We start from the raw sequence: 144179 nt of genomic DNA on the forward strand, positions 1-144179 counted from the left end.
CTCGCGTCTGTCGTGACCACCGCCCAGGACGGTGGTAGGAAGGATCTTCCCTGTGATAATGAGGTGGAAAGGAGCCACCACTGCAGAGAGTCCTTGGCCGTCTGGGAAAGGGAGACTTTCCTGTCCAGGGATGTCGACTTCCCGTCCCATTGGCGGAGAATGTCCCATTGAAGTGGACGCAGATGAAACTGCGCAAACGGAACCGCCTCTATTGCCGCCACCATCTTCCCGAGGAAGTGCATGAGGCGTCTTAAGGAGTGCGACTGACCTTGAAGGAGAGCCTGCACCCCTGTCTGTAGTGACCGCTGCTTGCTCAGCGGAAGCTTCACTATCGCTGAGAGAGTATGAAACTCCATGCCAAGATACGTTAGTGATTGGGTCGGTGACAGATTTGACTTTGGGAAGTTGATGATCCACCCGAACGCCTGGAGAGTCTCCAGTGCAAAATTCAGGCTGAGTTGGCATGCCTCCTGAGAGGGTGCCTTGACCAGTAGATCGTCCAAGTAAGGGATCACAGAGTGTCCGTGAGAGTGCAAGACTGCTACCACTGCTGCCATGATCTTGGTGAACACCCGGGGGGCTGTCGCCAGACCAAATGGCAGAGCCACGAACTGAAGATGTTCGTCTCCTATCACGAAGCGCAGAAAGCGTTGGTGCTCCGTAGCAATCGGCACGTGGAGATAAGCATCTTTGATGTCTATTGATGCTAGGAAATCTCCTTGGGACATTGAGGCAATGACTGAGCGGAGGGATTCCATCCGGAACCGCCTGGCGTTCACATGCTTGTTGAGCAGTTTTAGGTCCAGAACAGGACGGAAGGAGCCGTCCTTTTTTGGAACCACAAAGAGATTGGAGTAAAATCCTCGCCCCCGTTCCAGAGGGGGGACAGGGATCACGACTCCTTCTGCTCTTAGAGAGTCCACCGCCTGCAGCAGGGCATCTGCTCGGTTGGGGTGTGGGGAGGTTCTGAAGAACCGAAGTGGAGGCCGAGAACTGAACTCGATTCTGTACCCGCGAGACAAAATGTCTGTTACCCACCGGTCTTTGACCTGTGACAGCCAAATGTCGCAAAAGCGGGAGAGCCTGCCACCGACCGAGGATGCGGAGGGAGGAGGCCGAAAGTCATGAGGTAGCCGCCTTGGAAGCGGTTCCTCCATTTGCTTTCCTGGGGCGTGAGTGAGCCCGCCAGGAATCTGAGCTCCCTTGTCCTTTCTGAGTCCCTTTGGACGAGGAGAATTGGGGCTTGCCCGAGCCTCGAAAGGACCGAAACCTCGACTGCCACTTTTTCTGTTGAGGTTTACTTGCTCTGGGCTGTGGCAAGGAAGAGTCCTTACCCTTGGACTGTTTTATGATTTCAGCCAATGGCTCACCAAACAGTCTGTCTCTAGATAATGGCAAGCTGGTTAAGCATTTTTTGGAACCAGCATCTGCTTTCCAGTCCTTTAACCATAAGGCTCTGCGCAAAACCACAGAATTGGCGGCCGCCATAGAGGTACGGCTCGTAGATTCTAGGACAGCATTGATAGCATAGGTCGCAAACGCAGACATTTGCGAAGTTAGGGACGCCACCTGTGGCACTGCTGGATGCATGATAGCATCCACCTGTGCTAAACCAGCTGAAATAGCTTGTAGTGCCCACACGGCCGCGAATGCTGGAGCAAACGACGCGCCGATAGCTTCATAGACAGATTTCAACCAAAGGTCCATCTGTCTGTCGTTGGCATCTTTAAGTGAAGCGCCATCCTCTACTGCGACTATGGATCTAGCCGCAAGCTTGGAAATTGGGGGATCCACCTTTGGGCACTGGGTCCAGCGTTTGGCCACTTCAGCGGGAAAAGGATAACGGGTATCCTTAGAACGCTTAGAGAAACGCTTGTCTGGATGAGCGTCGTGCTTCTGGATTGATTCTCTGAAGTCAGAGTGGTCCAAAAAAGCACTTAATTTACGCTTGGGATACAGGAAATGGAACTTCTCCTGCTGTGCAGCTGCCTCCTCTGCTGAAGGAGCTGGGGGAGAAAGATCCAACAGTCTATTAATCGCCGATATAAGGTCATTAACCATGGCGTCACCATCAGGGGCATCCAGATTGAGAGGGGCCTCAGGATTAGAATCCTGATCACCGTCCTCAGTCTCATCACAGAGAGATTCTTCTCGCTGAGACCCTGAGCAGTGTGATGACGTCGAGGGTCTTTCCCAGCGAGCTCGCTTAGGCTGCCTGGGACTGTCATCTGAGTCAGAGACTTCAGCTTGTGATGCTTGAGACCCCCTTGAAGTACGGATTAGTTCCAACTGAGGGGGACTAGAGAGCATAGCCACAGCAGTGTCCATGGTCTGAGGAACTGGCCTGGCCTGCAAGGTCTCCAGGATTTTTGTCATAGCCTCAGACATTTTATCAGCAAACACTGCAAAGTCTGTCCCCGTCACCGGGGCAGGGTTCACAAGCGTCTCTGCCTGGGCTACCACCACAATAGGCTCTGGCTGACGAAGTGCCACTGGGACTGAACATTGCACACAATGTGAATCATTGGAGCCTGCCGGTAGATCAGCCCCACATGCAGTACAAACAGTGTACACAGCCCGTGCCTTGGCAGCCTTGCGTTTTGCGGATGACATGTTGCTGCCTCCTCAGAGCAGTACAGGGTGTCCAGCCAAGAAGCGACCTTACAGTGCAACTATATATATATATGGTACCAAGAAAAAAGTACACTAATATATCACTGAGGCACTAGTGGGGCTAGCACTACTGTGCAGCTTACCGCCCGCTTAGGAGCGGTGTGTGGTCGCCAGAAATCCCTCTAGTCTGGGTCTCCCAGAGCCTGCTGCCTTTCCCCAGCCAGATCGCATGTGTAATGGCTGCCGGCGTCCTTGTGGAGAGGGGGGGCGGGCCCTGGGCGTACACCGACGAAGAGCGGGAAGTCTGCTTCCCCTTGTGCCTAGTGAGAGGGCTGGAGCATGTAAATAAAGCTCCAGCCCTCGGCGCTGCCATTGAGCAGCGTCTCTCCCCTACCCTGATTGACAGGGTGGGGGCGGGAACGAAGCGGCGCTAGGCCGCAGAAGCCGGGGGCTAAAGTTAGAAGCGCCGCCGCCGTAAAAGCGCGGTCGGCGCAAAGCCCCCGGCGCACCACAAGTCGCAGCTGCGCCGCCGCTCCAGGAGCGGTCGGCGCAGTAGTTCCCAACACACAACGTCACTCAGCAAAGCTGCAGTGACCTAACCCCCAGCGTACAGCGCCACTGTCCCCGGCGCACTACAACGCTCAGCAAGCCCTGAGAGTGCCCGTGCCTGCCGGGGACACAGAGTACCTGAAAGTTGCAGGGCCTTGTCCCTGAACGGCACTCCCGCTCCCAATCCAGCAGGTTCTATGGGTCTGTGGATGGAGCCCGGCCCCAGGGCTTGGGGGCCGGCAAGATCCCACTTCCACAGAGCCCTCCAGGGGATGTGGAAGGAAAACAGCATGTGGGCTCCAGCCTCTGTACCAGCAATAGGTACCTCAACCTTACAAGCACCAACCGCGGGTGAGAAGGGAGCATGCTGGGGGCCCCATATGGGCCCTCTTTTCTTCCATCCGATAGAGCCAGCAGCTACTGCTGACTACAAACAGTGGAGCTATGCGTGGATGTCTGACCTCCTTCGCACAAAGCAGAAAACTGGTGAGCCAGTGATCCCACTGGGGGTGTATAGCCAGAAGGGGAGGGGCCTTACACTTTTTAGTGTAATTGCTTTGTGTGGCCTCCGGAGGCAGTGCTATACACCCAATCGTCTGGGTCTCCCAATAGAGCGCCGAAGAAATATTAGCTAATAGATTATCCTGGGTGATCACGTCGGTGATCCATGAGGATCACACTGGATTTATCCCTAATAAATCCACTTCCATTAATTTATAACGTTTATTCCTGGGGATGCAGCTGAGCTCCGAAGGGAGAAATAAAGAGAGGGCAGTTCTGCCACTAGATGCAGCCAATTTCATTGATAGTATTGAATAGAATGGGCAGTCTTAGAGAAAATGGGTCTAGGTTCCAGGTTTATAGGTTGGGGTACACTGTTATATGCCTCTCCACGGGCCAAGATTCGAGTCAATGGCTGTACCTCAGAGTCTTAATTTGGCCAGGGTCACGAGGAAGGGCTGTCCTCTCCATTATTGTTTGCGGCGGCAATAGAGCCATTAGCAGCTATGCTTCGTGAATCTGTTGATGTAAAAGGGTTCAGGGTCGGTGGTCTGGAGCAAAAGGTTTCCCTCTACGCGGATGACCTATTACTGTTTATTAGGGAGGTGGAGACAAAAGTGGGCCCAGCAATAAATATTATTAACCTTTTCCTATCCAATAAAATGTCCTGTTCTGCACATATATAAATATATAAAATAGCACTCTCCTCGAAGTCCTGCTCACTACGTTTAGAAAAGGGACTTTCCACTCAGTGGCCCGCTAGAATGGACTTAGAACGGTAAAATGAGTATGAATTATTGATTTTTGGAGGTCTTAGTGTCACTCTGTAAAGGTGGGTAATACTCTGACAATATTATTCCTAGAGACCAAATGTGAGTCAGAAATGCATCCAGGTATATTTCCCATGCTGTTCCCATTCAGTTTCAGGACTTCTCCATCCACTGGAGCATTTTACTGTCTTCCAGACCGACTTCCAAGGTCCTCCTGATAATTATTCGAATTTGACTTTCATTGGGTTCATTATTCGGTCCGAATACACAAATATTAGAAAATATTCAGCTCAAATAATCCGAACCCGAATATTTGACTATTCACCCATCTCTAGTAGTTTTCTGTTATTTAGGTGAACGTTACCCATATAATTCAATGAATCGTAACTATATGATAGTATATTTATCTTGTTGGATTTTGTGTCCTGGTCTGTAATAGGTTAAATTATATTCAAGCAAGATTGGACAATATTGTTTTTAAATATTCCCATGATTTTGTGTGTTTAGACTATGACTAAGGGCACTGTGTTATAGTATACATAAATAAAATTTAAATAAATATATTATATATATATATATATATATATATTTAAAACATCTCCAAAATCTTAGCCCAATACGTAGTAGGCATAATAATATTACCAAATACCTCCAATTAGAAATGTTTTCTACCTCATGTGGAGGGCATTGCAGCTTGTTATCCATGGTAATGGTCACTCATATAGTAAGTTAGTTGCTCTTCGTCATAACCATGAATACCTAAGCTACTGCAATGCCCTGCACATATCAGAATATGATCTTGAGGATGGAATTAGTACTTTTAACAGATGGGCTGGGTGTTGGGCAGCAAGTGTCCTGATCATGTATAGCAGCATCTTTCAATTGCCAATGTCACACTGAACGAAAGAGAGTGGCATCAGACAACTTGTTTATGTAAATGTTAAAATATTTTATATGTATACTGTATATTTGTCATACATATATGCCTACTATTTGCTTTTTAATAACAAATAATCATTGGTAATTCTAAACATTTTCTAATCATCATCTAATGCTCTAAATTGTTCTCTTTTTTTCTTGTAAGTATATGACTATTACACACGTAGTCAAAACTGTTGGTAGCCCTCGTTTAATGAAAGAAAAACCCACAATGGTCACAGAAATAACTTGAATCTAACAAGAGTAATAATAAATAAAAAATCTATGAAAATGAACAAATGAAAGTCAGACATTGCTTTTCAACCATGCTTACACAGATTTAAAAAAATAAATAAATCTCATGAAATAGACTTGGACAGAAATGAATGTACCCCTGAAAATAATGTGACAAAAGGGACATGTTAAATCAAGGTGTGTCCACTAATTAGCATCACAGGTGTCTAAAATCTTGTAATCAGTCAGTGGACCTGTATATAGGGCTACAGATACTCACTGTGCTGTTTGGTGACATTATGGTGTGTACCACACTCAACATGAACCAAAGGAAGTGAAGGAAAGAGTTGTCTCAGCAGCTTAGAAAGAAAATTATTGACAGGCATGTTAAAGGTTATAAGACAATCTCCAAACAGTTTGATAATCCTGTGACTACAGTTGCACATATTATTCAGAAATTTAAGTTCCATGGGACTGTAGCCAACATCTCCGGATGTGGCCGCAGGAAGAAAATTGATGACAAATCAAAAAAGACAGATAATACGAATGGTAACAAAAGAGCCCAGAAAAACTTCAAAAGAGACTAAAAGGTGAATTTCAAGCTCAAGGAACAACATTGTCAGATCGGACTATCCGTCGTTGATTGAGCCAAAGTGTATTTCATGGGAGACGACCAAAGAGGACACCATTGTTGGAAAAAAATGTTTGACTTTCATTTGGTCATTTTTTTAATTTATTATTACTTTTGTGAAATTCAAGTTATTTCTGTGAGCATTGTGGGTTTTTCTTTCATTAAACGAGGGGTACCAGCAATTTTGTGTGTATAACTTACATTTTTTTTTACATGTTTTCATAAAATTAAAATAAATATAGAAAAATCACTACTGATGTGTCCTTTGATGTCTAACAAAACTTGCTTTCTGTGTAAAGCATTTACCACATTCTAAACATGAAAATGGCTTCTCCCCTGTGTGAGTTCTCTCATGTCTAGCAAGTTCAGATTTCTGAGAACAACATTTCCCACATTGTAAACATGAAAATGGCTTCTCCCCTGTGTGAATTCTCTGATGTCTAGCAAGTTCAGATTTCTGAGAAAAACATTTGCCACATTCTGAACATGAAAATGGTTTCTCCCCTGTGTGAATTCTTTCATGTTTAGCAAGCTCAGATTTCACATTAAAACATTTCCCACATTCTGAACATGAATATCGTTTTTCCTTTGTGTGAGTTCTCTGATGTACAACAAGCTGTGCTTTCTCTATAAAATATTTCCCACATTCTGAACATAAAAATGGCTTCTCTCCTGTGTGAACTCTATGATGTATAAGAAGTCTATATTTCTCATTAAAACATTTCCCACATTCTGAACATGCATATGGCTTCTCCCCTGTGTGAATTCTCTGATGTACAACAAGCTGTGCTTTCTGTATGAAACATTTCCCACATTCTGAACATGAATATGGCTTCTCCCCTGTGTGAATTCTCCGATGTTTAACAAGATGTGAGATCTGTTTAAAAGATTTCCCACATTCTGAACATAAATATGGCTTCTCCCCTGTGTGAGTTCTTTGGTGTACAACAAGAAGTGATTTCTTATTAAAACATTTCCCACATTGTGAGCAAGAAAATGGCTTCTCCTCTTTAATAGTTTGCTTATGTTCAACGGTCCTAGGATTTTTGATTTGCAAAACAGTCATTGACGAAGCAGAAGAATGGATCTGTTGAACATTATCACACAAAAGATTTCTTCTGAGAAGGTCTTCAGGTATATCTGAGATAATGTCATGTTCTTCGTATGCATCTGGTGGAATACCATGATCATCTGCAAAATCTGAAAATATCAAATGTCTCTCTGAGCTCCTGGTGCAGTCATCTGCCAAGAATAAACATTTTATTATTTTTCAATAACACTGCATTGAAATTATATCAATATTATATATTTTCATACAAGTTAGAATATAAATCAATTTTCAATTGACAAAGAGCACAAAGCAGTGACTACTAGATTTTGATGTTAGGCTATCAGGTTGTGCAGTTTCAATTTTTCACTTCTGCGGTTTCAATTTTTCACTTCTGTTGGGAGTTGTCTTCTCTATAGGTTCATGTTTCACTTTTCCTGTCACCAATCGTTACCAGTTACAGTGCTTACAAGTAGTATTCAACCCCCTGCAGATTTAGCAGGTTTGATAAGATGCAAATAAGTTAGAGCCTTCAAACAAGAGCAGGATTTATTAACAGATGCATAAATCTTACAAACCAACAAGTTATGTTGCTCAGTTAAATTTTAATAAATTTTCAACATAAAAATGTGGGTCAATTATTATTCAAGCCCTAGGTTTAATATTTTGTGGAATATCCCTTGTTTGCAATAACAGCTAATAATCGTCTTTTATAAGACCTGATCAGGCCGGCACAGGTCTCTGGAGTTATCTTGGCCCACTCCTCCATGCAGATCTTCTCCAAGTTATCTAGGTTCTTTGGGTGTCTCATGTGGACTTTAATCTTGAGCTCCTTCCACAAGTTTTCAATTGGGTTAAGGTCAGGAGACTGACTAGGCTACTACAACACCTTGATTTTTTCCCTCTTGAACCAGGCCTTGGTTTTCTTGGCTGTGTGCTTTGAGTCGTTGTCTTGTTGGAAGATGAAATGACAACCCATCTTAAGATCCTTGATGGAGGAGCGGAGGTTCTTGGCCAAAATCTCCAGGTAGGCCGTGCTATCCATCTTCCCATGGATGCGGACCAGATGGCCAGGACCCTTGGCTGAGAAAGAGCCCCACAGCATGATGCTGCCACCACCATGCTTGACTGTAGGGATGGTATTCTTGTGGTCGTATGCAGTGCCATCCAGTCTCCAAAAGTCACGTGTGTGGTTGGCACCAAAGATCTCGATCTTGGTCTCATTAGACCAGAGAACCTTGAACCAGTCTGTCTCAGAGTCCTCCAAGTGATCATGGGCAAACTGTAGACAATCCTTGACATGACACTTTGAAAGTAAAGGTACCTTACGGGCTCGTCTGGAACGGAGACCATTGCGGTGGAGTACGTTACTTATGGTATTGACTGAAACCAATGTCCCCACTGCCATGAGATCTTCCCGGAGCTCCTTCCTTGTTGTCCTTGGGTTAGCCTTGACTCTTCGGACAAGCCTGGCCTCGGCACGGGAGGAAACTTTCAAAGGCTGTCCAGGCCGTGGAAGGCTAACAGTAGTTCCATAAGCCTTCCACTTCCGGATGATGCTCCCAACAGTGGAGACAGGTAGGCCCAACTCCTTGGAAAGGGTTTTGTACCCCTTGCCAGCCTTGTGACCCTCCACGATCTTGTCTCTGATGGCCTTGGAATGCTCCTTTGTCTTTCCCATGTTGACAATGTATGAGTGCTGTTCACAAGTTTGGGGAGGGTCTTAATTAGTCAGAAAAGGCTGGAAAAAGAGATAATTAATCCAAACATGTGAAGCTCATTGTTCTTTGTGCCTGAAATACTTCTTAATACTTTAGGGGAACCAAACAGAATTCTGGTGGTTTGAGGGGTTGAATAATAAATGACCCTCTGAATAAACTTTTCACAATTTAAAAAAACAAAACAAAAAACAAATGACATTCTTTTTTGCTGCACTGCATTTCACACTTCCAGGCTGATCTACAGTCCAAATGTCACAATGCCAAGTTAATTCCGAATGTGTAAACCTGCTAAATCTGCAGGGGGTTGAATACTACTTGTAGGCACTGTATATGATCTGTGGAGACCCATAAAGTAGCCTCTAAGTCAGTGCCATTAGTTAGTGCCTGTCTCATACCTTCCCTGTCTGTTACTGTACATGCAGTCTAGCACAGAGCAGGGCAAGGGTGAGGATATATAAGAAGCCATGAATTTGGAGTAAGTGTAAGGTTTTTTACTTTTTTATGGAACTAAGCAGAAAATACAAGAAATTAGAACAAGAACTTTATATTATTTTATACATGGTGGCAGCCAATAGAAAGATTGCATCATCAATATATAAATATTGGAGCACTGGGTATCTGAAAAAGTCACGTTTGCCAGTCCCTGGTTTTTCATTGCTCACCTAACTTAAAGGCTATGAAAACCTTTGAGCACATAAAACCAAAACAATCAGTAACCATATGTGTGGCTAAGTTTCTGTAGATAATAAAGTTGCACTTATCTGTTTTTGGCATTGAACTTCCTCTTTATCCCTCATAGCAGTTTTTTCACCTCTTTCATATTCATACATTTTCCCTCAGGGAGCATTTCCCCAGCACTGGTCACAGGAAATGCTTTGATTTATCAAGAGCTAGCACAACACAAGCTCAGCTTCTCCCTCCTCTACTTTTTAAGCCCTCCTTCACATGTCCATGTTTCCAGTACGTATGATATCTCTTTTTTTTCCCAAAGATACCACTCATACCCATTATAACCTATGGGGCTGCTCACATGTCCATGTTTTTACACAGACCCTGTGACATGTCCTTTTTATGGCAGCATAGATGACAAGGACTCTCACACGTCTATGGATCCATTAAAAACACGTACATCACACTTATGCAAACACGCATTTTTTTTAGCGATCCGTGGAAAAAATTAATGACTAGTGATGGGCGGACCCGGACTGTAAAAGTCCGGATACGCACGGTTTAAAAAAAATCTGGGTGCTGGACCCGGGCCCAGAGTTTTCAGGGAACTCCGGGTAATGATCGGGGTCCGGCAACTTGGGAGCTAAAAAAAAAAAAATAATGAAAGGAAAAATAAAGCAAGAATGCTATACTTACCAAGTCTCCTGCGCGTTTGTAACTGCTCCCGTGGCCGCTCACTCTTCTGGGGCCATTTATTAGAGTCATACACATTTACTGCTTCTCCTGCCCAACGGCAGTCCTGGAGTCTGTGATTAGTTGCAGTCAGAAGTACCCGCAGCTTGTGTGATAGGGTCTATGAGCGCAAGCAGTCAGACGCTGACTGTGGGTCACTATCGTGGTATAAAAAGAAATACATTGACGGGTCCCCCTGCATTGTGAAACCCAGCACAGATAAAGCACATGGCTACAGGCTGCAGCCCCCAACCGTGCACTTATCATGGTGGTGTATTAATTTAAGAGGAACCGCATACTGATTTTTTTTATTGTTATTTAAATAAATAATTCAAATAAGTGGCGTGCAGTACCCCCAATTTTAATACTCAGCCATGATAAAGCCCGTCAGCAGCTGTGCTTGGGTATGATTGATGCTCAGCCCTGTGCACGCCACGTGCAGTGTTTGAACGCCTCGCACTGGGGGTAAAATCAGCTTAATTAGATGTAATGTGCACATCAAAAATAAAAAAAATATATAAATTTGAAAAACCCCACCCACCATTATCCAGAAGTGTTCTGCTTATGGCTGACTGCAAGTGAGTGGAGATACGAACTGGGCAATTACTGACTTCCATTGAGGTCACTGACTTTACTAAGGTCACCAAAGGTCAGGTTACCTGCGATCACAGGTGGAGGACTGTGGGAAGCTCCAGCTGTGACTGCAAATAACCTGAGTGACCTCACGGCTCATTCATGCATGACCGCGTAAAGTTTACAGCGGGCAGTCATGTTCTATTTCCAGATGTTGTGCCATTAGATGTAGCAGAGCTGGAATCATCGTGGGACATCGTGTGGATTACATCATATCTGGGTGTTTTTTGGGTTAATAAATTGGTGACAGAGGGTGGGGATTTTTTGTATTTTATTACAAATACAGATTTGTTTGGGGTATTTGTGCTTATTTCTTTTCACTTACAGATTAGTAATGGGGGAGGTCTCAAAGACGCCTCCCATTACTAATCTAGGGCTTAGACACATCAATCGGGAAGAGATGGGTAAAGTGCCAGGACTGTCACATCTAATGGATGCAACAATCCTGTGCGGTTGCAGGCTGCTATTTTTTAGGCTGGGGGCCCAATAAGCATGGATCTTCCCAGACTGAGAAAACCACCCACCAGCTCTAAGGCTTTATCATGGCTGGGTATCAAAATTTGGGGGGAACTGCACCCCAGTTTTTAAATTATTTAACTAATAATGAAAAAAACAGCATGCGGTTTCTCTTATTTTGATACACAACCAAGATAAGCACACAGCTGGGGACTGTAGCCTGTAGCTGTATGGTTTATCTGTGCAGTTCGTCCCACCGATCTCAGATATCTGCGGGTTCGACCATCACTACTGATAACACATTGATGGTAAAAATGGACACACGGATAACACACTGACACCTGTACCATTTTTCATGTACGTGGTTAAAATGGACGTGTGAAAGAGGTATAAGGTTGTTAACCATAACCACACTGACACAATGCCAGACACAGACTGATCGGATATACAACCAAAGCAAACAGAACAGAATGGTCCTACATATTATAGCATCCATCTGGATTCTGATATGGGTCCTATTTAAGAATACGAAATAAATGTATGCATTATGAACTTTTTTACCTTTTTAAAAACAATTGTGCCATTTATATACTGGAATATTATGCTAGTAAAGAAAGCTATTGAGGTTTCCAGGCTGAGAAAAGTATTTTGTACATATCAGTACAGCCTGTGGCTCACTAGTAATATTTCTGCCTTCCATATCAGGAGTCCTGGGTGTGAATCCCTGATATGGACAAGCTTCAACAGTCTATTTAGTAAGTATATGTTAGAGAGCACTCTGAATGCAGAAGTATTTCTTCTGAAGCAGAGAGAAAACCATGTGAAAAAGTGATTTTTTTTTTTGTATAAGCGTTAAATCTTTAGGTGTTAAACATTCAAATAAAAAAGAAAAAACGCAGTGTAACATACTGTACCCTAAAAAAAGAATAAAAAAAAAAATCACCACATGATTATACCAGCAAATGATTGAGTAAAATCTGTTACTACTCACCTGTGTGGTTATATGTAGGAATCTCCTCCTTACACCACTCATCACCCATCACATATGTCTCTGTAGTATTAATATGGGTCAGATCTTCACCCTGAAACAGAGATTGTAAAAGTCACAGACAGATGGAGAAGTCATGTGAAATTATTTCATAAAACAGAAACAATAGTAAATGAACAAGGCAACTAAAAATGGCAACTTCATATTTGGCATTCATCTTGCCCCAAACAGATAAAATGGTCAAGCCTCCACTGGTGAGTCAGACTAAATGTTGGTGCACACGTCGTCTAATTTAGGTGAATTCCGCCTGGAACCCACCTGAAAAACAATGAACATATGCACTGCAATGTCACAGAGATTTGTTATGTTCCGTCTTTAAGAACTTCTATTATAGCGTGTTAGACTTTGAAAACCATGAAGCAGGTAAAAGAAGAGACCGGTCCATTCTTCAGGGAGATTCTGTTTGGAAGTCTCCACTTCCAAGTATAAGAAAAATTCCAGAAAGCTTAAATGGAATAAGAAAAGTGAATTGTGGTAATTGATAGATGGTGATTTATAGTCATGAATAGCAGGTATATCGAATCGATAGAGAAACTAAGTTGCCAATAGAGCTGTCAGTGTGTGAAGAGTTATGGGAGTAGCGACGCCTTCAAAGATCATAGATGTCAGTAATGAGGTCAAGAGACAGAAGCCTATGACTTTCTACTTCATCAACTCTGCACAATATGTGTGTGCATGCCACAGAGGCGCGCCTCTAAGAGGTGTTTTGAGCTATTGGTGGGGATCTCATGACTGGGTCCTACACTGATCTGCCCAAAACTAAACGGCCTAAAACATATGTAAAATGCTACTAAAAGTTAAGTTGCTGTGAATCATCCGATGCATAAGGTAAACGTTCCTTCATTGAGTGAAATGGTGTTTAATCTTGCTTAAATATCATTGTTATGAAGAAAAATGCTGTTCTATGCACTCGCATGCATAACTTTAACAAATGATCTGTGTGTGCACACAAGTGTGGTCAGGCTGTCTATACGGGTTATTATAAGATGGCTGATGGGCATCATATAGCTGGTTGGTGATCATTTATTGATCCACTGAAAATTTACCCTTAGACCCAGGTACCTACTAGGTGACATCTACTCTGATTGTTGTTCTCATTCCTTACTTAGTCATCAGGTCATGATGCCATGATTTTTTTACATCCACAGATCGTCTTTACAGACAACCACCACACTGTCCCCTCTTACAAATTACACCTTCCTTACTTATGGACTATGATCGCACACTGTCCATGCCTCATGTTGGGCCATCTTCAAACTGTTCCACTCACGCTGCTCCCTGACTATTCTACCCTGCTACCATAGGGTACACAACTGCCATGAAGGGATAAACTTGGTTGGCTACAATATATGTAAGCCGTAGTGTTCAAACATTTATCCACAGATATCAGAGGTTCCCCAGGGTGTGCCAAAATTACATTCTCACATTATTGTAGAGGTTGGCCACTACTTTTACATTAATGGCCTATCCTGTCTGATCGCCTGGGGTCCGACCCCTGGTATCCTCGCTGATTAGTGGTTTTCGGTCCCGGCGACAGCAGCTGGAAATGCTCAGATCTGGAGCTGCCCCATCAACGGATCGTGGCGAAGGTTGGGTACTGCACATCCGCCTGCAATTCAAATCAATGAGATGGATGTGCAGTACCCGGCCGCTATCATAAGACGGAGCAGCTCCAGAACTGAGCATTTCCGGCCACAGGCTGCCGTCAACGGCACTGAGAACAGCTGATCGGTGAGGGTGCAGGGTGTTGGACCCCGGCCGATCAGACATTGATGACCTATCCTAAATATAGGGCATCAATGTAAAAGTAGTGGACAACCTCTTTAATCCACCTCCACCAGCCTGAAGGGTTGATGTTGGATGTTCTCATTTGATCACAAAATTCTCAGTATAGCCTTGACAGCATTGCACGGAAAATCAACATCGAGGATGGTGGTTTTTGAAATAGTGGTCCTGACTAATAAAGCACTTATTCCCTTGTTTGAAGTCGATTAAATCATTAATTCTTCCAATTTTAATGTGGATTTTAACTAAATTCATCACTTGATTTTATACTGCACTCCGTCTCCGGGGCCACAAGGTCTCACTCCATACATCCAAGCTTCAATCAAGAAAAAGAAGATGTCTGTAATAAGTTGTCCATTCAGTGTATAATATTGTTGGATAAAACAAGACTGAGTACAAAACTTTCATAGTCTTTTAAACATCAAATGGAAGATTTCATGACACCTTCTCTCCACCTACCTGATCATCCGGAGGAACATTGGGATTTTCTTGTTTACAGTCCTGTGGAAGAAGAGGACTGGGACATCTCTCTGGTGTTGTCCTCTCACTGGATAGAACTGGAGGAAACACAGGGACTGAATTAATTCTTTACATACAGATAATTATAGGCCGTGTGTATTTAGTCCTGTCTATTACCTGGTGATGTGAGGAGCTGGGGAACCTCCATCATGACGTCCTTGTACAGATCTTTATGTCCTTCTAAATACTCCCACTCCTCCATGGAGAAATAGACGGTGATGTCCTGACACCTCATAGGGACCTGGCACATACAATGATACCGTCATCCCCCGATCCCTTCATAGCGTTACTGTATAATGTCCCAGCATTCCCAGCAGTGTCACCTCTCCAGTCAGCAGCTCAATCATCTTGTAGGTGAGGTCTAGGATCTTCTGCTCATTGATGTCCTCATGTATCAGGGGGTGAGGTAGAGGCCCCGTGATTGGGCTCAGGGGTCTTCCCCATCCCTCAGACACAGGGGCCTGACAGCGCTCACTAGAGGTCTTCTTCACTACTGTGTATTCCTGGTTATGGAGAGACACATTAATAAATCTCACTACAGACATTTCCAGAGTCCTCACCTCTCCAGTTCTGTCCATCTGTTATTCACATAGACAAGAATGATGTAATGTGACGTCATCAGAATCTCTCACCTCTCCAGTAAGCCGGAAGAGGATCTCTAGGGTGAGGTGTAATATCCTTTCCACCATCTTGTCCCTGTCTTTATCCATCCTTGACGGGTCAATCATGAAAATTCTCTTATATAGAAGATCTGAGAGGATCCGATATTGTAGGGACCTGAATGGGGAGAAGATGACGATGTAACATCATAAAGATACCATGTAAGAAATCTCCAGAGCTGTTACCGACTTCACATGATCACTACATCCAGTCCTGGCCCCGTCCTGCCCCTGGTGTAACACACAATCCAACTATAGTCACACACAGAGATTTATCACAAAATATCTCCAATCCAGCACCAAAGATACAGCATTATACTTCTGCTGAATCCTCTTTTCTGGTACAAATAAATCTGCTTGCTGTAACTTTTGCTATGTCATCTTTACATTATGTGTAATTGTTTCGCACGGGGACCAGGGGTACTCAGATCCGGGCCACAGAGTCACTTCTGCGGGTATCACGGTGGCGTGACCCGGTCTGTGATCCCAGGCTCCACAGTAAAAGGGGGTTTTGTTAGGGGAGATTGTCCGTGACGCCACCCACGGTTGTGGTGATGGTGGAACACCACCGCTGCTCTGGAAGGGGATCCCGGGAGCGATGACAGGGAGCAGCGTAGTTGTTATGTCCCCTCCGTGGGTAGGGGGGTTGGTTGTCCCGGGGCCCAGTGATGGGGTAAGCAGGGGGCAGGGCGCAGTGCTGCAGTGCGATGCCCGAGGGCACGGGTGTACTCACAAGAAAGTCACACGGAGTCACTGGTGAACTAGAATTGCCGGTGTCCGCAGCCTTTGGTACGGGGTGTTAGTGTCCCACACACGGTGCAGCAGCCCTGGTTGTTCTTTCCCTGCAGCAAGTGTCTTTCTCTCCACTCTCTTCCACTGCTCCTCAGCCGGGAACGGGGAATCCACTCCCCTGTAGTGATCCGGGTACCCAGGCACCGAGGGGCCACCGCCCGGCTCCGGCTACCTGTTCTGGCCCCTTCCTCACTACGGCCTTTCCCGGCCCTCTCAGAGCACACTTCACTCCCAGCCGGGAGCTACAGCTTCAGACTTCCGTCCTGTCTGCCTCCACACACTCTCTGCTTTTCCCTTACACTGGGGGCTGTGCTTTGTCATGCTGCCCCGGTGTGAGATCAGATTACCAAGGAGGATTAACTCTTTATGTGACAACCTGGCTGTGCCAGGGCGTCACATAATACTCACTGATGTATGACTGTATTTCCCTTTTTGTATACGTTATCTGATGGTGGAAGGTATGATTTTATGTAGTCTGGAGTCAGGCTGGCTATCAAATGTGTCCTTTGATTCAATAATCATCCCCTGGTTTGATCACCATTTGTTAATTTTTCTTAACAAGCTGAGCTCCCACAATCCTCCTTAGCTACTCCTCTAGCTTGCCCTATATATCTGCGTGCTTCTTAAAGGGTGCACACTTGTGGGGCGCTGCATGCATGACATCTTATGCAAAGTCCCATCGTTGCTAAGTTCTGGGCAGTTATTTCAATGGCAGTTAGTCAGGGCAGAAGGCAGCAGGAAAACTACTCTTTGACACCCTCTGCTTCAACTCTGAACTTTATTTCCATCTCCATCATCCTATGTGCTTTTACTGTCCACTTTTACCGCCCCGTCCCCCCTCCATTCCTGTTCATCCACATCAGCCCCTCTCTCCTATGTACAGTTCCCACATTCTTTTCACCTTCCTTAAAAGGGAACCTGTCACCAGTTTTGGGGCCTATAAGCTGCGGCCATGACCAGTGAGCTCTTATATACAGCATTCTAGCATGCTTTATGTAAGAGCCCAGGCCGCTGTGTAGAATATAAAAAAAACATTATATTACTCACCCAGAAGGTCGCTTCAGTGCACAACAGTCAGATGTGTGGCGCAGTTCCCTGGGACCGGCACCTTCTCTTTCGGCCATCTTGGTCTTCTTTCTTCTGAAGCCAGCATGACGCGTCCTACGTCATACACACTCGCCGGCACTGAAGTCCTGCGCAGGTGCACTACAATACTTTGATCTGCCCTGAGCAGGGCAGATCAAAGTGCGCCTGCGCAGGACCTCAGTGTCGGCGAGTGTGTATGACGTAGGACGTGTCATGCACTCCGGCTTCAGAAGAAGGAAGCCCAAGATGGCCGAAAGAAGGTGTGCCGGTCCCGGAGAACAGCACCACCCATCTGACTGTTGTGCATCGGAGCGACCTTCTAGGTGAGTATTATAAAGTGTTTTTTATGTTCTACATAGCGGCCTGGGCTCTTACATACAGTATGTTAGAATGCTGTATACAAGAGCTCACTGGTCGTGGCCGCAGCTTATAGGTCCGAAAACTGGTGACAGGTTCTGTTTAATAACCTCACTCCATCATGCTCCAGGGTCTTGCAGAAAAAGCCATGCCACAACTCAAAAAACTATCTGCTCTTTCTCTTTTTACTGCTGCTTCTTCCAGGCGATAGCTCTCCTAATCCCGGTTTACGCCATGCCAACTTTACCCCCTCCCCCACCTCTCATAGAAACCCTACTAACTTCATTAACATTAGTTATGCACCCTCACTTCCTTCTTTTAATTGTGCTCTCTGGAATCCCCGGTCTGTATGTAACAAGCTTCCTTACATCCACAACTTCTTTCTTAATAACTCTCTTAATCTGCTGGCCCTCACTGACATCTGGATTCAGGATTCAGACACTGCTTTCCCTGCTGCCATTTCTCACGGTGCCTTACACTTTTCCCATTCACCAAGACTTGAAGACAGACATGGTGGTGGAGTCGGCTAACTCCTGTCCCCGCAGTGCACTTTCCAGGTCATTTCCCCAGCTCCATCACTCTCATTGTCCTCTTTCGAGGTCCATACTATCAGGCTCTTCCATCCCCTTCCCATCAGAGTAGCAGTCATATACCATCCCCCAGGCTCACCCACCCAGTTCCTTGACCACTTTTCAGCCTGGCTGCCATACTTCATGTCCTCAGAATTAACAACCCTTATCTTTGGAGATTTTAACATCCCCATGAAAAGCCTGACCTCCCGATATGCATCCCAGCTTCTATCTCTAAGCACCTCCCTTGGCCTTTCACAGCTCACATCCTCTAAAACACATGAAGACGGTAACACCCTGGACCTCGTTTTCATCCGCCTCTGCTCAATCTCTCACTTTGATAAGTCCTCTCTTCCTCTTTCTGACCACAACATCCTCTCATTCAAGCTCACAAACCCTCGCCCACCCCAGCACACTCCCACCTATCACACAATCAGAAACCTACAGGCCATTGTATCTCAGATACTTACAGACTCTCTACACTCTTCACTATCTCCCATCTCCTCACTTTCCTGTCCTGATCTAGCTGTAAACCACTACAATGATACACTCAGAAGAACCCTAGACCAAGTAGCGCCCCTCACCCTCAGAAAGAACAAACACAGAGTAAAACAGCCTTGGCTCACATCCCAAACTATTTCTCCAGCGATGCTCTAGAAGTGCTGAAAGCCTATGGAGGAAAACCCGCACACCTGAAAACTTCATCCACTACAAATTCATGTTACGAACGTATAACACTGCCCTTCACCTCGCCAAACAGACCTACTTCACCACCCTGATCTCCTCACTATACAGCAATCTAAAAAAGCTCTTCGACACCTTTCACTCCCTCCTCAGTCCCAAAGTACAGACCCCTATAACAGACATTCATGCTGATGACTTGGCCTCGTATTTCAGAGAAAATAGAAAACATCCGCCGAGAGATCAGCTTCCAGCCACCAAGCGTCGTGATTCCCATCCTGCCCCACATCCTATCCAGCTAAATTTCCACATTTGACCCAGTCACAGAGGAAGAAGTCTCCAGGCTCCTCTCTTCGTCTCGTGCTACCACTTGCACTACTGATCCCTTCCCCTCACACCTACTCCAGTCCCTCTTTCTGGTCGTCACTACTCACCTAACTAAAATCTTCAATCTTCTGCTCCTTCAAACACTATATCAGTACTCCACTATTAAAAAAAACCCCTCCTCTTGACCCATCTTGCGCAAACAACTACAGACCAGTCACCAATCTCCCCTTCATCTCCAAACTCTTGGAGCGCCTGGTCTATTCCTACCTCACCTGCTACCTCTCTCACTCTCTTCTAGATCCTTTACAGTCTGGCTTCTGCCCCCTACACTCAACACAAACTGCCCTCGTCAAAGTGACCAATAATCTACTGACAGCAAAACGTAATGGTGACCACTCTCTACTTATTCTTCTTGACCGCTCTGCAGCCTTCGACACTGTTGAGCACCATCTCCTTCTCTCTATGCTCCATTAAATCGGCCTAAAGGACACTGTTGCTGGCTCCACATCTTTTCCTCTTCCTCTCACTGTTGGGGTCCCTCAAGGTTCAGTCCTCGGCCTTCTTCTTTCCTCCCTCTACACTGCCCCAATTAGACAGACCATCAGTATATTTAACTTCCAGTACCATCTTTTTTTTTAAACTCGTTTTATTGTAGGATAAGTATGACATAGTATCAGCAATCAACTCAGCAATTTGTACATAGAAGATAAAAGGTGAACATTTGATGGTGTAAATGTATACAATAACAGGTTATATCCAAAAATAGATTACCATATAGACAAGGCATATTGTTATCTAGTGCTGGGGACCGTGTCACACCACTAGCATGTAAACTGATACATCCCATAGGATTCCCATGCCCGAGTGCATGTCATAACAGAGAGAGGATTTTAAGACAAAACGGCGTGTAAATTTGTATCCAGGGAACTGGACGCATCCCCCGTCAAGGGCGACCTCAACCACCCGCCCCAAATTTTCTAAAATTTATTTAGAGAGCCCCTGTTCTTGAACACAAATTGTTCTAGCGGGATTATGGCATTCACAAGGGCGATCCAAGAAGCTTTAGAAGGAGGGCGAGGGTTCATCCAATTTAGCATTATGCCCTTTCGGGCCAGGAACAGGTCCTCTTTAATAGCAAATTCTCGGATTGGGACCAGGAGTTAGCATTCAACACTCCAAACAAACAAATGATCGGACTCATAAAGGACCACTTTCCCTAGTATAGAGGAGAGAGCAATTGTAACATCCCTCCAATAGGAGTAGACAAAACGACATTCCCATATCATATGCCAAAAATCTGCACCATCTCTTCCACACCTCGGGCACCCGTCCCCAACCGTGTTGTTCATTTTATTTAGTCTTACAGGAGTGATATAGCTCTGGTGGATAATGTATAGTTGAATGAGTCTATTGTTAATTGCAGGAGATACCAAGGTGTGGGATTCGACTATGTCATTCCAAGCTATATCGTCTAACTCAGGAATCTTGGCTTTCCACTTCCCCAAAAGGAAAGAGGATTGTTCATGGCCTTGGCCCGAATAAGGGATGAATATAATTTGGAGACAAGACCCCCAGGGCCCTGTGATCTAATGATTCCAATTATTGGGAATGAAGATAATCTAATCCAACGACCAGAGAATTGAGCCCGGAAAGCATGTCTGACCTGGAGGTACTTGAACCCATGGGAATCCGGCAAATCATACTCCGCCTGCAGTTGCGCAAAGGGGCGGAGCTCATTATCACGGACTATTGAGCCCAGGGAGACTATTCCACGACTCCTCCACTCCCCAAAGCCCGGCAATCCACAGAAATGCGGAAGATCCAAGTTACCCCATAAAGGAGTCTCAATAGGCACATCATGGAATCCAAAGATGGCTTTAGCTTCCTTTCAAATCCTGGCCCCCAGTTTGTGAATTGGAAGAATTCGGCCCTCAGGGGCTCGCTTATAATCTGATAATAGGGGCTATAGGAGATCCACACCCGTGCGTTCCGCCAAAAATCCCTCCAGGGAGCTACCCATTGCCAGGCAATGTCCAGTGACCCAGATATTTCAACTGTCCAGCTAAATAATATAAATATAGATCGGGAAGGGCCATACCTCCCAGATCTTTAGGCGTTTGCAGTTTAGCCAGTTGGATTTTAGACCTAGAGGAGCCCCAGACAAAAGTAATCATTAAGGAGTCCATGGAGTGAAAGAAGGACCGGGGAATCTGTACAAATATATGTTGGGTAATATAAAGACACTTCAGTTGTACTATCATTTTGAGGAGATTAATCCTTCCCGCCACTGAGAGGGGAAGCTGACTCCACCTATTAAATTTTTCTCCGAAGTGTGTTAGGAGAGGAGCAACATTTCTAGCAATCATCTCCGCTGGACTTTTCGTTAGTATAATCCCCAGGTACTTAAATTGGTCGACTACCGGTATTCTACATATGTATGTGCTTACCGAATCGTCTCTACTTTGGGATAAGAATAGGAGATATGATTTTGACCAATTTATCACCAGGCCCGAGAACTCCCCGAACTGATCAATGAGCTCCACGTCTCTAGGAATGGAGGAGTCTGGATCAGAAGCGAAAAGCAGCAGGTCGTCCGCATATAGTGACAGACGCTCCTCTCCCCCTCCATGCTTCACTCCCTTGTACACTGGGTCCACCCGAATGCGCACCGCCAACGACTCCATGGCTAAAGCGAATAAGAGGGGAGACAGGGGGCACCCCTGCCTGGTTCCCCTCCCCAGAGAGAAGGTTTCAGACACACCGCCACACACCTGAATGTTAGCCGTCGGTGCTTTATATATAATCTTGACCCATCGAGTGAAATTATTGCCGAAACCAAATGCTCGCAGCACCTCCAGCAAATAGGGCCACTCAATGGAATCGAAGGCCTTGGCCGCATCCAATGAGACCAAAGCCCAGTCCTCGTCCAGCTTTGCACCAGCCTGTAAGATCACCTGCGCCCTCCTCAGATTGTCCGAAGTGCTCCTACCCGGGATGAATCCAGACTGATCTCTATGTATTATGGTGGAGATCACTTTATTGAGCCTAGTTGCCAGAATTTTCGTAAGTATTTTATAATCAGAATTTAGCAATGAGACTGGTCTGTACGAGCCACAGTCCAGGGGGTCCTTATCCGGCTTCAATAATAGAACGATAGTGGCTTCGTAGAAGGAGTCAGGCAACCGACCCATCCGGAATGAAGCCCCAACCGTTTCCAGGAGGGCTGAAGCGATCTCCCCCTGATATTTAGTATATATCTCAATCGGGAGTCCGTCAGGGCCAGACGCCCTACCTTTATTAAGGGCCCCAATCGCTTCCACCATCTCTTCCAGACTAATGACCTCATCCAAAGCCAGTCTCTGATCCGAAGTCAATTTGTGAAGCCTAAGGTCTCGCAGATTGTCCGAGATCTCTTCCCCCGAGAAAGTCAGCCTGGACTCATACAGGCGCCTGTAAAAGGTCAAGAACACCTCCAGAATGTCATTGACGGAAGTGACAATCTCGCTATTAGGAGCTCTGATCCTAAGAATCGCAGGTGAGCCACTGGTCTGGTGCACCAGGAATGCCAATAGGCTACTAGACTGATTTTCCTGCTCAAAGTATCTCTGGTTCGTGAAGAAGACATGTCTTTTGGCCTTGTCTTGTAAGAATAGAAGGTATTGCCTCCCAGCTTGTAGCCAGCGGGTCCCATTTTCCTCAGACGGGTCAGAGGTAAATCTATGTTCTAATAATTTGTTTTGAGCAGCCAGGTCCTCCTCCTCCTTGGCCGCTTGTCTCTTGATGTATGAGATAGAGGATTGGCAACAGCCCCTCAGGTACGCCTTCAATGTGTCCCAGTAAGCTAAGTGATTTTCCTCTATAGAGTTCATCTCAGTGTATGCCATAATTTGGTCAGGGATCCTATCATTAACTCCAAAGAGTGACAGCCACCAGGGGTTAATTTTCCGAGACAATCTATGTGACGTACATCCCTCCTATCTAATACTCACAAATACTGGAGAATTGGCTGATACTGATCTAGGTAAATGGCATACCAATTGTATATGAGAACAGACCCTCTCATTCCCACAGATGTAGTCATTCCGGGATAGGGAGTGTTTCCCGGGAGTGTAGCAGGTATATTCTCTCAATACTGGGTTATGGAGTCACCACGTCACACCACCCCACCTCTTGGAGGAATGCACTCAATCTGGTTTGTATCGTTTGAGGGATAGAGGCCTGTTGGGTACTAAATCTGTCTAGCGCTGGGTTATTGATCAAGTTAAAGTCACCCATACAGAATACCAGTGCCTGAGGGTATTGAAAAGCAAACTTAGCCGCCTCATACAGAAGCAAGGTGCCCATCGTGGGAGGGATATAGATAGCAAGGATCACCACCATTGACCCGTCGATATGGGCTTGAATAAATACATATTTACCCTCGGGGTCTTTTACAATCTTTCCCGGGTCTCAGCGCAGTGAATTATGAACCAATACCGATACCCCCCCTGGAGAATGAAGAGTGAGTAGAGTGAGCTGACCACTGAATCCATGGCTTCTTAAGAAATCTAACTGTCTCAGGCAGCAAATGGGTCTCCTGCAAGCATACAATCTGAGCTTTGGATGTTTTGATGTGTGAGAACACTGCCGCCCTTTTCCTGGCCGTGCCCAGTCCCCTGACGTTCCATGTCATTAAATTTAAAACCATTAATAAATATCACCTGTGAAACTGAATAAAGTATGTCAAATTCTAAACCTACAGCTTAACTTGGGTAAACGTACCCCTAGACACTAAACACTCGGCTGCCCAATGCAGATGACAAGAAAAGGTCCAGTAGTGTGACCAGGAGAGACTTTCCCTAGAAACGTCTAGGGTTAACTAATGTGGCTAGATGTTGTACTTGGTACGGGGGAGTCCTCAGTCAAGGACCTGAGCCATTCCTGCAGTCCAAATTATTGCATCTATCAATTAACCTGGGTGAATGACATGTAAAATTCAGGGGGGGGGATAGGAGAGAGAGGAGATTGAGGATGGGGGAGAAGGAGTGATGGGGGGAGGTGGGAGGGGCGGGGAGATGCGGGAGAAGGAGGAATGGAGGAGGATAGGGGGTAGGGTGGAAGGGAGTGGATGGGGGGTAGGGAGAAGTGAGGTACCGGAATGTGTGGTAAGGGACGGAATGGGGGTGTGGAGTGAGAAGGATAGAGAGGATGGTTGGGATAGAAGGTGGAAAGGGGGATGGGAGGGAATGGGTAGCAATTGGAGCTGGGGGGGGCAGGGGGATTATTAAGGGGACCTGATAAGGGATTAGAGGGAGATGGAAATAAGGGCCCAGTGGGGCAGGAAATGGAATGGGCAGTGTGAGATGATGGGATTAGGTGATAGGGGGGATTTGAGGGGGGAAGATTAGTGGGATATTGGTAGATAATGGGAGGATGGGGGGAGGAAGGGGAGGGAAGGAGAGAGGTCGGAAAGTAGCAATAACATATATAGAACTATAACATACGGTAGCCATGGACTTAATAAAGATCTATATTAAAGAACTGTATTATTCCTAACTGCGATGCAGAATGTGACGTTCCAAAAGTAGAGTTCCATGAGACGACTCAACAGCGATCGAGGCTGTGGGGTTCCAGGTCCACGGAATCGCAAACCATGCGCAGCATTGACCGCTAGCATCACAGGAGCCGGGCCCGCATCCGCGTATCCATCCCAGCAATTGAAGAAGCAGATTCCCAGCTCAATGGAAATGTAGACTGGACGCAGTAGCGATCCTTAAAAAACATCGCAGGGACCGGGTCTGCAACAGCACTTCCCTCCTGACGAATGAGGCGACTGGAATCCAGATCCAGAGAGTCGCGAGCCGAATGCATCAGTGACCCTGAACCCTTCGACTCAGAGACGGGCCCGCATCAACGCTTCCTTCCCAGCGATTGAGGGTATGAGATTCCAAAACATAGGAGTTGCAAATGAATACATCGCACAGGAACCGGACCCGCATCTTCGTTATCATCCCGGAAATCAAGATTGTGGGGTTACAGGTCAAGAGAGTCGCAAGGTAGACTCAATAGCGACCCCCAGGACATCGCAGGAACCAGGCCCGCATCAGCGCTTCCTTCCAAGCTTCAGAGAGTTGATGCAATCCTCCGCTTCCGCAGGAGAGGTGAAGAACAGGGAGCGATCCTGATGAACCACTCTAAGGCGGGCTGGAAAAATCATGGAGTAGGCTATCTGGTGCTCTCGGAGACGCCTCTTCACTTGGATGAAAGATGCCCTCGTTTTCTGGAGGGACGCAGAGAAGTCAGGGAAAATCGATATAGATGCATTATTGTGCGATATTGGGCCCTTGCGCCTCGCAGCACTCAGGATAGTGTCTCTATCTCTGCTGCTCAGCAGCCGAGCCAGGAGAGGTCTAGGTTGCGCACCCGGGAGAGGAGGTTTAGCTGGGACCCGATGGGCTCTCTCTATAGCGTAGGCCGCTGATAGCGTTGCATCAGGTAATGTTTCTGTAAGCCAAGCTTCCATGAACTTACATGGGTCACTCCCCTCCGTTTTCTCCGGCATCCCCAGGATTCTCAAGTTGTTGTGACGCAGACGGTTTTCCAGGTCGTCAGCCCTGCGCCCCGTTGTTAGCCGCTTGCTCCAGGGAAGATAGCCTGCCGGGCGTCGGACTTGCGTCATCCTCCAGAGTGGAGATCCTCTGCTCCGTCTCCTTGACACGCTCCCAGAGGTTTTGCAAGTCCAGCCTGAGGAGACCCACATCAATTTTTACCTCCTCGATCTTGCCCGTTAGCGACACCTTGGAGTCCTGGATCACTGCGAGGAGACGTGCTGTGACCTGTTGTAAGGTCAGCTCCTTCGCTCCCTCGGGTTCGGCATCTGCGCCCTCCTCATCCTCCGTCTCACTGACTTCCCGCGCTGCCTGCTTGCCGCCGCCATCTTGCTGAGGGTCCCGAGCGAATTTCTTCAGCTTCTCGGCCACCGCTGCACTGCGTCCCCTACTCATGTCGCAGATCAGAATGCTCACCGCTCCGGGGGGAATCTGATGGTGTATTTGGTTACCGATTTCGGCAGGATTAATGTCGATAACGGGCGTTGGACTGCGGAGATGCTCTCAAGTGCGACCGCTCATGCTGCCTGCTGGCCACGCCCCCCTCCATTACCATCTTTATGCTAATGACACACAACTATACACCTCATCCCCTGACCTCACCCCCGCTTTGCTACAGAACACCAGTGACTGTCTGACTGCAGTTTGCAACATCATGTCTGCTCCCTATCTGAAACTTAACCTTTCCAAAACTGACCTTCTTCTATTCCCTCCATCTTCTAACCTTTCTAAACCCGACATCTCCCTCTCTGTGTGTGGCACCACGATGATAATAATAATAATAATAATAATCTTTATTTCTATAGTGCCAACATATTCCGCAGCGCTTTACAATTCAGGAGGCTCATATACATATACATATCATATAAATAACAATTTCCATAGGGATTACATATAGTGTGCCCCTTTGTTAAAAGGGGCATAAAGCATACTCAAAGTCAATAAAAACCGGAGAAACACGAGTATATTGCTTGCAAAAATGATTTTATTGATAACAATGGCAATTAAAAAACCCCCAAGGGGTTAAGGAAAAGTGAAGAAAGAGAGTGAAAAAAGGACCAGGAAAAATGGTTGTAAGCCAATCAGGAGTATAAATATGTCCGGCCAGTACAGGGACAGTAAATACAATAAATTGCACAAAGCCCAGGTAAAAAGTTAAAAGGACGGACACAAGTTAAATAAATAACATATATAAAGTGCCTGTGTATTGAAGGGATGTAAACAAAGACTGTATGTGCATGCCAGAGCTAAAGTGCTAATAGTATAACCGGCGCCTCCAAATAAAGGTGCACAATTCAGTAATGAAAAAAGTCTCCAAAGACACAGGCAAATATCAAAGTATATCAGCAAACCATAGATCCTGGGACCAAGGGAAAACACCTACGTACGTTTCACAAGAGTGAGTTAACCACCAGCTTCATCAGGGAAAGAAAGAATAGTGATCCCAGGATGCGGTGTGCACTGCTTTAAACCCTCCACCTAATGCCATAATAGCGATCAGCTGTACGTGCATTCAGACACTGCTGGAGCGGCGCATGCGTGCAAGGTCCTCCCCACCCCATCCACCGGAACCAGCCGTCCGGGCACAACGCGCACGCGCGGGCGGCACGGCAACAGCCATGACGCCCGCGCCTGCGCAGTGGCCCTCAGGACGCCGAGGACGGAGGGCGGGGGGAGAGGAGCATGAACGCACGCGCACAGGCAATGTATTGTAATAGAAGTCCGGACATGCAGGGGGAAATAGACATAGATAACTACAATGCCACAGATAACATTATTAATAACAACAGCACATGTAGAAAGGCGGCAATTAGTCCAGAGCCATATTATATTTGCATGTCCATTTTCTTCAAGCCCTCAGAAACAGCCGATGCCATGACATGATGGGAGTCAAGACAAGAAAATCATCATAGTGAGTGAGAGAAAAGTAGAATACATCTGAAAAGAATAATAGAAAAAAATATATAATTATTAAAAACAGATAATAATGTCAAAAAACATCCAGGGAAGAAAAAAAGGAAAAAGTGATAAGAAAAAAAAAAAAAAAAATATATATATATATATATATATATATATAATAAACCCAAGGGGAAGAAACTGAAAAACAGAGCAAAAACAAGTACTCATAAAAAGGACTCATAAAGAGGATGAGAAGCTAACGTTCTCATTAAGACCTTTTGGGGTGAGGGTCCCCAGAACAGTAATCCACCTTGCTTCACAGCGGGCCAAAAGTTTTTTGAGATTTCCACCTCTGTTGCCGCCATGGATGACATCGATACCCCTCACCTTCAGTGAACTAGGGTCACAATTATGATGGTTCAAAAAGTGACGTGGCAGTGTCTTAAGGAGAGAGGCATCTTCCACTGACCTGGCTGCCCCAATATCCCTCACATGCTCCCTCACCCGTACCCGGAGCTCACGGGACGTGAGACAGACGTAGATGAGGGAGCATGCACACGTGGCAAAATAAACCACATGAGTTGTGCCACATGAGATGTGATGTCTAATCCCGAAGACACGTCCGCCATCGGCGGAGTGAAAAGTGGCACAACGAAGGACATTGGGGCACGCCACGCAGTGGCCACATGGAAAGCAACCATGATTTGGTCCCCGACTACCAAAGGGATTCCTGATGGGAGGAATGTAGTGGCTGTGAACCAGTACATCTCGCAGATTCGGCGCCCTCCTGGAGGTCATAGATGGAGAGTCAGTAAGGAGACTAGACAAAATAGGGTCCGTTCTAAGAACCGGCCAATGCCGTTTAAGGACAGAACGCATAGTGTCCCACTGTGCGTTGTAGGTACTGATGAATCTAATCACCGGATCTTGTACAGAGGTTCTCTTTTTGTACTGCAATAATTCGTTACGAGGGGTGTTTTTAGCTCTTAGATACCCATGTTTAATATTACGTTTACTATACCCTCTCTCCAAGAAGCGGTGACGCAAATCAGTTGCTTGTACCTCAAATTTTTCCGAAGTGGAACAAATGCGCTTCATGCGCAAAAACTGGCCAGTGGGGATGGCACGGATGGTCGAGGGGTCATGGGCTGAAGAGGCATGTAAAAATGCATTAGTTGAGGTACTCTTCCTAAAAACATCAGTTTGTACCATATTACATGAATCAACCGCAATGTTGATATCAAGAAAGTCTATTGACTTTGAGTATGCTTTATGCCCCTTTTATCAAAGGGGCACACTATATGTAATCCCTATGGAAATTGTTATTTATATTTATTCTGTGTTTTTCACAGTGGTTCCTTGGATTACCATGGACTTCAGAGCCCGGGACCAGACGTGGCTCAGTAAACTTAATGATGAAATGAAAACTGATGGCAATTTTAATCCTGAAACTGAGGACAGTTTGTCTACAGCAGTACTTCTCCCTAAGTATAAAGGCCTCCTGTATAAGCGTACTAAAATTTGGTGGAATCGTACTTTCTTAGATAAATATCTGGAAAAAAACCTTATTCCCCGTGGTCTGAGGGTACAAGTTTTCCCCTCTTTTCCCATTGAGAATGATGATTTTAAAACTCAATGGGAACAATATTCACACAATTGTTCCAAAGGGTACTTGGAATTACTCAGAGACCACAATAGTTCATCCTTAGTACTTATTGAAAAGGAAATTGATGGTATTGATTCCACCTTAAAGAAGTCGCTTACATCCGAGGCCCTTGAGAAGCTTAATACTGAGGTTGAGAGTGATCTTACCAAATGGGAGAAGGAAATTAAGACTCTTAAATTTAAGAAATTTCATAGAGACTCACAAGATTACCTTTTAAATCGAATTTATAAATGGAAGAATAACCATGTACGAGGAAGATCACTTACTCGTCATAATTCATTCTCTCGATCAATATCTACCTCATTACAATCTCTAATTTCGATGGATGAGGGGCAGTCTGGGGGTCCGAGTAGAGCATGTGATGATAATCCCGGCCCGGACCAAGGATCCAAAAAGGGTAAAAGTCGCCATCAACCTGCACGATCTGCGACTATGCATAATAATAAACAATTGACTACTAAACTGCAGGTAATCAATCTTTCATCACGTGCTCTCTCGACGGCTCAGATTGATGTGTTATCAAAAGGGTTACATTTTTCACCCACTAACCCTTTTAACCTCTTTACAGCCATGAAGGACGTCCATATTTTTGCCCGGAAAGTTATTTTGGCTAAACTGCATCATAAAGGCCCCATTTTGGAGGATCAGGCGGAGAGGGAGGCTTTGAGGGCATTGGAGGATCTGCTGCAGGAACAATTAACCCCTTCTATTGGTAAGTTTCCTTCTTCCCTGTTGCCAAAATCCACTAGGTTCCCTCCCTTCTCTCTGTGTCCAGCTGTCGATGTGTTTGTAAAGCTGGTCATGGATGATCTTAGAGCTATTCCTTCAAGACGTAGTTTGGATAATCTCACACATCGACAGCGGAACGCACTCGAACAACTAAAATTGATGGATGATATAGTTATTAAACCTGCGGATAAGGGGGGGAACATAGTGGTGTGGCCAGTGGAGAAGTATGAGAAGGAGGCACTTCGCCAACTTAAAGATAAAGTAACTTACAGCAGATTACACTTCTGCCCCTTGTCCTCCTTCTCCGCTCAGTTAGAAGGGATCCTCACTAAAGCTGTTGATGACGGTATTATTGATAAAAAAATGGCTGAGGGCCTTGCTGTCAAATATCCTCGTGTCCCCACATTTTATCTCCTTCCGAAAATCCACAAGGACGCCGTCACTCCGCCGGGACGTCCGATAGTGTCTGGCATCGAGGGTTTGTGTGATCCTGTATGTAAATTCATTGATTTCCATCTTAAGTCACTAGTGGACACACTGCCCTCGTTTGTCAAGGACACTACGGACGTCCTAAATAGGATTGACGGTGTCTTTGTGGAGGAGGACATGTATTTTGTCACAGCAGATGTGGAGACGTTGTATACTATCATTAGACACGAGGATGGTTTGGCAGCGGTGCGTTTTTATCTGGAGGCTGCTGGTCGGGATGGCGGGATGGTCGATTTGGTCGTGGAGCTCCTCCGTTTTGCCCTGACGCATAATTTTTTTGTTTTTAAGGATGTCTTTTATCTTCAGCAGCGCGGCACTGCGATGGGCGCGGCCTGTGCGCCTTCGTACGCCAACCTCTTTCTGGGATACTGGGAGAGGTTGGTTTTTGGTGACGAGGGCGTGGAGGCCAGTGCCCATGTGCAGTGCTGGCTGCGTTTTATTGATGACATTTTTATGATTTGGCAGGGCACAACGGGGGAGCTTGAGCTTTTTATGCAGAATCTCAACCGCAATGATTTTGGTATCAGGTCGACATACAAATACAGTAAAACCCATATAGACTTTCTTGATATCAACATTGCGGTTGATTCATGTAATATGGTACAAACTGATGTTTTTAGGAAGAGTACCTCAACTAATGCATTTTTACATGCCTCTTCAGCCCATGACCCCTCGACCATCCGTGCCATCCCCACTGGCAAGTTTTTGCGCATGAAGCGCATTTGTTCCACTTCGGAAAAATTTGAGGTACAAGCAACTGATTTGCGTCACCGCTTCTTGGAGAGAGGGTATAGTAAACGTAATATTAAACATGGGTATCTAAGAGCTAAAAACACCCCTCGTAACGAATTATTGCAGTACAAAAAGAGAACCTCTGTACAAGATCCGGTGATTAGATTCATCAGTACCTACAACGCACAGTGGGACACTATGCGTTCTGTCCTTAAACGGCATTGGCCGGTTCTTAGAACGGACCCTATTTTGTCTAGTCTCCTTACTGACTCTCCATCTATGACCTCCAGGAGGGCGCCGAATCTGCGAGATGTACTGGTTCACAGCCACTACATTCCTCCCATCAGGAATCCCTTTGGTAGTCGGGGACCAAATCATGGTTGCTTTCCATGTGGCCACTGCGTGGCGTGCCCCAATGTCCTTCGTTGTGCCACTTTTCACTCCGCCGATGGCGGACGTGTCTTCGGGATTAGACATCACATCTCATGTGGCACAACTCATGTGGTTTATTTTGCCACGTGTGCATGCTCCCTCATCTACGTCGGTCTCACGTCCCGTGAGCTCCGGGTACGGGTGAGGGAGCATGTGAGGGATATTGGGGCAGCCAGGTCAGTGGAAGATGCCTCTCTCCTTAAGACACTGCCACGTCACTTTTTGAACCATCATAATTGTGACCCTAGTTCACTGAAGGTGAGGGGTATCGATGTCATCCATGGCGGCAACAGAGGTGGAAATCTCAAAAAACTTTTGGCCCGCTGTGAAGCGAGGTGGATTACTGTTCTGGGGACCCTCACCCCAAAAGGTCTTAATGAGAACGTTAGCTTCTCATCTTCTTTATGAGTCCTTTTTATGAGTACTTGTTTTTGCTCTGTTTTTCAGTTTCTTCCCCTTGGGTTTATTATATATATATATATATATATATATATATTTTTTTTTTTTTCTTATCACTTTTTCCTTTTTTTCTTCCCTGGATGTTTTTTGACATTATTATCTGTTTTTAATAATTATATGTTTTTTCTATTATTCTTTTCAGATGTATTCTACTTTTCTCTCACTCACTATGATGATTTTCTTGTCTTGACTCCCATCATGTCATGGCATCGGCTGTTTCTGAGGGCTTGAAGAAAATGGACATGCAAATATAATATGGCTCTGGACTAATTGCCGCCTTTCTACATGTGCTGTTGTTATTAATAATGTTATCTGTGGCATTGTAGTTATCTATTTCTATTTCCCCCTGCATGTCCGGACTTCTATTACAATACATTGCCTGTGCGCGTGCGTTCATGCTCCTCTCCCCCCGCCCTCCGTCCTCGGCGTCCTGAGGGCCTCTGCGCAGGCGGGGGCGTCATGGCTGTTGCCGTGCCGCCCGCGCGTGCGCGTTGTGCCCGGACGGCTGGATCCGGTGGATGGGGTGGGGAGGACCTTGCACGCATGCGCCGCTCCAGCAGTGTCTGAATGCACGTACAGCTGATCGCTATTATGGCATTAGGTGGAGGGTTTAAAGCAGTGCACACCGCATCCTGGGATCACTATTCTTTCTTTCCCTGATGAAGCTGGTGGTTACCTCACTCTTGTGAAACGTACGTAGGTGTTTTCCCTTGGTCCCAGGATCTATGGTTTGCTGATATACTTTGATATTTGCCTGTGTCTTTGGAGACTTTTTTCATTACTGAATTGTGCACCTTTATTTGGAGGCGCCGGTTATACTATTAGCACTTTAGCTCTGGCATGCACATACAGTCTTTGTTTACATCCCGTCAATACACAGGCACTTTATATATGTTATTTATTTAACTTGTGTCCGTCCTTTTAACTTTTTACCTGGGCTTTGTGCAATTTATTGTATTTACTGTCCCTGTACTGGCCGGACATATTTATACTCCTGATTGGCTTACAACCAATTTTCCTGGTCCTTTTTTCACTCTCTTTCTTCACTTTTCCTTAACCCCTTGGGGGGTTTTTTAATTGCCATTGTTATCAATAAAATCATTTTTGCAAGCAATATACTCGTGTTTCTCCGGTTTTTATATACATATCATATACATAACTCCAAGGCTCCATAACGATAACTCCAAGGCTCGCTGTCTGGGTGTTATACTTGACACCGATTTCTCCTTCAACTACTATATACATTCTCTTGCATGCTCCTGTCACTTGCACCTCAATAACTTCTCTAGAATCTGCCCCTTTCTCACAATGGAAACGACAGAAACCCAAACCGTGGTCCTGATCCACTTCGGCCTTGACTCCTGTAACTCTCTATTAATTGGTCTCCCCCTAACTAGACTCTCTCCTCTACAGCCCATCCTTAATGCAGCAGCCAGGGTCACCTAACTGGCTAACCGTTACTCAGACGCTTCCCGTTCCCTATGCTCTGCAAATTACTTTCGACTTACATCCACACTAATCTTAACCTCTCATTCCCGGATCCAAGACTTCTCCCGAGTTGCACCGATCATCTGGAATGCTCTACCCCAAGACGCTAGGACATATTACAACTTACTCAGCTTCAGACACTCCCTAAAATCGTATCTTTTTAGGGCGGCCTATCACAGTTCCTAGCCGATCTAAACTCACAAAATCCCCCCACACCTTCTCAGAACATAACCCCACGTCAAACTCCATGGCACCCAAATGCATCTCAAGGCTCTGGCCAACTGGTCCAGGCAGCCATTATCTATCCCCCATTTCCTTGAGATGGCTGGATTGTCATTGTAAATAAGCACTTGAACCTTGTTATCCCCTTATCTCATTGTAGATTGTAAGCTCTCACAAGCAGGGTTGTCTTTTTTTTTCTCTCTCATTATTGTATTTTCTATAACTGTTACTTGTTTGTATAAGATCCTCTTGAATTGTAAAACGCTGTGGAATATTTTGGCGCTATAGAAATAAAGATTTTTGTTATTATTATTATTATAAAAGGAAAATCTAAAATATCATGAAAACATGACACAAAGTTATAAAGTACAGCAACATCCACAGAGATGGGGACGGCAGAACCGGGGCCGTCAGTAACAGATAATGATAGAACATTAATATCTCCTGATAGTGACAACATGGAGCGGGTGACGGCCATAATGGAGACTGGACAGTAACAGAGCAGCGAGCGGCGTCAGGAGGGAAGTGACCCAATCTAATCCCATACAGACAGATCCTGATAGAGCCGCACAGACGGGAACACGTTCTGTCTCCTGGAGTGTGAGCAGCACTGAGGGGGTTAATGTAATGGGGACTCTCCACATACCTCCTCCTGCAGAGCCGCACACTGGATGATGCTAGCTAGAATGTATGGGCTCCTTTCAGGTATGACGTCATTTGTCACATGATAGGGGGCGTGTTCAAAATGCAGCTGTGCTTCCAGGACCTGTGATGATGTCACGTGGAGGGGAGGAGTCAGGGGTCACATGATCAGCTCCTCAGTGTGTGCAGGACTCTGTTGTGCTGGGTGTGGTGAAGTTTATGTGTGGGGTCAGGAGGGATGGAGCAGAGCTGTGTGTGTACGAGGTCCATATAGTAGAGCCGTGTGTGTAAGATGTGTATCTCTATCACATATTACGTAATTATACATGGTGAGATATAAGCTTTCTCTTATCTGGTGGTGATTATTTTCCATACAATATGCTGTAGGGGGCAGTCCGGTCCAATGGGTGTCACCGTGCCTCCTCCATCTTGTGCGATTTCAGTCTTCCTTCCCAGCTCCGTGTGCATGACTCGTCCTGCATCATTCAGAGAGGCCTCCATTGCGCTCCTGTGCATGCACACTTTGTTCTGCCCAGCTGAGGGAGATCAAAGTACTGTAGTGCGCCTGCACTCGCGGTATTTGACCTTTTTTCATGCAAGCGCATTACAGTACTTTGTTCTGCCCTCAGTCGGGCATACCAAAGTGGGCAGGAGCAGAATGGAGGCCTCTCTATAAATGACGCAGGATGTGTCATGCACACGGGGCTAGGCAGGAAGATGGAGATTTCACAAGATGGAGGAGACGCCGGACCAAGAGCAGCGACACCCATCAGACCGGACCGCCCCCTAGGTGAGTATTATAAAGGGGGTTTTTTTTAGCTCATAAGGGAAGAACCTGGTGACAAGTTCCATTTAAGCCAATGATATAATCACTGTTTATATGTAACGGGGTGCCAGGGGTGCCTCGGGGATTGTAGTCATGGCCCCTTCTGCTAGGCTTACCCCTGGTGTCGCCGTCACTTTGGGGACAGGAGATGCCTTGGTGGGGCAGAGTGTGGTGGTGCAGATGTCGTCCGATGCACAAACACTTTCCAGGCATGATTCGGTACAATCAAAAGGCATTCTTTATTACACAGTTCTTCACACAACCGGCAGTTACAGATGGCTTCACACTTCCTTTAGCTGGGGGAAACTCGCCCTTGACGTCTTCTCCAGTGGGGATGTGCCCGGCTACTCTGCTTCACCTGGCTCCCACTATGGCTACCCACAGACCGGACCCACACCGGTACTGCTTCGCACTTGATATTCCGCCTTCTCCTCTTCTCTCCGGTTTTCCTATTTACCCAGCTCCCACACTCTGCCCCTTCTCTGCTTCTTCTCTCCCGTCCCGTACTCAACTGCCACTGCTCTGCACTTTTTCCTCACTACACTCCTTTTCCCTCCCCTTTCAGCTGCCGGCTCCTCCTTTCCTTTACCCTGCTTTTGTGGTGACAGCCGTCCCACCCGGCCACTAGGGGGTCCCCTAAACAGTAAAAGCATTTAACCATAAAACATTTTTATTACATCACATTAACATACCGGGATAACTGTACTCCTTTGTAAGGGGTCTGCCCACCCCTTACATACCTCCCCTCTTTAAGCCTAAGCCTCCCGGCAAGGCATAACCTAAAAACACATTTATATAAAAAAAGTCATTGCAATAAAATCATGAACAAGTTCACCTTAGGGCACGAGCAAAGGGCGCACCAGTCCGGCGCCCGGAGTCTCTCCGGAGAGCTCCCGGTCTTAGAAGAAAGCGTGCCCGGAGGACTTCAGTAAGCACTCCCGGTCTTTGAAGATCTTCCGACCGGAGGCTTTTGCAGCACTCCCGGTCTTAGACGGCAGGAACACAAAACAACACGTTCTCCTTCAATAACGCGGAGGGAGCCCCTGGCTCAGTCCAGCATCAGGCTCCTTCCGGGCTTAGTAGCTTGAACCGATTACAAACAACGGAACTTCTCCGGCTCTGAACAATGCCGGTCTTTAACATAAACAGGTCTACTTCTTCCAATCTGGACAGTTCACTCCTGGTGATAGGCACGTTGCCATTCGGCCCGTTGAGCCTTCACGTAGTCCGACAAAGACTGTCCAGGCAACCGGCGCAGCCTCCAGAAGGGCTCATAATTAACGGTCGGCTCCGGTGTCTCAGTCTCCGGTCTTGTCTCCTCGACTCCCGACGGGGGTGACGGGGTCGCTGCACGGGTCGGCTGGGGGCTGCCCATGACAATTACCGGGTGAGTCACCAGGCTCTGTTGTATAGCCAGCACCGCCGGGGTCCCCTTCTCCGGGTCAACGCTCAGTCCGGTCATGATCTCAGGTGCCACCGCCAGTGTGCTTTTCGGGTGGGAGGTCTCAGCTAGTACCGGTCTTTGCTGTGCACGTCGCCGGTATTGACATTCCTCCCACTCGATTTCTTGCTGCCATTGAGCAGCCTCTTGGGTAGTGGGCATCCGGGTCACTCCGACCGCAAAGAGGCACCGGCATCCCACCTCTCTCATGAACCGCACCTTCTCCCCCGGGTATAAAGTGTGGAGGCGCTGTGGTAGGCCCTCGGTGTTAAGGTTCACCCGATTGTAGAAGTAGTGGTCGCCGGTCTCCTCATCTTCGATGAAACCGTAGCCTTCTTTCTGGTTAAACTTCACCACCGTCCCGATGGTACACTGGCGTTCAAATTCCTCACTCCGGGGACCGGCCATCATTTCCCGGGCTACGGTCTCAGCCAGTAGTCTCTCCTGTACCGAGTCGGGTTCTGGTGATGGAGACTTCCGCTGAGTCTGGGACGACGGCTGTACTGGGTCCCAGAAGAAACCCCAGTTGTCCTTCTCCAGCTCCCGGGCATGTGGTTCTTCCGGGACGGTTACGTGGGTTGAAGATCCCACCGCGACTGGCGGGGGTATCTCCGGGCACGGGTATGGGGTTCCCAGAAGCCTGTTTCCTGACGGCAGCTGTGCGGTGTAAGTCGCTCGGACCTCGGTCGTGGTCTCTCCGGTCGCGGCGTCCCAGGTCGTAACCCAGGTGACTTTTGTGGGCCGCTCCGGTCCTCCGGGTACAGCCGGTAGGTTGAGAGGAAGTCCTTCCGCAGCTGCAGCCGCAGTCTGCTTAGGGCGTCCTCTGCTCAGGTTAGTTGCTGCTAGCGCAGCCACCACATCTTGCTGGTTTCCTGCGGTCTCCATCTTGTTTGTAGTCAGCATCTCTGGTAATGGCGGCGGGGTCAGTGGAGATGCTGGAGGAAGTGGAGGCGGGCCTACTTTTCCCGCTCTTGGGTATACTCCACCCCCAGTCTCCCACATCAGATCGACCCCTCCGCGGCGGTTCTTCTTTTTTTCTGGAACACCGCCCACTTCACAAGTTTTCCTCAGCATCCTGGGGCCAGCACCTCCCCTCTTTGAGCGGCGCACTCCGCACTTCTTTTTCTTCACCGGCCAGCCCCAGGCTCTTCTTTTGGCGCCAATTTTTCGCGCGCTCTCAGTGTTCTCAAAGACGACGGCCATCTTGCCGCCATCTCGTGCCCGGTCCAACGCCTCAGGCACTGCTTCTTCTTCCCACCATGGGATCGGGACTCTTCTCCAATAATCCGGATCCTGTGCCCTAGGCACCACTTGGTCTCCGTCTTCTTGGGTTGGGACCCCTTGCATACAATCCGGATCCTGCCGACTACGCCACATGTAACGGGGTGCCTTGGGGATTGTAGTCATGGCCCCTTCTGCTAGGCTTACCCCTGGTGCCGCCGTCACTTTGGGGACAGGAGATGCCTTGGTGGGGCAGAGTGTGGTGGTGCAGATGTCGTCCGATGCACAAACACTTTCCAGGCATGATTCAGTGCAATCAAAAGGCATTCTTTATTACACAGTTCTTCACACAACCGGCAGTTACAGATGGCTTCACACTTCCTTTAGCTGGGGGAAACCTGCTCTTGACGTCTTCTCTAGTGGGGATGTGCCCGGCTACTCTGCTTCAGCTGGCTCCCACTACGGCTTCCCACAGACCGGACCCACACCGGTACTGCTTCGCACTTGAGATTCCGCCTTCTCCTCTTCTCTCCGGTTTTCCTATTTACCCAGCTCCCACACTCTGCCCCTTCTCTGCTTCTTCTCTCCCGTCCCGTACTCAACTGCCACTGCTCTGCACTTTTTCCTCACTACACTCCTTTTCCCTCCCCTTTCAGCTGCCGGCTCCTCCTTTCCTTTACCCTGCTTTTGTGGTGACAGCCGTCCCACCCGGCCACTAGGGGGTCCCCTAAACAGTAAAAGCATTTAACCATAAAACATTTTTATTACATCACATTAACATACCGGGATAACTGTACTCCTTTGTAAGGGGTCTGCCCACCCCTTACATATATATTATACAGATATGTAATTTATCTATTATGTGAGAACAGCCATATGTCATTGTGTCGTCCTATGTGATTATATGCGCACAATGAGTAAACTTGCAGTATTTTAAGCTTATTTCATAAATTGAATTTGTTGTAAAGCACATAATAAAAATGTTAATGAGATAAATGAAAAAGACACATATGAAAATTAGAGAACACTTTCAGATACCTGCAAATTATTGGTGTTAATCTGGCGCCTGGTGCTAATTTCCTTAACTATCTGACAAAACCTATGTAACTGACAGCCTAACTGCCATGATCCCTCTGTGCAGAGCACCTTTTAGACTAGAAGATGCTCTGCTGCGACCTCAGACCTAGCAGTGACATGATTCTGCTGTGCAGAGCATCTTACCTTTGGAGATGTTCTGCTGCACTTTCCTGAGTCACTGAGCTGGCAGCTTGATTGACAGAGCAGGGTTCCATGTTGGTGCTGATTACTCAGGTGTTCCACCTTCTTAGTAATTGCTTAGACTTCTTAAAAGGGAACCTGTCACCAGTTTTATGGCCTATAAGCTGCAGCCACCACCTGTGGGCTCTTATATACAGCATGTTAGAATGCTGTATATAAGAGTGCAGGCTGCTGTGAGAACATAAAAAACACTTTATAATACTCACCTAAACTGGTCACTGCGGTGCTGGTTGGCCTGGTGGGTGGCGCTGTTCTCCGGGACCGGCGCCTCCTCTCTCAGCCATCTTGCTCCTCCGTCATCTGAAGCCTGTGTGCATGACGCGTCCACGTCATGCACACAGGCCGGTACTGAGGTCCTGCGCAGGTGCACTACAATACTTTGATCTGCCCTGAGTAGAGCAGATCAAAGTGCGTCTGCGCAGGACCTCACTGGCGGCGAGTGTGTATGACGTGGACGCGTCATGCACACAGGCTTCAGAAGATGGAGGAGCAAGATGGCCGAGAGAGGAGGAGCCGATCCCGGAGAACAGCGCCACCCACCGGGCCAACCAGCACCGCAGTGACCGGTTTAGGTGAGTATTATAAAGTGTTTATGTTCTCACAGCGGCCTGCGCTCTTAGGCTATGTGCGCACGTTGCGTCGGAGTACCTGCAGTTTATTCTGCACGTTTTATTTCCCTTGGTTTTTGACCAAATGGCTTTTGACCATTTTTTAGCGCTAAAAACGCATGCGTTTTTAGTGCGTTTTTAGTGCGTTTTTACCTGCGTTTTCACCTGCGTTTCTGCAGATGCGTTTTGTAGATCAAGACACTGAGAAATAAAGTTGTAATAGTCAAAAAGAATGAAAAAAGAGAAAAAAGTATAAAATTAACTTTTAATAAAACTATATGGGAAATTATCAATTTTAATGAAATAATAGTGGTTATGCACATTTTAACAGAAAAATAGGTGAAGTTTATTATTTTTTAACATTTAAATTTTCGGTTATTGTGTGTGTGTAAAGGAACATTAGAACCCATTAATTTTTGTAAAGGAAAGCATGCGTTTTTGGAGCCAAAAACGCAGTGGAAAAGCAGGTAAAAAGCATGAAAAACGCAGGAATTGTGCTTTTGGTTGCATTTTGCCATTTCTCATTGATTCCAATGTTAAGGAAACGCTGCAGAAATGGCAAAAACAACTGACATGCTGCTTCTTTTTCAGCATGGTTTTTGACCACAAATATGCAAATTAAACGCTGCAGAAAAAAAGCAAAGTGCAGACAGGATTTTAGCTTTTCCCATAGACTTTGCTGGAAAACAAAAACGCATGCGTTTTAGCGCAAAAACGCTGCTGCTAAAAACGCTGCAGAAACGCGGTAAAAAACGCAACGTGCGAACATAGCCTTATATACAGCATTCTAACATGCTGTATATAAGAGTCCACTGGTGGTGGCCGCAGCTTATAGGCCATAAAACTCGTGACAGGTTCCCTTTAACCCCTTCAGCCCCGGGGCACTTTCCGTTTTTGTTTTTTGCTCCCCTTCTTCCGAGAGCCGTAACTTTTTTATTTTTCCGTCAATCTTGCCATATGAGGGCTTCTTTTTTGTGGGACAAGTTGTACTTTTAAATGAAACCATAAGTTTTACCATATGGTGTACTGGAAAACAGCAAAAAAATTCCAAGTGTGGAAAAACTGAAAAAAAAAGTGTGATGGCACAATAGTTTTTGGGATGTTTTATTCACGGTGTTCACTATATGGTAAAACTGATGTGTGGGTATGATGCCTGAGGTCGGTGCGAGTTTGTAGACACCAAACATGTATAGGTTTACTTGTATCTAAGGGGTTAAAAAAATTCACAAGTTTGTCCAATAAAAGTGGCGCACGTTTTGCGCCATTTTCCGAAACACGTAGCGTTTTCATTTTTTAGGATCTATGGCTCAGTGACAGCTTATTTTTTGCGTCTCGAGCTGTCGTTTCTAATGGTACCATTTTTGCGCAGATGCTACGTTTTGATCGCCTGTTATTGCATTTTGCATAAAACTTGCGGCGACCAAAAAAACGTAATTTTGGCGTTTGGAATTTTTTACCACTACGCCGTTTACCAATCAGATTAATTGATTTTATATTTTGATCGGGCATTTCTGAACGCGTCGATACCAAATATGTGTATATTTATTTATTTTTTAACCCTTTAATTTTCAATGGGGGGAAAGGGGGGTGATTTGAACTTTTAGGTTTTTGTTTTGTTTTTTTATTTTTTAAAACTTTTTTTTTACTTTTTTTTTTATTTTACTAGTCCCCCTAGGGGGCTATAGCGATCAGCAATCCGATCGCTCTTATCTATCTGCTGATCACAGCTATACAGCTGTAAACAGCAGATTCAGTCACTTTCTGTTTCTCTTTGCTCGCACGTGACTTCTGGTGGGGGCGGCGGTAAGTAAAAACATGGCCGCGCGCATATAGATCTTGCTGCCAGACTTTGGCAGCGAGATTTAAGGGGTTAATGGCCACGGGTGGAAGCGATTCTACCCGTGGCTAGCAGGCACACGTCAGCTGTTGAAAACAGCTGATATGTGTGCCGACCGCCGCCTGCCCGCAGCAGGGGGCGGGGCTTAACGGGACACACTTCATGACGGATATATCCGTCCATGGTCGTGAAGGGGTTAATGGAGCATGCTCACCCAGAACCTTCCAGTTGTATTTCCTGATTCTGCAGTTGTGCTGTTGGCTCAAGTCTGTTTAGTATTCTGATCTTGGTTTTCTGACGCCAGACTGTCATTTGACCACACTTCTGCTTACTCCTTTTGATCCTATGTATTCTATTGTTACCTGTCCCCGGCTTTCCTGACTACTCTTCCGTCTATACTATGCATAATTAGTAACTGCATCACATTACAACTGGCCAGACGTTTTTTTTTCTCCACCCATGGATCCAGTGCGTACTCTCTGTGATCAGGTGGTGAACCTGACTCAGGTATCTAATTTTTTTTTTTATATATATAGTGTAGGGACCTACAAACATGAGGTCCCATGATGAGGGTTGTAGGCCTCCGTATTTTGGCCATAATACCAACTAAAACCCCATTTTTTTTGTACAGGATGCAGCCAAGCCCCTTTCTGTTAGGCCTTGCATATTAGAGTCCTGTCCCTGCATGGTGCACAGATGGAATACGGCTTGGCAGCCTGCCTGATCTAATAGTATGGGTTTCACCTAATAGGCTGCGGGCTTGTTTGTGCATCTGCATGTATGAGCAGTGCTATATGCAAGCCATCAGTGTGCAGTTTTACCATTTAGCAATCGCCCCTTCCATGTTTTGCAAGTGTGTGTGATTTGATCTTCCTGCACCTGTGATGCCTCCACTTAGTGGGGGTTTAGCTGCATCCTGCTAGAGTATTAGTTTTTGGTCTGGGCAGTTTACAACTACTGCCTTTCTTTGCTGTAAGTACTTGTAGAGTTTGCTTTTAACAGTTGGGTCAATAAGTCTACTGAACCTCGCTTTTCTTTTTTAATGGTTTTCATCCCTATTTTAATCAATTTTCTAGGATGAGTTCTGGGTGCCCTGGAGTAGACATAGCCGTACAAAAACTTGGGGCTGTCTGGAGTGAGGTACAAAAGAATATTGGGGTGGCCCAATTTTTGCCAGAAACTAAAGGCTGATAGGAAACGCACTTCGGGTCCTGTCTTTAAGGTGGAAGATAAGGTATGGTTGTCTTCAAAGAATATTAAGCTCAAGGTACCCTCAGCAAAATTGGGTCCCAAGTTTATTTTGCCATATGAGATCTTTGAGATGGTCATTCCAGTTGTCTTTAGGCTGAAACTGCCTTAGTCCTGGCATATCCCGAATGTGTTTCATAAGTCCCTTTTGAAAAAAATTGTTCCCTCAGCCTTGTCTCCCTCATCCCTGCCTTCTCCTGTTCCCATTGACAGAGATTTGGAGTATGAGGTACAGAGGATCGATTATTCTCATAGGGTGCAAGGGAGGATAGGATAATGCGGAGGTAATTGTTTCAACACTGCAGCTGGAATTGCTCGCCAGTTCATCACTCAACAAGGTAAGGATCTGTCTCGTCATATAGTGTCACGACATTTAAGAGCATTTGGACTGAAAGCCCACTCTGCAGAGACCAAACCTCTCATTAGCAGAAATAATCAAAAGACTAGACTCACCGTTGGTGAGGAGCATGTTGTGTGGACAGGGAAGAAGGGGTCCACAGTTCATTTTAGTGATCTAAGCAAATTTAATTTATTTTGGTCTGATGGGAAACATTATGTTCGTCAACAAACAGGGGAAAGACTGAACCCAAAGTGTGTTAAGAAATCAGTGAAAGGTGGTGGAGGAAGTGTCATGGTTTGGGGAATGTTTTCTGCAGCAGGAGCTGGACCTCTCATACAGCTACATGGCAGAGTGAATACAAGTGTGTATCAGAACCTTCTCCAACAACACATGGTTCTTTGCTTGCATTCATCATTCAATTAGCCAGTAATTTTCATGCAGGACAATGCCAACTGTCACACAGGAAAATGCGTAAAGCAGTTCCTTGAAATGGAAAACATTGAAACAATGAAATGGCCAGCCCATAATCCTGATCTAAACCCAAGAGAAAACTTCTGGAAAATCCTTAGTGAAAAAAATTATGGCCGAGAAATCCACAACAGTCCAATAACTGTGGAACAAGAGTGGACCCAAATTATACCAGAGCAGTGTGAGAGACTAGTGATGTTCTGTGGCTGCAGATGTGCTGATGTCACTCAAACCAAAGGCCTATACACTTCCTACTGGTGGTGACTGTTGTTACCTTCAGAAAATTTACTTCCAATCTTTCTCTGTGCTACAGTCATTGCTGCTCTCTAATTATGATAATCAGATTTTGGGCAAATTAAAGGTTTTATGTTGATAAACTTTGGATCTTTTGTAAACACTGTTCTAGTGGCATGGTGTACCCCTTACAAAAAACCCTTCAAATGTTGATCAATGTAGATTACATTATTTCTGAAAAAAAGTGATCATACATTGTTCTCTAATTTTGATCTCCAGTGTATATGGTGCTATGCACTAAGTATTTGTACAGACTGTAAATAGACTATAAGACATGTAAATTATCTCTTATGTGAGAACATAAGGGAAAAACCTGGTGACAGGTTCCCTTTCACATTAAACGGTCTATACACTCATTTAGTCCTGCTTGGCTTAATGTTGCTAATTTAAAGATCCAACAGTTCTTCCTATTCACCAATCATTGGTATCATTAGCTGGTATTTGTTCTATTATAATCAGTTAAGTAGGATCTTTATTGTGTACATGGAAAAAATGTCTTGGCACACTGTGATGCATGAACTCATTTTTTATATTAGGCCTATGTTTATTCATCCTAAGCGGTATAGGCATATACAGTGTGTCCCACATACTGACATGTACACCGACACTGCAATATATAAACAACATAAGAGCTGTTATAATTCAGAAGACTATAGATGAAAAAAACTCTCCCCTGTAACAACAGATACAAAATCCTTAGTGCCTGATTGCATTCACTGACAACTCTTAAGGCGTAATCACACACAACGACTTACCAGCGATCCTGAAAACGATGCGACCTGATAGGGATCGCTGGTAAGTCGCTGGGAGGTCGTTGGTGAGATGTCACACAGTCAGATCTTACCAGCGATGCAGGAACAATACAGGTCGCAGTAGCGACCTGTATAACGATCTCAGCAGTCACTGTGACCCTGTCACACAGTGTCAAACACAGCAATGTGTCCTGCCCAGCAGGACATCGCCTTTGAAGAAAATGACCTGGACCATTCTGCAATGACTAGAGATCTCACAGCAGGGGCCTGATCGCTGGTAGATGTCACACATAACGAGATCGCTAACGGGATCGCTACTGCGTCACAGAAACCGTGACTCAGCAGCGATCTCGCTAGCGATCTCGTTATGTGTGACGGTACCTTTACATTTGGGGTTTCCACATCTATATTTGCCTTCCATAGACTGAGTGGATTCTTTTATTGAAAATCACACACTCTCCCTTAATTATTGTTATTCCTATTGTTTATGTGGACCGACGCTATTAAGTTCTTAAGATTCTTATCACGTCTGCATACTACCACAGGGCCTTCAGGCAAACATTTAGGTGAAATTAACCAATATCTCTTTAGAATTTCTCTCACATTTTATATGATTTGTTGAATGTAGTAATGAAACTATATTGAAATTTATTATCTATATCAACTCTTTCCATTTGCTGTTAGTGGCCTTGGATAGACATTCTTTCTGTTCTAGTGCTCTTATTTTTTTAAAAGAATCTTGGCTCAATCTCTTAGTATACCCCTTTTCTAAAAACCTTTTTTTCAAGATTTTGAATTCCTTTCTGAAGTCAGTTTCCTTTGTATAATTTTTCCGAATACACCAAAATTATCCGGTATATTTATTTATCCACATGGGCAGATGTCCAGTGTGATAATCCAGATAACTGTTGATATCTACCTGCTTGAAGTGTGTGGATGTGCTAATATTTCCTTCTTTCCCTACAGAAATAACAAGATCAAGAAATTCAATGGAGGTGGTTAATATAGTGGATGTGAACTTCAGACCCCATGTGTTTTTATTTAAGTCTTCAACAAAATTATGTGCCTCCTCTACGATACCACTACAAATAAAGAACATGTCATCTATGTAGCGCTTTTAGAATAAGGTGCGACCCAAAGCAGGCAATGTGCACCGCCTGAAATACACCCATACAAAGATTTGCATAAGTGGGTGCAAACCTCTTGCACTTCGCACAGCCCCTCAACTGCTGATAGGTTGCACCTTCGAATGTAAAATTATTATGATTCAATATGAATTGAATCCCATCTAAAATAAAATGCTTTTGATGTTCCAAAATGAACTTATCCCGAATCAAATTATGGTTAAAAGTCAATAGTCCTTTTTTATAATCTACGGTATTTTTTGGATTATAAGACGCATTTTTCCTCCCAAAAAAGTACATACACATACAGGCGTATACCTGTACATACATACACACATAAACACAGATATATACTCATTCATACAAAAAATTTACATAAACAGACATATAAATATACACACACACACAGAGGAGTTTTTACCTTCCTCTGCCTTGTCTCCAGTTCGGCCTGCAGGCTCCATTGATAATCCTCTCCGGCGGGAAGTAGGAGTTCAGGGCGCACTGTGTGACATCACAGTTAGGAGACACAGCAGCGTCTGTTAACTGTGACACTGCCGGGGCGGCACACGAACATCTGAAGGCGCATATTAGCCCTGGCTGACAAAGACAAAGTTGGCCCTGGCACAGCCGCTGGTGGAGCCGCATGGGACCCCCTGCCTTAGCCCATAGCCAATAGCAGCCCATGGTTAAGCAGCCATATAGAAAACATGGGGGGGCCCACTGAGGACTCGAGGCCTTCCGGGGAATACCCCGCTGTCCCAGTCTGACCCTGCATACTCGCCTCTCCTCGGTCCCCAACTACTGCTCTTTGTTCGCCCGCTGTCTGTGCTCTGCACATCTCAACACGGTGGCAGCTGGCGCTTACTAGTGAGGTCATCGCTGTGCTCTGACAGTTCAGCACAGCAGGATAATGATGAGAGGGCATGCTGCGCTCAGTCTCATCGTCGCTTTCAACTGTATTGGCATTTGTGATGCCGATACATTTGAAAGTGCAATCCTGGGGGGAGGTCCCAGTGCTGGAGCTGACACTGCGGGCCGCCGCCGGGACCCCCCCGGCTCACAGGCCCTATAGCAGTGGTGTGGCCTGCCTCTATTGACGGTACGCGACTGCGTCGAATCACTTATACCGCAAGGTGAAAGGTGTAAAATAAATAAATAAAGCCAATTCTTCTGTTGTTGATTTATTTATTCTGCCTCTAAAAGAACACGGTACAGTGCGGCTCATATTTATCCTGTGTTCTATGCTGAGCGCTTGTATCGGGATTACGTGTAAGGGTACATGCCCACAATCAGGTAAAGCAGCGTTTTGAATACAGTGTGTTTTCTCTGCGTCCAAACCTCTGCATTGTGCAGTACAAGCACAGTGGGTGGATTTATGGAAATGTCATGCCCACTGTGATTATTTTTTCCGCAACGTAAACATGCGGTGCGGCTTCCTTAGATGCAGCATGTCAATTTATCTTGCGGAGATGCGAGCTGGGAAAACAGAGAGAAAGTCCACAGTGCCCCAAACCCTGATCGTGGGCACGGGCTGCTGCGGTATTCTGCGGAGAACACTTGCATCTCCACAGGGGAAGAAGACATGCTGTGTAAAGGACGCAGCATGTGCCTATTGTGGGCACATATCCTAAATCTCTGAAAAACGCGATTTAGACAAAATTCCCAACTGAAAATTCACTGTAATAAGACAGAGGGAGTCACTTTGACCTCACTTTTGACCTGTGATTTGGTGGTGTCCATCTTTTTACGCCTCTTTTTAGGTGTGCACAAAAGTGCAGTCATCAACAGTTTTGTTCACCTTTAAAAGGAAGGACACCGCTGAACATAGGCTGGAGTAACTCTGCTGCCTCATTAGTGAATGAGGAAAACCCGTCTGGGGTGAAAACCCGTCTGGGGTTTCACCTGAATCACGTATTTTGGAGATGTAGATGGAAACCCCAATGTAAGTGCTCAGCATAGAGCACAAGATCAATGGCAACTGATTCAAAATGTTCTGTACCAATACCGCCACCAAATAGCATTGAACTCAACCCACAAAAAACACAAGTCCCCACTCAGGTCAGTCATCTGTTAACGGAAATATAGGGGGGTCCCCATTACAGGCAGCACAAAGGCTCTCGAAAAACGCTATGGTTGCCACCCTCAAAAAAGAAATTCAGCAAAATCTGCACTCCCAAATCCAAATACCCTCCCTCTTCTGAGCCCCACAATATGCCTAAACCACAGTTAGCATCTATGTTTGGCATTTTTGTAGTGAGGAGAGCCCGCTTAAATGTATGGGGTGCAGGTTTACAGAAGCATTAGCTGGGTATAATGTACGGGCACTAAAATGTACTGGGCACAACAAGGACTTATTTGCAATTCTTAATTCTGCAACATTCACTGCGTTTGACACCATGGGTGTTTCCCAGAGACTAAATCGTCACTACACCCATAGATGAATTTCCAGAGGGGTGAAATTACCAAAATGTGGTCACTTGAGGGGGATTTCTTCTGTTCTGACACTTAGGGGCTCTGCAAATTGAGTCCGCAAATCATCCTAGGAAAATCTGTGCTCCAAAAATCAAAAGGTGCTCCTTCCCTCCAGAGTCCTGTGATGCAGCCAACCTGTACTGTACAGTCACATGTAGGGTATTTCCACGTTCAAGAGAAATTGTGTAACATATTATGGGGCCTTTTTTACCTATTCTCCTTGTGAAAATTGGAAATCTGGGGTTAAAACAACATTTTAGTGGTAAAATGTTATTTTTTGTTCGCTGCCCAATAGTACAAAATTTTATGACATACCTATAGTGTCAATATGCTCACTGTACCCCTGGATAAATTCACTGTGGGGTGCAGTTTGAAAAATGGGGTAACTTGTGGGGGGTTTCTGCTGTTCTGGCACCTCAGGGGCTCTGCCAATGTGACATGGCACCCACAAACCATTCCAAATAAATCAGCACTCCAATATGGCACTCCTTCCCTTCTTCATTTTTGTACTGTACCTCAAAAGTAGTTTTCGACCACATATGGGGTATTGGCGTACTTAGGAGAAATTGCACAAAAAAATGTATGATTCATTATCTCCTGTTAACCTACTAATTTTGAAACATTTGGCGTTAACGTGACAGGAGGTTAAAAATGTATTTTTTAATTTTCACAGCTCAACATTATAAAATTCTGTGAAGACCCTAGGAGTTCCAGGTGCTCATCAACTATTTAGATAAATTTCTTGAGGGGTCTAGTTTCCAAACTGGGATCACTTGTGGGGGAGCTTTAAATGTCTAGGCACATCAGGGGCTTTACACCACTTATGAGGTATCAGCGTATTCGGGAGCTATTGCACAACAAATTGTATTGTGCATTTTTTTCTGATACCCTTGTCAAACTGCAAAATGTGAAGCTAAAGTAACATTTTTGTGGGAAAAAGTAAAATTTTCATTTTTTCCTTCCACATTACTTTGATTCCTGTGAAGCCCCTAAAGGGTTAATAAACGTCATGCAAGTGGTTTTGAGCAATGTGAGGGGTGCAATTTTTAGAATACTTGAATTGTCTCTGCAGAAATACTTGAAAAATTTTCAGCTCACCCATTTCAAATCTCTTTGCCTTCACTCCGTGTCACGGATCATCAGCCGGGCAGCCACAAACAGTAATATAGTAGTATCCAGCACAGAAAGGAAAGCACACTCCAGATAAGATCTCCAAGTAGTTTTATTCCATGTGTACATGAAACATATATGGCAGGTTACAGAAGGCCCCTGGACAGGGGTAAAAAGCAAGTCACATTTTTTATTTTGTGTGACATAACTCACGGATTTATGGGCATAAAATTTCAAAGTTTGAAGTTTTAAACATTTTTGCCAATTTTCCTATATTTTCACAAATAAACGCAAAAAATATCGGCCTAAATTCACAATATGTCATGAAAAAACTCTCTCCGAATCATCAGGATCCATTGAAGTGTTTCTAGAGTTATAACCTCATAAGGTGACACTGGTAATAATTGCAAAAAAATGGCCTGGTCATTAACCCCTTCACTCCCCGGGCGATTTTCTGTTTTTGTTTCTTGCTCCCCTTCCTCCGAGAGCCATAACTTTTTTATTTTGCTATTAATCTTGCCATATGACGGCTTGTTTTTTGGGGTCAAGTTGTACTTTTAAATTGAACCATGAGTTTACCACCATGTAGTGTACTGGAAAATGGTAAAAAAAAAAACCTCCAAGTGCGGAAAAAATTGCAAAAAGAGTGAAAAGAGTGCGATTGCATGATTGTTTTGGGGGTATTTTATTCACCGACTTCACTATATGATAAAACTGATGTGTCAGTGCGATGCCTCAGGTCGATATGAGTTTGTAGATACCAAACGTATAGTTTTACTTTTATTTAAGGAGTTAAAAAAAAATTCTGAAGATTGTCCAAAAAAAGGGGCGCACTTTTTATGCCTTTATCCGTGACCCATAGAGTTCTCATTTTTCAGGATATACAGTGCCTACAAGTAGTATTCAACCCCCTGCAGATTTAGCAGGTTTACACATTCGGAATTAACTTGGCATTGTGACATTTGGACTGTAGATCAGCCTGGAAGTGTGAAATGCACTGCAGCAAAAAAGAATGTTATTTCTTTTTTTATTTTTTTTTTAAATTGTGAAAAGTTTATTCAGAGGGTCATTTATGATTCAACCCCTCAAACCACCAGAATTCTGTTTGGTTCCCCTAAAGTATTAAGAAGTATTTCAGGCACAAAGAACAATGAGCTTCACATGTTTGGATTAATTATCTCTTTTTCCAGCCTTTTTTGACTAATTAAGACCCTCCCCAAACTTGTGAACAGCACTCATACTTGGTCAACATGGGAAAGACAAAGGAGCATTCCAAGGCCATCAGAGACAAGATCGTGGAGGGTCACAAGGCTGGCAAGGGGTACAAAACCCTTTCCAAGGAGTTGGGCCTACCTGTCTCCACTGTTGGGAGCATCATCCGGAAGTGGAAGGCTTATGGAACTACTGTTAGCCTTCCACGGCCTGGACAGCCTTTGAAAGTTTCCACCCGTGCCGAGGCCAGGTTTGTCCGAAGAGTCAAGGCTAACCCAAGGACAACAAGGAAGGAGCTCCGGGAAGATCTCATGGCAGTGGGGACATTGGTTTCAGTCAATACCATAAGTAACGTACTCCACCGCAATGGTCTCCGTTCCAGACGAGCCCGTAAGGTACCTTTACTTTCAACGCGTCATGTCAAGGATCGTCTACAGTTTGCTCATGATCACTTGGAGGACTCTGAGACAGACTGGTTCAAGGCTCTCTGGTCTGATAAGACCAAGATCGAGATCTTTGGTGCCATCCACACACGTGACGTTTGGAGACTGGATGGCATTGCCTACGACCCCAAGAATACCATCCCTACAGTCAAGCATGGTGGTGGCAGCATCATGCTGTGGGGCTGTTTCTCAGCCAAGGGGCCTGGCCATCTGGTCCGCATCCATGGGAAGATGGATAGCACGGCCTACCTGGAGATTTTGGCCAAGAACCCCCGCTCCTCCATCAAGGATCTTAAGATGGGTCGTCATTTCATCTTCCAACAAGACAATGACCCAAAGCACACAGCCAAGAAAACCAAGGCCTGGTTCAAGAGGGAAAAAATCAAGGTGCTGCAGTGGCCTAGTCAGTCTCCTGACCTTAACCCAATTGAAAACTTGTGGAAGGAGCTCAAGATTAAAGTCCACATGAGACACCCAAAGAACCTAGATAACTTGGAGAAGATCTGCATGGAGGAGTGGGCCAAGATAACTCCAGAGACCTGTGCCGGCCTGATCAGGTCTTATAAAAGACGATTATTAGCTGTAATTGCAAACGAGGGTTATTCCACAAAATATTAAACCTAGGGGTTGAATAATAATTGACCCACACTTTTATGTTGAAAATTTATTAAAATTTAACTGAGCAACATAACTTGTTGGTTTGTAAGATTTATGCATCTGTTAATAAATCCTGCTCTTGTTTGAAGTTTGCAGGCTCTAACTTATTTGCATCTTATCAAACCTGCTAAATCTGCAGGGGGTTGAATACTACTTGTAGGCACTGTAGGGCTCAATGATGGCTTATTTTTTGCATCTTGAGCTGATGTTTTTAATGACACCATTTTTGTGCAGATGCTACATTTTGATCGCCTGTTATTACATTTTGCACAAAATTTGCGAAGACCAAAAAACTTAATGTTGGCATTTGGAATTATTTTTGCCGCTACGCCGTTTACCGATCAGGTTGATTTTATATTTTGATAGAGCGGGCATTTCTGAAAGCGGCGATACCAAATATGTGTATATTTTTTACATTTTTTTAACCCTTTAACTTTCAATGGGGCGAATGGGGGGGGTGTGATTTTTTTTAATTCTTTAAAACTTCAGCCGCTGCTTTGCTAGCTTGAACAGGAACGTCATAGCGACAGGAGTCATCACAAGACCCGTCGCTACCATGACAACCATCGACTCCCCGTGATCACGTCACGGGACCTCTGATGGCCGTGGCTATAGATACATTCCCCACTGCAGCAATTTAAATCGTGCTGTCACATTTTGACAGCACGATTTAAGTGGTTAACAGCTGTGGGTGGATTGCGCATCCACTCATGTCTGATAGCTGCACATGTCTAGTCTTCAAATCAGCAGACATGTGCAGGGATCTCTGCCGTCTCACTGCAGCAGCCGACGTGATCACCCCTTCATGATTTAGGACGTACCAGTACATCCTCGGTTGTGAAGAGGTTAATACAGCTATTCATAAATTAAACAGGAGGTGTCTGACCATGTCACACACACACCACATGCCCAGATAAAGTAGTAAAATGTTACTACCGTGTGTCCCCAAAAATGAGACCTACCCCGAAAATAAGCCTTAGCATGATTTTACAGGATTTTTGGAGTATGCTTGAAACACAAGCTCTACTCCAAAAATAAGCCCTAGTTGCATTTAGGGTCAGCATTAGGGGTAGTCAACCTTCACAATTTCTCAGGGCCCCACTCTCTTATGGACCCCAGCAGTTGTACTCTGAGGTTTATATTGTTTAAGGACCTTTGATGACTTCACAGTCATGTGACCAAATTATTCAATTACAGAAGTCTAAAAGAACTGAACAGGAGACAGGCTGGTATGCAGGACTGGCATTAGGGGGATGGCAGAGAAAACTGGAAAATTTCACGGGCCCCCATTCTCCTAGGTGCCCCATGGTTTACAGCCTGATAATAACATTACTTCAGGACCTTTGTAGCATCACATCATGTGACCAAAGGTCACTGCAGGAATCTAAAGCTGAAGAGGAGACAGGCTGGTGTGTATGTGCAGTGTGTGTGGATGGATGGATGATAGATAATACATAGATATTAGATGGATATATAGATAACGGATAGATAGATGATTGATAAGAGATATATAATATGTAGATAATAGAATGATTGTTAGATACACATGTCACACACAGGGTTTGCAGAGTTTTGTTGATGTTCCAGAATGTAATATGATCATTTTTGAAGAAATGTTAATTTTTTTTATTCAATAATAAATGTGGATTGATGTTCATGGAAAAAAAATAAGACATCCCCTGAAACTAAGCACTAGCTCATTTTTCAGAGCAAAAAAGTAATATAAGACCCTGTCTTATTTTTGGGGAAACGCCGTATTAGGCTATATGCACATGCTGAGGATTTGGTGCAAAAATTTTCTGCATCAAATCTGCAACTTCTGGCAAAACAATGCAACAAAAACACATGTTTTTAGTGCGGTTTTAGTAATAAAGTCCATGGGTGGAAGGGCTGTTCATAGCAGGCAAAACCACACCAAAAATTATTTTCTGCATCAAATCTATAAGTATAAAAGAAGCAATGTGCCCAAAAGACACTGCAGAATGTTCATTGGCTTTGCTGGCATAACTATAGAGATAGATTTCTGACACATCTGAACCAATAAACGTATAAGGCTGGTTTCACACTACGTCTTTTTAACATCCGTTGAAAACGTTATTTTAACGGAAGTACGGATCCTGTGCAAATCCGTTTTCACTTCAATGCATTTTCAATGGACTCGCGTCCACCTGCGTTCGCATGCGTTTGCGTCCGTTAGACGCAGGATCCGTCCTTTTGCGTTATTTTAACATGTTTCAAAAACGCAACATGTAGCGTTTTTTTGCTTTGTCAAAATAACGCATCTCACAGGATCCTTCACATTGCGCCGCGAGCTGCAATGCATTTCAATGAGTGCTGGATCCTGCCTAGCAGAATGCGTTCAGTTGCGTTGTAACAGGATCCTGCTTTTGTACTGAGCATGCCCAGAAAGTACTGAGCATGCCCAGAACCAGTCTCCAGTGATCTGTCTATCTCTCTACTCCCTCCCTCACCCCCTCTCTCTCTATCTCTGTCTTTCCCCCTTCCTCTCTCTCCCACCTGAGAGCTGCGGGCACTCGTAACCAAGGTAAATATCGCGTAACCACTTATCTTAGTTACCCGATGTTTACGTTGGTTACGCGTGCAGGCAGCCCGGCTCCTAGCAGCTGCAGACACTCGTAACCAAGATAAATATCGGGTATCCAAGGCCGATGTTTACCTTGGTTACCAGCGTCTGCAGCTGTCAGAAGCCTCCTCCCAGTCTAGCTCCCCTCACTCCCGATCACATGACTCCAATGCCCGCCCCTAAATATCCAGTGCAGGATCCTGCAAAATAACATATGCGTTTGCATACGTTATTTGCTGTAAAAGCAGGATCCGTACTTCCGCTAAAAAAACGTTTTCAGCGGATGTTAAAAAGACGTAGTGTGAAACTAGCCTTATTTGCTGTAAAAGCAGGATCCGTACTTCCGCTAAAAAACGTTTTCAGCGGATGTTAAAAAGACGTAGTGTGAAACTAGCCTTACACAAAAAAAGTATCAAAAACGCAGCACATTTCCTGGTGAACGTTTTTTCACCATTAAAAGCAATGAGAAAAACAAAAGCAAAAACGCTACATGTGAACATAGGCTAAAGGGGAGGATTTATTTTTATTTTTTTTTATTTTGCCTTATATACCAGTCATTATAGAGGAAAGAATGTTTCTGGCCATTTTTTCCTGTAAAATGCAATTTAGATTGAGTTTTGGAGTTTTTAGTCCAGGTAAAATATATCTTTGTTCCTTAGTCTCTCAGAAGTCCTGTGACAAAGGTTTTGTGCATAATGGGTGTTGTAGGTATATGTAGAATTGGATCTGCAATCCAGAGTCCTTTGGGGATCAGATTCTCCTTTTTTGCATTTGGATAAGAAAAATATGTCGCTGTCCAGTTGTGCACGTTTCTTCAGAAGTGTCTTTAGTTCCATAAAGATGCGGTACATTCTGGTATCCTCCATTTTGATACAGGTAAAATATATCTTTGTACCGTGTTAGCCAGTAGAGATAAAAAATTATTTAAAAGAACTGAAGTCCTCAGTGGTTGATACCTTTTAATGGCTAACTGAAAAGATGCTAATAATAGCAAGCTTTTGAGACTCTCGGGTCTCTTCTTCAGGCTCAGTATAACACAAAATCTGAAGAGTCACATATATATACACAACAGGAACATAGAATGGGGCAGTAAATAAAACAAATGACATGAAGCAGAACTATCAGTATGGCAAGAGGACAAACTGTTGTGGCCATAAATATTGCTGCAGTTCAGTGTGAAAGTTTTATTGTCCTCTGATTAGGATCTAGTCCAGGGCTGTGATGCCCCTGGATGTTCTGAGGAGCACCTCTTAATTGATGTAAAAAGACATGAATCCATGAGACACATTCATTCCTGCTCTGAATGTGTCAAAGGTCATCATAAGTTTGTACTCCCATAGTCTCCTATCTCTCTGGGACTTGACGTTTCCTTTCAATATCAGCAATTTCATGTCCATGATGCTGTGGTCTGGGTTACAAAAATGTTTGGCCACAGGTAGATCTATTCTTTTTTCTCTAATTGTGTGGCGGTGAGAATTCATCCTTGTCCTGAGCTGTTGTCCTGTCTCCCCTACATACAGACCCCCAGTTGGACATTTGGTACATATAACTAAGTACACCACATTAGTTGTGGTACAGCTGAAGGTACCTGGGATCTTGTAGTCCTGATGTGATCTGGGAATCTTTATCTTGTCAATATAAATGGACAGGTCTTACATTTTTCTGGTTGCAGGGAAATGTTCCTGTTGTTGTTGGAGAGGACAGGGAGCTTCTGACAATGATGCTTCTTAGATTCGGGGGCTGCCTAAAACACAGAAGTGGGGGGTCTGGAAAAATAGATTTTAACCGGGCATCTTTTTGCAGTAATGGTTGTAGTTTCCGTGCAGCTGCTCTTAACACCTCCAGATGTGGATTGTAGGTGATTACAAGAGGGACCCGGTTGTTTTCTTCTTTAGTTTTATAATGTAGGAGATGGTTTCTTGATATTCTGGTGGCTCTTGTAATCTGGTTTTCAATTGTTCTTGGGTGGTAGCCTTGATTCAGAAAGGTCTTTGAGGCCCTCAAGGTGATTGTCTCTATCTGTACTGTTGGAACATATCCGATTGTACCTGATAGCCTAGCTTTATACAATAGAATTTTTTATGTGTTTTGGATGAAAACTGTCCCATTTCAGGTATGTTGGGCGGTCAATTGGCTTCTTGTACAGGGATGTCTCTATTTCATTGTTCCGTAGTTTAATGATGGTGTCCAAGAAGTTGATTTCAGTGCAGGAGTAGTTGAGTGTTAGGTTGATGGTGGGATGAAACTGATTAAAGTGTTCATGGAAGGTCTTCAGCTGTTCCTCAGACTCTGTCCAAAAGATTAAAATATCATTAATGTAACGGTAGTAGGCCAGAGGCCTGATAGGACAAGAGGATACAAAGTCACTCTCAAGCTTGGCCATGAAAAGATTTGCATATTGTGGTGCCAGTTTGCTTCCCTTTGCAGTCCCAGTCTCCTGTAGATATATGTTATTGTCAAATGCAAAGTAATTATGGGTGAGGATGAATTTTGTAAGCTTCACTACAGAATCGGCATCAGTTCCTGTATTTTCCAGGAAGACTTTGCAGGCATTCAATCCATCCTGGTGTGGAATATTCGAGTACAAGGATTCCACATCCATGGTGGCAAGGATGGTTCCCTCTGGTAAAGGACCTATTGCTGATAGTTTTTTCAATAGGTCAGTAGTGTCCTGGATGTAGCTGCTTGTATCCCTTACCAAGGGTTTGAGGATACCCTCTACCCATCCAGAGACTTGTTCAGTGAGGATACCCACACAAGAAATAATGGGTCTTCCTGGGTTTCCAGATTTGTGAATTTTAGGAAGCATGTAGAATGTGCCTATCCTTGGGCTTACCGGTATCAGTTCATCAGCTGTTGAGGATATGTCAGGCAGGCAAGAGACCAACTTGATAAGTTCCTTGTAATAGTCCTGTGTAGGGTCAGACTTTTTTATAGAAGCGTGTGTCCATCAGTTGTCTGTGTGCTTCCTTCATGTAGTCTGATTTGTTCATCATGACTATTGCACCCCCCTTGTCTGCAGGTTTAGTGATAATTTCGTTGTTGGTTTTCAAAGATTTTATGGCCCTTCTCTCCTGGGTACTGATGTTGGATGGTTGCCTCCTGTGTGTGTCTAGGATAGTAGATTTTACCAAATGTCTGAAAGTGTCTATACAGTTATCCAGATGAGGGTTGCGTTCTGGTGGAGGTGTCCAATCTGACCTTTTGTGTTTTTAGTGTCACTTTGTAAAAGTAGCGTAATACACTGACAACATTATTCCCAGAGACCATATGAGTCAGAAAATCATCCTGGTATCTTCGCCAGGCTGTTCCCATTCAGTTTCAGCACTTCCCCATCCACTGGAGCATTTTACAGCCCTCCCAGACAGACTTCCAAGGTGCTCTGGAAAATTAAACGAGTTTCCCATTGACTTGCATTGTGTTTGTTATTCGGTCCGAATACACGAATATTAGAAATTATTCGGCTCCAATATAATATTTTGTATCCTGGTATGTAATTGTTATAATGTTATAATATACATAAATATATATATATATATATATATATATATATATATATATATTTTAAACATCTCCAAAATCGTATCCCAATATGTAGTAAGTGTAATAATAATATTAGCAAATACCTCTAATTAGTTTTCCTGATTCACTATGTTTCCAACTTCATGTGCAGAGCATTGCAGGTTGTTATCCATGGTAATGGCCACTCATATAGTAAGTTAATTAGTTGCTCTTTGTCGTAACTATGAATACCTAAGTTACTGCAATGCCCTGCACATATTGGTATATGATCTTGGAATGGGAATACTACTTTAACAGATGGGCTGGGTGTTGGACGGCAAGTGTACTTGTAATACTTATATATGTTCTGAGGATTTCGATAGCGTAGGGCAATGACAATCAGAGACGAGTTCTTGGTACAAGATATTTTATAAGGTGTAACCACGGTAGATACACAACGGAAAACACAGCGGTACAAATACACAAATACCTTCCCGAAACGGAGCGAAGGGAATTCCCGGGGCCACGCACCGGACTCCCCCAGGGAGACCACCAGAGCAAACCCCTATACAGGGACTGTCCGGCAATCACCCCGGAAGGCCTAAATGCGCCGCAGCCGGGACACAAGGGGCAAGCAGTAAAAGTCCAGGAGTGTCCGTACGGGATGATTGTCCAGAGTGGTTACGAACCAGAGAGAACCGGGCAGAGTGCTGACAGAAGATGGCAGACGGAATCCGGGCACAGCTTTGAGAAACCGGGTAAGGTCCAGAGTCGGTCGGTCGGTAGTCTTTAGGAGGATCCAAAGGCAATCAGGATTAGCAGCAGCAAAGCAGGAGCACACAGCAAGCAGTATACTCAGGCACTGGACTAGGCTTAGAGGCGGCCTTTTAAGCAGCTGGACAGGAAGTAGGGCAACAGAACAGTAAACTCCATCTTAACCGAGGGCAAGCTCATTCAAAAGAGAACTGGAAAACCTGGAGACCTGACATTACTCCCCCCCCCCCAGAGACGGCCTCAGGACGGATCAGGGCCTGGCTTGTCCGGGAAACGCCGATGAAACTGAGCAATCTTCCGGGGTGCCCGAATGTTACCCACCGGTTCCCAGGAATCGTCCTCGGGGGCGTACCCCTGCCAACGGACCAGATACTGAAGCCGACGACGATGGAGCCGGGAGTCAATAATGTCCTCAACCACGAACTGCTCCTCGCCGTCGACCATCACAGGTGGAGGAGGAGGCACAACACGACCATGAAACGTATTAGGGGAAACGGGTTTGAGGAGAGACACATGAAAGACTGGGTGTACCTTTAGATGGTGCGGTAACCGTAGCCGACAGGCCACAGGGCTCACGATCCCGGTGATCTTAAACGGACCGATGAATTTTTGTCCCAGCTTCTGCGAAGGAACACCCAATCTCAGGTTTTTGGTGGATAACCATACAGAGTCCCCTACCTTGTACATGGGTGCCGGTTTCCGGTGAGTGTCTGCCGACCTCTTGTAACGCTCCTGGGCCGTAGCCACAGTGTCCTTTAGCACCTCCAGATTTTGTCGTAGTTCCGTCAATCTGTCCTCCACCGCTGGCACCGAAACCGCAACCGGTGACCTAGGCAAAACAGTCGGATGGTAACCCAGGTTAGCGAAAAAGGGCGTTACCTTAGTGGAGCTGCTCTGAGTGTTGTTATACGAGAACTCCGCCAACGGAAGCATCTTCAACCAATCGTCTTGGAGATGGCTGACATAACATCGAAGGTATTGTTCCAGGGTTTGATTCGTCCGTTCGGTCTGCCCATTTGTCTGAGGATGGTATGCAGAAGACAAACAGACATCAATCTGGAGTGCCGTACAAAACCCCTTCCAGAATCTAGACGTGAACTGCACGCCCCGGTCAGAGATGATCTCGTCTGGTACCCCATGCAATCGGAATACGTTCTGGATAACCAAATCCACTGTCTCTGCGGCTGAGGGAAGACCGGTACACGGAATAAAGTGAGCAGCTTTAGTCAATCGATCCACCACCACTAAAATGGTATTGTGACCGCCTGAGACTGGCAACTCCACAATAAAATCCATGGAGATAGACCCCCAAGGGCGAGATGGCACGGGTAACGGTTGGAGGAGTCCCGTAGGAGCCACACGAGGGACCTTGCACCGGGCACAAACCACACATGAGTGGACATAGTCCTTCACATCCTTTAAACAGGTAGGCCACCAGAAAAAACGGCTCAGAAATTCCTGCGTCTTCAGTACCCCCCTATGACCAGCCAACACGGAGTCATGGACCAATTTGAGAACCCGAAGTCTTACGGCCTCCGGGACATAAATGCGTCGCTCCCTCAACCACACACCATTCCGAAGAACAAGCGTTACATCCTTCGGGGGGGCAGCAAGAAATACGTCACCATCATAGGCCAGCTTGATGTCCTTCCACAAGTCCTGGTCCTGGATCACTCCAACGAAATTGGCATCCGATAACACGGTCTGAGACGGGGTTCCAGGCACGGAGTCCACGGCGTGGATTCGGGACAAGGCATCGGCTTTTCCATTACGTGAACCTGGACGGTATGTAACGATAAAATTGAATTGGTTAAGAAAGAGGCTCCAACGGGCTTGCCGTGGAGACAGGCACCTGGCAGACTTAAGAAATTCCAGATTACGATGATCTGTGAGTACTATCACTTGCTGCGCGGCTCCCTGTAAGTGGTGTCTCCATTCCTTGAAAGCGGAAATAATCGCCAATAATTCTTTGTCCGCAATGTCATAGTTCCTTTCTGCAGGGGACAACCGGCGGGAAAAGAAGGCACACGGATGCAAGAGACTCTTGTCCCCAGTCCTTTGAGAAAGGATGGCCCCTAATGCATAGTCGGAAGCGTCGACTTCCACGATAAAGGGAAGTGCGGGATTCGGATGTACTAATATTGGCGCTGAGGTAAAACATACCTTGAGACGATGGAATGCTTCCTGGGCCTGGGCGGACCACACAAACTTCTGTCCTTTCTTGGTTAACAGAGTGATGGGACGAACAATCTCTGAAAAGTTACGGATAAAGCGTAGGTAAAAGTTGGCAAAACCGACAAAGCGTTGTACCTCTTTGAGGTTTCCCGGTTCCGGCCAGTCTAGAATGGCTTGTATCTTGCTAGATTCCATGTTCAGTCCCTGAGGAGAGATGACATAACCTAAGAATTGTATTTGTGAGCAGTGGAACTCGCATTTCTCCAGTTTAATGTACAGGTGGTTTTCCCTCAGACGGGTAAGTACGGTCGTAACGTGCTCCTGGTGTTCCTGTAGAGAATCAGAAAAGATTAGGATATCGTCCAGATAGATCACCATGAATTGGTCCATGATATCCCTAAAAATATCGTTAACCAGATGTTGAAATGCCGCGGGAGCGTTACAAAGTCCAAAAGGCATCACTAGGTACTCAAAATGTCCGTACCGACATCGGAACGCGGTCTTCCACTCGTCTCCCGGACGTATACGAAGCAGATTATATGCCCCACGGAGGTCTAATTTGGTGAATATTTTTGCCTGTTGGACCCTCTCCAATAGCTCAGGAATCAACGGTAACGGATACCGGTTCCGGATGGTTATCTTATTCAGTTCCCGGTAGTCAATACAGGGTCTCAGAGTCCCCTCCTTCTTTTTCACGAAAAAGATGGGTGCCCCTGCGGGTGAGGTAGACTGACGAATAAATCCCTTGGCTAGGCTTTCATCAATATACTCTTTTAGTGCTTCTAGCTCAGGTGCCGCCAACGGGTAGACATGACCAAACGGAATCTCCGCCCCTGGGAGTAAGTCTATGGGGCAATCATACGGTCTATGCGGGGGAAGCCGATCAGCTTTTCTTTTGTCGCATATATCAGCGAAGTCACGGTAAACCGGGGGTAACACAGGTACCTGTACAGTGCCCTCCGTATTTGATGTTACTGGAACCGGAACAGTTGGGCAAAGGGTCGGACCACTCTGTGGTGGGAAGGATATTTCTTTAGTCTCCCAATCGATGATGGGATTTGTAGACCGTAGCCACGGAATACCTAGAATAATCGGAAAATGAGGAGAAGAAATTATCATGAAAACAAGGGTCCCCTGCTGACCTGGCTTCATCACGCATTCGAGCGGTACTGTTTCCCGATCCACTGGTCCAGAGATTAACGGGGATCCGTCTACCGTCTCCATGGTAACCGGTGAGGATCTTTGCTGAGTCCGGATACCGTGTTTCCTGGCAAAGGAAGAGTCCATGAAATTTCCCCCTGCCCCAGAGTCTATCATTGCAGAGGTAGGAATTAGCTGTCCCTCCCAACGGATCTGAATGGGGAGTGAGCAATGGGTGTATTTCCCCTCTGAGTCCTTCGGTGAGGTGGACATTACCGTCAAGGGAAATACCGCATCCAAGTGTCCACTTGCCTCAGAGATTTCGGACTCTGCGTCCGTGTTGTCACACTCTGCCATGGCTGCCAATACCTTATTTGGGCGATTTGGACGTTTCGGGCAGTCGATCAAGAAATGGTCCGATTGACCGCAATAGAAGCACAAACGCTCACGGAGCCGGTGTTCACGACGTTCGTTGGTCTCTCGTTTTTGCAGAGAGTCCACTTGCATAGGTACGTCCTCGGCCTCCCGTGGCGTCCTGAGAGCGGGTTCTCTGGAAGGAAACGCAATATTGTTTACACGGTTTACAGCTGCCCATTTTTCCTGTCTACGTTCCGTCAAACGGGTATCAATGCGCACACAGTGCTGGAGAAACAGTTCAAAATCCCCTGGAGATTCGGAACGGGCTAACTCGTCCTTGATGGTACCGGACAAACCTTTTCTGAAAACAGACAATAAGGCATTGTTTCCCCAATCGGTGTCTACCACTAACCTCTTGAACTCAGTGGCGTATTCAACGACAGAACGCTTTCCCTGACGTAAGGAAAGGAGAGCCGCTTCAGCGGTAGCACGGCGATTCGGATCATCAAACATTTGCGCCATTGCGTTCAGAAAGTCATCCAGGTGATTCAAACGGATGTCCCGATTCTCTATCATGGGATTAGCCCAAGCCAGTGCTCGTGAGGTTAATAACATGATGATACATAACACCTTTGACCGATCAGAACGGTAATAATCAGAATGTACATCGAAAAACAGTATACATTGGTTAACAAATCCACGAAACTGACTACGATCACCATTGAAACGGAATGGGGGTAACCTAGGCATACCGGCAGCTGATACGGACGTAGTGGGGACGGCTTCCTGAGCCTCCACTCTGACTTGCAAATCCTGTATAGCCGGCCCCAGTACCTGGTGATCATGGCCCAGCTGTGCCTCCACATCTCTAAGTTTATTCTGCACCGCCTCCATCTCCTGCTGCAGGGAGTTAATCATTGAGAAGAGCTGGTCTACTCGTGTCTCAGTCATTGCCCCAGCGAAATCCTCTTATGGGCCTGAGTATAATGTAATACTTATATATGTTCTGAGGATTTCGATAGCGTAGGGCAATGACAATCAGAGACGAGTTCTTGGTACAAGATATTTTATAAGGTGTAACCACGGTAGATACACAACGGAAAACACAGCGGTACAAATACACAAATACCTTCCCGAAACGGAGCGAAGGGAATTCCCGGGGCCACGCACCGGACTCCCCCAGGGAGACCACCAGAGCAAACCCCTATACAGGGACTGTCCGGCAATCACCCTGGAAGGCCTAAATGCGCCGCAGCCGGGACACAAGGGGCAAGCGGTAAAAGTCCAGGAGTGTCCGTACGGGATGATTGTCCAGAGTGGTTACGAACCAGAGAGAACCGGGCAGAGTGCTGACAGAAGATGGCAGACGGAATCCGGGCACAGCTTTGAGAAACCGGGTAAGGTCCAGAGTCGGTCGGTCGGTAGTCTTTAGGAGGATCCAAAGGCAATCAGGATTAGCAGCAGCAAAGCAGGAGCACACAGCAAGCAGTATACTCAGGCACTGGACTAGGCTTAGAGGCGGCCTTTTAAGCAGCTGGACAGGAAGTAGGGCAACAGAACAGTAAACTCCATCTTAACCGAGGGCAAGCTCATTCAAAAGAGAACTGGAAAACCTGGAGACCTGACAGTACTGATCATATATAGCAGCATCTTTCCATTGCTGATGTCACATTGAACCAAGGAGAGCAGCATCAGACAACTTTTTTTATGTAACTGTTAAATTATTTTATATGTATATATTTGTCATACATATATGCCTATTTGCTTTTTAATAACAAATAATCATTGGCAATTGTATACATTTTCTAATAATCATCTAATTCTCCAAATTGTTCTCCTTTTTTCTTGTATATACTGTATATATATAACTTTATAACTTCTTTTACAAGTTTACATAAAATGATTAAAAAAAAAAAATTACTACTTCCTTGTGTGTGTCCTTTGATGTCTAACAAAACTTTTTCTGTCTGTAAAACATTTCCCACATTCTAAACATGAAAATGGCTTCTCCCCTGTGTGATCTCTCTGATGTATAACAAGTCTATATTTCTCATTAAAACATTTCCCACATTCTAAACATGCATATGGCTTCTCACCTGTATGAATTCTTTGATGTACAAGAAGCTGTGGTTTCTGTATGAAACATTTCCCACATTCTGAACATGAATATGGCTTTTCTCCTGTGTGAATTCTCCGATGAATAAGAAGATGTGAGTTCTGTTTAAAAGACTTCCCACATTCTGAACAAAGATATGGCTTCTCCCCTGTGTGAGTTCTTTGATGTTCAACAAGAAATGATTTCTTATTAAAACATTTCCCACATTCTGAGCATGAAAATGGCTTCTCTTTAAGAGTTTGCTCATGTTCAACAGTCCTAGGATTGTTAGTTTCCATGATAGTCATTGACGAAGCAGAAGAAAGAATCTGTTGAACATGATCACATGAAAAATTTTTTCTGAGAAGGTCTTCAGGTATATCTGAGATAATGGCATGTTCTCCATATGCATCAGGTGGAATACCATGATCATCTGCTGCAAAATCTGAAATTATCAAATGTCTCTCTGAGCTCCTGGTGCAGTCATCTGCCAAGAATAATTAGCATTTTATTATTTTTCAATAACACTGCATTGAAATTATATCAATATTATATATTTTATACAAGTTAGAATAGAAATCAATTTTTAATTGACAAAGAAAATAGAGCACAAAGCCGTGACTACTAGATTATGATGTTAGGCTACCAGGTTGTGCGGTTTCAATTTTTTACTTTCATTGGGAGTTGTCTTCTCTATAGGTTCATGTTTAACTTTTTCTGTCACCAATCATTACCACTTATATCAGAGGTCTCAAACACGTGGGCCACGAGCGGCATGTGGCCCCTGAAGCTGCTTCTTGCGGGCGGCAGACACCTAGACCCCGTGACTATTGCGTTCAGGTACACGGGGCCGCCAACGTCAGTGCTTTCCTGCAGGTGAATTTGCAGCACTGCGCAGAAGCACACGTCTGTACACATCTTTAGTAATGGCAGCTGCCGCCAGCCAATCAGAGACCAGCAGCTAATGTAGGTCTATTTTGATTGGCTAGCAGCTGCCATTAGTAAAGATGTGAGGAGAGCAGTGCTGCAAATCGTTCCCCAGAAGGAAAACGCTGATGGCGTTAGCTCCGTGTACTGGTCAGCAATCCTAGGGCTCTAGGTGCCGAAAAGAAAACAGCGAGGGAACGGAGGAAAGGTGAGAGGAATCTTTTTTTTTTTTTGTATGTGAACAACGTCATAACGGGATTTTACTACAGGATGAGTACATTCCCACAGCACAGGGCACAATACGGGCACATTACCACAGCACAGAGCACAATATGGGCACATTACCAGAGCACAGGGCACAATATGGGCACATTACCAGAGCACAGGGCACAATATGGGCACATTACCACAGCATATGGCACAATATGGGCACATTACCACAGCACAGAGCACAATATGGGCACATTACTACAGCACAGAGCGCAATATAGGCACATTACCAGAGCACAGGGCACAGTATGGGCACATTACCAGAGGGCACAGTATGGGCACATTACTACAGGGCACAATATGGGCACATTACTACAGGGCACAATATGGGCACATTACCACAGGGCGGCAATATGGGCACATTACCACAGGGCACAATATGGCCACATTACTACAAGGAGGCAATATAGGAACATTATCACAGGGAGACAATATGGGCAAATTACTACAAGGGAAAATAATGGGCACATTACTACAAGGGGACAATATGGGCACATTACTACAAGGGGGCAATATGGGCACATTACTACAAGGGGGCAATATGGGCACATTACTACAAGGGGGCAATATGGGCACATTACCACAGGGCACAATATGGGCACATTACTACAAGGAGGCAATATGGGAACATTATCACAGGGGGACAATATGGGCAAATTATTACAAGGGAACATAATGGGCACATTACTACAAGGGGACAATATGGGCACATTACTACAAGGGAGCAATATGTGCAGATTAATACAGGGCACAATATGGGCACATTACTACAAGGAGGCAATATGAGAACAATACCACAGGGGACAATATGGGCACATTACTACAAGGGCACAATATGGGCACATTACTACAAGGGGACAACATGGGCACATTACTACAAGGGGACATAATGGGCACATTAGTACAATGGGACAATATGGGCACATTACCATAGGGTACATTATGGGCACATTACTACAAGGGCACATTACTAGAAGGGGGCAATATGGGCACATTACCACAGCCGACAATATGGGCACATTACTACAAGGGGGCAATATAGGCACATTACTACACGTGACAATATGGCCACATTACTACAAGGGGACAATATGGGCACATTACTACATGGGACAATATGGGCACATCACTACATGCGACAATATGGGCACATTACCACAGGGCGCAATATGGGCACATTACCACAGGGCACAATATGGGCATATTACTACAGGATGGGGACATTACTAAAAGCTAAGAACCAGCAGGAAATATTACTACAAAATGTTGGCCAAAATTACTACACCGCGAGCAGAATTATTAGGCAAGTTGTATTTTAGAGGATTTTTTTTATTATTGATCAACAACTATTTTCTCAATCAACCCAAAAGTCTGATAAATATCAAAGCTTAATATTTTTGGAAGTTGGAGTGGGGATTTTTTAAATTTGGCTATCTTAGGAGGATATCTGTTTTTGCAGGTAACTATTACAGTGCAGAATTATTAGGCAACGTAATAAAAACCAAATATATTCCCATCTCACTTGTTTATTTTCACCAGGTAAACCAATATAAGTGCACAAACTTTAGAAATAAAAATTTCTGACATGCAAAAACAAATCCCGTAAAAATTAGTGATCAATATAGCCACCTTTGTTTAAGATGACACTCAACAGCCTACCATCCATAGATTTTGTCAGTTGCTTGATCTGTTTACGATCAACATTGCGTGCAGCAGCCACCACAGCCTCACAGACACTGTTCTGAGAGGTGTACTGTTTTCCCTCACGGTAGATCTCACATTTTATGAGGAACCACAGGTTCTCTATGGGGTTCAGATGAGGTGAACATGGGGGCCATGTCATTATTTTTTTATCTTTAGACCTTTACTGGCCAGCCACGCTGTGGAGTAGTTGGATGCATGTAATGGAGCATTGTCCTGCATGAAAATCATGTTTTTCTTGAATGATACCGACTACTTCCTGTACCACTGCTTGAAGAAGTTGTCTTCCAGAAACTGGCAGTAGGTCTGGGAGTTGAGCTTCACTCCATCCTCAACCCGAAAAGGTCCCACAAGTTCATCTTTGATGATACCAGCCCATACCAGTACCCCACCTCCAACTTGCTGGCGTCAGAGTCGGAGTGGAGCTCTCTGCCCCTTACTGATCCAGCCTCTGGCCCATCCATCTGGCTTATCAAGAGTCACTCTTATTTCATCAGTCCATAAAACCTTTGAAAAATCAGTCTTAAGATATTTCTTGGCCCAGTCTTGACGTTTTATCTTATGTTTCTTGTTCAAAGGTGGTCGTTTTTCAGCCTTCCTTACCATGTCCCTGAGTATGGCACACCTTGTGCTTTTTGATACTCCAGTAACGTTGCAGCTCTGAAATATGGCTAAACTGGTAGCAAATGGCATCTTGGCAGCTTCACGCTTGATTTTCCTCAATTCATGGGCAGTTATTTTGCGTCTTTTTTGCCCAACACGCTTCTTGCAACCCTGTTGGCTATTTGCCATGAAACGCTTGATTGTTCGGTGATCACGTTTCAAAAGTTTGGCAATTTCAAGACTGCTGCATCCCTTTGCAAGACATCTCACAATTTTGGAGTTTTCAGAGCTCGTCAAATCTCTCTTCTGACCCTTTTTGCTAAAGGAAAGGAAGTTGCCTAATAATTAAGCACACCTTATATAGGGTGTTGATGTCATTACACCACACCCCTCTACATTACTGAGATGCACATCACCTGATTTATTTATTGGTAGTTGGCTCTCAAGCCTATACAGCTTGGAGTAGGAAAACATGTATAAAAATTATGTGATCAAAATACTCATTTGTGTAATAATTCTGCACACAGTGTATATGGTGGTAATTGTAAAACATTACTTCCAAGAAGTGGATAAAATCAAAATGAAGAATTACTCCCCCCCCATTAAAAATACATTATATATATGTATATATACATACATATATATATATATACACTGAAATAAAAAAAAATGGTCATTTGTTATAATAAACAAGCGAAAAACGTTCAAAGAACGTGATACAAAGGTGTATAGGAAAATAATATATGACTACTAAAAATGTCACTGGGTCCAGCAAAGAATCTGGCCCCTCAAATTTTTTTTTTCGATTTTTCTATGTGCGGCTCATCTGTCCAGTCGAGTTTGAGACCTCTGACTTATATGATCCGTGGGGATCCATAAAGTTGCCTCTAAGTCAGTGCTATTAGTTGGTGCCAGTTTCATACCTTCTCTGACAGATACATGAAGTCTAGCACAGAGCAGGGCAAGGGGTAAGATTTATAAGAAACCTTGGATTTGGCGCAAGTATAGGGTTTTTACTTTTTTTATGGAACTAAGCAGAGAATACAAGAAAGGAGAAAGAGTCCTTTCTATTTTATACATGGTGGCAGCCAATAGAAAGATTGATTTGCATCATCACTATATAAATATTGGAGCACTGGGTAAATGAAAAAGTCAGGTTTCCAGTCCCTGATATTTCATTGCTCACCTAGCTTACAGGCTATGCTATGAACACCTTTGAGCAAAAAAAAACCCCAAAACAAATCAGTAACCACATGTTTGACTAAGTTTCTGTAGATAATAAAGTCGCACTTACCTGTTTTTGGCATTGAACTTTCTTTTTTATCCCTCATTGTTTATTTTTAACCTCTTTTATGTCCATACATTTTCCCTCGGGGAGCATTTCCCCAGCACTGGTCACAGGATATGGTTTGATTTATCAAGAACTAGCACAACACAAGCTCATCTTCTCCCTCCTCTACTTTCTAAGCCCTCTTTCACATGTCCATGTTTTCAGTACGTGTATGTGTTTTTTTTCCACAGATACCCCACATACCCATTATAACCTATGGGGCTACTCACATGTCCATGTTTTTACACTGACCCTGTGAAATGTCCTCATTTTTATGGCAGCATAGATGACTATGTCTATGGGTCAATTAAAAACACATGCATCACATGGATGCAAACATGCAAATTCTTTAAGCAATCCATGGAAAACACTGATGACTAGTGATGGGAGGACGTGGACTGTAAAAGTCCGGATCCACACAGTTTCAAAAGTATCCGGGTGCGAGACCTGGGCCCGGAGTTCTCTGGGAACTCCGGCTAATGATCGGAGTCTGGCAACTTGGGAAATAAAAATAAAGGAAAAAAAAAATAAACAAAGCAAGAGCGCTATATTTACCGAGTCTCTGGCTGGAACTTCATCATCAGCATCAAAACTGTTTTGTTTTGTATTTTTGCATTTCTGGGCCAAGAGATGCAAATTTGGTGATGAATTTTTACACCATATTCATGCACCCAATCTACACCTCCTGGGGAAAAAAATTGCATCACTACCGGATGTAGTAGTGATGCGTTTTTTGCCAGGAAATGTAGATTGGGTGCAGTAATATGTTGTTGAAATTTCAGCACCAAATCTGTATGTCTTGGCAAAAAAAAAAAAAAAAAAAATGCAGTTTTCTGCCAGGAGATGCAGGTGTATGTACTCAGTGACCTCACCTGAGGTGAGGTCACTGACTGTACAGAGGTCACACGAGGACAGGTTTTTTGTGGGGGACCGTCGTGGGAACCTCCACCTGTGGCTGCAAATAACCTAAGTGACGTCACCGATTATCGCATGGCTCATTCATTCTCTGCCTGAAACTCAGAGCGGGGGGTAATGTTCTATTGCTGCGTGCTGTGCCTTTAGATATAACAGTGGTGGAGTCGTTATGGGACCTCATGAGGATTACGACAGACCTGGGTGTTTTTTGGTTCATAAATTGGTGAAAGAAAGTGGGCATTTTTTGTATTTTATTACAAATAAAGGATTTTTTGGATGTTTGTGTTTCTTTTCACTTACAGATTAGTAATGGGGGGGGTCTCAGATGCCTCCTACTACTTATCTAGGACTTAGTGGCAGCAATCGGGAAGAGCTGGGTAAAGTGCCCTGACTGTATCATCTAATGGATGCAACAATCCTGTGCAATTGCAGGCTGCTATTTTTAGGCTGGGGGGCCACAATAAGCATGGGTCTCCACAGACTGAGAATACCAGCCCCCACCTGTCAAGCTTTATCATGGCTGGGTATCAAAATTGGGGAGGACTGCACGCCAGTTTTTTAAAATTATTTATTTAAATAATAATAAAAAAAAAGCAGCATACGGTTCCTCTTGAATTGGTACACAGCCAAGATGAGCATATAGCTGGGGGCTCCAGCCTGTGGCCATATGCTTCATCTGTGCTGGGTATCATAATACGGGGATACCCTATGCCAATTTATTTATTTTTCTACCACGATAGTCACCCACAGACATGGTCTGTGATTGGTTGCAGTCAGCCGCGCCCCCAGCCTGTGTGACAGCGTCTGACTGCAACCCATCTCATATGCCAGGACTGCCGGTGGACGAGGGAAGCAATGAATATACATGAAGGTAAATGAGCGTCCCGAAAGCAGTTACAGCTGTGCCAGAGACACAGTAAGTATAGTGTGCTTGCTCTAATCCCCCTATCACTTCTACCACCATTTTTAAGCGGTGGGTACTGGAACCCATAAACTTATAGGGGGACCAGTGTCCGGCCAGATATCGGCATCAATTCCAGGCCGGAACAGTTTTCGGTTAGTCTCACCGATCCCAGATATCTGCAAGTTTGTTTATCAGTACTGATACACATTGATGGTAAAAATGGACACACGTATAACACACTCAGTGTGTCGGTGTGGTTATGGTTAACAATCTTAGGCCTCCTTCACACGTCCGCAAAAAACGTACATGGAAAAAATGGTACAGGTGACACTGCCAGACACAGACTGATCAGATATACAACCAAAGTAAACAAAACAGACTAGTCCTATATATTATAGCATCCATCTGGATTCTGATATGTCCTATTTAGAATATAAAACAAATTTATGCATAATGAGCTTTTTTACAGTTTTAAAAAGAATTGTGCCATTTATATACTAGAATATTATGATAGTAAAGAACAAAGTTATTGAGGTTTGGGGGTGGGGCGATGTAGCCGACCAGAGAGGAGGCATGGGAAGAGGGCTCCTATAATCCTGATCTTATCCTGGCCATTTACACCCGGTTACCTGACCCATTTACTCACTGACCTGCTGCTGTGACAGGAGACACCATCTGGAGGCTGGCGATTCCCACTGGAGCTATTTCCTGACTCTTGCACGGCGTTGCTGGATCTCCTGAGGCTGGAGAGTGTGGAGCAGCAGCCATCTTCCCTACAGCATGCATTTTCACAGTGAGCAGAAGAGCATGACTCCGGAGAGCAGTGAGGAGTGACAGATTTATGGCCAGAGGTGAAGACCTGGGAGTGGAGAGCACAGGGAAGTTAATTCTCCCTTAGCTGTGTAACTGGCAGTCAGTGAGCAGCAGCCCATTAAGGGGCCGGCGGCTGTGTAGGAGACTTTAACCCATAGAGTGCTGGAGGGTCTGGAGTATGTGCCTTGAAACACAGGCCCTGCAGATTCTCCTTGACACATGAAAACAAATAAGTGGCACATATTGAAGTCCCCATGCTGCGCAGGCCTGCATCATCCTGATAAATACACCCTGAGTGCTGTGCTGCCCTGGGACTCCCTTCATTCTTATTATCCACCATATAAGTGGCTGTTTTCCGGCTCTCTGGACGTGGTGAGGAAGGGGAGACAGACATATTACTAAATATACATTATAAAGGCACAGATTCAGACGCACGGGGGCACGATAAGAGAGGGGTGCAGAATCAGCAAATCCCCAGTGTATCAATATGAGTCCCCCTAAACAAAGTGGAGCTATTGGCAAACTTAAGGAGTTCGCAAGGGGTGGTCAGGCAGATGCCCCTAAAGCCAAGAGAAATGCCACCCCAAAGGGTCAGGCACTATTGGATGATGGGTCAGAGGATCAAGGTGATTTAACCCTGAGGCAGGTATATGAACAGCTTCAACAAGCAATTTCTACAAGCAACAGCAACCTCACAGGGAAGATTGAGGAGGTACATTCAGAGGTGGGCCTCCTGCGTCAGGACATGCAATCCCTGAGGGCCCGAACAGCGGAAGTCGAGACGCGTGTGTCTGAACTGGAGGATCAAACTGTAACACTCAAAACAAAAATGACCACAATGGCCGGATCGGCAAATGCATGGCGCCAGAAAGCAGACGATCTGGAGAACCGCATACGTCGAAACAATATACGAATCATAGGACTGCCAGAGCGCTCGGAAAGTCAGCATCCGGGACAATTCCTGGAGGAGTGGCTGAAATCCATTCCCGGAGATGAGGTCTCCTCGACATTTGCGGTGGAGAGGGCACACAGAGTTCCAATGAGGCCTCCTATTCCAGGAGCACCCCCACGTCCCTTTTTAGCAAGGATGCTCAACTGCAGAGATAGAGACACAGCACTCCGTCTGGCCCGACAGAAGAGCCCACTCAAGTTCAATAATGCTGCGCTCTCGATATTTCTGGACTTTTCGGTGGACCTCCAGAAACAGAGGGCCCACTTCATGGAGGTGAAGAAGAAATTAAGGGAGCGGAACATCATCTACTCTATGCTGTACCCTGCCCGGCTCCGCATAGTGCATGAAGGGTCGTCTCTGTTTTATACTACACCTGCTGAGGCTGAGGACTGGCTACAGGTACACCCAAAACCTAAGGGGCAGAATCAATGAGATCACTTTCCTAGGTGACATTTTCTGTGCCCCCTGGCAACCCTCTTCTTCCATGGTTGCTTGAAGCCCCCTTTGGAGACAGATGGGACTTCCCCGTGACTCGAGTGAAGGAATTGGCCAGGAATTGGTTCTTGTGAAATGGGAGCCCTATCTTGTGCACCCTTATACCACCTATACCAGGACACTGTATTCAGTGGTGGTATCCCCATTGATGTTTGAAATGTTTTTCAGGACTTATCGGAAAGGTCCTGAAGTTCGATATTGGTTCTATATGTTTACAGCTGCAATTGCATTAAGTTTATTTCTTTGCAGGGACAGGCTTATTACTGTTGGAGGGTTATCCAAACTTAATTGCAGGGCAGAAAGCGTCTTATACCTGGGATCCTGGTTCTATAAAAAGATCTATGTGATATGGGGTCAGAGCTGATATTTATGACCTGCAATGTCAGAGGCCTTAAATCGCCCCAAAAACGTATTACGGTATTCTCCCAAATTAAGCAAGTCAAGGCCCAACTGGTGGTACTGGTAGAGACTCACCTCACACGGGACACAGCCAGACTAGTAAACAAACCGTGGGTACAATGGTCGGCACATGCGTTCCACACCAGCTACTCCAGGGGTGTCGCTCTATTGGTCCATAGACATATCCGTTGGGAAGTGAAGGTGGTGAGGCGTGACCCGGAGGGGCGATTTGTGTCTATATATGCGTCTATAAACTATGTGCTGTTATGTATTTACAACCCCCCGCGAGCTCGCATCTCCATTCTTAAACAAGCACTGAGCTTTGCCCTCAATTATCCAGATGCGTATGTGTTATGTATGGGGGATTTTAATCTTGTGATGAATGAGGAGCAGGACAGGTTTCGGATGGATGGAGGGGGGACAACATTCGGCCACACACTTGACTGATTTGCAGCAATGTGCGGAGGGAGGTGGGTGAATTGACCTTTGGCGACTCCGGCATCCTAATACCCGAGAATATACATGTCATTCTTCTACTAGACGCACGTTGTCCCGACTGGATTATATTTTTGGGTCAAGCAATATTGCAACCTGGGTGGATGACGTGGTACATGGGGTCAGGGGCATATCAGATCACAGCCCAGTGATTCTTACTATGAAGACTAACCAAGGTGTTGGTAAACCCTTTTATAGATTAAACCCCTTTTGGCTGAAACTAATATATCAAAGTGATAGAACTCTGACCCAAATAGAGGATTTCCTGGAAGCCCACCCTAAACCCTGGAATATTAACTTGGTGTGGGACACCCTTAAAGCCTACCTTAGAGGGTGTTTGTCTTCAACCATAACATATCTTAAAAGAGTGACTAAAACTGAGGATGATATAGTAGAGGGGAGACTTAGGGACTCAGAGGCAATATATATATCGGCCCCATTCAATGGAAATAGGGCGGCCTGGATGCAATCATATAGGTTATATATGCAGCACTCTGAGACCAAGTCCAAACGCAAATTGTTCTTTACCCGACAATCATATTTTGAGCTTGGAAATCAATCCAGTAAATTATTGGCATATATGGTTAGACAACACAACACTTCAAATACAATATTGGGTATATGGAGGATGGATGGCTCAATAGCTACATCCCCTGAAGATATTTAAAGTGCTTCTGTGAATACTATAAAACCCTATACACTTCTAGAAATCCTCATGGAGTTCAACGTTGCGTGACAAATTTGTCGGATTTGGAGTTTCCTACTTTGAGTGGATCACAACGGGAGTCTCTGGAGGCAGACATCACACTGGATGAAGTGATTACTGCCATCTCGGATATGGCTAGGGGGGAAATCTCCGGGTCCAGATGGCCTTCCCATAGAATTCTATAGTAAATATTGTGATGTATTGGCCCCGATTCTTTTAGAGGTTTTCTCACATTTTTCAGCCGGCGACTCTCTACCTGCCTCCTTATACGAAGCACAAATAGTCGTGCTGAGGAAGGAGGGTAAAGACCCACTAGACTGCGGTTCATACCGTCCTATATCCCTAGTTAATGTGGATTACAAGATCTTTACCAAAATACTGGCGTCCAGGCTTAATTCAGTCGTATTGAGTATAGTTCACCCAGATCAAACCGGATTTATGCCTGGGAAAAACACCTCTTTAAATATAAGAGGGGTCCACAGTCCATAGTATAATATAGCACACTGGTCCAGGAGAACGAGTGGGCCTTGGCCTTGCTGGACGCGGCCAAGGCATTTGACTCGGTAGAATGGCCATTTTTATTTGCCTGCCTCCAGAGATTCGCCTTTGGGCCTAAATTCAGTAATTAGATTCATATGTTGTATAGGTCCCCGACAGCCAGGATACTAGTCAATGGTGCTATGTCTACACCCTTCTCATTGAATACAGACCCAAACTTCGGTTATCCATTTTACAGAGATCCAAAAGACTGGGAGGGATGGCTTTACCGGAGTTCTTCCTCTACTACCTCGCAAGACAGCTTAGGGCACTAGAGACTTGGATGCCTGGATGTCAGCTGCCAAACTCTGAGAGTCACTTGGCACACGCGGCTGGGACTGATTGTTTAGTGGGTTTTCTGGAATCAGATGGACTGAGAACACCACGGCAATTACCCGTCCTCAGGTTGGCAAGATTAGTCTGGCGACAAGCCAAGAGGGTGGTACACTTCGAAGGGGTGGTGGCGGAACTCCCATTATGGGGGAATAGCCACTTTCATACTCTGAGAGATCACCCCTCGGCGCAATTCTGGGCCACTCACAGCGTCAGTGCATTAGGTGATCTTTTTGTCCCGGGAACCACAAACTTCAAGTCCTTTGAACAAGTCCAGATTGAATATAATGTTCCAAGATCACAGTTTTTTAGATACCTGCAGATTCGCACAGCGATTCAATCCCACATACAGAAAATTGGAGTGAGGAAATTGATATCATCACTTCCTATGATAGGTATTCTTAAATCACAAGGACCTCAAGGCCTCATCTCAGCTATATATACTTACCTGTTGTCGGTGGGGGTAGAGTCGGACCCCTTGCCAGCCCAGGATAGATGGAAATCTCTAATTCCCTCTCTACAGATAGAGGAATGGGAAGAGAATCTCCGACTGCGGTATCCCCTCCGGTTAATAATACGTTGATTCAATGCTACATTGTCCACCAGGCATACCTTACTCCAACTCGATTATTTAGTATGGGCCATTCTCGTACATCGGAGTGCCCGAGGTGTCATCTCTCAGGTGCAAATTTCATACACATGATTTGGAGCTGTCCCAATATATATTCATACTGGCGGGGAGTGACATCTCTGCTGACATCGATTGTGTCGATTCCTGTTTTGTGTGACCCTTTGATATGCCTGTTTGGGGTGGTGGAGGAAGATTTCTGGCTAGGAAATTAATAGCTCTGAGGTGGATGGGAGATTCGAATCCAACTGTGCGGTCCTGGGTTAAACTAGTCAATGCAACCATAGTCTATGAGCGGGTGGTATATTATAGGGGGTGCCCATGAAAATTTAACAAAATCTGGGGTTTGTGGAACTCTTCTCCAGACACACTTGCGGAGGTTTGAGGGAGATTATGCGGATAATGGTGGTTCCCATTAGATGTTGGGATATGAAACACTGTCCAATGGTATATTGAGATATAATAATGCAATGTGGCTGCTGTTGTTGTTGTTTCTTTCTTCCTTTTTCTATTCCTCTTTCTATCTTGTTTTCAAAATATGGTCATGCTGATAGTTAGAGCTATTCTTATGCTCAATATAAAATTAGATATATATGCAAATGATAAGAAGTATGGATAATAACATTGTTCTATCTTAAGTGCTAAAGATATTATGGACTTTATATGACTATTCATTGCTATATTCAAATATTACTATCTATGTACTGAGCTATCTTTATATGGCAAATGTCAGTTGTACCATGTTTGAAATTGTTAATAAAACGAAGTTAAAAAAAAATGTTATTGAGGTTTCCAGGCTGAGAAATGTATTTGTACATACCAGTGCAGCCTGTGGTTCACTAGTAATGTTTCTGGTTTCCTTTTCAGGAGTCCTGTGTGTGAATCCCCAAAAGTCTCTTTAGTAAGTATATGTTAGGCGGGCTTTGCACGCTGCGACATCGGTAACAATGTGTTACCGATGCTGCAGCGATAGTCCCGCCCCCGTCGCACGTTCGATATATAGTGAAAGTTGCCGTAGCGATTATTATCGCTACGGCAGCTTTACACGCACATACCTGCCGTGCGACGTCCCTCTGGCCGGCGACCCGCCTCCTTCCTTAGGGGGCGGGTCGTGCGGCGTCACAGTGACGTCACACGGCAGGCGGCCAATTGAAGCGGAGGGGCGGAGATGAGCAGGAGTCCTTCTCATTGCAGCCGGCGGCAGGTAAGGTGAAGGTTCCTCGCTCCTGCGGCTTCATACACAGCGATGTGTGCTGCCGCAGGAGCGAGGAACAACATCGCACCTGTCGCAGCACCGGCATTATGGAAATGTCGGAGGCTGCAGCGATGATACGATAACGACGCTTTTGCGCTCGTTCATCGTATCAAAAAGGATTTGCACATTGCGATATCGACTGCGACGCCGGATGTGCGTCACTTTCGATTTGACCCCACCGACATCGCACGTGCAATGTCGCAACGTGCAAAGCCCGCCTTAGAGAGAACTCTGAATGCTGAAGTATCACTTCTGAAGCGGAGAGAAAACCATGTGAAAGGCCATGTTCGCACTAGAAACTGACTTTTTCTTAAGGAAAAACCAGACCCTCTGAAAGAATCCCGCACCTGCGGTAAAAAAAGGCACCAAAACCGCAACGAAATCCGTATGCAGTGTTGCCACGGTTTGGTACGTTTTTGGTGTGGATTAACCGTGGTTTTTCCGCAGGTTGGTCCCTGCGGGTTTTTACCAATAATTAATGGCAAAACCGCAGGGACCTGCAGAAAAGAAGTGACATGCACATTAATTCCACGGGTAAATTCGCAGGTATAAAAAAACGCAGTGTGCACACAGTATTTTTTTTATACTCATAGGTTTTGCTGGGGAATGACTGCACAAATGTCAGACACATTTTCTGCAGCAAATCTGCGGTAAAATCTGCGGTAAATCCACATCATGCGCACATAGCCAAACAAGGATTTCTTTTCCTTGTTTCAGCAGTAAATCTTTAGATGTAAAAAATCCAAACAAAAAAACAGAATATAACATACTGTACCCTAAAAAAAGACCCAACAAAATCACCACAATTATACCAGCCAATGATTGAGTAAAATCTGTTACTACTCACCTGTGCGGTTATCTGTAGGAATCTCCTCTGTACACCGCTCATCACCCCCCACATATGTCTCTGTAGTATTAATATGGGTCAGATCGGCACCCTGAAAATAATAGTGTAAACGCCACAGACAGATGGAGAAGTCGTGTGAAATTATTTCATAAAACAGAAAGCATAGTAAATTAACATGGTGACCAAACATGGCACCTTCGCATTTGTCATTCATCTTGCCCCAAGCAGGGGTTTGTGCACACGTCGTTTATTTTAGATGTATTCCGCCAGGATTCCGCCAATGAACATATGCACTGCAATGTCACAGAGACTTGTTATGTTCAGTCTTATGCAACTTCTTTTAAAAGCTTTAGACTTTGAAAACCATGATGCAGCTAAAAGAAGTGACTGGTCCATTCTTCAGGTGGATTCTATTTGGAAGTCGTCACTTGTAAGAGAATGATCAGCTGCTTTACTGGACTCCTGCGTGCATCTTCATGCCGCTTAACCTTTCTTCCGTATCTGCTCTGTTGCACTTCTCTTATAAACCTCAGTTCCTGCTTCAAGAAGGATTGTCTACAGTGTCTTCTGAGCTCTCAAAGACTTCTAAGGTCCCAAGCCAATATGTTATATATGGAATACAAAAAAAAAGGACTAAGCATAAGAAGTCCTAAAAGATGTCAGAAAAGACACTTATAGGGGGTTATCTTGGACTTTGGGGTTTTTCCTATTGGGTTAAGAATTTACAGGCAAGTAAATGCTAACTACCTGTCTGTTCTGCCATACGTTGATCTCTCATGGCTCAGACGGTGATTCTTCTGTGTTTGAGCTCAGGCCAACATTGAAATGCCTTCACTTCTGGTCTGCTCTGTTGACAGGGTGTCACTGCCAACGTCATTCTAGATTACAGTATACTGATAGACCACAGGAGCTGGCTGCCAATCAGCATTGATATCAGCAGTGATTATCCATCAACAGAGCAGACTGGAAGAGAAGAAGCTGCTCTGTCAGTACCGCTCTGAATTGGAACAGATCATCACAGGGCAGTATAGACAGATAGTTAACAGCTACCTGCCTGTAAATTCTTAGCCCAATAGTAAAAACTCCAAAGTCCCGTTGACTCCTTTAAGGGAAAACACCGATATGTTTTCCTGAAACATCTCCTGCTTCAAAAACTTTGCAGCTACACCGGGGTCTAACAGATTCCATTTGCAGATATCTTAATTGCACCAAATATTTTTCAGGCGAGTTACGGAGCGGTAAAGAAATGCTAAAAGGAATTACGTTCAGTCTTTTGAGCTTCAGAAGCTGCTTTAGACTTCTAAAGACGTAAAGCAGTTAAAAATCCAGTCCATTCTTCAGACGACTTCCATTTGGAAGCTGCTCTCTAATTTAATCATTACAAATTAAATAAAAAGTCGAAAGTTATGTTTCAGGCAAAAAACAACTGGAAAGATTTTTTTAAAAAAGGAAATTCTTCAGACAAAAAGATGTCGGCATTTCCTGAAGCATTTTCTGCTTGAAAAAATTTGCTGAGTTGACATAAGTTTACAACACAGTGTGCACACACCCTTTAGAAAGTAGTTAAGGTCCCCATACATATTAGACTAAGCTGATACAAATGAGTTTGGCCGACAGTTTAGTGTACATAGGAGCCTCTGAGTGATTATAACAGTGGGGATACTAATGTCCAATTTTGGGCTGCATGTGCTTTTGTTCTCTAAGAGATAAGCCGCTGCCAGGTATGTCAAGCAGTTCTCCCCAAAGTGAGGGAGATTCAGTGAGAGTCAGGATGCCGAAATATGGCCTCAACCAGACATTTTTATTTTCAGTCTCTGTGTTGTCCATGTGTGTAATGAACAACAGTCTGACTCTAAAATGATCTAGCATCAATAAACTAAAGATTAGTATATTAAAATTAATACAGGCTGAGAACCTTAAGTAGGACATGCATTCAACACCAGGACCACCATCAGTACACGAATATAGCACCAGAACCATCATTAGTACAATGTCAGAGGCATGATTAGTACATGAATAGTGTCAGAGCCATCATCAGTACATGAATATTGCATTAAAAGCCTAGTCATGAATACAATGCAAGAACCATCATCACTACATGAATACAGCTCTGGAAGCACCATCAGTAGATGAATAGTGTCAGAGCCATCATCAGTACATGAATATTGCACTAAAAGCCTAGTCATGAATACAATGCAAGAACCATCATCACTACATGAATACAGCTCTGCAAGCACCATCAGTACATGGAAAGCTCAGCAGAGCAATCAATATCTCTAGATCCATTGTCACTACATGAAATATAGTACCAGAATCATCATCAGTACAGGAATACAGAACCAAAACCACCATCAGTACATATATAAAGCACCAATATTAGTACAGAAATCAATCTCAATGTTAGGTCAGCCTTATGCATAAACAATTGTATTGCATGAACTTGAAAATCCAGTATATCCTTAAATTATAATGAGATGATCACAGTTGGAGTTACCATCTATCATCAGGCTGAGGAACATAAAAGTAACCATAGCACTGATTAGATGCAGGTAGTAGCACAATTAAACATTTAAAGATTAACTCAACTTTTGGGGGATATATGTTTTTAAGCCTTTTAATCCTGAGCAGATTTGTGTGGGTCTGGGTCCTGAGACGTAATGATTTATCAGAAGATTTATCAAAAGACCTTTTAGAAATTGCACAGGTCAGGAGACAGGAGCCTATGACTTTCGACTGCACTGTATGTGTACTCCACAGAGACGCACCTCTAAGAGGTGTTTTGAGCTACTCGTCAGAGTCTCATGACTGGGTCCTACACTGATCTCAGGGGTGGCTCCAGGTTTTTGTGGGCCCCGGGCAAAAGAGTCTCAGTGGGCCCCATTCACACGTAGAGACTCACATACACAGATACGTACACATACGGGCATACATACACATACTTATTTAAAGACAAATTCACAAAAAATAAATATAAACAGACATGAATCCATACACAGTCATATATATTGACATACATAGATATACATAATACATACAGACACATTAGAGATATTATTAATATGGGGAAACTGGTAGCAGCCTCACTCACCTCCCGTGCTTGTGTCATGTTAAGCTCCTCCTGGGCATGTGGCTGTGCCGCGATGATTGGTGGCCACACACAGCGCACCTTGACAATGCTATATACACATCACAGGAGGGACTGGGGGCATAGACATTACTGGGGGGCATAGATGTTACAGAGTGTAACATACAACTCTGTGGGGCATACACATTACTGGGGTGGGTGGCATACAGTTCTGGGGTTGGCAGCACATACGGCTCTGAGGTGGCAGCGCATATGGCTCTGGGGTGGCAGCGCATACGGCTCTGGGGTCCTATACAGCTCAAGGAGGGGCACCTACTGCTTTGAGAGGGCCCATACAGCTCGGGAGTGGGGGCCCATACAGATTAGGGGGGGGTGGAACATACAGCTCAGATGGAGGGCCCAGACAGACAGGGAAAGAGACAGAGAGATAGAGACAAACTGACAGGGAATGAGTGAAACTGACAGGGAATGAGAGAGACTGACAGGGAATGAGGGAGACTGACAGACAGGGAATGAGACAGACTACATGCACAGTTACACACACTATACATTACCACATCTTGCAATTTGTGATCGGTACAGAGCAGGGGAGGAGCCACTGGTACCTGCACGGAGACTGCAGCAGCTGAACAGGACCTGCCAGTTCACCGGTCATGTGATCAGGCACATGATTAGTCAGATGACCTGACAGGTCCTTCACCTCAGCCTCCGTAGTACATGTCCTGTCCTGCTCTGCACTGATCACATAGATAGATCAGTGCAGAGCAGGAAGAGAGGACGCAGATCTCTGTGAGCAACTCGGGCCCCCCTCATTTCCCTGATGGCGGCCCTGCCCCCTGGAGTCCGGTGAGCTGAGGGATGAAAGGGGAGGAGCCTGGGCTGTCATCGGCTGGGCCACCCTCCTGGCTTCTGCTCACGGGGCCCCTAACAGGAGTAATGTTCTGATGTCAGCCCTGAGTGCGGCTGCCAGCCCAAGCACTGCGGTCGCAGGCAGGACTGAAGACGGTGAGTGTCCCTCCCCAGCTGTCCAGGGCCCCGGCATTTGCCGGATGCTAATTGATCTGCCCTGAACTTAACGGCCTTAAACATATATAAAAAGTTCCCAAAAGTTAAGTTGCTGTGAATCATCCAATGCACAAGCAAAACGTTACTTCTTTGGGTGAAATGATTTTTAAACTTGGTTAAATATCATTGTTATGAAAAAATATAGTATTCTATGCTCATAAATCCATAACGTTAACAATTGTTCTGTGTATACACGAGTGCAGTAGGCCTGTCTAAACAGGTTATTATAAGACTGCTGATGGGCATCATATAGCTGGTTGGTGATCATTTAATGCTCCACTGAAAATTAAACCTAAAGGCCGCTTTACACGCAACGATGTATTTAATGATATGTCGTCGGGGTCACGGAATTCATGACGCACATCCGGTATCGTTAGCGACGTTGTTGCATGTGACACCTACGAGCGGCCGGTAATTATCAGAAATACTCACCAAATCGTTGATCGTTGACACATCGTTCATTTTCCAAATATCGTTGCTCGTGCTGGACACAGGTTGTTCTTCGTTCCTGAGACAACACACATTGCTACGTGTGACCCCCCGAGAACGACGAACAACAGCGTTCCTGCGTCCTCCGGCAATGAGGTGGGAGTGACGTTAATGCGGCTGCTCTCTGCCCCTCCGCTTCTCTTGGTGGCCCGCTGATTCACGTCGCTGTGACGCCGCACGAACCGCCCCCTTAAAAAAAGAGGTTATTAGCCGGCCACAGCGACGTCGCTAGCAAGGTAAGTCCGTTTGACGCGTCCTAGAGATATTGTTCGCCATGGGCAGCGATTTGCCCGTGACGCACAAACAACGGGGGAGGGTGCGATCGTTAGCGACATCGCTAGCGATGTCGCATCGTGTAAAGCAGCCTTTAGACCCAGGTATCTAACAGGTGACATCTACTCTGATGATTGTTCTCATTCCTTACTTAGTGATCAGGTCTTGATGCCATGATGATTTTTTACATCCAGAGACCGTTTTTAGACAATCACCACACTGTCCTCCCTTATGAATTACACCTTCCTCACTTATGGACTACATCTCACACTGTCCATGCCTCATGTTGGCCCATTTTCAAACTGTCCCACTCATGCTGCTCCCTTACTATAAAAGCCTGCTCAGCCGCTGCTCAGCCGTTCTCGGTCCCAGGGGTGCCAGCTGTAAATGCTCAGTTCTGAAACTGCCCCGTCAATGGATAGTGGCTGCGGTTGGGTCCTGTACATCCGCCTCAAATTCAAATCAATGAGATGGATGTGCAGTATCCGGTTGCTACCATACGACGAAGCAGCTCTGGAATAGAGTATTTCCAGCCACAGGTTGCTGTCAATGGCACCGAGAACAGCTGATCGGTGAGGGTACAGGGTGTCTGACCCCAACTGATCAGACATTAATGACCTACCCTAAAGATAGGGCATCAATGTAAAAGTAGGGGAAACCTCTTTAGTCCACCTCCAACAACCTGAAGGGTTGATGTTGGATGTTCTTATTTGATCACAACATTCTCAGTATAGCCTTGACACGATTGCAAGGAAAATCCCCACAAGGATGGTGGTTTTCGAAATAGTGGTCCTGGTTAATACAGCAGTGATTTCCTTATTTGAAGTTGATGAAATCATTCATTCTTCCATTTTAATGTGGATTTTGGCTGAATTCATCAGTTGATTTTATACTGCACTCCAGGGTCACAGGTCTCACTCCATACATCGAAGCTCCAATCAAGAAAAAGTAGGTGTCTGTATAAACTTGGCCATTCAGTGTATAAAACTGGGGGATAAATCAAGACTGAATACAAGACTTTCATAGACTTCTAAACATCATATCGAAGATCTCATGACACCATCTCTCCATCTACCTGATCATCCTGAGGAACATCGGGATTTTCTTGTTCACAGTCCTGTGGAAGAAGAGGACGGGGACATCTCTCTGGTGTTGTCCTCTCACTGGATAGATCTGTAGGAAACACAGGGACTGAATTAATTTTTTACAATTTACAATTTTTTACAGTCCTGTCTATTACCTGGTGATGTGAGGGGCTGGGGAACCTCCATCATGACGTCCTTGTACAGATCTTTGTGTCCTTCTAAATACTTCCACTCCTCCATGGAGAAATAGACAGTGACATCCTGACACCTTATAGGAACCTGACACATACAATGATACCGTCATCCCCAGATCCCTTCATAGCGTTACTGTATAATGTCCCAGCATTCCCCGCAGTGTCACCTCTCCAGTCAGCAGCTCAATCATCTTGTAGGTGAGTTCTAGGATCTTCTGCTCATTGATGTCCTCATGTATCAGGGGCTGAGGTGGAGCCCCCGTGATTGGGCTCAGGGGTCTTCCCCATCCCTCAGACACAGGGTCCTGACAGCGCTCACTAGAGGTCTTCTTCACTACTGTGTAATCCTGGATATGGAGACACACATTAATAAATCTCACTACAGACATTTCCAGAGTCCTCACCTCTCCAGTTCTGTCCATCTGTTATTCCCATAGATAAGAATGATGTAATGTGACGTCATCAGAATCTCTCACCTCTCCAGTAAGCCGGAAGAGGATCTCTAGGGTGAGGTGTAATATCCTCTCCACCATCTTGTCCCTGTCCCTATCCATCCTTGATGGGTCAGTCAGGAGAATTTTCTTATATAGAAGATCTGAGAGGATCCGATATTGTAGGGACCTGAATGGGGAGAAGATGACGATGTAACATCAGAAAGATCCCATGTAAGAAATCTCCGGATCTGTTACCGGCTTCACATGATCACTTCATCCAGTCCTGGCCCCGGTATAACACACAATGCAGCTATAGTTACACACAAAGATTTATCACAGAATATCAACAATTCAGCTCCAAAATCACAGAACAAATCTAAAAGGAAAATATAAAAAGTGCAGGAACCTCCACAGAGATGGGGACGGCAGATCCGGGGCCGTCAGTAACAGATAATGATAGAACATAAATATCTCCTGATAGTGACAACATGGAGTTGTGTCTCCTGGAGTGTGAGCGCAGCACTGAGGGGGTTAATGTAATGGGGAATCTTCACATACCTCCTCCTGCAGAGCCCCACACTAGATAATGTATGGTTGAGACTAAAATGTATGGGCTCCTTGCAGGTTAGTGGGCGTGGTGATGTTTGCTCCTCTTCAGTATAATCATGCCCCTGTGGCTTCGCCTCCCCCTGCACCCCTCTCCTGTGCTCTTATCCCCAGACCCCCGCTTCTATTATAAACAGCTCCATGACCACGTGGAATTAGGAAAACATTGTTTATTCGGTCTGGAAAACATCTGGCTGCATTTTGAACACGCCCACTATCACGTGACAAATTACACCATATCTGGAAGGAGCCCATACACTCTAGAATCTACCCTAGATATATGGCTGCTCTGTGCTTACAGGACCTGTGATGATGTCACATGGAGGGGAGGAGTCAGGGGTCACATGATCAGCTCCTCAGTGTGTGCAGGACTCTGCTGTGCAGGATGAGGGGAAGTTTATGTGTGGGGTCAGGAGGGATTTACAGTGTGGATGTGTCCGTGTGTATACGGAGCAGAGCCGTGTGTATACGGAGCAGAGCCGTGTGTATACGGAGCAGAGCCGTGTGTATACGGAGCAGAGCCGTGTGTCTCTATCACATCTATTACATAATTATACACGTGGTCCAAGTGGTCAGTAGGAGCCAGAACTCTTAATAGTTGGTGAGGGATCAAATACTTATTTCTCTCTGCAAAATGCAAAGAAATTTATATAATTTATACAATTTGATTTTCTGGATTTTATTTTGGATATTCTCTCACTGTTAAAATGAATCTACCCTTAAAATTATAGACATTTCATGTTTTTCTCAGTGGGCATACTAACAAAATCAGCAAGGGATCAAATATTTCCTTCACTGTATTTGCCAAATACCAGAATAATGAGAGATAATGTTTTAAGGCATTTTTATTACTTTCTGCAAAGTTAAAAGTTTACATACAGTTAGGGGTACTTTGCACGTTGCGACATCGCTACTGCGATATCGTCGGGGTCAAATCGAAAGTGACGCACATCCAGCGCCGGTAACGACGTCGCAACATGTAAAGCCTAGATGCGCCGATTAACGATCGCAAAAGCGTCGAAAATCGGTGATCTGTGTAGCGTCCGTCATTTCCATAATGTCGCACCAATAGGAGATACGATGTTGTTCCTCGTTCCTGCAGCAGTACACATCACTGTGTGTGAAAACGCAGGAGCGAGGAACAGATGTTCAGAGATCCTTACCTGCCTCCACCGGCTATGCGGAAGGAAGGAGGTGGGCGGGATGTTTACGTCCCGGTCATCTCCGCCCCTCCGCTTCTATTGGCCGCCTGCCGTGTGACGCCGCACGACCCACCTTCTTAGGAAGGAGACGGGTCGCCGGCCAGAGCGACGTTGCAGGGCAGGTAGGTGCGTGTGAAGCTGCCATAGCGATAATGTTCGCTACGGCAGCTATCACAAGATATCGCATGTGCGACGGGGGCGGGTACTATCGCGCTCGGCATCGCTAGCCGATGCTAGCGATGTCGCAGCATGCAAAGTACCCCTAAGAGTACTATGCATTTAAACAATATGGGACAGCCTATATGATTATTTCATGTCTTTGGAAGCTTCTCATAGGTTTATTGGCAACATTTGAGCTAATTAGAGACATACCTGTGGATGTATTTTAATGCACACCTGAAACACACTGCTTTTCTTTGTGTAGCATCATGGGAAAATCAAGTTAAATCAGCCAAGATCTCAGAAAGAGACTTGTGGACTTGCAGAAGTCTGATTCATCCTTGGGTGCAATTTCCAGCTTCCTGAAAGTGCCTCATTCATCTGTACAAACAATTATATGCAAGCACAAAAAAGATGGCAATGTCATCATGACATCATACCGCTCTGGAAGGTGACAGGCTCTGTGTACCAGAGATGAACATGCTTTGGTCAGACATGTGCATATCATCCCAAGAACAAAAGCAAAAGACCTTCTGAAGATGTTTTCGGAAGCTGGTGAGATTGTGTCATTATCCACAGTGAAACGAGTACTGTATCAACATGGGCCGAAAGGCCACTCTGCCATGAATAAGACGTTACTCCAAAAGAAACGAAAAAGCCAGATTAATGTTTGTAAACGCACACAGGAACAAAGACCTTAATTTTTGGAGACATCCTTCATATAATAGATGGCATCATGAGAAAAGAATATGTGCTAATAGCTTGGGCGGAAATGGGTCTTCCAAATGGACAGTGACCTGAAGCATACTGCCAAACTGGTCATGAAGTGGCTGAAGGATAACAAACTCAATATTTTGGAGTGGTCATCTCAAAACCCTGATCTCAGTCTTATTGAAAATACATGGGCAAAGCCGGAAAGAACACTGTAAGCAAGGCAAACTACAAACATGACACCAGTTCTGTCAAGAGGAATGGGCCCAAATTCCTACATCCTCCTGTGATGTATATTCTCCAGTGTCTGGTATGATGTATAGGCCCCCAGCCTCTCCTGTGATGTATATGCCCCAGCCCTCTTCTGCCATGTTTATGCCCCAGCCTCTCCTGTAATGTATATGCACCCAGCCCCTCATGTGATGTATACGCCTCTCCTGTGATGTGTATGCCCAACCATCTCCTGTAATGTATATGTCATGGGCAGGGGGTGACTGACCACGTCAGGGAAGGCTACCCGAGGCGCTCGGATCCGGGATCATGGCTGGGGCTCAAGTGGCAGCTGGATTCGGGGCTCATGCAGCGGCCCGTCGCCCAGAACAATAAAAAGGGGGTGTTTACAGGGGAAGAGTTTGTCAGTGACGCCACCCAAGGGTTCTGGTGATGGATGGTGACACCTCCGCTGCCTTGGTATGGGATGCCCGGGGCTGATGGAGCGGGGCAGCAGGATGGTATCCCCTCCACGGGTAGGGGAGGTATTGTCCCAGGGCCCATTTGTACGGACTGGGTGGTAATGGTGTACTCACAGTTCCAGAGAAATTCACACAGAGTTCAATGGTAAACCAAATTGCCAGTGACCGGCGACCTCCGGCTGGTGTATTCGGGTCCCACACCCTGGTACAGCAAACAGGGGTCCCTTCCTCCTGCACTTGGTGTTTATGTCTTCAGTTTGACTACTCCGCTTGAAACGGGGAAGTTCACTCCCGGTGATTCTATGTGTTGGGAGCGGTGGCCCGCGGGAACTGAGCCGTACCATCTTAGCAGGCAATTGCGGAGCCCTATCCCCCTCGTTGGGCTTTCGTCTCGCTCTCTGGGCTTGCTGGTGGGACAAGACGTGGAGACTTGTCCCCTGCTGGCTAATTGACAAGGCGCTTGAAGCAGTCCTCGCCCTAGGGTCCAGGTACCCCGACTGTGCACGGCCTCCAGACCGGATTCTCGCTGTCAGCACCGGCAGGCTACAACTCTGCCCCAGTCCACTTAGGGTCTCCCGCGACCGGATCTCCATCACCTGTGGCCCTGTCTGCCGACTGCCACCTAGTCAATAGTCCGGTAGTCCAGAGGCTCCAACCCCTGACTACCCTGTCACTCCACACTCCTCTCACTTCCTCTTTCCTTAGCTGTCTCTTTCCCTCCCAGAACACCTAAGGACCCCTAGGTGGGCGTCACCATTCGCTTGGCCCCGCCCACTGGTGTGTCCATATTGTCATGGGGGGTGATAGGCTTTGCTGGCTGATGTTGTGTACCTGGGTGTGGGTTTGTGTTGGTATGCCAAGGAGGATGGAGTCCTGCACTTGGAAGATTTGTGCAGTCTCTGTGACAACCTGGTTTTGCCAGGGCGTCACATATATGCCCCAGCCTCTCCTGTAATGTATATGCACCCAGCCCCTCCTGTGATGTATATGTCCCTCCTGTGATGTATATGCCCCGGCCTCTCCTGTAATGTATATGGCACAGCCTCTCCTGTAATGTATATGCACCCAGCCCCTCCTGTGATGTATGTGCCCCGCTTCTCCTGTGATGTATATGCCTAAGTGACTCCTCTGTTGTATATGCCCAAGCCTCTCCTGTGATATAATGCCCCAACCTCTCCTGTGATGTATATGCCCCAGCCCCTCCTGTGATGTATATGCCCCAGCCTCTTCCGTGATGTATATGCTTCAGCCTCTCCTGTGATGTATATGCCCCAGCCGGTCCTGTGATGTATATGCCCCAGCCTCTGCTGTGCTATATATGCCCCAGATTCTCCTGTGATGTATATTCCTCAGCCTCTTCTGTGATGTGTATAACCTAGCACCTCCTGTAATTTATGTGCCCCAGCATCTCCTGTGATGTATATACCAACGTGTCTCCTCTAATGTCTATACCCCCAGACTCTCCAGACCAAGACAAACCTGGAAAAACAGTTGTGAGAAACAACATGATCAATATCACAGCTGCAGCAAAGAGAAGCAGGTCCAGCCACCACAGTAAGGGTGAGTTAATTAATTGTTTGACCAATACAGCATGGTCATTTTCAAGTTGATAATTTTGTGCGGCCCCCAAAGGTTGGTCGAAAATGCCAAATGACCCTCGGCAGAAAAAGGTTCCCCACCCCTGGGCTATATTGACGAAAAAATAAAAACGTTATGGCTCTTGGAAAAAGGGGAGGAAAAAACAAAAACAAAATATGGAAAATCACCAGGGGGTGCAGGGGTTAATTCCATCCAGTGCTGAAAGGGTTAAAGTTCCTTTCTCTCCTGCTATGATTAATCTGGCAGTTGTAATCTACAGCTACTCCCTTCTGCTATAAGTATCCACTCCTCACTTTGGAGAAAGCAGTGGTAATTAGAGATGAGCAAACCCGAGGTTCGGTCTTCTTACCGAACACAGACTTTACAAAAAAAAAAACAACAGAGTTTGCGTTCAAAGATCGGGTGCTTTATGTATGCTAAACACTCACACAAGCATCGCTGTGTTTGGGTACACTTGATGCTCAGCCCAGTGGGAGCCACTTGCAGTGGTTGATTGGCTCTCACTGGGGGTAACAACAGCGTGATTGGATGTAAAGTGCACCCCCCAAAAAATGTAAAAACCCCTTTCCCTGAAAGGGATCTCTTTATGGCTGACTGCATTTGTGTGGAGACCTGAACTGACCAATTATTGACTTCAATTGGGGTTCAGGTGAAGTCTGGGTCCCAAACGGAACTTCATCTAAAATCCTTCTGAATCCGCCAAACCTAACTTCCACGGATCCGCTCATCTCTAGTGGTAATCTTTCCAGGATATGCGGTGGAGTCTCTCTGGAGAAGAATTGGAATTGGAGCTCTATGTTGTATGTTTCCCTTGTCTGTTCCCCTTCCTCTTGTTTTCTTTATAACAGAAGTAAGACTAGTGTCTTGCTGGCCTGTGCACTCGATAGGACAAGTCCAGGGTCAGCCAGGGCCTAGCCACGTGGTTGGGTATGGGGGGCACTTGTCTAGGTACATTAGGGAGCTCACAAAACAGCCACAGGTTAATTCAGGTAGTTATCCCCCTCCCTATCATCAGGGCTTTCCTTTACATGTTCCCTGGTGTACCCCTTCTCTTGTGCCGCACGCCGAGCGGTCCTCGCTCTGGCATGACAATAAGTGACCTCACTTGAGTGCACTGCTCAATGAATTAATTTAGGGATGCCGTGAGCATATTGCACACCATAGGGGTGTCACAAAATGTTATATTTTTACCAATAAAATGTTATTTTAACCCCAGATTTACAATTTTCACAAGATGAATGTTTTAAAAAAAGGCCCCATAAAGTGACTGTACAGTACTGTTTGGCCACACAGCAGTGCTGTGGAGGGAAGGAGCATCATTTGACTTTTGGAGCACAGATTTTTCTAGAGTAATTTGCAGGCTTCATTTTCAAAGCTTCTAAATGTCAGATCAGCAGAGACCCCCTTAAGTGACCGCATTGTGAAATCTACATCTCTCTGGGAATTAATTTACGCTGTAGTGATGATTATGTCTCTGAAAAACACCCACTGAGTCAGTTAATGTTGCAGAATTAAAAATTGCAAATAAGCTCTTGTAGTTAGCAGTACATTGTAGTGCTCGCACAGTGTGCCTAGCTCATGCTTCTGGAAACACACACACCCGTAAATTAGGCAGTGGTACAAGCATTGCAATACATTACACCTGTTAGTGGTACACTGACAGACCTCCTCTTAGACCATGCTGGTGGCTTGGTCAATCAGGCCACCGTAACGGGCAGATCCGTAGGTTTTCAATTGACCTCAAGTTGCCATAGAAATGATTGAGTCTTCATAATTGCGTCACAGGGATCCAGATCGGGTGGGAGAGGGACCATATTTCCTCTCCCAAATTCCTAAATACTGCAATTTCTTTTGATCGCGGTATTTAGGGGTTAAACAGCCAGGGGGCGATGCTGACACCACCCCTGGCGGTGATAGCCTGAGCTTGGCTATCACTTAAGCTGAGCTCTCGGCATCGATCATGCCAGCATATTAAATACATAACATACAGTATATACAGTACCTTATGAAAGTATTTGGCTGCCTTGAATTTTTCAACCTTTTCCCACATTTCAGGCTTCAAACATAAACATAAAAATTTTAATGTTATGGTGAAGAATCAACAACAAATGGGACACAATTGTGAAGTTGAATGAAATTTATTGCTTATGTTAAACTTTTTTAAAAAATAAATTACTCAAAAGTGGGGCGTGCAATATTATTCATCCCCTTTACTTTCAGTGCAGCAAACTCACTCCAGAAGTTCATTGAGGATCTCTGAATGATCCAATGTTGTCTTAAATGACTGATGATAATAAATATAAGCCACCTGTGTGTAATTAAGTCTCCGTATAAATGCACCTTCTCTGTGATAGTCTCAGTGTTCTGTTGAAAGCGCAGATAGCATCATGAAGACCAAGGAACACAACAGGCAGGTCAGTGATATTGTTGTGGAGAAGTTTAAAGCCACATTTGGTTACAAAAAGATTTCCAAAACTTGAAACATCCCAAGGAGCACTGTGCAAGCAATCATATTGAAAAGGAAGGAGTATCATACCACTGCAAATCTACCAAGACCTGGCCGTCCTTCCAAACTTTCATATCAAACAAGGAAAAGACTGATCAGAGATGCAGCCAAGAGGCCCATGATCACTCTGGATGAACTGCAGAGATCTACAGCTGAGGTGGGAGAGTCTGTCCATAGGACAACAATCAGTTGTACACTGCAGAAAACTGGCATTTATGGAAGTGGCAAGGAGAAAGCTATTTCTCAAAGATAGCCATAAAAATGTTGTTTAATGTTTGCCACAAGCCACCTGGGAGACACCCCAAACATGTGAAAGTAGGTGCTCTGGTCGGATGAAACCAAAATCGAATTATTTGGACACAATGCCAAACAATATGTTTGGCGTAAAAGCAACTCAGCTCATCACCCTCAACACAATATCCCCACTGTCAAACATGGTGGTGGCAGCATCATGGTTTGAGCCTGCTTTTCTTCAGCAGGGACAGGGAAGATGGTTAAAATTGATGGGAAGATGGATGGAGCCAAATACAGGACCATTCTTGAAGAAAACCTGTTGGAGTCTGCAAAAGACCTGAGGCTGGGACGGAGATTTGTCTTCCAACAAGACAATGATCCCAAACATAAAGCAAAATCTACAATGGAATGGTTCACAAATAAACGTATCCAGGTGTTAGAATGGCCAAGTCAAAGTCCAGACCTGAATCCAATCGAGAATCTGTGGAAAGAGCTGAAAACTGCTGCTCACAAACACTCTCCATCCAACCTCACTCAGCTTGAGCTATTTGGAAAGGAAGAATGGGCAAGAATTTCAGTCTCACAATGTGCAAAACTGACAATTACCCCAAGCGACTTGCAGCTGTAATCGCAGGAAAAGGTGGCGCTACAAAGTATTAACTTAAAGGGGACGAATAATATTGCACGCCCCACTTTTCAGTTATTTATTTTTTTTAAAAGTTTAAAATAAGCAATAGATTTTGTTCAACTTCACAATTGTGTACCACTTGTTGTTGATTCTTCACCATAACATTACATTTTTATCTTTATGTTTGAAGCCTGAAATGTGGGAAAAGGTTGAAAAATTCAAGGGAGTCAAATGCTTTTGCAAGGCACTGTATTTAACAGATGGGCTGAGTGGTGGATGGCAACTGTTCTCTTTATGTATAGCAGCATTTCTCCATTGGCGATGACACATTGCACAGAAAACAGAAGCATCAGACAACTTGTTTATCTAATTGTTAGATATTTTATATGTATATGGTTCATACACAGGTATAACATATTGTACTAATTGCTTATCAATAACAATGATTAGTAATTCTACACATTTTCTAATAATCACCAAATGCTCCAAATTGTTACCCTTTTCTTCTAATTGTGTGACATCATTATAACTTGCATTTTTTTCTTACACATAATAAAAAAGTTAATTACTTCTTATCTGCATGGGTTCTTTGATGTCTAATAAGAGAGTCTTTCATGTTAAAACATTTCCCACATTGAGAACATGAAAATGGCCTCTCCCCTGTGTGACTTCTCTGATGTACAACAAGATTTGATTTCTTTATAAAACATTTCCCACATTCTGAACATGAAAATGGTTTCATCCCTATGTGAATATTCTGATGTCTAGCAAGTTCTAATTTCCCATTAAAGCCTCTCCCACATTCTGAACATGAATATGGCTTCACCCCTGTGTGAGTTCGCTGATGTACAATAAGATGTGATTTCTGATTAAAACATTTCCCACATTCTGAACATAAGTATGGCTTCTCTCCTGTGTGAATTCTTTGATGTATAACAAGTTTGCATTTCTCTCTATAACGTTTCCCACATTCTGAACATGGATATGCCTTCTCCCCTGTATGAATTTTATGATGTATAACAAGATGTGATTTTTTTAGAAAACGTTTTCCACATTCTGAGCATGAAAATGGCTTCTCCCCTGTATGAATTCTCAGATGTTTAACAAGTTGCAATTTCTTATTAAAGCGTTTCCCACATTCTGAGCATGAATATGGTTTATCCTCTTCAAGAGCCATTTCATGTTCATTAGCCCCTCTTTGACTTTTGTTTTGCATATTGGTCATTGACAAAGCAGAAGAAAGGACCTGTTGAAAATGATCAGGCGAAATTTCTTTCCTGAGGAGAGCTTGAAGTATATCTGGGATAATGGCATGTTCTTTATATGTATTTGGTGGAATACCATGATCATCTGCTGCAAAATCTGAAAATATCAGATGTTCCTCTGAGCTCCTGGTGCAGTCATCTGCCAAGAATAAAAGTGATATAATTTTTTCAATATAGCTACATTGAAATCATACGGATATTATATATTTTGTCCATTTTTATACAAGTTGTAATATAAATTATCAATTAACTAAGAGAATAGAGCACAAAGCAGGAACTATTAGATTATGATGTTAGGTTGGGCTTTTTTAATTTTTCACTTCTCTGTTGAAGCCGTCGTCTTCTTAAGTTCATGTTTCATTTTGCTTGTCACATATCGTTACCAGTTGTATCAGACACGATGAGGTGATATGGTCGGCTAATCACAGTAATGACTGTAGCCAAAATGGCTACGGTTTTACCTTGTATGGCAGGCAATCCCCACATATTGATTGGCTGTCTAACAGCCTCAAAACATGGGGCGGGGACTCGAGCATGGAAAACATGTTTGAAAAAAATTCTATTAATGTCTGTACATTCTCCCTTGACCTCAATCTTAATCCGCACTTCTTGATAATTTGACTAATAGTTTGTCCAGACCGTGGTTAAAGTAACAGCTTTTTTGCTTTGGTAACATACACTCCAGGATTTTATTTTATATTTTGATATGCCAGAAACTCACTAGAACTTACCTTTTAATTCTTATTATGTATGAATTTTTATTTTCGACAAAGTTGATCTCACCTTGTACAGCATCCAATGTCACTATGTAAGTAGTTCCATAAAGCCCCACGTTACATTAATTTACCAGCAGTTTTACGGCCTGTATACACCCCTGTATTGCATTCTACATCTAATGACTATCATTTTGTTATTAGGATGGGGATAGCACCATTATTCCATGCCCAGTTGATGCCTTAAGTGACTGGACACGGGGTAACCAATGGACACACTGAGTATCACAGCTTTAATGTTGAATTGACACAAGATACGTTACGGAAGTGTGCCATGCCGCCTCACCATGGACACACAGAATGTTATAGTCTAGCATCCAATGGATGCATGACACGTTGTGGCACCATGCAATGTTGCCGTGTGTACACTAACAAACACAAGGTACGTGGGAGTTTGCGGAAGTACTCATATAGTGACGTTGGCAGCTCCACCAAGTGAGATCAGGTTTGTCTTTATATATACCTGCATGGTGATAAACTTATCCACCTATATTTGTTTAGTCTGTGAAGTACTCTGCTTGTGCAGGGCCCTGATTATTATGCTTATACTACCAAAGGGCCCCCATTCCTTTTTCTACAAGTAACACTCCCCTGATGATGCCCTGATACTGGGGCTGGAATGGGTAAGGTATAAATACACTTGTTTTTGGGGTTATTACATATAGGATTTATATTTTGGTACTGCCCTTGTGAGGGTATGAGTCACTGCATAACAGGGGATTTTAGGCTGATAGCTTTATACCCTTAGGGTGCCTTCACACTTTCGCGATGCAGCAGCGATCCGACCAGCGATCTGACTTGGTCAGGATCGCTGCTGCATCGCTACATGGTCGCTGGTGAGCTGTCAAACAGGCAGATCTCACCAGTGACCAGCCCCCAGCCAGCAGCGACGTGCAAGCGACGCTGCGCTTGCACGGAGCCGGCGTCTGGAAGCTGCGGACACTGGTAACTAAGGTAAACATCGAGTATGGTTACCCGATGTTTACATTAGTTACCAGTGCACACCGCTTAGCTTAGCAGGAGCTGGCACCGGCAGCGTGAGAGCTGCGGAGGCTGGTAACGAAGGTAAATATCGGGTAACCACCTTGGTTACCCGATGTTTACCTTGGTTACAGCTTACCGCAGGCTGTCAGATGCCGGCTCCTGCTCCCTGCACATTCAGGATTGTTGCTCTCTCGCTGTCACACACAGCGATGTGTGCTTATCAGCGGGAGAGCAACAATAAAAAAACGAACCAGCACTGTGTGTAACGAGCAGCGATCTCACAGCAGGGGCCAGATCGCTGCTCAGTGTCACACACAGCGAGATCGCTAATGAGGTCACAAAAAACGTGACTCAGCAGCGATCTCAGTAGCGATCTCGCTGTGTGTGAAGCACCCCTTAGCCTCATGCTTCTGCTATCAGGATGACCCATCTTCAACACAACAGATAAGGGAGACTCAACCATTTTTTATCTGCACAGACATTTTTGGCCACTTTTTTGAATTATAAGAACTTTTCTTTTAAAAGTAAATATATTTTTGTCATGTGTCCATTTGAGCACTGTTATTTTATTTATTACTATTAAAGGTTAGATTTTATAGTAATATTTGCTCTCTTGCTTGTTTGGTTTCCTTTGTAGGAAAGGAACAAGTTCTCACGATGAGCTTTCTTACTATTCTAAAAATGGACATTTAGAAAAACAACTGCTCAATTTATGCACCAGAATACAATGCTTGTAAAGGTGACTGGTACTAAGGTTTTAAGACTGAGAAGTGTATTTTGTACATAACAGTTCCGCCTGTGGCTCACTAGTAATATTTCTGCTTTCAGTATCAAAGGTTCTGCGTTTGAATCCCCGGCACTGACAAACTTTAAAAGTCTATTTAGAGACATCCAGTAAGCACAGTGTCCAGTGCTAGACAGGACTGTGAACCCCGAATTGTCACTAGGAGTTTTGCTCAAAACTTACCGTTTGTCATGGCAGCATCAGATGCTGTTCACATTTCAGATCCTGACACTTCACCCTATAGTTTTTCTCATGGCAAATTGGGGCATAAACCAGCTGTGGACTCATTCATGATCAGGCTAGCAAGAGTTAAATTCTGCTAGCCTGTATGTTACTTCTGGGATCACATGTTGTTGGAAGCCTATCACATAGGCTCCCTTCCTATTTAAGATGGTGGAATCTGTCCTCTCACGCTGAATATAGTTTATTGCTGTGTTGGTCTATGTGCTGTTGTGTCCCAGTCCTGCTGGTGATTGTATTGCTTTGTGCTTGGAGTTCTCCCGTTGTCATGTTGTTTCCTCCCTGCTCTTGTTTTCCTCCTAAGCTTTTGTTGTCTTATACCTCTGTGTGTGTGCGTGCCATGAGATAGTTTTGGTTTCCCTGTTTGTCTATTTTTGTTGGCTTTATGAATCCTGCCTTGGCACTCCCCAGGGGTTGGGGAAGGGGGCATAAGATTAAGCCTGGTTAGGACCATGGCCAGGAAGGGTGGTTCAGACATCCTCACCTTCACAGGTAAGTCTGAGATTAGGGATAGCTATGGTCCCCTAGCCTGAGGGCCAGTCTAGGAGCCCCTATCCTCTACTTTCGTCTCACTTACCGTAACAAGAAGACTCCCTTCTGAAGTGGAAGACTAAGCAAAATCTGTAATTTCTCTGCATTTAGTGGTCACTACTCACCTGTGCGGTTATCTGTAGGAATCTCCTCTGTACATCGCTCATCACCCCTCACATATCTCCCTGTAGTATTAATATGGGTCAGATCTTCACCCTGAAACAAATAATGGAAAAGTCACAGACAAATGAAAAAGTCCGGAGATAAAATTAAAAAACAAGCTCAGAAACAATAGTAAATTAACATCGTGACCAAAAATGGCCCCACCCTATTTAGTGTTTCTTCTGCCCAAGGCACTATAAGTGGTCACGCCCCCTACTGGTAAGTCAGACTGTGTATGTGCACACAATATCTTTTTTAGGTGGATTCTGCATCTAACCCATCTGAAAAACAATGAACATATGCACTGCATTGTCAAAAAATTTGTTGTTCATATATTAAATGGGTGGTCTGACATCTAAAATGTATTTTCTAACTATTTATATTTACCCCTTATCTACATTATTTATACAATCCCCTACACGTTTCCCCTATTAATCTAATCCCTAAAAGTGCTTTTTTTACTGCACTTCCTGTGATGTTTCGTTTGAGTGGCGTCTCAAACGTGATTATACAGGAGGCCCAAGCCGCAGTCATTCCCCACAGCGTCCATCGCTCTTCCTGAAACAGGATGTCACGAAAGAGCAGCACTGCAGAGACTTACTAGTTTCTTGCAATGCTACCCCCTGGTTGTCCTAGATCAGTGATGGCGAACCTATGACACGCGTGCCACCAGGGGCACGCTGAGCCCATTCTGCTGGCACGCATGCTGTCGCCCGATTCTGCAGCTTTGATCTGCTAGTGCAGTGGCGCCGGCATATCAAATCTGTGTTGGAGCGGAGGAGACATTTCTCCTCCACTCTGAGACTCCTCCACTCCCAGGCTGCAGGTGTGTTGCCTAGGAGACGGAGGAGCGGCGCCGGCGCCGTCTGCTGGCCGCGTGGGAACTGAGGACCCAGCAGCGCGCAGCGGGGGAGCGTGTGCAGGTAAGTTGTGTGTTGCTTTTTCTTTTTATAACTTGTGTGCGGCTGTGCCAAGGTGGGGATGGGGGGTCAGCGCCAGCATGGGGTGGGGGAACGCACATGGCAGCGTGGGATGGGGGGAATGCACATGGCAGCGTGGGGTGGGGGTGGGGAGGAATTCACATGGCAGCGTGGGGTGGGGGTGAATGCACATGGCAGCGTGGGGTGGGGGGTGAACGCACTTGGCAGCGTGGGGTGGCGGTGGGGGAACGCACATGCCAGCTTGGGGTGGGGGAGGGGGAACGCACATGTCAGCATGGGGTGGGGGAACGCACATTCCAGCATGGGGTGGGGACATGCATGCCAGGATGGGGGAAACATGCTTGCCAGCATGGGGGGGCACATGCATAACAGGATGGGGAACAATGCATGCCAGGGTGGGGAACAATGCATGCCAGGATGGAGGAAACATGCATGCCAGGATGGAGGAAACATGCATGCCAGGATGGAAGAAACATGCATGCCAGGATGGAGGAAACATGCATGCCAGGATGGAGGAAACATGCATGTCAGGATGGAGGAAACATGCATGCCAGGATGGAGGAAACATGCATGCCAGGATGGAGGAAACATGCCACGATAGGGTACATTTACCAGGAAGGGGTACATTTACCTGGATGGGGGTAAATTAACCAGGATTGGGAACATTTACCAGGATGGAGGACATTTACCAGGAATGGGGTACATGCCGGGATGGGGGAACATTTACCAGGATGGAGGACATTTACCAGGAATGGGGTACATGCCATAATGGGGGAACATTTACAAGGATGGGCAATATGTCAGGATGGGGTACATTTACCAGCATGGGGGAACATGCCAGAATGGGTAACATTTACCAGGATGGAGGACATTTACCAGGATGGGGCCGTGATGGGGACAAATATACCAGAATGTAGGAAATATATATCAGGATGGGGGACATGTTTACCAGGAAGGGGACAGAACTACACAATGATGGGGAGGGGAGCCACTCGTACATCTTTATGGGATTTGAAGATGTTCAGACTTTGAAATGTAGATGTGGATTACAGGGTGACATCTGATTGCATTCCATGCTAAAATCTCTGTCTAATATGCTGCAATTTTTTCCAGAAAGATCAATCCAACTGCTGTGTCTGGAAAGGGCAGGGGCTCAGCTTCAATGTGTGGTAAGCATGAGCGTGATGCCCCCTGCTGAAGAGAAGACGGCAAAGGTAAGGTTACAATTAATTATTTACATAATAGGATTGGTTGGCACTTCGGAAAAAAAATTGGGTTTAGGGCTACAGTTTGGTCACTCGGCCTGTAAAAGGTTCGCCATGACTGTCCTAGATCCTGGATGATGGGTGATAGATGCTGTGGCTGAGGCTACTGGAATGCTGGCATGCTGTTGATATCTCTGCTGCTGTGTCCACTGCTTGTGCGAAAAACGTTGGCAGCAGGCAATGCTAGGTGCAGTGAGTGACACCAATGTCATCACACAGCCTCTAACGATACCTTCAAATGAAGCATCATCAGGGGTCGCAGATATTCCTTACTACTTCTAACACTGCACCCTTATGACCCTTCGTTTGAGGGCGGTGCTAGAGGCTGTGGGGTGGCTCTGGTGTCACTCATGGGATCTAGCATCAGCCCCCGCCGACGTCTTTCACACAAGCAATGGATGCAGCATGGCTAGCATGCCAGGGCTCATACATCACCCATCATCCAAGATCCAGGACATTCTCAGAGGGTGGTGATGCAAGACACTAGTAAGTATCTGCAGCACTGCCTCCTGGTGTTCCAGGAGGTGAGATGGATGCTGTGAGGAATGACTGCAGCTCTAGCCTCCTGTGATGTCCCGTTCTCAAACTAAACATCACATGAAGTGCAGTATATCAACACCTTCAGGGATTAGATTGATAGGGGAGCAGTGTAGGAAATTATATAATATTGATAATTACAAAAGTAATTATGAGGTAAAGATACTGTAAATAGTTAGAAAATATATCTTAGGTGTGGGACCATCCCTTTAAGTCTTTTAAACAACAGGCTTTCAGAAATGTAAGGCCCTGTGTGCACACTGTGTTTTTTGCCGCGGTTTTTGCTGCAGTTGTGTCACCCAGGGAATGGGGTATTCGGTCCCAGGCAGTTCACTATTTAGGGATGTCACTTTGGTGGTGGCCACTGCCCGGTCCCGTCACCTGGGGCCTTTTTGAAAAGGGGTTATTTACATGGGAGAAGAAAGTCATTTATGTGATGCCACCTGTGCGTTGTGGTTAATTGGATGGAACCGCCACTGCTTAGTGGAATTACCCCTGGGCTGATGGTGATGGCAGCTATCATGGTAGGCCCTCCGCAGGCAGGGCTGAGCCAGGGGATTTGTGAGATGAGAGCTTTGCACTTTAAAATGAAGGAGACCACACCGAGTTGTAATGAACAGTCTGTACTCACTTTAACCTGTGGACGGCTGGTTCAGGTCCCTGAATTCCAGTGCCAGTTTAATGACTCGGTTGCTCTGTCCCCAGCACTCTCAGTGTAGTTGAGATCCCGAAGCTTGGAACTTTGGGGGTCCCCCAGCTGGGATACAGCGGTTTGTCCGTTCGGCTAACAGTATGGACCCTGTGGGGATGTATGTGTCCGAACCCTGATCTTTACTTTACTGCGGATGCCCCCGGATCTGTGGGTCAGTGGGGCCCGTAGAGAACCCTCATCGTGCAGGAATTTGCCAGGCTGTGTGAAACGGTCGCCTGCCCTAGGGCCCTGTGCCCCGTGTGTGCTTGGTTCCAGTGGTGCTCCCTCGTACCGTCCCTGGCAATTTCTCTCTGTTCCAGAGGTACTCGGTTGCTCCTATTCTGGCAACCTACTCCTGTGCCCCGGGTCACCGTTACACAGACCCAGCTCACGGCACGTCTGCTCCCTTCACTACATTCTTACAGACTACTCCCAATCCACACCCATCAGGCTGTCTAGTTCCCTGGTCTGGCTCCGCCCTCTAGGTGCCCATCTTCCAGTGTCTGACTAGTGAATGCCCCTGGTGTGGTGGGGGAACTAGGATTTTGGTATGTGCAGTTGTTACTGGCACTGGTGTTCCAGGTCCCAGAGGGTAGGCCCTGCATCCTTGCAGTACCTAGTAGTGCCCTGAGTGGCTCAGGGGAGCTACACAGAAAAGGTGCGGTCTATGTTCATAACCTTTCTGCAGTCCTTCTCCAGCAAAATCCATGGGAAATCCAAAATGCTATGTGCATGTGACGCCCTTGCCCATCAGGTCGTCACAGGGTATTGTGCAATTTGCCCTTCTGTGCAATATCCACATCCTCCTTGGTTATGGGTCCCTAACCTTTGGTGTTGCCAAGAACAGCTAATCAATATTCTAGGAACACTCTGCACCACACCCACCAGACACACCAGTGGATGGCCTGAGTGGAATAGGGTCGCCCACTTTAGGGGTTGGTTAAGGGGGGTCAGGAATGTCAGGAGACAGTCAGTTGAGCAGTGACTCTCAAGAGGAGAGGTCACAAGAGAGTGAGTTGAGCAATGACTCTGAAGAGGAGAGGTCAGGAGCTGGGCTCCTTGGAACTACTAGGTGTCAGACCAACAGGTCTGGTAGGAGCTGCACCCGGTCACAGGGGATCGTGACAAGGGGCACGGACTGTCGAGAAGGACAGCCGGCGGCCTTGTGCCATCACCGGGCAGGGGCCAGGGCACGACGGAGTACGTGGACCCTAGGTCAGGGAGTAGCTTCAGGCGTTCTGACAATTTACCTGACGAGGATGGAGCCTTCAAGATCCATTCACCACCCGCCCCAAAATCGGGGTACTAGCGCAACGAGGGGAATAGGACTTTCCACTATACAGTCCAGAAAATCCCAAGCGTGAACCCTGAGAGCAAGCTCCCCCAGTTAGCCACACTGAGGAGTGGGATCCGATTAGTTTCAGACTAAAGGGACCAACTAGAAGACGAGGTGCCACGGAAAAAGGTCACAGACTAACAGGTAACACCAACGGACATGGGACCCAGGCGTGCTCCCCCTCAGCGGCAGCGGTGTCCGGAACTTTGGTTTACTACAGTTGTCGGTGTCAGCGTTATTGGACTGAGTGAGTACGCAAGTGACCCCTTACCATCCCAACGGCACATCCCTGTCACCATCACCAAGTCCCGGGGCATTCCCCCTACCCGTGGAGGGGTTAAACACCTGGCTACCCACACCATCGCCACCGGGTACTACCAATCACAGCGGTGGTACTCCATCTTACCACACACCACGGGTGGCGTCACGAGCTTTCCACACCATCCCCTGTACATACTCCCCCTTTTTTGTTTGAGGAGCCGCATGGCCCCCGGGTCCGGAGCCCTCTCAAGCCATTGCGGATGCGGATCCGAGCAGCCCAGCTGCCGACGCGGGGGCGACACATGCACACTGCTTTTTTTTCTCCTACAGGTTTTGCTGTAGAATTTCTGCAGCAAAAAAGAAGTAGCTTGTCACTTCCGCAAATCCACGGCAAAAACGCAACAAACAGCGGCAAAAATTTGGGTGCGGTTTTGGTGCGTTTTTTTTTTTTTGCGGGTGCGGAATTCTGACAGAAGGTGAAGATTTTTCTTAAGAAAAAGTCATTTCCCAGTGTGCACAGGGCAGTGACAGTGTGCACATAAAGCAGTAAAGTGACCATACCATTTTTTTGTGTCTTCTGCTTCACTCTTTAGTTTACTCAATAACATTTTTGAATAAAAAGATGGTGGCTATAATATAACCAGAAAAATAACTAAAGATACACAAAAAAGATGGTTCAAGACAAAAGTGGCAGTGTGGCCTGAAGCATCTTCTACTTAAAAAATTTGCTAAGTTTGCACCTGTCGTCTGCACGTACCCTAAGGGTGCACATAGCCTTTAATAAGTGATTATGGCTCCCAAACACATTAGGCTAATGTCAGCCTATGAGCTTGGCCGATGGTTTGATGTGTATCGGTTCCTCTGACTGATGACATCAGTGGAGATAATGATGTCAGATTGCGGACTACAACTCCTTTTGTTTTCTAAGATTAAGCCGCCGTCAGACATCTCTAGCAGCAGTTCTCCAATTGAAGAGAAAGGAGTGCTCAGCAGAGTCAGGGTTATACCTATCTCACCTGAATTACACCCTGTCAGCTTTCTAAAGTGTATGGGATATTTAGCCAAACACTTGTTCAGCTGAAATATTTGGTCTCATACAGACAGTTGTATTTTCAGTCTCTGTGTTGTCCATGTGTACAACAAACAGCACACTGACCTTTTAATGCCCTTGTATCTTGTATCAATACATTAAAGATTACTACATGAAAATTAATACAGGATGAGATCAACCATCAGGACATGCATTCATCACCAGAAACACCATCAGAACATAAATACATCGTCAGAACCATCATCAGTACTTGAATACAGCACCACAACTACCATCAGTACATAAATACAATACCAGATCCACCATCAGTACATGGATAGATCACCAGAACAATGAATATATGAATGCATCTCCATAGCCATTGTCAGTACATAAATAAAGCAGCAGAACCATCACCAGCACAAGAATACAGCAGCAAAACCAACATTAGTATATGAATACAGCATTGAGCCTAGTACAGCAATCAATTGCAAGGTCAGGTCAGCCTCCGCATATACAATTGTCAATTGTTTGACATGAACTTGCAACTCCCAGTATTTCCTCTTACCTCTTCACGACATATGATGTAAAATTACAGAATATGTTGTGTCCCTTCCTTTGATACAGACTCACACGCGAGCCCGCATCTCTCCCTCTCCCATAACATGACAGTTGATTTAATTACCCATTTAGTGCCTTTAAACAGCCGCAGGAGTAATGGAGATCCTCCCGCACCTGTTAACCAGTTAAATACCGTTGTCAATCTCACACAGCGAGATTTACATGTGCCGCCAAGAGTGCCACGTTATTCCTAGTGACCATCAGTGCGTCTGTGCGTGGGGCGCCAATAGGTTGTTATGAGAGCCAGGGGTCGGCTGAAAACCCCTGTACTTGTCGTACTTGTTATGATACTCCTGAGAACATTGTCCCTTTACGGGTCCTGGAATATGACAACAAGCAAAATTTTTTTATTTACAAATTTCTCATTTATTTTTCACCACTTAAATAGAAAAAAACTATCTACGTACTCATACTGACTTGAAAAATAATATTGCCAGGTCAGTTTTACCATATAGTGAACATGGTAAATAAAAATGTACTGAAAGTTTATTAATATACTCAGCTACTGCTGCTCAGTCCATTGTCCATTGTTGTTCTTCTCTGCTTCTCAGTGACATCACTGCAATTGCAACTATCTGGCTCACTCTATACTCTATGTGTGAGCCAGAAGTCTCTTTTCCTATGTAAGTCTATGGAGCCTCGTGCTGACCCCTCATAATCTTACACTGTACAGTCACTTCTGGGTCACGAAGAGAACAGTGTGACCCAGACATTCTGCAGAGCAGAGATGTCATTGAGAAGAGAAGAACAACGTGAACACCGGAGAGAGCAGTGATAGGTGAGTATATTAATACACACACTATATTACATGCGCACACACATACACACCTAATGAATAGAAAATGTAGTGAAAGTTATTCTTTAACTTTTGGAGGATATCTAAACTGTTTTAAAGCCTTTTAATCATGTGCAGACTGGTATGGGTCTGGGTCCTGAGACCCCACTAATTTCTCAAAAGAACTATCATAAGTGCACAGATCAGGAGCCTATGACTGTCTACTACATCCGCTCTGCGCCATGACTAGATATGAGAAAACCTGAGGTTCAATTTTCGAACCGAACACCAACTTAAAAAATCAAGATTCAGGTGCTTTACATTTGAACTTTACTTGCACAAAGTATGCTGTGCTCAGGCATGCTTGGTGCTCAGCTCTGTGCAAGCCTCTTGCAGTGTTTGAACAGCTCACGCTGGGGGTAACATCAGCACGATTAAATGTAGTGTGCAACTCAAAAAATTGTTTGAAAAAGCCTGCCCACCCTCCCCTGGAAGTGATCTGCTTTTGCTTGGCTGCTTGTGGGCGGAGACTCAAACTGCCAATCTGTTTCTTCCTCTTGGATTTCGGTAAGGCTATGTGCGCACGTGTGCGTAATTCATGCAGTTACGCTGCGCTTTGTAGCGCAGCGTAACTGCATGCGTCCTGCGTCCCCTGCACAGTCTATGGAGATTGTGCAGGGGCCGTGCGCACGTGACGTTTTAGAGCGCAGCGCTTCGGCTTCTGCCGAAGCGCTGCGTTCTAAGAAGTGACATGTCACTTCTTCCGTGCGCTTTGTCGGCAGCTCCTGCTCTGTCTATGGCAGGAGCTGCAGGCAGAGCGCATGGAATCGGCTTTTTTTTTTTTTCACTACGGACATTTCTGCAGCGATTTAAAGCGCACATGTGCTCTTCAGATCGCTGCAGAAATTTCTGCAGTGACTGTACGCAACGTGCGCACATAGCCTTAAGCTCGAGCCAGTGGCGGCTCGGCTCCTTGAACTGAACCTCCACGGAACTGCTCATCTCTAGCCATGACAGTCGACGAATTTTGTGGAAAACTCCATGTGTCAGGTACTATATTGATGACATCTACTCTGAATGTTGTTGTTTTTATTCCTTTCTTAGTCATCTGGTCCTGAAACAATGATGATTTTTCACATCCACAGCTCATCTCTGCAGAAAATCGCCACAGTCCTCCCTTATGAGTTACACCTATCACACCTTCTTCACTTATGAACAAGCATCTCCACACTATACATGCCTCCCACTGCCCCATCTTCAAACTGTCCCCGTCATGATGCCCCTACTCCACATTAAGCCCCCTCTTCACACTGTCCCTCTCATACGGCCCCCTGACTATTCAATCCTTGTGGGTTCTTCCACCATAGGGTAAACAGTTGCCATGAAGAGATGATTTTAGTCGGCCACAATACTTATGTAAGCTAAAGTGTCCAAACTTCCATCCACAGATATCAGAGATACACAGGTCGTACCAAGAAAACATTCCCACATTATTAATCCAACTCCACCAGTTAATAACAACATTCTCAGTATAGCCTTGATAGCATTGCAAGGAAAATCCTCACAATGTTGGTTGTTATTGAAATGCTGTTCCTGGCTAATATAGCACCGATGTCCGTATCTGAATTTTCTAAGATCATTCAATCTTCTAATTTTAAAGTGCAATAGTGCTGACAACCGATGACGTCATTTTATACTGCACTCTGGGGGTCACAGGTCTCACTCCATACATCAAAGCTCCAATCAGTAAAAAGCAGGTGTATAATAAATGGCAATTCAGTGTATAAGACTGGTGGACACCTTTTATCCATATACCTGATGATCCTGAGGAAAAGTGACATTTTCTTGTTTACAGTCCTGTGGAAGAAGCGGAAGGGGACATCTCTCTGCTGTTGTCCTCTTACTGGATAGAACTGGAGGAAACACAGGGACTGAATTCATTCTTTACATACAGATAATTATACACTGAAGATCAAAATTAGAGAACAAGACACAATTTCCTAAACATTAAGGTATTTGTGTAGTCCTATGTAATTATATCCTAACATGAGTAAACTAGGAGTATATTAAACTTGTTTCATAAATTGAATTTATTCTAAAGCACATAATAGAAATGTAAATGAGATAAATGAAAAAGAACACTGATCAAAATTAAAGAATACTTTCAGATACCTGCAAGTTATTGGTGTTATCTGGCAGCTGGTGCTAATTTCCTTAATTACCTGACAAACCCTAACTATCCAGTTTGCACTGACTGCACTGCAAAAATGGTGTGCTGTTCCAAAGTAACTGAAACTCTCTGGTAGCAGGTTGTCCAGATGAAGGCCAAAGGGGTGACCCTATCAGCCATAGCAAGAGAAGTTGGTTGTTCTAAGTCTGTGATTTTGAGAATATTGCATCTTTACAACATCACAAACTCTTTCGAGACCCCCAAGAAGGCTGGTTGCCCTCGGAAGACAAATACAAGACAGGAAAGGATAATGCGAAGAATCTCCATGGATAATCGTTTCAACACTGCAGCTGGAATTGCTCGCCAGTTCAGCACTGAACAGGGTAAGAATCTGTCCCATCACGACGTTTAAGAGCATTTGGACTTAAAGCCCACTCTGCAGTGACCAAACCTCTCATTATCAGAAAGAATGCAAAGTCTAAATTCACCTTTGGTGAGGAGCATGTTGTGTGGACAAAAGAGAAGTGTTCCACAGTTCATTTTAGTGATGAAAGCAAGTTTAATTTATTTATGTCTGATGGGAAACATTATGCTCAGGGTGGCACGGTGGCTCAGTGGTTAGCACTGCAGTCTTGCAGCGCTGGAGTCCTGGGTTCAAATCCCACCAAGGACACTATCTGCAAGGAGTTTGTATGTTCTCCCCGTGTTTGCGTGGGTTTCCTCCGGGTACTCCAGTTTCCTCCCACACTCCAAAGACACACAGACACCATGGTGCAGCAGGGAGGATTCGTGCTGTTACCATCTGTGAACCCACTAGAGGTTTTTTCATTAAAACCTGCATCTCCATATTTGAACTCCCCTGATGAATAGTTTATAGGAAACGCGTCGGGAGAAGGAGATTTTGGGAGAGGACAGCTTGTCCGATTGGAAGGGATCCCGGATCCAGAGTGGAAGGACCCGTGGATACGCCTATGATGGTGGCAAACTGTCTTTTTGAAATATGATACACCGACAAGGGTGAGATCGTTCCATATATTTCTATACAAGATCAAACAATGATATGATGGGGGTTTGATTATGGTATTTTCCCCTAAGCATTGTTATCTCTGCTCTGAACCAGTGGGCACTTATTGGCTGTTTTTGACATCCTGTCAGGTGTCTGTGTACCCATTATAACTGGCCTAAGGACTGTCTGGTACATGATCATTGGCAGTACTACGGTGAAGGGGCTCTGAGGTCTTGAGTGTAGCCCATCCTATTAACCAGCTGGTGCTTTTTCTGGTTCGGTTGTGACACCTGCCAGCACGCAACTATTATTTATGTGTCATTTTGTTAATGTCATTTGGCAGGGTGTATAGGCCCTTCTCTTTTTTTAGGGCTATACATTATGTCTATCTCTGCGAGACATTGTTTTTAAATAAAGGCAAGGTGTTCCTTTCCTTTTTTTAGAGGAATCAATAAAAGTTAATTTTTAGGTATTTTTTGCTGTATTTGGTCTCTTGATCATTTATACCTACCAGTGGCTGCATTATATATGAAAATAGAGTGGACCAAAATCACAGCAGAGCAGTGTGAGAGACTAGTGATGTCCTGTGGATGCAGATGTGTTGAAGTCGTTCAAAGCAAAGGCCTGTACACTTCCTACTGATTGGTGACTGTTGTTAGCTTCAGAAAATTTACTTCTTTTTCTCAGTGGTACAGTCATTGCTGTTCTTCAGTTATGATCATCACGTTTTGGGCAAAATAAAGGGTTCATGGTGATAAACTTTGTATCTTTTGTAAAACACTGTTCTAGTGGCATGGTGTACCCCTTACAAAAAAAACCCTCCAAATGTTACAAATGTTCATCAATGTAGATTACATTATTTCTGAAAAAAGCAAGTGATCATACATTGTTCTAATTTTGATCTCCAACGTAGAACGTGTGTATTTAGTCCTGTCTATTACCTGGTGATGTGAGGGGCTGGGGATCCTCCATAATGACGTCCTTGTACAGATCTTTGTGTCCTTCTAAATACTGCCACTCCTCCATGGAGAAATAGACGGTGACATCCTGACACCTTATAGGGACCTGACAAATACAATGATACCGTCATCCCCCGATCCCTTCATAGCGTTACTGTATAATGTCCCAGCATTCCCAGCAGTGTCACCTCTCCAGTCAGCAGCTCAATCATCTTGTAGGTGAGTTCTAGGATCTTCTGGTCATTGATGTCCTCATGTATCAGGGGGTGAGGTGGAGGCCCCGTGATTGGGCTCAGGGGTCTTCCCCATCCCTCAGACTCAGGGTCCTGACAATACTCACTAGAGGTCTTCTTCACTACTGTGTAATCCTGGTTATGGAGAGACACATTAATAAATCTCACTACAGACATTTCCAGAGTCCTCACCTCTCCAGTTCTGTCCATCTGTTATTCCCATAGATAAGAATGATGTAATGTGACGTCATCAGAATCTCTCACCTCTCCAGTAAGCCGGAAGAGGATCTCTAGGGTGAGGTGTAATATCCTCTCCACCATCTTGTCCTTATCCATCCTTGATGGGTTTCAGGAAAGTTCTGATCTGAAATATGAAATCTGAAGATCTGAGAGGATCCGATATTGTAGGGACCTGAATGGGGAGAAGATGACGATGTAACATCAGAAAGATCCCATGTAAGAAATCTCCGGAGCTGTTACCGACTTCCCGCTTTATAATGAGCTCAGCACTGAGGGGTTAATGCCCTCTGCACCCAGTAATGGGGAATCTCCACATACCTCCTCCTCCTGCAGAGCCGCACACTGGATATATGGTTGAGCCTAGAATGTATGAGCTCCTTCCAGGTTAGGGGCGTGACTGGTTTGGTTGGTGGGCGTAACCATGTTTCCTCCCGTCAACTATAAGAATGTTTTTCCCCTCCGTAGCCTCATCATGTGTGGGTCTTACCTCTAGACTCCACTTCTGTTATAAACAACTCCATGCCCACGTGGAAAAAAATAATGTTTATTCTCTCTGGAAACGTCGGGTTGCAGTTTGAACCTGCCCCTATCACGTGACAAATTACATCACACCTGGAAGGAGCCCATACATTCTAGCATCTACCCTAGCTATATGCCTGTTCTGTTCTTACAGGACCTGTGATGATGTCACATGGAGGGGAGGAGTCAGGGGGTCACATGATCAGCTCCTCAGTGTGTGCAGGACTCTGCTGTGCTGCAGAGTCCTGTGGGGTCAGGAGGGATTTACAGTGTGGATGTAGCCGCATGAGTACGATATGTATGTAGCATAGCCATGTGTCCTTATCACATATATCCCGTATTTATATCCAATGACATATTGGCCTGCTGTCAGATTAGCGTGTCTTAGTCTGAGGAGAAAGGATGCAGCAGAGGTGACATGGCCTGGGTCATCAAAAACGTTGTAGAACGCCTCCAGGAACATTTGCAGGTGCAAGGTTATGAGATCTCATCTCTTCTATCCTTTTACTGGCTCCTATCCAGGCCACGGCTCCAGATCCCGCCATGAACTGCGCTCCTGGCTCTGGTCCCCGCTTGTTATCTCCTCCACTGATTAATGGCGATCCAAACTTATGCAGATGTTTCCGAAACCAGTGCACACTGCATTTCAAACTTCTCTCCAACCACTTTCCCACTGACCATGCCTAAGTGGCCTTTCATAAGTCCTATCTTGAAGGAGAGGCTCTTGCTTGGATGAATCCCAATGGGAGAGAGACAATCCAGTCACCTCAAACCTGCAAACCTTGCTAGAAACATTTCGCAAGGTGTTCAATGAGCCGGGTCAAGTCACCTTAGCGGCATCTTTGCTCATTAGGTTGCATCAAAGAACACTCACCGTTGGCCAGTATGCCACAGGCTTTGCATGCTCTCTTTGGAAAAGGGCTGGAACAACGAGGCTCTTGTTGCCGCTTTCTGGGAGGCACTATCAGGCAGGATTAAGGATGAACTAGCTGGTTCTGATGTTCCAACCACTCTGGATGACTTTGCCACCTGGATTGACCTCAGGTTCCAGTAGTGATCTAGAGAGGTGTCCGGGGATGAGACCTGTGCACCTAGCACATTCCTTTATGAAGCTGCTCTTGCCTTAGTCATCCGCATTCCCCTCTCCTATGGAGCTTATGCACCGAGTCTCTGAGTTGCATCTGGTGGCTACCCGTAGCTAAAGCCAACCTCACCTCACCTCAGAGTTTCGGGGAAATACCCGGTCTGTGCTTAAGTCATGTCACTCAGGTATACTGTGTGGGTCCACAATTGCTCACCCTCGCGAGCATTACAGTTTGCTCAGACCATGGATCTCCCTGGCTCCTGTGCTATCCTGCTTACCGGTCTACAGCAAGAGATGGTCCGGCAGTGAGCACAACAGGACCGGATTCTGACCCATCTGCGGTCGGTGGACACCCGTCTGCATGCTTTGATACAAGCATCTCCACCCACCTCTTCTCCAGCTGCAGTGTCTACTCCACCACTAAATCCAGCTCGAGGCTCCGATCCTCGTTTGTCAACTCCTTGATCACGATTCCCAAAAATACAGGGGATTCATAAATCAGTACTCCTTGCACTTTGAACCATTGTCCCATCAGGTCAACACAGACCAGGCCAAATTGGCCTTTATGATGTCAAACTTGATTGGCAATTGTGTTGCTTGGATCAATCCATTATGGGAGAGGAGTGCTCCATTGATCCTGAACCTGCAGACCTTTTTAGAATTTTTCTGTAAAGTATTTGACAAGCCAGGTCAAGTCTCCTCAGCAGCATCCTCGCTCCTTAGACTCCGCCACAGAAGTCTGACCGTAGGCAAGTATGTTGACCATTTTCGCATCCTGTCCTCTGAACTGGGTTGGATTAATGAGGTGCTGGTGACTGTATTCTGGGAAGAACTGTCCTGTAGGATCAATGATCAACTGACTGGTCATGATGTGCCATCTTCCCTAGACGACCTAGTATCTCTGGCTAACCACATCAATCTCAAGTTGCAATAATGATCCAGAGTTGAAGAGGAGAAGCGAGGTTAATGCCACACTGCTGCCAAATGAACACATTGTTGATTTTTTTCATTAAGAAGCAACAATTTCTTCATTCGGCGGCAGTGCGAATTAATTAACCCCGTTTCTCCTCTCCAGCACCGATGATTAACCCAAGTGGGTCTACGGCAGCCGCAATTACTATAAAAGCTTTCATACGGGTTGTGACTTTCACAACCCTGATAAGTGAGTGTAATATCGTGCACACTGCATTTTAATATCTGGTAAGACTCTATTTGCGCTCTTTTGTTCTCAGCTTTGTCAAGAATGATCCAGAGAAACAGTGACCGTAGTACCGCGACCTACTGTTCCTGATACTGAGCCCATGGAGATGGATCAGGTATATCAGGCAAAGCCCCTCCAAGAGGACTGTGACACCGGAGAGGGGTGCTTCTACTGCCGAAATCCCTCTCACCTGATCTGTTTCTGTCCTAGAAAGCCAGGAAACTGTCAAGTGTAGGGTCTGTAGGACAGGCTACCCTGGCTGAGAGCAAGTCATCATCGCCCTTATCCATATCTGTGTCCATATCTAGTGACAACACCCCATTCAGCCAGTCAGCCTTTGTGGATCGGTATTGGATTCCTGTCCATCGACTTCAAGTTCCCATTGCAATGTTGTCCGTGAACAGAAAACCTCTGTCCGAGGCTATACAGTTCATCACCAAGCAAGTTGAGCTTCATGGAGAATGCTTCACAAGAGGAAAATCGCTTTCTACGTGCTATCAGGGATGTCGCACCCTCTGCTATTGTGTCGGCTGTGACTCTAGAGACATGACTGTCTTGGACTGGCAATCTTGACATATGCTCAGATCAGGTCAATCCTGTCACGTAAAGTGTCATATTCCAGTTTGACCTACTCGACCCTCTGTGATACCCTCAAATCCTCTGTCCTGCTGTCTGCCTACTGGATGTATGCAGATGTCTTTGACAAAAAGGAGGCTGATAAGGGGATATAATCTGGTGTGTATGAGTAGACTCAGGGCCGTATTTACCATTAGGCACACGTGGTCCCGTGCCTAGGGTGGCAGGATGGAGGGGGCGGCACCTTCTAGCAGTAAAAAAAAAATTTTTTTTGCAGAGCTCACAGCAGGACGCCGCAGAGGACGCCGCGATGGAAGCCTGTGTCAGAAGAGGATACTCACGTGAGCCAGGATGATGACGGCGGGCCCTGGAGCAGGTAAGTGCTCGCAGAGCTGAAGATTCATAAGGAGCTGTGGGGTGTCTCAAATGCAGACTGGAGATCTGCGTATGGGGTGGGAGGAGAGAGGCTGATACTGGGGGAGACTTTGGGGAAGAGAAGCGGATACTGGGGGAGGCTGGGAGGAGAGAGTCTGATGCTGGGGGAGGCTGGGAGGGGGGAGGGGCTGATGTTGCGGAAGGCTGGGATGGGGGGAGGCTGACGCTGGGGGAGGCTGGGAGGAGGGAGGCTGATGCTGAGGGAGGCTGGGATGGGGGAGGCTGATGCTGGGGGGAGGCTGGGAGGAGGGAGGCTGATGCTGGGGGAGGCTGGGAGGAGAGAGGCTGATGCTGGGGGAGGCTGGTTCTGGGGGAGGCTAATGCTGGGGGAGGCTGGGAGGAGGGAGGCTGATGCTGAGGGAGTCTGGGAGGGGGGAGGCTGGGAGGAGAGAGGCTGATGCTGGGGGAGGCTAGGAGGAAAGAGGCTGATGCTGGGAGAGGCTGATGCTGGGAGAGGCTGATGCTTCGGGAGGCTCGGAGGAGAGAGGCTGATGCTGAGGGAGGCTGATGCTGGGGGAGGCTGGGAGGAGAGAGGCTGATGCTGGGGGAGACTGGGAGGAAAGAGGCTGATGCTGAGGGAGGCTGATGCTGGGAGAGGCTGATGCTTCGGGAGGCTGATGCTGGGGGAGACTGGGAGGAGAGAGGCCGATGCTGGGGGAGGCTAGGAGGGGGGAGGCTGATGCCGGGGGAGGCTGGGAGGAGGGAGGCTGATGCTGAGGGAGGCTGATGCTGGGGGAGGCTGGGAGGAGAGAGGCTGATGCTGGGGGAGGCTGATGCTGGGGGAGACTGGGAGGAGAGAGGCTGATGCTGGGGGAGGCTGGGAGGAGAGAGGCTGATGCTGGGGGAGGCTGATGCTGGGGGAGGCTGGGAGGAGAGAGGCTGATGCTGGGGGAGGCTGATGCTGGGGGAGGCTGGGAGGAGAGAGGCTGATGCTGGGGGAGGCTGATGCTGAGGGAGGCTGATGCTGGGGGAGGCTGGGAGGAGAGAGGCTGATGCTGGGGGACGCTGGGAGGAAAGAGGCTGATGTTGAGGGAGGCTGATGCTGGGAGAGGCTGATGCTGCTGGAGGCTCGGAGGAGAGAGGCTGATGCTGGGGGAGGCTGGGAGGAGAGAGGCTGATGCTGGGGGAGGCTAGGAGGGGGGAGGCTTTTGCTGGGGGAGGGAGGCTGATGCTGGGGGAGGGAGGCTGATGCTGGGGGAGGCTGATGCTGGGGGAGGCTGGGAGGAGAGAGGCTGATGCTGGGGGAGGCTGATGCTGGGGGAGGCTGGGAGGGTGGAGGCTGATGCTGGGGGGGCTGATGCTGGGGGAGGCTGGGAGGAGTGAGGCTGATGCTGGGGGAGGCTGGGAGAAGAGAGGCTGATGCTGGGGGCAGAGAGGCTGATGCTGGGGGAAGCTGGGGAAGAGAGGCTGATGCTGGGGGAAGCTGGGGGAGAGAGGCTGATGCTAGGGGAAGCTGGGGGAGAGAGGCTGATGCTGGGGGAAGTTGGGGGAGAGAGGCTGATGCTGGGGGAAGCTGGGGGAGAGAGGCTGATGCTGGGGGAGAGAGGCTGATGCTGGGGGAAGCTGGGGGAGAGAGGCTGATGCTGGGGGAGGCTGGGGGGAGAGAGGTTGATGCTGGGGGGGCTGGGGGGAGAGAGGCTGATGCTGGGGGAGAGGCTGCTGGTGAAGGCGGGGGAGAGCGGCTGCTGCTGGGGGAATGGGAGAGAGGGGCCAATGCTAGAGACAGAGGACAAGGGTTGAGGGATAATGCAATGACAAAATCGATGGCGGGGGAGTGTAAGGACTCAGAATGAGAGGGGGGCAGCATTGGGAGCTCATTATGGAGAAGGGGCAGCATGTGTGGACTCAGTATGGAGTGGAACAATGTAGGGGAGTCAATATCAAGAGTGGGGTAGTGTGTGTGTGTGTGTGCGGGAGAGGTGTCTCAGCATAAGCGTTAGTGTGATGGTCTTAGTATGATGAATGGGGCAGCATGGAGGTGTCATTATGAAAAAGAGGAAGGCAGCATTAGGAGCTCATGGAGAGGGTCAGCATGCATGGGACATTTTGAGGAGGGAACAGCATGCATGGGAAACTGAGGAGGGAGCAGCATGCATGGGACATTGTGAGGAGGGGGCAGCATGCATGGGACATTGTGAGGATGGGGAAGCATGCATGGGACATTGTGAGGAGGGGGAAGCATGCATGGGACATTGTGAGGAGGGGGAAGCATGCATGGGACATTGTGAGGAGGGGGCAGCACGCATGGGACATTGTGAGGAGGGGGCAGCACGCATGGGACATTGTGAGGAGGGGGCAGCACGCATGGGACATTGTGAGGAGGGGGCAGCATGCATGGGACATTGGGAGGGGGGACAGCATGCATGGGACATTGTGAGGAGGGAGCAGCATGCATGGGACATTGTGAGGAGGGAGCAGCATGCATGGGACACTGTGAGGAGGGGTCAGCATGCATGGGACATTGTGAGGAGGGGGCAGCATGCATGGGACATTGTGAGGAGGGGGCAGCATGCATGGGACATTGTGAGGAGGGGGCAGCAAGCATGGGACATTGTTAGGAGGGGGCAGCATGCATGTGACATTGTGAGGAGGGGGCAGCATGATGTGAGGTCAATGTGCAGATCATATTTCATAATTGAGGAAGGTGTGGTGGGTATAATTTATAAGGGAGGGCAGTGTGTAGTTTATTAGGGGCAGTGTGACAGTCACAGTATATAAGTGGGGACGGTGTGGTGGGAATATTTTATACTCATGCTATGTTTTGATGTGTGGGAAGGAGAGGGAGAGAGAGTGATCCAGCACGATTCCTCCTTAGTTTAAAACATTAGGATCTTTATTGAAACTTCTTTAAAAACATGGTGAAGACCGAAAATAAACAAGCATAGTAAAGGCGCAATTCATGAGGGCTTTACGCGTTTCGGACTGAAAATAAAACCAACTAGTCCTTAATCATAAGTGTCTCATGAATCTAAAGAGGCTACTAAAATAGACCTACTCATTAAGTGAGGAAGAGGGAGGGGTGGAAAAATGTGTGGCAAAGCGTGTTAATTGCAACAGAAAAAAGAGAGAGAATGAAAAAAGGAGAAAAAGAAATAAGAAAAAAGTTGGAGAAGAAAAGGCAGATAAATAAATAACAGAAAATTCTCAAGCTCTATTCAATTGAAACTGCTGTTCCAAGTTATAAAAAACATATAAACGACATATAAACGATGAATCTCGCTATGTTCAGTAAATACATATTCAATTGGAAACACAAAAAATCTAGGAATCCAGACAACTAATCAAAAAACCGTGCAAATAAATACAATGGTGTATAAATTTATACAGAGAGAAGGTATGGTATATGGAAAAAATGCTAATCTGGTCTTATGTGGGGTAGTGGGGTGGGGGAAAGGTGGGGGGGGGGATGGGGGGAGGGGGGGGGTAAGGGGGGGGGGTAATTCCATGAATTTGGAAATGTAAATGCGTCAGCTAAACCCAGGATATCGTTCATTTTATCATCATTTCTACCTATTTTTTATTCTTTATTTTTTATTTTTTATTATTTATTCTTTATTTTTTATTTTTTATTTGACCATTGGCTGCAAATTAACATATCTCTAGATGGATAACATTCATAGGGGATGTACAAGGTTGGAGGTTAAAAATCCGAATTATTTTCTGTTTATTATATTAAAGTTGTATTTTGGCATTAGGTTAGTATATTGGGGATCATGATGATGGATATAATTAAATTAAATTAAATTATTCTCCCGCCTATTAAATATAGATTATATAATATAAATTTTTTTCATGAATATGTTTTTTATTTATTGTTATCCCACACATCCATAGCATTGATTCTATAACCGTCGATCTTATAATCGTCGATCTAATAATGGTTACACCAGGTCTGACTATAAATTAGATATCAAAAGATAGATAGATGAATGAGAAGCAGACGTGAAAAAGACATTCTTACTAATGACTGGGGTACATGTGTAGGTATAAAAATATAGGCTTAACGGCTTTGCAAGCCTCCTGTATGATAAAATCGGAGTTGAGTCTTAGTGATTAAAATGAGACCAGGTCTGGAAAATGAGGCGTAACCGCAGAGAGAATCTACCTAAAAAAAGTAGTCATAAAAAATCCCCGTTTACCTGGGAAATGTTAATACTAGGTTTACCTATCCCTTCTTATATCATTATGATAGATATAATTAAATTAAATCAATCTCCTGCCTATTAGATATAGATTATATAATATAAATTTTTTTCATGAATATATTTTTTTATTTATTATTATCCCACATGTCCATAGCACTGATTCTATAACCGTCGATCTTATAATGGTTACTCCACGTCTGACTATAAATTAGATATCAAAAAATAGATGGATAAATAAGAAACAGACGTGAAAAAAACATTCTAACTAATGGCTGGGATACATGTGCAGGTATAAGAATATAGGCTTAATGGCTTTGCAAACCTCCTGTATGATGAAATCGGAGTTAAATTTTAGTGATTAAAATGAGACCGAGTCTGGAATGTGAGGCGTAACCGCAGGGAGAATCTACCTAAAAAAAGTGTTCATAAAAAGTCCCCGTTTACCTGGGAAATGTTAGTACTAGGTTTCCCTATCCCTTCTTATAAGAAATTATTTACGGAATAATAAGTTTGTAATGTAGAGTGGAGTTGACACAAAAAATATATATATATATAAGGACATTGATATAGTTGTTAATTTCTATTTGGTGGTGAACCCAAAATTAAAATAAAATAAAATGTCCTAGGTGTGGAGGAGGGGGGGAGGGGGGGAGAGGGGAAGGGGGGGGGGGGAGGGGATATGGAGAACGGTGCAGGAAATAGGGTCCACATAGATTTTAATGTATATGGTTAGAAAATGAAGCGCAAGTCCGAACGGTAATTGAAACCGCTCGGATAACGTGAATCTAATTTCAAAATCCATTTTGCTTCAGCCATCAATAGGGCTTTAAACCAATCGCCTCCTCGTGGGGGTCTGGGAATAAATTCCAAGCCTGTGATTTTCAAGGTGGTGAAATCTGCAGTATGGCATTCTATGTAGTGCCTAGTTAATCCTGACAAGGAGCGTTTCCTAACCAATGCGGCATAGTTAAGTGAAGTCCTATCCTGAGCGGCAATAGGAATACGGATATGCTCCGAAATCCTGGTTCTCAAGGCTCGAGAGGTGCACCCTACATAAAATTTATTACAGAAACCACATGTAGCGACATAGACTACATGCGTGGAAGCACAATTTATAAAAGATTTAATCGCAAAATTCACCCCATTATTATCTATGAAAGATTTATTGTTCTGCATAAATTTACAGAGACCGCATCTGCTAGATCCACACTTGAAGGATCCTTGCGTACTGAGCCAATTCTTATTCGATTTACCAGTTTTATTGGGAGCATATCTGCTTGGGGCTACTAAATTCCCCACTGTACAAGCCCTCCTAGCCACTATATTAACCCCAGATTGAAGGATGGTACTCAGGGTATTGTCCTGACATAACAGGGGAATAAAACGTAAATAGCATGTTTAATTTGAAAAAAATCCGAACTAAAGGGTGTGGAGAATGTTATACGATTGGTGTTTTTGGGGGGTGACGGGTGATCTGCCAACAAAGCGGACCTAGTTCGATTGTCTGCAATCGCACTAGCCCTTTTTATGATTGAATCTGAATAACCCCTTTCATTTAGTCTCCCTTTAATGCAAGTGGCCTCTTTAAGGTAAGTTTCTTTCGTAGAGCATAGACGTTTGGCCCTTAGAAATTCACCGACTGGTAGATTTTTTAAAGTCTGAGGAGTGTGGCAGCTGGTGGCATGAAGGGAAGAATTGCCACTAGTGGGTTTTCTATAAAGGGCAGATTTAATAGAGCCTGATGTAATATCCCCTGATAGCACGACGTCCAAGAAGGGGGCTGACTCTGAATATAAATTCATTTTGAATTTCAAATTTAGTAAATTGTCGTCAAAATAGGTGTTAATGGCACTCATAGTATCCTGCGGGGTACTAGATGGATTATTTTTACAGATTAAGATCTGATCATCTATGTACCTGGCATACCAGATAATACGGTCCATAAAGGGGTTATTGTCAATGTAAATAAACCGTTCTTCCCAATGGGCCATGTAAAGGTTTGCCAGGGCACAGGAGAAACTTGCCCCCATAGGACATCCTGCTATCTGTAGGAAAAAATCCCCATTAAACTCAAAGAAATTGTGAGTTAAAAGGAAGCCTGTAGCCATAAGGATGAATTCTTTAAAAGTATCATCATAAGGGCTGTATTTTTCTAGATGGAAGTAGAGGGCTTGGATGGCTTCCCTGTGTGGAATACTGGGATAAAGTGACTCCACGTCACTAGTTATCCAGTATGATTCCTTTGTCCAGGGGATTTTTTCTAAATTTTGTAGAAGGCTTTTTGTATCCCTAATGTAGCCCACTGTTCGCTTCACTAATGGTTGAATTTGGTGATCTACCCAATCACTCAGATTACTTAGTAAAGATTTAGTACTGGCCACTATAGGTCTGAGTGGGGGAGGAAATATGTCTTTATGCACTTTAGGAAGGCCTTGAAAAATAGGGCATATAGGGGAATCGACATATAAATATTCCTGGTTTTTTTTGGGGAAAATACCCCATTCAAGGCCTCGTAATAAGAGAGCTTGCAACTGAGATGAAAAATCTATTGTGGGGTCGCACATAAGTTTTTTGTATGTAAGTTCATCACACAAGATTTTATTAACTTCTCTCTCGTATAGAGCACTGTCCAGCACCACAACTGCGCCTCCTTTATCCGCTCTACGTATAACAACGGAATTATTATTCCTTAAGCTGGTTAAAGCCTTCTTTTCTTTGGGTGTGAGATTGCTATGAGCTTGGGGCTTCTTGGCTAGAATTTGTTTAATCTCAGACTCCATAAGATCTTGGAAGGTGTCCATAATAGGAATTCTTGAGGCAATGGGGTAAAAGCTGGGATTCTTGGTGGTAAATGCCGATGGAATTGGTGTTTTAATACAAGTGTTACTCAATTCTTGCAAATGCGTGACCGCTATTTGTTCTCTGAGGCTCAGGAATAAAGGTATGTCCATAATGTTACTGGATGAGGGATCAGAAGGATGGTCCCTGATTTCGTTGTCATGATCAAAAAAGTGTCGTTTTATAGTGAGATTTCTGATGAACTTATTGATGTCCGTGATGGTTTGGAAAAGATCAGCTCTGTTGGTGGGAGCGAAATTTAGCCCTTTCTGGAGAATGCTAATCTGAACAGAGTCCAAAATGGAAGCTGACAGGTTTACAACTGTATTATCTGGGGACTTATCATGACTTAATCTCTCCAATAGCGGCGTTTCCTTGATCTGAGATAATATCTTCTCCCTCCACCTTCTATGTTTTCTGCCCCCTCTCTTGGAATGACATTTCTTACTGGCAGGTTTTTTGACTTGATTGCTTTCGTAATCTCTGGTATCTCTTCTATATTTATTCTGTTTTAAGTCCATAATATCAGATTCCACTTTATCCACCGCATTCCTGAGCCATTTATTCAATCTGTCAAAGTCCGTAGGGTCATGGGTTTCAACCAGATGGGTTTGTATTTTTTTAATCTGATCGTCGAGGTTTTGAATTCGCTTTTTCTCCTCAGCAATAATCAGATCCATGAGCTTAAGCGAACAAGCCGAAAGGATGGAATTCCAGTTCTCTTTAAAATCTTCAGAAAAAGAGAAAGTGGGAGACTTTTTAAGTCGCAAGCCCCTGGGGATCATTTGTTTTTCTATGTACTTCTGCAAGGTCATGGAGTCCCACCAAAAGTGGGAGACTTTTTAAGTCGCAAGCCCCTGGGGATCATTTGTTTTTCTATGTACTTCTGCAAGGTCATGGAGTCCCACCAAGTTTCAACCCATCTGGTTGAAACCCATGACCCTACGGACTTTGACAGATTGAATAAACGGCTCAGGAATGCGGTGGATAAAGTGGAATCTGATATTATGGACTTAAAACAGAATAAATATAGAAGAGATACCAGAGATTACGAAAGCAATCAAGTATATACCTGGCACCTCAATACTAAGTCCAAATCCATCCTTAAGAAACCGCACCAGGGTCAGCGGAACGGAAGATCCGTTTATTTTTCCTCCACTGAGAACGATTCTGCCAATGACAGCACCAGCTCTTATGAATCAGGCAGAAATACCTACCTTCCACAAACGTCAAAAAACCTGCCAGTAAGAAATGTCATTCCAGGAGAGGGGGCAGAAAACATAGAAGGTGGAGGGAGAAGATATTATCTCAGATCAAGGAAACGCCGCTATTGGAGAGATTAAGTCATGATAAGTCCCCAGATAATACAGTTGTAAACCTGTCAGCTTCCATTTTGGACTCTGTTCAGATTAGCATTCTCCAGAAAGGGCTAAATTTCGCTCCCACCAACAGAGCTGATCTTTTCCAAACCATCACGGACATCAATAAGTTCATCAGAAATCTCACTATAAAACGACACTTTTTTGATCATGACAACGAAATCAGGGACCATCCTTCTGATCCCTCATCCAGTAACATTATGGACATACCTTTATTCCTGAGCCTCAGAGAACAAATAGCGGTCACGCATTTGCAAGAATTGAGTAACACTTGTATTAAAACACCAATTCCATCGGCATTTACCACCAAGAATCCCAGCTTTTACCCCATTGCCTCAAGAATTCCTATTATGGACACCTTCCAAGATCTTATGGAGTCTGAGATTAAACAAATTCTAGCCAAGAAGCCCCAAGCTCATAGCAATCTCACACCCAAAGAAAAGAAGGCTTTAACCAGCTTAAGGAATAATAATTCCGTTGTTATACGTAGAGCGGATAAAGGAGGCGCAGTTGTGGTGCTGGACAGTGCTCTATACGAGAGAGAAGTTAATAAAATCTTGTGTGATGAACTTACATACAAAAAACTTATGTGCGACCCCACAATAGATTTTTCATCTCAGTTGCAAGCTCTCTTATTACGAGGCCTTGAATGGGGTATTTTCCCCAAAAAAAACCAGGAATATTTATATGTCGATTCCCCTATATGCCCTATTTTTCAAGGCCTTCCTAAAGTGCATAAAGACATATTTCCTCCCCCACTCAGACCTATAGTGGCCAGTACTAAATCTTTACTAAGTAATCTGAGTGATTGGGTAGATCACCAAATTCAACCATTAGTGAAGCGAACAGTGGGCTACATTAGGGATACAAAAAGCCTTCTACAAAATTTAGAAAAAATCCCCTGGACAAAGGAATCCTACTGGATAACTAGTGACGTGGAGTCACTTTATCCCAGTATTCCACACAGGGAAGCCATCCAAGCCCTCTACTTCCATCTAGAAAAATACAGCCCTTATGATGATACTTTTAAAGAATTCATCCTTATGGCTACAGGCTTCCTTTTAACTCACAATTTCTTTGAGTTTAATGGGGATTTTTTCCTACAGATAGCAGGATGTCCTATGGGGGCAAGTTTCTCCTGTGCCCTGGCAAACCTTTACATGGCCCATTGGGAAGAACGGTTTATTTACATTGACAATAACCCCTTTATGGACCGTATTATCTGGTATGCCAGGTACATAGATGATCAGATCTTAATCTGTAAAAATAATCCATCTAGTACCCCGCAGGATACTATGAGTGCCATTAACACCTATTTTGACGACAATTTACTAAATTTGAAATTCAAAATGAATTTATATTCAGAGTCAGCCCCCTTCTTGGACGTCGTGCTATCAGGGGATATTACATCAGGCTCTATTAAATCTGCCCTTTATAGAAAACCCACTAGTGGCAATTCTTCCCTTCATGCCACCAGCTGCCACACTCCTCAGACTTTAAAAAATCTACCAGTCGGTGAATTTCTAAGGGCCAAACGTCTATGCTCTACGAAAGAAACTTACCTTAAAGAGGCCACTTGCATTAAAGGGAGACTAAATGAAAGGGGTTATTCAGATTCAATCATAAAAAGGGCTAGTGCGATTGCAGACAATCGAACTAGGTCCGCTTTGTTGGCAGATCACCCGTCACCCCCCAAAAACACCAATCGTATAACATTCTCCACACCCTTTAGTTCGGATTTTTTTCAAATTAAACATGCTATTTTACGTTTTATTCCCCTGTTATGTCAGGACAATACCCTGAGTACCATCCTTCAATCTGGGGTTAATATAGTGGCTAGGAGGGCTTGTACAGTGGGGAATTTAGTAGCCCCAAGCAGATATGCTCCCAATAAAACTGGTAAATCGAATAAGAATTGGCTCAGTACGCAAGGATCCTTCAAGTGTGGATCTAGCAGATGCGGTCTCTGTAAATTTATGCAGAACAATAAATCTTTCATAGATAATAATGGGGTGAATTTTGCGATTAAATCTTTTATAAATTGTGCTTCCACGCATGTAGTCTATGTCGCTACATGTGGTTTCTGTAATAAATTTTATGTAGGGTGCACCTCTCGAGCCTTGAGAACCAGGATTTCGGAGCATATCCGTATTCCTATTGCCGCTCAGGATAGGACTTCACTTAACTATGCCGCATTGGTTAGGAAACGCTCCTTGTCAGGATTAACTTGGCACTACATAGAATGCCATACTGCAGATTTCACCACCTTGAAAATCACAGGCTTGGAATTTATTCCCAGACCCCCACGAGGAGGCGATTGGTTTAAAGCCCTGTTGATGGCTGAAGCAAAATGGATTTTGAAATTAGATTCACGTTATCCGAGCGGTTTCAATTACCGTTCGGACTTGCGCTTCATTTTCTAACCATATACATTAAAATCTATGTGGACCCTATTTCCTGCACCGTTCTCCATATCCCCCTCCCCCCCCCCTTCCCCTCTCCCCCCCTCCCCCCTCCCCCACACCTAGGACATTTTATTTTATTTTAATTTTGGGTTCACCACCAAATAGAAATTAACAACTATATCAATGTCCTTATATATATATATTTTTTGTGTCAACTCCACTCTACATTACAAACTTATTATTTCATAAATAATTTCTTATAAGAAGGGATAGGGAAACCTAGTACTAACATTTCCCAGGTAAACGGGGACTTTTTATGACCACTTTTTTTAGGTAGATTCTCCCTGCGGTTACGCCTCACATTCCAGACTCGGTCTCATTTTAATCACTAAAATTTAACTCCGATTTCATCATACAGGAGGTTTGCAAAGCCATTAAGCCTATATTCTTATACCTGCACATGTATCCCAGCCATTAGTTAGAATGTTTTTTTCACGTCTGTTTCTTATTTATCCATCTATTTTTTGATATCTAATTTATAGTCAGACGTGGAGTAACCATTATAAGATCGACGGTTATAGAATCAGTGCTATGGACATGTGGGATAATAATAAATAAAAAAATATATTCATGAAAAAAATTTATATTATATAATCTATATCTAATAGGCAGGAGATTGATTTAATTTAATTATATCTATCATAATGATATAAGAAGGGATAGGTAAACCTAGTATTAACATTTCCCAGGTAAACGGGGATTTTTTATGACTACTTTTTTTAGGTAGATTCTCTCTGCGGTTACGCCTCATTTTCCAGACCTGGTCTCATTTTAATCACTAAGACTCAACTCCGATTTTATCATACAGGAGGCTTGCAAAGCCGTTAAGCCTATATTTTTATACCTACACATGTACCCCAGTCATTAGTAAGAATGTCTTTTTCACGTCTGCTTCTCATTCATCTATCTATCTTTTGATATCTAATTTATAGTCAGACCTGGTGTAACCATTATTAGATCGACGATTATAAGATCGACGGTTATAGAATCAATGCTATGGATGTGTGGGATAACAATAAATAAAAAACATATTCATGAAAAAAATTTATATTATATAATCTATATTTAATAGGCGGGAGAATAATTTAATTTAATTTAATTATATCCATCATCATGATCCCCAATATACTAACCTAATGCCAAAATACAACTTTAATATAATAAACAGAAAATAATTCGGATTTTTAACCTCCAACCTTGTACATCCCCTATGAATGTTATCCATCTAGAGATATGTTAATTTGCAGCCAATGGTCAAATAAAAAATAAAAAATAAAGAATAAATAATAAAAAATAAAAAATAAAGAATAAAAAATAGGTAGAAATGATGATAAAATGAACGATATCCTGGGTTTAGCTGACGCATTTACATTTCCAAATTCATGGAATTACCCCCCCCCCCTTCCCCCCCCCTCCCCCCATCCCCCCCCACCTTTCCCCCACCCCACTACCCCACATAAGACCAGATTAGCATTTTTTCCATATACCATACCTTCTCTCTGTATAAATTTATACACCATTGTATTTATTTGCACGGTTTTTTGATTAGTTGTCTGGATTCCTAGATTTTTTGTGTTTCCAATTGAATATGTATTTACTGATCATAGCGAGATTCATCGTTTATATGTCGTTTATATGTTTTTTATAACTTGGAACAGCAGTTTCAATTGAATAGAGCTTGAGAATTTTCTGTTATTTATCTATCTGCCTTTTCTTCTCCAACTTTTTTCTTATTTCTTTTTCTCCTTTTTTCATTCTCTCTCTTTTTTCTGTTGCAATTAACACGCTTTGCCACACATTTTTCCACCCCTCCCTCTTCCTCACTTAATGAGTAGGTCTATTTTAGTAGCCTCTTTAGATTCATGAGACACTTATGATTAAGGACTAGTTGGTTTTATTTTCAGTCCGAAACACGTAAAGCCCTCATGAATTGCGCCTTTACTATGCTTGTTTATTTTCGGTCTTCACCATGTTTTTAAAGAAGTTTCAATAAAGATCCTAATGTTTTAAACTAAGGAGGAATCGTGCTGGATCACTCTCTCTCCCTCTCCTTCCCACATCTCTGCTACCGGTCAGGATAGACCGTGGGATCCTGGCACCCGCAAGGCTGAGCAGTCCGGGCAGCAGGTGAGCTGAAGACTTTTTTTCGTTCACTCATTACTATGTTTTGATGTGCCTGTGGTGATCTCCATGGGGGGGGTGGGTTAGTGCCCTTCGTTTCTCATTGATACTTTTTCAAGTGTTTTACAGAGTAGATCTGCCTTAAACAGATGTCGTGTGCGAAAACTCAGTGTTACGTTGTCACTAAGGGGCGCGACCACTTAAAGTGCCTAGGGCAGCACGAAGGCAAAATACAGCCCTGAGTAGACTCATAGTAGATTGGCTAAAAGACACGGACTGGTACTCTGACTTAGCACTAGGAAAAGCATATGTTTATCCATGGAATCTAATTACACTACTGCACACGTCACAAGGGCTCCTCCCAACTAAAATTAAGCAAACAGTGATATTCAGGGATACAATTGCTGCTTGGAAATAAATAATAAAGAAACTGAAGTTATCCTGGAGAATATTTGCCATTATGGGTAAATCCTGCCTTTCCACATCTGGGAGAAAATAGGTTATTACAAGAGTGGAGATAAAAGGAATCCTCAAAGTGGTGCACTTGTTACATAGAGAGGAAAAGAGATGGCTGAGGAAAGAAGAAATAATAGAGAAATACACACTGAAAAGACAACAAATGTTGTATGGACAAATCAAAGGGTCAGTGATGTCTTTATTGGTACGGATAGATGAGGAGACAAAAATAATAACATGGACAACCTCCTTTTCTGATCGGAGGATAAACCCACAATTATAACACTTTACAAAGCATTTAGAACGGTATTTGTCCACAGTGACCCGGACTTAAGCGGGCTTTACACACAGCGACATCGCTAGCGATGTCGCTGGTGAAAGCACCCGCCTCCGTCGGTTGTGCGTCACGGGCAAATCGATGCCCGTGGCGCACAACATCGCTAGGACCCGTCACACATACTTACCTGCCTAGTGACGTCGCTTTGGCCGGCGAACCGCCTCCTTTCTAAGGGGGCGGTTTGTTCGGCGTCACTAAGCGGAAGCCCAATAGAAGTGGAGGGGGGGAGATGAGCGGGCTGAACATCCCGCCCATCTCCTTCCTTCCTCATTGCGGGCTGCCGAAGGGGCGGTGATGTTCCTCGTTCCTGCGGTGTCACACGTAGCGATGTGTGCTGCCGCAGGAACAACGACGAACCTGCGTCCTGCAACAGCAACGATATTCGGGAAAGGAACGACGTGTCAACGATCAACGATTAGGTAAGTAATTTTGATCGTTAATGGTCGTTCGTGCGTTTCACATGCAACGACGTCGCTAATGAGGCCGGATGTAAGTCACGAATTCAGTGACCCCCCAACGACATCTCGCTAGCGATGTCGTTGCGTGTAAAGCCCGCTTTAGTCTTTAGTGGCTGGGTGAAACAAATAGGTGGCACTGGGAGGTTGGAGAGAAGATCTTAAGTGGATGCAGACGTCGAGGAAAAACATTTTGAGTGAAGTATGGAGAGATTCACAATTTCAAATAATGCACAGAACAATTATAGCTTTTAATATCCGAATCTTGGCATTGATGAGAGAGTGGAAGAATCACTGCCCGAAATGTACGCTGAGAGATGCGGATCTTTTTCAGAGGTTGTGGGAATGTCCTGTAGTAAGGAAATTTTGGGAAAGTGTGATGCAACTATTTGGGAAAATTATGGAGGCGGAATTTACCTTGGGATCCTTTGTTATATTTGTTCCATTATGTGGAGGGAGGGGATGAGAGTGAGAGGCGGGCAGAAGAATCAGATTCTATCCCGATCCTGTTTCATTCCATATACCTAGTGGCCAAACGAATCATACTGAGGCACTGGATTAATGAATCGTTCCCTGATAAAGGTGAAATTTAGGGTCAACTTAAAGCCTTACTTAATTTTGATTGGTTGGTGGTTGGAGGCAGAGCGTGACAAAGAGAAGGCAATACAGCTATTCATTATAAAATGGAAAACATTTTTGTTATGCTTTCATTTGGACGCTGAGAAAATAAATTACATGAAACCTTTCACACTAACAGAATGGAACCTGCTGAAGGATATAGGTGGTGCACTGGGGAAATTGAGAGTACCTGAGGGTTGCTAGTTTGGCAAGCGGTTCCAAATAGTAAGAAAAGAGGCTAGGAATCTAAGACTGTGCTTTTGAAAGGAGCAGTGAGCGCTATTAGGTGAAGGTGGAGAACATGGCAGCGTGCATGGGGGGAGGTGAGGGTAGTTTAAAAAAAGCTTTTGATGTTGAACTAAAAGACTCTGGAATTGCAAAGAAATGTAAAATAAAAAACAAAAAAATTGTTTTTGTTCTGAATAATATATGCAACATTCTTGTATTATGTTTAATATAAAATAATAAATATTATAGTTTAAAAAAAAAAAAGGAGGCTGAGACACTTGCGCCACATAGGCCGTATGATTGCGCTATCGACCTACTTCCTGGTTCCTCTCCTTGCCGCAGTTGAATTTACCCTGTCACAGGTGGAGACACTAGCCTTGTCAGAATGCGTCAAGGAGAACCTTGCAAGGGGATTAATCCAGACTCCTCCTCACCGGCTGGAGTCGGGTTCTTTATTGTAAAAAAAAAAAGCATGGCTCCCTGTATCCCTGCATTGATTATAGGACATAACCAAATCACGGTCAAGAATAAGTATCCGCTGCTGCATATACCGGAGTTGTTCCACCATCTCCGAGATTCTAGGATCCGCTCTAAGTTCGACTTCCCGGAAAGTACATTCTTGTCTGGATAAGGTTGGGAGATGAATGGAAAACTGCCTTTAATACCATTGACGGCCACTGTGCATATCGGGTAATGCCATTAGGGCTTAGCAATGCTCCACCACTCTTCCAGAAATTTGTGAATGATATCTTACAGGATCTTCTCTACTCATGCGTGGTGTACCTGGATAACATTTTGGTGTTCTTTCCTGATCTGCCAACCCACAGGAAGAATGTTCGCATGGTACTACAGAGGTTAAGTGAGAATCAGTTATACGCCAATTTCAGAAGTGCCTATTTGATTGGACTTCCCTTTTCTTTCTGGATTACATAATCTCGGACACCGGCCTCTGGATGGATCTAGAGAAGTTGTCGGCAGTTCTGAAGTGGCCTCGTCGTGTTGGAGTGAAGGCGATTCAGCGGTTCCTGGGTTTCTCCAATTACTAATGCCAATTCATTCCACAGTGCTTGTCTCGGATTCTCCCTATCATGGGCTTGACACGCAAGGGGGCAAAGTGTGGACGTCTGAAGCCGAGAGTGTGTTTATATCCCTCAAGCAGGCCTTCACTTCGGCTTTGATACCGGATAGACCACAGATTAACAGACAATTTTTCTTGGAAATGGATGCTTCATCCTCTGGGGCTGCAGCCATCCTTACACAGAAATCTGCTTCTGGTAAGATCATAGTATCATAGTTTTTAAGGTTGAAGGGAGACTCTAAAGGCCCTGTCACACACACAGGTAAATCTGCGGCAGATCTGTGGTTGCAGTGAAATTGTGGACAATCAGTGCCAGGTTTGTGGCTGTGTACAAATGGAACAATATGTCCATGATTTCACTGCAACCACAGATCTGCCAAAGATTTATCTCTGTGTGTGACGGGGCCTTAAGTCCTTCTAGTTCAACCCGTAGCCTAACATGTTGATGGTAACCTGTGGTGTCTTTTCCAGGGCCTTCTTTGTTTCTGAGTGAAACTACTCGATTGGCAACCGAGAATTGTTTTTTTCTGCAATAAATACATTATGAAGAGAATCCAATAAAACTCAAATACTTTATTAAAAATTATTGTGACTTCCTCCTTATATCAAAACTGGTAAGAAACCTGTAATAAATATATAGAGAACGGTGCATCCACATTGCTGAACAGGTCAAATCTTCTTTATTACAGTTCCAATAGAAAGACGTCAGACATACAGAAATGAATTTAAAAAAAACCAACCCATTATATCCAAATATATATGTACCAAGATGATACCTTTAATCACATAGTTAACAAAGGTTGACAAGTCATCTCTAAAATTGAGGAGATAATTTGTCTCCTAATTTAATTGTGAATAAATAATCCGGAAAAACATGGTTGAGGGGAAAAGGTTTCATAGGTGTGGAGGTCGTAGGTGAGATGTCTGTAGATATCCAGCTAAGAGAAAGGAATATATGTATATTTATATTGTGGTTGGAAATTATGAATTTAAAGGTCAAAGATAATTTAATAATATTGATATGATTTTTTTAGCATTATTATTATTCCTCCCCCCCCAAATTTGTTTATTTACGATTCATGTATGATCCATCTAAATAGTGGACTAGTTGTAGTTTTCTGTTGTTTGGATGAATATTACCCCTATAATTCAATGAATCAGATGAGTACCATATTTTTCGGACCATAAGACGCACTTTTTTCCCCCCAAATATTGGGGGAACGTAAAGGGTGCGTCTTATGGTCTGAATACAGGGCTGCAGCCGGGAATGAGGGTGCTGCGGTGGAGTGGGTCATCGGGAGGCACGAGCAGGCTGTAGAAGCGCCTGCCGCGACCACGTGGGCCTGCTCATTACATATGCACGCCCATCATATCTCAGCGCTGAAGCCAGCGCTTTCAGGTGGGCGGAATGATGGGCGGGGGGTGCGCGCATATTAAACAGCCGGCCGTGATCACCCCTGGCAACTACAGCCTGGAGTGATCATGTGCGGCAGTATTCACTGCTCCCCACGCATCATCATCAGCGCGGGGGGCAGTGAATCAGTACACTCACCAACAACGATCCCTGCAGCACGCGATCTCCTCCTGTCTGCCGGCCAGCTGATCTGTGTAGCGAGCGGTGAGCACAGAGAAGACGTCATCCCTGTGCACACTCTCCACACACATCAGCCGGCAGACAGGAGGACATCGCGATGCTGCAGGGGAACGGCTCCACACAGGTCAGCGCTGGGGGCAGTGAATCAGTACATTCACCCGTCACTGTTCCCCTGCAGCACCGTGATCTCCTCCTGTCTGCCGGCCAGCTGATCTGTGTAGCAAGCGGTGAGCACAGCGATGACGTCATCGCTGTGCGCGCCGCTAGTCACGCAGGTCTGGTGACCGGCAGACAGCAGGACGAGCGATGCTGCAGGGAACAGTGACGGCTCCACACAGGTCAGCAGTGCTGCTGCCGCCACAGACGAGGGGAGGAGTGATGCTGCATGGAGCAAGGAAAGGTGAGTATAAACGTTTATTTTTTGTGTGATACCGGATATATGCCATATAGCAGGATGGGGCCATATAGCAGGATGGATGGGGTATATAGCAGGATGGATGGGGGTATATAGCAGGATAGGGGTATATAGCAGGATAAGGGCATATACCAGGATGGCAGTATATATCAGGATGGAGAGCATATAGCAGGATGGCATCATATAGCAGGATGGCAGTATATAGCAGGATGGGGGTATATAGCAGGATGCCAGTATATAGCAGGATAAGGGCATATACCAGGATGGGGTACATATACAAGGCAGGAGGAACATTACCAGGATGGGGTACCTTAGCAGAGAATTTGGGGACATTACCCCCATAACAGTGTAGGCAGCAGATCCTCGCCCCATAACAGTGTGTCATGACCACATTTTTTGCTTAAAATTTTATTTTCCTATTTTCCTCCTCTAACACTAGGGTGCGTCTTATGGTCCAGTGCGTCTTATAGAATGAAAAATACGGTATATTTATCTTTTTGTAGTGTGTATCCTGGTTGGTAATGGGTTAAATTGCGCTCCTCCCATCTATTTCCTGCTGCAGGGCAGGATGGGAAGAAGGTGACGTCGGGTCATCTTCCAGCGCTTGCGCAGAACACTGGATGCAGAGAGGAGATCGCGGTCACGTGATTATGGGTGGGCACTTGCGATACAATCACAGCGCCGCCCATATTCTCGTGCCTGCGACCACGTCACCAGCGGTCCTCGCGTGCACGGGACAGTAACCGACACCACACGGCACGCCACCATGGATAATTTACAAGAATTGCAGGCAAAAAGGTACAACTTTCTAAAGTGTTTTATTTGGTTTCAAAGGGGGCACAAAAAGTACAGGAACATTGCTAGAATGCAGCCCAGGAGCTGCAGAGGGGGAATCTTTTAGGTTTAAAGCAAAATTTCTGATGACAGGTTCCCTTTAAATATACACTGCTCAAAAAAATAAGGGGAACACTAAAATATTACATCTTAGATCTCAATGAATTAAATATTCCAGTTGCAAATCTTTATTGATTACATAGTGAAATGCGTTTTGAACAAAAAAACATAAAAATTATCGATGTAAATCAAAATTAATATCCCATGGAGGTCTGGATTTGGAATGATACCCAGAATCAAAGTGTAAAATCAATTTCAGTGGAATGGCCTCAAAACAAGGAAATCAGACCCAGTAGTGTATATGGCCTTCACATGTCTTTATGACCTCCTCACAATGCCTGGGCATGCTCCAGATGAAGCAGCAGATATTCTCCTGAGGGATCTTCTCCCAGACATGGATTAAAGCATCAGTCAACTCCTAGACAGTCTGTGGTACAACGTGGTGTTGGTGGATGGAACAATACATGATGTCCCAGGTTTGATGATTGGGTTCTGGTCTGGGGAGCGGTCAGGCCAGTCCATAGCATCAATGCCTTCATCATGCAGGACCTGCTGACTCACTTGATCCACATAACGTCTAGCATTATCATGCATCATAAGGAACCCAGGGCCCAATATACCTGCATAAGGTCTCACAATAAGTCTGAGGATCTCATTTTGTTACCTATTGGCAATCAGGGTACCTCTAGCTAGCACATTGAGTGCTTTGCGGTCCTCCATAGAAATGCCTCCCCACATGTAAAAAGATTAAACATTATTAATACATCCAGATATCAAACTTAGAATAAAAGGATATATTGAGTATATATGGTGACAGTCTTGTCCCTCTCTCTATATATAATAATATATATATAATCTATACAGTGGTACCTCGCTTAACGAGTAACTCACTTAATGAGAATTTCGCTTAACAAGCAAAGCTTTCTGTAAATTTGTAACCCGGTTTATGAGAAAGCTTTGCTGTGCGAGCAAAATCCTCACCTCAGACACTTCCGGTTCCATACATCCACCGCGCTCTGACCCGCACTTGCAGTCCACACAAGCACACACAAACACACACAGACGCACACACATACAGTATTATGCTCACCTTACCTTCCGTTCCACCGCCGGTCTCACGGTTCTTGTAGTTCCCGGGTACATCGCGACGTGCTCGCAGCGAACTACAAGTACCATGAGGCCGGCGATGGAACGGAAGGTAAGATGAGCATATAATGTGTGTACCTTCCGTTTCATCGCCGGCCTCCTGGGTCCTGTAGTTCACCGCTCCGCTCCACTCCAGGCTGTGCATCGGCATCCATAGCGACGAAGCAGGAACTTCCTGGTTCCTGTCACCGCTACTCAAAGGCAGCGCGCTGGCCAATCAGAGGCAAGCGGCTCTGCCTTTGACATCAGCGCTCTGGCAGGAAGTTCCTCCCTCGTCGTTATGGTGACCCGATACACGGCCCGCACCGGAGAACAGCAAGTCCCAGTAGACCAGCGATGGAACGGAAAGTAAGGTGAGCATATAATATGTGCGTTTGCGTGCGTGCTTGTGTGTTTGTGTGAGTTTGTGTGTGTTTGTATGTGTTTGTGTGTGTTTGTGTATGTGTAGAATGACAGAATAGGGGACCAGGATGGGACATTTAACTAGTTGTGGAACGAATTGTCTGCATTGCAATGATTTCCTATGGGAAATCTTGCTCTGCTGAATGAGTAACTTGGTTAACAAGCACAGTCCCAGAACGGATTGTTCTCATTAAGCAATGTTCCACTGCATATATAATTGCCTTATTCTGTCTGTCTGTCTAGCTCCAAAATGACGTCATTACAGTGACAACCGTCGCATTGGCCCGGCCCCTCCCCCCGCACGCATTGGCCGCTCGGCCCCGCCCCCATTGGCCGCTCGGACTGGCCCCGCCCCCCGCACATTTTGCCCGCTCGGCCACACCCCCACACACTTTGCCCGCTCGGCCATGCCCCCCCCACACTTTGCCCGCTCGGCTACGCCCCCCACACTTTGCCCGCTCGGCCACGCCCCCCCACACTTTGCCCGCTCGGCCATGCCCCCCACACACATTGGGCACCTATACGACACCTCCCCCCAGGACAACTCCACCGATTAGACACCTCTTCCCCCAGGACTACTCCTCCTATTATACTCCTTTCTCCCCAGGACTACTCCTCCCCCTATTATACTCCTTTGCCCCAGGACTATTGCTCCTCCTATTAGACTCCTCCCCCAGGACTACTCCTCCTATTAGACTCCTCCCCCAAGACTACTTCTCTTATTTGACTCCTCCCCCAGGACTACTCCTCCTATTAGACTCCTCTCCCCTCAGGACTACTACTCCTATTATCTTCCTCTCACACAAGGACTACTCCTCCTATTATCCTCTTCTCTCCCCAGGACTTCTTTTCATATTATCCTCCTCTCCCCTCAACTCCAGGACTACTCCTCCTGTTATTCTCCTCTCCCCCCAGGACTCCTCCTCCTATTATACTCCTCTCTCCCTAAGACTACTCCTTCTATTATACTCCTCTCTCCCCAGCACTACTCCTCCTATTATACTCCTTTCTCCCCAGGACTACTCCTCCCCCTATTATACTCCTCTGCCCCAGGACTATTCCTCCTCCTATTAGGCTCCCCCCCCAGGACTACTCCTCCTATTAGACTCCTCCCCCAGGACTACTCCTCCTATTAGACTCCTCCCCCAGGACTACTCCTCCTATTAGACTCCTCCCCCAAGAATACCTCTACTATTTGACTCCTCCCCCAAGACTACTTCTCCTATTTGACTCCTCCCCCAGGACTACTCCTTCTATTAGACTCCTCTCCCCTCAGGACTACTACTCCTATTATCTTCCTCTCACGCAAGGACTACTCCTCCTATTATCCTCTTCTCTCCCCAGGACTACTTCTCATATTATCCTCCTCTCCCCTCAACTCCAGGACTACTCCTCCTGTTATCCTCCACTCCCTCCAGGACTACTTCTCCTATTATCATCCTCTCTCCCCAGGACTACTCCTCCTATTATCCTCCTCTCTGTCCCCAGGACTACTCCTCCTATTATCCTCCTCTCTGTCCCCAGGACTACTCCTCCTATTATACTCCTCTCCCCTCCCCTCACCTCCAGGACTACTACTCCTATTATCCTCCTCTCTCCCCAGGACGACTACTCCTATTATCCTCTTCTATCCCCAGGACTACTCCTCCTATTATCCTCCTCTCTCCCCACGACTACTCTTCCTAGTATCCTCCTGTCTCCCCACGACTACTCCTCCTATTATCCTCCTCTCTCCCCACGACTACTCCTCCTATTATCCTCCTCTCTCCCAACGACTACTCCTCCTATTATCCTCCTCTTTCCCCACGACTACTCCTCCTATTATCCTCCTCTTTCCCCACGACTACCCCTCCTATTATACTCCTCTCCCCCCAGGACTACTTCTCCTATTATCCTCCTCTCCCCCCAGGACTACTCCTCCTATTATCCTCCTCTCTTCCCAGGACTACTCCTCCTATTATACTCCTCTCCCCCCAGGACTACTACTCCTATTATCCTCCTCTCCCCCCCAGGACTACTCCTCTTATTATACTCCTCTCCCCCCAGGACTATTCCTCCTATTATACTCCTCTCCCCCAGGACTATTCCTCCTATTATACTCCTCTCCCCCAGGACTACTCCTCCTATTATACTCCTCTCTCCCCAGGACTACTACTCCTATTATACTCCTCTCCCCCAGAACTATTCCTCCTATTATACTCCTCTCCCCCCCAGGACTACTCCTCCTATTATACTCCTCTCCCCCCAGGACTGTTCCTCCTATTATACTCCTCTCTCCCCAGGACTGCTCCTCCAACACACACACACTGCACAAAACATACCTCCCCCAAAACACACACACACCCCCACACAAACCGCGCAACACACACAGCACCACACACACAACGCTGCAGACACACAGCGCTCCACAAACAACGCAACACACAATGCAACACACAAACAACACCACTCTCACACACCCCCACACCCAGAATATTTACAGCACCCTACACAAACACTTGGCAACTACACACAACAACATCTATATATATATATAACAAAAATCATACATTAACTGCACAATACATTCTAGAATACCCGATGCGTTACAATGGAGCCACCTTCTAGTATATATTGTATATATATATATATATATATATATATATATATATATATATATATATATATATATATATATATATATATGTATATATATATGTATATATATATATATATATATATATATATATATATATATATATATATATATAAAATTTGCCTGGGAGGTTCTAGTGGATTACTTCATGCGTACAGCAGAATTCTCTTATATGGACATGGACTGTTGCATTAGGAATCTATATATACTATACCATAAAACATTGAGAGGAACTTCTCAGGGGGAGAGACCGAAAGGTGAGGGGGATCGTCCCTACAGAAGGACGCATGTCGAAGCTGCTCGGCCCTAAACCATCCACCCAGCCAAGATGAAGCAACACATGGGGACAGGTCTCCAGCATGACCTAACCCATTCAGGAACCAGGGAAAGATGAATGAAAAATAAGACTTCTATTATATCTAAAATTCCAAATAATTCAAATGACCCGAATTCTCATAAAACATTAAATTCTTTATTATTTTATTTAGACAAACACACAAGAAAAATATTAAAAAGATGGATAATGATATAAAAATATCCTGGGTTTAACAAGTGTTAATTTTTCTTTTTTTTAAATATTATACATAATAAATTCACAGGTTCATCACACAATTTTTTTGAACAAATTTTTTGTACATATGTTTTTGTGAAGTTGGTCTCTTGCAAAAGTATTCAACCTTTTGAAGGACCCCTTCTGAGGAAGAGACGAAACGATCGTTAAGGGGGATCTTGGGTTTCTTATGTAAGACTTATATTTATGCTTTGGTTCATCACTGCTCTGTATGATCTGTTTAACACTATGTTGATTTGATCCTTGTACCTGCTTGATAAGTATTGCTGTGACCACACCAGTGTCTATGGCTTAATGTTATGCGGCTTGTTTAGTAACACACTGGTGTAATCTAACTCCTGCAACAGGAAAATCTTGCTCTGTTAACCCTTAATATACCTGCTTGAGAAGTATTGCTCTAAACACATCAGTGTTCATGATGTTATGTGGCCTGCCTGGTAATATGCTGATGGGATATTATTCCTGTTAATCATATGGCAGATTGCACTTTGCTCTGTTAACTCTTAACATATAGTTGATACATAGGTATAATGGGCATTTGTTTACAGCAATTCATGTGACAACGTGTTCATAGAGTTTTTTTCTGATGCAGTTTATGGCTTGCCTTAGACATTAACTCTGCATAGATTCATTGGAATAAGCAGATTATTCCCATCCCTAAACAGAACTATTCAACCCCTCATTCATCTCATGTATCTTTGGTCTCTCAAATTGTTTACTTTTTTTAGTTGTATGCTAATGCACTAGCACTTTCCTATAGCTCACAAATTATATATTAAGTTTACCTTGATGCGGGCGGATTAGGGGTTGAATACTTTTGCAAGAGACCAACTTCACAAAAACATATGTACAAAAAATTTGTTCAAAAAAATTGTGTGATGAACCTGTGAATTTATTATGTATAATATTTAAAAAAAAGAAAAATTAACACTTGTTAAACCCAGGATATTTTTATATCATTATCCATCTTTTTAATATTTTTCTTGTGTGTTTGTCTAAATAAAATAATAAAGAATTTAATGTTTTATGAGAATTCGGGTCATTTGAATTATTTGGAATTTCTGATATTTGATGACCCTGAAAATAGTTTGATAAGTTGGGAATTCTATTATATCTAGTAAAGAAATGGACTATTATTGAACTCCTCACGTAAGCTAACAAAAGAATACTATTTTTCATTTTTGTAATTGAACTAATGAACTGTTCTATTTTTGTCAATCATTTTTACTCAATATAAATGATATTCGTTTATTTTTACTTTTTCTGAAGTTTATTTCTCATGCGTCTTATCACGTATTTAAAGAAAATATATTTAAAATATATATTTTTAACATTTTTGGCGAGTCAGCTTAATTGATTGACACAGCGGTTTTTCCCATTTTGACATGTGTGGTCGTTTTTCATTTTGACGCTGGCTACTGCCATTTTTTTGTTTTTGTCTCACTTCCCTAAACCTTTTGTACAAAGGGGGGCAGTGCTGATGAATAACAATCTTGTCCAAAAGCTTCAGAGAATTGCACAGAACTGTGTTTAAATCAAACAAGAACCTAAAAATACGGATGAGGTTTCAAGTCATATTTGTTTAAATAAAGATTGAAGAGTCCGCAAAGCCACAGAAGATCATCTTTTGACGTGTCTTTGGAGGAAAAGGCAAGTAAAGTCACAAAAGAGTTAAGGCTGTGTGCACACGTTGCGTTTTTTACCGCGGAAACGCTGCGTTTTGAACCGCAGCATTTCAGTGGCAAATTGCATGCGTTCAGCTTTCCCAGCAAAGTGTATGGGAAAGCTGAAAAATCAGTGCACACGCTGCGTTTCTTTCCGCAGCGTTTTGGATGCCAAAAATCGGTGCGGAAAGAAAAGCAGCATGTCACTTCTTTTGTGCGTTGTGGCTGCGTTCTCTCCCCCATTGAAATCAATGATGTGGGGTCAGAACGCAGCTACACCGCATGGACCTGCTTTTTTGTTGCGGTCCGCGGGCTTTCTCGGCACGCCAGAACGCAGGCATTTACCTGGAAGTGAGGTCAAGAGGTTTCCTGTTGACCTCACTTCCTGGCAAAGCCCCCGGTGTCGCCAAAGTGCCCGCCCCGACCCCCGACCCCCCTCCCGAAAATCCAACATGGCCGCGCGCACAGTAGCGCACCGGCCGCCCTGCTCCTATGATTTCTGTCGCATGTGCAATAACACATGCGACAGAAAACTGTTCCCCAGGCCCTGCCCGTTCACCCCAATTCCCTCGGTGTCATACATACCTGTCCGGTCGCAGCGCTGATCCCCCGCGGCCCCCTCCTCCTTCACAGCAGACGCCGGCCGGTCACATGAGCAGATCAGCTGACAGCCAGCACTGTGTTCAGTGTGAGCTGTGCTGGCTGCTCGGCACTCTGCAGCTGTGACCCGGGGAGAGTGGGTGCAGATTTTTGCACCCACTCTCCTCAAATGGAGGGTCTGCCCTCCTAGAAAATGGGGGATACGTTCCCTGAACGTGCCCCCATATTCTAGAAGGTCCAGAGGCGACGTGGGACATCCAAATGGATTTCTGCGGACCCATTATTTTTATTAAATTGGAGAACAAGGGAATGTTTTGGGGAGTGTTTTTTCTAATAAAAAATTTTTTGTTGTCTTTTTTTGCTTTTGTTTACTGTCAATTAGTTATGTTGGGTGCCTGATAGACGCCGTGACATCACTAATTGCTGGGCTTGATGCCAGGTGACATTACACATCTGGTATCAACCCCATTTATTACCCCGTTAGCCAACGCACCAGGGCGCGGGATGAGTTGGGGCGAAGCGCCAGGATTGGCGCATCTAATGGATGCGCCACTTCTGGGGCGGCTGTGGCCTGCTATTTTTAGGCTGGGAAGAGTCCAATAACCATGGCTCTTCCCACCCTGAGAATACCAGACCTCAGCTGTCAGCTTCACCTTGGCTGGTGATCTAATTTGGGGGGACCCCATGTTGTTTTTTTTTTTATTATTTTTATTTATAAATAAAAAAAAAAAACCTGGGGAGCCCTCCAAATTGATCACCAGACAAGATGAAGCTGCCAGCTGGGGTTTGCAGGCTACAGCTGTCTGCTTTACCCTGACTGGCTATCAAAAATAGGGGGGACCCCACGCCATTTTTTTTTTTTGTTTTTGTGATAAAAACTAGGCTAGGCACCCTTTAGTGCCACATGAAAGGTACTAAAGGTGCCAGCTTAGAATATGCAGGGGGGGGGTGGGACATTGTATATATATTTGACCTCCATTGACGCTTTTTAGGCTGGATGCCCACAATCGGGGTTTGCAGCGTTTTGGGCGCAGATTGTTTTCCCTGCATCCATGACGCTGCGTTGTGCAGTAGAAGCACAGTGGAAGGATTTTTAGAAATCTCATGCCCACTGTGCTTCTCTTCTCCGCAGCATAAACCGACCTGTGAAGCAGCTTCCCGAGCCTCAGCATGTCAATTTATGCTGCGTAGATGAGTGTTCTCTGCAGGTAGCATAGAGCTCCACAGCAGCCTGAACCCAAATCGTGGGCATGGGCAGCTGCGTTCTCCCGTGGACAACACTCACATCTCTGCAGGAAGGCTGACACTGGGTACTAGACGCCGTGTCACTGGATCATGGCCACATAGCCTTAGGCCTCTTTCACACGTCAGTGATTCTGGGACGTTTGTGCTTTTTTTTTTAAACGTACCAGAATCACTGACATACGCAGACCCATTATAATGAATGGGTCTGCTCACACGTCAGTGATTTTTCACTGCACGTGTCTCCGTGCGGCGTACCCGCGTGTGCGTGATTGCCGCACGGAGACATGTCCATTTTTTTCTGGCATCACTGATGTTCCACGGACCACGCAGTGGTGTGGTCCGTGAAACACGTGCCAGAAAAAAACGTGCTTTTAAAATAAAAATCATTTTAACTCACTCGGCGTCCAGCGATGTCCTCTGCAGCCCGTTCTCCCTGCTGCTTCTGAGCCGGCTCATTATTGTCGCGCATATTCATGATGTGCGACACAGCCGACCTGGAAGCAGCTGCTGCGGGGGTCAAGGCCGGCCGGATGCTGCACCGCGGGAGCGATCAGCACCATGGAGAGCGGGAGCGGGCACAGGTGAGTTAATCTCTAAGTGCAATCACGGGCCACGGAGAACGGAGCCCGTATTGCACTTAGACAACCCATGTGTGCCGTGATTCACGGCACACGGAGGGACATGTGCGTGTTTTACACGCCAGTGAAAAACGTCAGTGTTTTTCACTGACGTGTGAAACGGGCCTAAAAGTGAGAATATTGTTGCTACAGCAACATTTTGGGTGAAGTAGCTGTGGATTCAAAATGCTTAATATACTCCTGAATAAAATCCTTGAGGGGTGCAGATTCCAAAATGGGGTCACTTGTGGGGGTTTTCTGACATATAGGTACCCAAGGGGCTCTGCTAATGTGACATGGTGCGCAAAGTTTATTTCAACTTTTCCAAAATTCAAATGGTGCTCCTTCCATTCCAAGCCCTCCCATTTATCCAAACAGAATGTGGGGAAGGAAATGACATCACAGGTTTTTTTTTCCAAAGGTCTGTGTTCAACCAACTTTATTAACACTGACAAGTCTTAAAAAACGCACCTAAAAAAACGCATGAAAAACGCATGAAAAACGCATGCGTTTTCGATGCGTTGTTTCTCAAAAAGCATTGTTTACTATTCTCCCCTCTGCCAGAGGGTGCGTTTTTTTCCGCGCGGAAAAAAAAGCAACGTGTGCACATACCCTAAGCCAAGGTAAGACAATGGATGTTATCTCTCCTTTTTCTAAACAAAGTAAACTACAGTTCACATACTCAGATAGTTCTAATATAGAGGAGCTCTGAGTAAGCCTTTATGAGGAGTTTGAACTTGAGAATTCACGTGTAGAATGTACAAAGTCATGCTATGAAGAAAAAGGCATCGATCGCACATCCCACAAAAATACAATGATCTAAAGCCGCTAGGCAAAAAATTAATTAAATAGAACATGAGGTTCTTTTGTTACCATTCTGATCAGATTGTATTAAGCCCACTGCCACTTCACGGCAAACCTCTTGAGTGGGTCCCTATCCTAAACCTTATAGTGCGGCACCGTGCACCAACCACTGCTGCAGCGACAAAGCGCCAGCAGGTCAGACGACCTGGTGCCTCACAGCACCCATGCTGCAAGGCAAAGCCCCCAAGGCTCCAGGCCGCAGTGCCCCACTGACACGACACCACCACAACAGCGGCCACTACACAGTACCAGCACTCAGTGAGAGAAGCTGCGCACTCACCTCCCACTGGCTCCCATATGTGGACTGGGAGCAAAAAAAGTTAATTAATTTTTTGCCTAGCGGCTTTAGATCATTGTATTTTTTGGGATGTGCGATCCATGTCTTTTTCTTTATAGAGTGTTATACAACATTCTATCCCCCTCTTTTTTTTGCTTGGATCTGCACTCCACCCATTTGGCACAGGTGATTTTAATCAGCAGGAGACTGCAAAAGGGGTCAGCCTTTTTTTTCTCCCAGTCCACATATGGGAGCCAGTGGGAGGTGAGTGTACAGCTCCTCTCACTGTGTGCTGGTACTGTGTGGTGGCTGCTGTTGTGGTGGTGTCGTGTCGGTGGGGCGGCGCGGCCTGGAGCCTTGGGAGCTTCGCCTTGCAGCATGGGCGCTGTGAGACACCAGGTCGTCTGCCCTGCTGGCGCTTGGTCGCTGCAGCAGTGGTTAGTGCACAGTGCCGCACTAAAAGGTTAGGATAGGGACCCACTCAAGAGGTTTGCCGTGACGTGGCAGTGGGCTTAATACAATCTGATCAGAATGGTAACAAAAGAACCTCATGTTCTAGTTAATTAATTTTTTGCCTAGCAGCTTTAGATCATTGTATTTTTGGGATGTGCGATCCATGTCTTTTTCTTTATAGTGTGTTATAGAATGTACGAAGTCTTTTAATAGAGAGAAACAAAAAATTAGAAATGTCTTTCATTTGGTCCACAAATTTCACAAGTAAAGGCCCTGTCACACACAGAGATAAAACTGCGGCAGATCTGTGGTTGCAGTAAAATTGTGGACAATCAGTGCCATGTTTGTGGCTGTGTACAAATGGAACAATATGTCCATGATTTCACTGCAA

The 144179-nt window shown here is 45.1% G+C and overlaps 1 protein-coding gene across 1 annotated transcript; it reads right to left on the reverse strand.

The window, feature by feature from the left end:
* Positions 1–6376: 6376 nt before the first annotated feature.
* Positions 6377–111060, reverse strand: LOC142311955 (uncharacterized). The gene is made up of 9 exons (XM_075350822.1): positions 110795–111060; positions 110501–110648; positions 110192–110371; positions 109986–110109; positions 107684–107781; positions 98375–98465; positions 94499–95076; positions 64433–64863; positions 6377–7223 (listed from the first exon to the last, which is right to left on the reverse strand). Exons 2-9 carry the CDS (start codon positions 110570–110572, stop codon positions 6467–6469), a joined length of 2331 nt encoding a protein of 776 aa, XP_075206937.1. The 5' UTR covers positions 110573–110648; positions 110795–111060; the 3' UTR covers positions 6377–6466.
* Between the last annotated feature and the right edge of the window lie 33119 nt (positions 111061–144179).

Source organism: Anomaloglossus baeobatrachus, chromosome 5 (genome assembly GCF_048569485.1).
Source record: "Anomaloglossus baeobatrachus isolate aAnoBae1 chromosome 5, aAnoBae1.hap1, whole genome shotgun sequence".
Lineage (NCBI taxonomy): Eukaryota > Metazoa > Chordata > Amphibia > Anura > Aromobatidae > Anomaloglossus > Anomaloglossus baeobatrachus.

What these genes read in the sequence shown, in the direction of transcription:
- LOC142311955 (XM_075350822.1), bottom strand. Translation starts at nt 110,572, where the DNA reads ATGGATAAGGACAAGATGGTGGAGAGGATATTACACCTCACCCTAGAG. An exon ending in CCAGCCCCTCACATCACCAG is followed by an intron (nt 107,782 to 109,985) that starts GTAATAGACAGG and finishes TGTTTCCTCCAG; the next exon opens with TTCTATCCAGTAAGAGGACA. An exon ending in CATCAAAGGACACACACAAG is followed by an intron (nt 7,224 to 64,432) that starts GAAGTAGTAATT and finishes AACTATTAAAGA; the next exon opens with GGAGAAGCCATTTTCTTGCT.